General features: G+C 40.2%; 1 protein-coding gene across 6 annotated transcripts; it reads right to left on the minus strand.

Moving 5' to 3' along the window:
- Positions 1 to 10,524: 10,524 nt before the first annotated feature.
- On the minus strand, positions 10,525 to 112,220 carry cora (erythrocyte membrane protein band 4.1 like coracle). Of its 6 annotated transcripts, none has more exons than XM_019043203.2 (18): positions 111,956 to 112,220; positions 86,095 to 86,171; positions 40,695 to 40,871; positions 28,620 to 28,767; positions 27,846 to 27,921; positions 27,365 to 27,409; positions 26,680 to 26,859; positions 26,106 to 26,258; positions 25,560 to 25,745; positions 24,170 to 24,342; positions 23,124 to 23,299; positions 19,575 to 21,206; positions 18,329 to 18,439; positions 17,316 to 17,429; positions 16,265 to 16,369; positions 14,223 to 14,444; positions 12,849 to 13,050; positions 10,525 to 11,545 (listed from the first exon to the last, which is right to left on the minus strand). In XM_019043203.2, the coding sequence occupies exons 3-17, from the start codon at positions 40,842 to 40,844 to the stop codon at positions 12,853 to 12,855; spliced, it is 3,669 nt and encodes a 1,222-aa protein (XP_018898748.2). In that variant the 5' UTR covers positions 40,845 to 40,871; positions 86,095 to 86,171; positions 111,956 to 112,220; the 3' UTR covers positions 10,525 to 11,545; positions 12,849 to 12,852. The 6 variants fall into 6 exon arrangements, with proteins under 6 accessions (XP_018898748.2, XP_018898757.2, XP_018898740.2 ...); XM_019043212.2 differs by lacking the exon at positions 111,956 to 112,220 and adding an exon at positions 101,013 to 101,245; XM_019043195.2 differs by lacking the exon at positions 111,956 to 112,220 and adding an exon at positions 101,005 to 101,245.
- Positions 112,221 to 115,508: the final 3,288 nt, after the last annotated feature.

The following is a 115,508-nucleotide window of genomic DNA, read 5'->3' on the forward strand; positions in this document are numbered from 1 at the left end:
GACGCCCGATTCCGCCGCCAATCCAAGCCCCCCTCTACCTTCCTCACCCTATGGCGCTTGGTTCCGTTTGACAGAAATACGTCCAATTGTGAGTATTACTAAGAACTTCGGGGCACCGGGGGGGGGGGGGGAGTTGGTCTCAGTGTGCCTTACTGTATTCCAGGAATAAGAGAGAGGGAGGGTAAAGCTCGGTTTTCCGAGAGTTAACTTGTAAAAAGAAAAATAGAATATTTTTCAAAACAAAAAACGTAATTTTTTAAGCTATTTTTCAAGTCATCTCCGATTATTCCTGAAAAATGGGTGGAGGTCAGGTTACATTTACATCATTCAAAAGGGGCTGATAGGTTGTCTCGAGGCTGCCTTACAAATGGGATAGAAATTATAAAAAAAAATTGGCCAAAACGCTGCTTGCTCAGGGGTTTTGCTCCCAAAAATTCGATTTGTAAGCCCGAAAATAAAGCTGAAAAAATTGGCCAGTACGCAGCTCGCTCAGAGGTTTTGCTCTCAAAAATTCAATCTGTGAGCCTTAAAATAAGGCTGAAAAAATCCAAATGCGGTAATAAGTCGTTCGCTTTGACTACCTGATCGAATGCAATATTTCGTGTTAAAATTCTTTCAACTCATTTTAAGGTTTAAAAATTGAATTTTCGGGGAGGAAACAGTGAAAATGTACTCCTAGGCGTATTGGATCCACTATTCGCCAAAAATTTAAAATAAAACCACTAACTTCGAACATTATTGCGACATTTTGTTTAGTTTCGTCCAGTTCCGTTTACTTCCGTACAGTCACGTAAACGTAACAGGACTTCGCATTTTGATTAGGGAGAAAAAAAAATAAGAAAAAAAGGGTTCAGTTAAAAGAAGATTTTATCGCCCCAACAAGGATAGAAAAAAGAGAAAAAGTTCTTCTCAAAATATTGGTCAGCGAGTGCGTGCTACATTATTTCGGATACACTCGAAACATTCTTGGCGTCCACTGTGCGGACTTTTGGACACTTGTCAGCATTTGCGTACAATAACTTACTACACCGTTCAATCTCTTCTCTGCCTCGGTGCCTCACCCTGCCTCACCCTACTCACCCTACGCTCTCACCTCCCTCTTGCCTTTCGACGGAACGCACTATGCACGCCGCCCCTCCCCCTCACTGTTTTTTAAACGACGTGGGCTCCCCTCCCCTCCCCTTTCGCCCCACCTCCCTCTTCACCATTTCCAGACCATTGAACTATAGGGATAATAGGGTGTCTGGACTTAAATTGCATTCCGCCACGGCAAAACCGGTCAAAACGCGGATCTGATCACACCGGAAAAGCGGTGCCCGGAACTATGTTCGTTTTTGGAAAACGCGAAAATTATATCGTCCTAAGAATAAAGGAAGGAGGAGAAAAGGAGGTGTTGGCGGTTTCTGATTTGTGTGCACCGTGATGTAGGTGGGCACAACATGGCATCAACGATCCTGCACATTAAAAGTAAGGAAAACCAACCGGAACATCCGTCGTTTTGGCGTATATTGCAACACAAAATATGATTAAAAATAGCGTATGTCCTTCGAAAAATACACTAAAAATGGACCGCATTCGACAAAAAGGAACTAACGCGATTGCAGTGTTGTAAAAATGTTGCTGCTTAATAATTATCTAAAAAATCTCCCGGAATAGCAAGCAGTTTTTGCTTCCTACCAAAAAAATTGTTAATTTTAAAGGAAAATAATGGCGTACATTTTAATACTGTACGTATTTTTATTTTTATTTTAAGTATATTTATAACTAAGGAAGAAGTTGCACGATTTTGACAACACTGTAATCGCGCTGGTTCCTTTTTGCTAAATGAGATCCACATACTTTTCCGATAATGATTTTCAACCATAAATAACATCATTTTCGAAAAAATTTAAGACGATTCCTGCATCCAATCACGTCAACGACCTCTCATTATGATGACTGAAATGCGGTCACCTCCATTTTTTAACGAGTATCGGTTGGAGCGCCGCGCCGTGTCGCGCCTGGTCGCGACGCGACGCTCAGAAACGAAACCGCTACCAGTTCGCCTTCAGATTTGGCGACGCAACCCAACCTCACACAGAGGTTAATTAAGTTGTATCCACCGACTGGCTGTGTTGTGGATGTTTCTACGTGTCCGGAGGAACTATTACTTACATTTTGAGAAGCTATCAATTCAGTGACGGACACATACTGTCATGCTGAGGCAAAACGCCGTGTGTACATTCAAGTGTTGCCAAATGTCACCTTATGAAGTATTATTTTTAAGAAAAGTTTGAATATATCTCTCTAAAAGTTTCAGACAGTTAAAATCAAATGGCAAACAAACTTCTCTGAAAAATTGAAAGAAAATATTCAAAAATTCTCCAGGAAACCTGTTTTATTAAAATAAGCGAGGGTTGATACCGCATTCAAACGACGATTCACGACAAACATACCCTCGACCTCTAAGACAGGGTGGCGCGTGCACCGTGCATAGGAAAATAACCGAATTTCTAGGCGCTCGTTGAAAGACAATTCTGTCCTACTGTGCCGTGCTAAGGAGAAACTTCGTATGAGAATTCAGATGTTGCCAAATTTCCTTCAATAAAACATTCATTTTTAAGGAAATTAAATATTAAAATTTTTCCTTTAAAATTTGTAGATATTGTAAAAATAATGTTCGAGGGAATTTTTCTCTTCTTAGAGGACATATTTTTAAATTTTCCTGAAAATCTGAACTTTAATCGGTGGAAATTTGGCAACGCCTGAAGGTTCATACGGCGTTTTTCCTTAGCACGGAGGTGACTGTCTCCTGCGCACACGGCTGTTTTTCCGTGTCCATTCATGTGGCTATGAGACGAGAAACCCGTCCCTCGTTTAGGTACAGAGACAAGAGACCCTCCACTAGTATCTTGGCCATGGTGGAAGCTTTTACTTTCGGGACTTCAGCATTCTACTGTTGACTTACCTACATGGTTGATGTTCAACAACGTGTTGGCAGTTTCGTTTTGCAAACAAGCCGAAAATGGCCGACGTTTGGGAAAGTTGTTTGGCTCATGACGTCATCCGAAGCTCATCATCGACCGTGTAGGTAAGTCAACAGCCGAAACTAGGGTGATGACTGTTGCTCCCTAATAATTGTCCATAAGGAATTGTTGAAACCCCGAAAGTAAAAGCTTCCACCTGTCGCTAGGAGGCCAGTGGAGGGTCTCTTGTCTCTGTTTAGGTAACGGAGGGTCGGCGCGGGAGCGGCCGACTCAACTTGACGTGACGTCACGGCGAATCAAATTTCCTGACCTGTAGACAATGTTCATCCGGAGAAAATTGTTCATTCTCTTCTCTCTTAATTTACTGGATGGTAAGTTTTCATCGGGATCGTTCAAAAACCGATGAATATTGTCATAACTTCTACTACAAATGTAACGTGAGGGGCTGCCCATAAAATTTACCTTCAATTTGAAGGATAGGCCAAAGCGGCTACTAAGAAGCCGTAATACGACGGTGAAACTACCAAACCACGTATCTCGGTTTGCGACGTCGCAGACTTCCTGCCATACTTTAATTTTTAAATGGGAAAGTACTTAACGTCAATTCTTGAAAACTTCCGTGATTTTTCTTCTCAAGGCGAAGAAAATTCTGTAAAAACTTCAAGGAATAATAGTGAATTGTTCTCCTCCAGAAAAATAAAATGAGAGCGGAGATTTTTAGACACCGCAAACGAGATACGTGGTTTGGTAGTTTCACCATCGAATAGTTGTATTCGTGTATAAGGCAAGGAAACGCATCAACGGCATGTTGAGAGTCGAGGACGACTCTCTTAATTCCTGTTTTTTAATTGACAATGAAACTGCAAAAACGCGTATCTCGGTTTGCGATGTCGCAAACTTGTTATCTTAGTTCGTCTTTTCAAGGTAATCTACTTGACCCTAGAGTACCTGTATAGCGAGAGTATGGACAGATGTGAAACTCCGGAAGTCCATCAGGCCTTCACCGATGCTTCTGCAAATAAAGTTAGGGCCCAGAAATGCAGCCAACCTATGAATTTCAATTATCCAGAACGATTTACTAATACTATTGTTACGAACCGTCGTTTATTAAGCACGTGTTTGACTCAGTTTTTGCATAAATTTACTCAATTTTGCGGAAGAACGCTCATTTATGTACATTCTTGGCCATCTTGGTTAGAATTGGAACCTGCAGACTGGCAGTGAAATTTTGTGCGTTAGAAGTTGGTTAGAAGGGTGGCTGCACTTTTGGGCCCTAAGCCCTCCATGAAGCGATCTGTCCATACTCTCGCTATACAGGTACTCTACTTGACGCCATATTTTTGAAACCTAGGTACGTGTTTTTTCCCCTTGTAAGAAAATATTCTGTGAGAATTTAGAGCCATGATGTTGGAATTGGGCGCGTGGATTCTGAAATATCTGAAACGAGACACACGTTTTTGTAGTTTCACCGTCGCAATGTCGCAGATAACAATAATTTGATAGCTACCATCGAAACCAATTACTTCAACTGCAACGCTCTAAAATGTCCACGCTTAGTTGCATGGCCGGATTTACCTACTTGCCGCTCATGGGCCGCCTGTATTTTGCCGCCCTCTTCTCATTCATTTTGAAACATCAATAAAAACCATCAAGTGAACATGCCGGAGGGAGAAGGGTGCCTAAGACGCGTTCACTCGTGTTGGACACATTTTTTGCGTAAGCCCTGTCAACACTACTAGCAAAAGTTCACGGAACTTCGCTCGAAAGTTCAGTTCCGTAAACCTATCTCTGTGAGGAAGGCCTTTCATTTGTAAGAAATGAACTAAAAAATTAAGAAAGAACAAACATAAATGTGGTTTAATAATTTTAACTTCCGCCGCCGTGCCGCGCTGACCACACTGCGTTTGGCGCAATGCGTGAAGTATTCATGTAGTCTCGTAGGCACTGTGCGTTTCACGCCGCGCCGACCGCTGTTGACCGTACTGTGTTTGACGCAATGCGTGAAGTATCCATGCAGTCTCGTAGGCGCTAATATGTGTTACATGCCGACCGCCGCGTCGAGGGCTTCTCCTTTTCATCTCAAGTCCTCGTCATCATTTCTCTATGCGCCGCGCCGCTCCAGGCCAAATTACGTGTTTGGTTTCTCTCTTAATTAACTCAACTAATTAAAGGTGCGCAGTCTTTCACCGAAATACGACAAAATTAGAAATTAATGAACTCTTAGGAAATGAGAGATTTTGTCACCTTTTCTTGTATGTAATTTTTTTCTGAATCCGATTTTTTTGTATCTGCATTTAAAAAAATTGCAAAATTTGCCGCCCCCTAATTTTGCCGCCATGGGCCGCGGCCCATGTGGCCACCCCCTTAATCCGGCCCTGCTAGTTGATTTTTTACACGAGAATTTTTTTTTTTTTTTTTTTTTTTTTTTTTTTTTTTGCGCTAGCAAAATTATGAAACAACGCACCTCTGTATTGCTACTTTGCGGCTTGTGCGTTATTTTATCTATTTTACAAAGTGCAAGACTGATCATCATTTGCCGCTTACTTCTCGTGTTTTTCCAATTTCGTCTTGGAGAACTATCTAAAATTTTACGATAAAAATTTATCTTCGCACTACATACTCATCCACACAAAAAAAGATAATGGTACTAACATGACTCTCAAATGTTTAAACGGCGATTTTCCTAGGTACGGCAGCTTAGGTGCTGACAGCATTTTCCCTCGCAATTTGGAATGAAATTTTTAGCAGCTAGCCCCCTAAACATCTTACTAGAGGAGGATTGTTTCAACTAACCTCCACTTCGGCAGAATCGGTCTCGTATCCACAGAATTTTATCATTCCGTCCGTTTGTTCATTCTCACGGCGAGGAGCAGATGAACCCTTTCTAAATGCAAAACGTGGTTCCGCGGAGCGCCGCCGAGGAAATTCGACCCTCTCTCTCTCCCCCCGTTTCCTTTTTGACAGGAGAAAAGAGCAATTCAATTCACCTGATCGCGGGAGCTTACAACGTGCTCCTTGCTAGGTTTTTCATGAGCCGGGCTCGAGTGAAATATTAAACGCCCGCTCACATATTTACATATAAATTAATTCACCTGAGGCTCCACCATCCACCAGCCACCGTTACCGTTCTTGGACAATCCCAACTTGTAACTTTAAGGGTAATTCCGGGCGTTGCCAACACACTCAGGAAAGAGGGAAGATGCTCTCGATGCTCTGGTAGTACACGAAAAAAAAAGTTCGGTCGTGTACCAAAGTTCGGTGTTCCATATTATCCTATCTAATTCGGTTCGTCAAACTGAATTTTCGGCTTGTTAAATCAAACTTGTGCGGGAAAGAGAACTGACGAATTAAGTTTGGTCATACATGCCGAACTTTCGGTTACACGAACCGAAAGTTCTGTTTGACAAACCGAATATTTGGGATGGTATGAAACATCAAACGTTCGATTCGCGTGACTAATTTTTTTTTTTTTTTTTTTTTTTTTTTTTTTCAGGGCAATGACTCTAAGATAAAAACTCAGATAAAACAACTCTTGTGAAAACTCTAAAGAGTGTCGAAATTTATTTTTTAAGAAACCCTTTTCAGTCAATTTTTCTTTTCAAATGGAAGTGTCCGTAGGTAAAATTTACGTTAAAAAAAGTCTTTTAAATAAAATTACTACTTATTGAAATTTTTTTTTTCAATTTTAAGTTTTGTAAACCCGAAAACAAATCTTTGGAGAATTTTCTACTCGAATTTTACCATTCCTTAATTTTACTTACGAATGCCGAAAGACACTTTAATGAAAAACAAGATTTCAGTTTCTTTAACCCTTTATTGTACGATGAAATTTTTGGTCACCGATTTTGATGAAAAAAATCTGTGTTCTGCAAAATCGAAAAAAATGGAGTCTCATGTTTTTCTCTCTTTTTTTGAAATCTTGAGTTTAGACCCATGGTTGATTTACACAGGTATGGACAGAACTAAACAACTGGCCTCTGATTGGCTCTCCAGCGGCCCCTTAACGTCAGCCATTTTGGATGTTTTGATTATTTTGATTTATTATGTTCGGTTTATCGTTTGTCAAAATTTTGTGGGATTTTTTGCACAATTTTGGTTATGCGATATTAATTTTAGCGTTTAAACGCACAAACGTTTGAATGTTAATTTGATTGTACTTTAATTAAAAAACGGGCCCCTTAACCTACGTCACGAGGTCATGTGACACGTACTGAGGCTCATGGGAAATTTTCAACTTTTCCATACCTGTGTAAATCTACCTTGGTTTAGACCCCAGAATCCCCCTAGAAAATGTGTTGCTTTGGTGCAACACCATGCACTGAGGATTAATTTTTGGGGGTCTTCGATTTTGTAAAAAAGTTCAAAAAAGGTTACTTGCGAATTTACTGTGTTTAAAAAGTAGCTGTTATAGCTTCAAATCCCACCAACCCCCACAAAAGAGCTCCCTATGAGCAAGAAAGCTAGCAGCTAGCCATGAAAGAAAGCACGCTCTATTCAGTAAATCATCGCTCTTGCACGAAAAAAACGATGCAACTGCATATTTGTGCACCTGTGTAGGCTTTTTGAATATGTGCTTAAATGATGGAAAATGAGACCTCTTTTTTACTCCTGTAACTGGACTACATTTTGCAATTTGGACCTATAAATTCTGATTCATCCGAAAAAACACTGCATGAAACTCATACTTTTAAACCGGGCTAGAATTTATAGTTCCTAATTGCAAAATGTAGTTCAACTATAAGTTGTGAATACAGATAAATTCGTTTCATGGTAATATTTCCTTTCAGATAAGTTTACTCCTTTGCAAGTGACCTGTTGGCATTGCTTTCTGGCAAAAAAAGGATGTAAAGTCTCCTCCCTCACCTCTCCATCATTGTTACTAATAATTGCCATTTTGCTTACTTTTTCGGCGTTGGAATTTGTTTTTTCTTTTTCTCCCAACTTCATATTTGTACAACCGAAAATGGACTATGGCTCATTCAAGAAGGATTTTTTTTAAAAGTATATTGTCCCTTACTCAAATAATCAAACTTATTCAAATAACTTTCTACATCTGCATTTGGCACCTATCCTCTTTGTTGTGACCACTTTCTGGGAAAACTGTGGTAGTCACTGAATTAACTAAAATTTAAATTCCGCATTGGAACTCATTCCAATGTTTACCATTCACAGCGGGCCGATTATTGAAATTTAAACCAGCCCGATAAAACATCGAATTGCGATATATTGCATGGTTAAGATAGGGCTATGTCTTGTCGTGTCGGGCTGACATAGTTTCAATAATCGGGCCGCTGGGTAACTCAGAGTATTGAGCCTTAAACCATACTTATTTTTGATTAAGCGCACAGCATTGATGTTTTTCGGACTTCAAGTTTTAAAAATGTTCAAATTGCCAGTTTTTGTTTCTTAAAATGCTTGACTTTTGGGCTAATTTCCTTGACTTGATAAAATTCCCTCACAATTCCTGATTATTCTGACCTGTTGACATCCTAAATTTATGGGTCCATTCTTGTATCCTTTGACGGGGTAAACGTTTTGTAGATAAATAAAAGAGAGAACAAAAGCCAGTACAGAAATAAAACAACGTGATTATTTTCATTGCGTACAGCATACATGGTATAAAAATAAAGATTTCCAATGATTCTTGAGAAAAATAAAAAATGTGAAAACTTAGACCAAGCACTATTAGAAAATTGAGTACAGAAACTGCATTGGTAGTTTATGATAGAACCAACAGTTCATTGATCTCTTGTACTGGCAGTTAAAGTAAAATTATTCCTGATGCTTACAAGAAAGCTAATTAAAAATGACAATTGAATGACGAAGAAAATTTTGAACAAGTTCCATTACACACATTGATGAGGGAGAAAACACACACCGTGATGGAAGTATGTTATTCAAAAGAGAAAATTTGACGAATTTAGAATTTCAATTCAAACTTAAACTCTCTTCATTACATCAAATTTTTTCTTTGAATCAATTATCTCATCTTTTACAAACAGTTTGTTATGATAGGAGGTAGCATTTTCCCCTTATTTTGGAATAACTGTTTTGTTCTCCTTCAGAATGGAATTACTTCAAGATTCTATTCAAGACTTCGGATTTTTCTAATTGCCTGGAGGCACTCAGTCTAAGACTCTTGCTTCACATTAAACATTTACAATCATGGTTTTACAGAAGAAATAAACCTGCAAAGGGCAGAGTCATAAATAAAGTTCAATTTCAAACACGTAGCTTGTTTACATCCATACTACAAAGATCTAGTACCGACAAAAATCCATCAAGAAAACAAAATTTATGAAATCATTAGGCTCCAAAACTTAACAAACAAAATGTTTTTATCACTGCATTATTACTCATGTTTGAATACTAGCCACGACTCTCACATCAGTAAAACCATCAATTATTGTAAAAAAGAATAACCATAGATCAAAAATAAATGGTGCAATGGAAACAAGAGAAAAAATAAGTTGTCTATGCACATTATAAATAAAAATAATCAGTGTTTACATAAAAATTAGTAATATAAAATCTTTTCAAATTTACAAAATGCTTAAATCTAGAAAATAAATAAAAATTAATGGAATGTAAATTGAGTTTTAAGCACAAAAATAAAGCAGATTATGTTACAATGATCATTCAAAATCTTACCTCGAATGGTTGGTATCCTACTGTAATACTTTTCATTTTTTATTATTTTCTTTCAAGCTCTTGTTTGTGCAGGCATATTCACTGAGAATATCGTTTAAATAGAAAAACTGGCAGTTGAGCTCAGGATATTATTTTAACACCTATCTCAGGTGGCGCGCTGGGAAAGAGTAAACTTACAAGGCCACGTTTATAAAGTATCTAAATTCATCAGAAAATGAATACTCTTCCTTTGGTTTGAAATATGTACTGGGCTGCCAACCTTTCATCGCAATGACTATCAACTAAGATCAGATGAGTTCACTGGTTCATGAACAATCGTCAATTTACATTTCATGCACTTTTTTGTATTTACCACAAAATTGAACTGGGTTTTTCACAAAATAAAAAAATTAACTTCAAAAACTCTTGAAGCACTCCAAGAGTTCATTTAACACCGTGTTCATTGAAAAAATCATTTGTATGCTACTTTTCCTTAATGAACTAGTTGACTTCATTGTTACAAGGGCAGACGAAAATTTCAGGAGAGGATAAAAAGTTTCAGCCTTCTTTTTCTTACAAATAATCTTATTTCGTACTTTTTTTAACTGCATACAAAAAGGAGGAAACTTCCCACTGTCTAACATTTTGTTCAATCTTAGTCTCAGGAATAATCAAAATTCATTGTAAATATTCTTTGCAAGGTAGACTTACTTAAAATATTCCAAGCGCAAAAATTGCAAGTACAGCCTTGGTCAATACAGTGAAAACTACAGACTTATAAATTAATTTTAAACTTAATTTTCTGTACTGATGAGTTGCAACTGGCATTAGAAGGCCAACGTACAATACTGAAATAGCAAAAAAACAAAAATTAAATCATTTCTGTTCCCTAACTACAGCAGTTGCAAGCTACACAGATATTAAATGGTTCATGTGACCTCAGAAATAACAAAACCAAGCATTTCTTGAAGAATTTTCATAATTCTTCGGGAATTTTTTCTAATCACACATTACCTACTCTCCCTATATCGAGAGTCCAAGTCAGCAATTTGTGGTCCGCTTATAAGATAAATGGCGATTGTTTTCTTAATTATAGGATGTCTTTCCAAACAGTCTGTTTAACATCAAATCCTTCGTTATTTTTTGACAAGGAGCATTAAAACTTAACGATCAGCAAAGAGTAAAATTCAAACAATTTTTAAGCACTTTCAAGCCTTGAAAAAATATGTCAGAATCATACTTTTTCTCAACCTCTTCTCAAGGCCGCATGAACCATGTATTCGTCAGAGACGTTGCAACTTAGATATTAATAGGAGTAACACCCTTTACGATGAATAGCTCCTTTTCCATAGTGATTCATAAAGTTTCTTAAGACTAAAACATACTTTACTTCAATATTCATGGTACATGATGACCAATTAGAGATCTTACAACATTTAGAGCTTTTCAGCCGCCCTTTGATTGCCACATAAATTACAGGGAGCAACATTTTCGACAGAGGATGAGGATTTAAGAAAAGAGGAGAGAAATAATTTTCAAAGATGATAAATTGAACCTTATTTTCTTTGGGCAAAGAAACAACTATCATGCGTCAAATCAATACTTATTTGGATATTGTAGTCAAAAAGAATGCTTAAATCTCTGGAGGATTGTTTCAGATGCAAATAAGTGTTACTTGTGATAGAGCGAAACGATAACAACTAAAAAAATAAAAGTATTAAATAATACATAAAAAGTAACAACAAAATAATGTTTTAAATTAAAAAAAATAAACAAATTATTTATTGTGGAGTAATTTAAACTAGAGAATGAAAAAGTATAATACAGATTTTCAACACTATGGACACAACAATGAAAAGAAAACAATATCCAAAAGATATAGACGGAATGAAAACTTAATACTGATGGTATCCGGTGAAAGCGACAGGATTGTTCTGGACAAGTCAAACCTACAAATAATAAATAAAACTTCATGTTACTTATTTACCTACTCCCTGGGGAAACTTCGATTAAAGGGGGGACGAAAATTGACTACACACTAAAAATAGAAGGAACACATTTCATGATACAAGCACTCACTCATTCTTTATTTATTCATCAGTACAGATAACTATCTTAAAGAATTGCTCAGGGTCCTTCCAAGATTATCTTAATAGAACGTTGGAAAGTCACAAAAAAATTCTGAGACAACATTGACCAATCATTCCCTGGAAAAGATACAACAGGAAAAAGCTTGTGGGAAGAAAATGTCTGAGTTCAGGGGGCTAGTAAAATTTCCTTCTGTCTCACATTCTAGGTTTTCCTTGATCCTTGGATTTTCTATCTTCCTGACTTTTTATTCCCGGTCATTAAAGGAAAAATGAACATAACTATGGGAAAAATATCAATAAAGATCGATAGGGTTCAAATTTTTGAGGGAAAAATTCACTACAGACCAGGAGAGAGTGCTGTAGGACTCAGTGTTAAAGGGCCGTGAGGTTAAGTAAAAAAATCACAATCTTACATTGGAGTTCGCGACTCTCCCAGGTACACATTTTCTCTACCTGAATTCTCTCTAACCCTTGCTGATTTTCTGGGTTCCCTGGTCGGCGACACCTAATAATTGCCTCTCCTTTTTGAACTTTTCTTTACATTAGGTTACTGCTAAAACGGTAAAAATAGGATTTTATCCCAAAATTTTTGGGCATGTAGAGATTTCTCGGTGAAGAACCCTAGTTTGTTTTGAGGTCTGAAGAAGTGAACACCATTTTCAATTGTAAAAAAGATTTGAGTGTTTTTTCAGGATGAAAACATTCATAATGATAGCAGTCTTCTACGTTTGAAAGTCAAAACTGCCATTAAAACCAGGTTTTTCTTTATTTTGATTTTTTATGTTTCTGGACTGGAGAAAATAATTGAGACTTTTTCAAAATAAGAGTGTAGGAGGTACAAAAATACATAGTTGAATACAGCTAGAACTTGCTCATTGTACACCGAGACAAATGTCAAGCATTGTTAATATCAACACTCATCAATGGTGCCATCTGATTGCACATATTAGCCTGTTGAGTGGTGCTAATTTGGAGCTAATGAGAGATTGGCATTCGTCTTAAAATAAGAGCAAGCTCTAGTTCATGAAAGCTCTCATCTTTCCGTGTGCCACATGTTTTAATTTAGCCATCCACATGTGCTTTCTAGGCAAATTACCAAAGGGAATTGAGTGTTACTACAGAGAAAACTTTACTGAAGAAACTAACTTGTATAACGACATACCTTCCTATTCTTCCTGGTCTTGCTGTTGTTGTTGCTGCTGATGAATTTCTATTTTTTCAACCGTCATGTCCGGGTTCATTGCTGTTGCCTCTTGAATAGCCTCAGTTAATGCCTTATCATGATCGATTGGATCACCGTCAGATTGGATGGTGATTTTTTGCTCCACTCGTGTTTCCACTACACCATCTTTTTCTACCTTGTACTGAAAAAAAAAATACTCAATTAGGATTGAAGCAATATTCATTCAGAGCTTGAAAAAAAAAAGTTACAAAATCTCAGGGTGTCTACTAAAACAAGCTGGCCAAAAATCGGTGCTTTTACAGTGCTTTTTCAGTACATTCCCAAGAAATTCAGTACCTCCTCCACAGGAAAATTCAGTACTTTTTCAGTACCAACCTCCAACTGACGAAAATCGAAAAATTCCAAAAATTTAAATTTCTCGCCTAAGTTGCGACAAAAATCATAAAAAAATGAAAGAAATTCCAGACCTTCTGCGGAATTTCCGCACTTTTCCAGTACTTCCGGACTGCCCTTAAAAAATCAGCACTATTCCCGAGCTTTCCAAAATTCCAGATTTGTAGATACCCTGACTCTGAGCGATTGAATACAAGTTTTGTTAGCAAGATAAAAAAGAACTATTCTTCCACATTAAAAAAATTTACTGTGCATAAATTTTGACCATTCAAATATGTTACTTGTCGTGAAATTGCCCTTCACATTTCAAAAGATTTCATGAAAGATAGCTTTGAATTCAAGTATTCAATGGAATTTCGCTGGAAAGTTTCAAATTCTTATTTTTCATACAATTTTCCCTCTCAGTTTCTAGTGCCTCTATGCTGGCTAAAAGACAATCAAGATCCTGATGCGACCAATTCGGTGTTTGTCATCTTTACTACCTTTCACAGCAAGAACTCCATGCCTATTTCCTCGGCTTTTCAACTATTTTCCCAACATCTATTTCAAGAGAGCCAATAAATATTCAGCCTCTAAATCTCCAAGATGACTGTATTGTATCATTGAAAACTAATACCAAAAGAAAGAAACATGTAATTGCTCAGGTTTTCTTTTATTGGAGCTCTTTGTTGGGAACAAAATTGCAAAATCTGGAATCGGCTTGCCGCCTTCTTACTTCAGACAGCAATGTAACCGTCCAGCTTAGCAAGTACGAGATTCCCTCGCATCACACTATCAATAAGCCAAACAGTGAACCATTTACGTTTTATCTTGTCAAGATTTTTTACATAAATTTTCTAGAGGGAGAAAATTATTGGCAGACCTCAGGAACTGATACAAAAAAAATACGGGTGGTCAAACAGATCAAGAAAAATTAATGTTAATTTTTTTCCATCCATAAGATAATAAAGAAGAACTTACCGTAACTGTCTCGACGGTACGGGTTTTGCTACTAATGGTCTTTGAGCTTACAATACCATCACTCAAATTGTAGCTATTGTCGTCTGCACCCAACGAAACTCTCCTCGTTTCTGTGGCAACGAGGGGAACGTTGGATGTTGATGTTACAGATGGATCACCTCCACTTCCACTGTACAGCATTGCTTCTGTTTGAATTATTGGTTCAACAGAGCCGCTGGTTCGCTGAAAAAACAAGTTAGAGTCTCTGATAGAATTTCTTCAACCCTTGTTAGTTTTCAATGAGAAACATTGATAAAAAGAAAGAGAAAAAGAGAAAAAAAAGACAGAATCCTGCTGAAATACATTAAGGGTCACAAAATGCCTATTAATAGGAGATTTTCCAAATGAATCTTCTTCATGAATAATGAAACATTATTTGATAACTGAAATCAGATAATCCAAAGAAGTCATCTTGCAAATATAGAGTTGCATATTGACAGTGAAACTTCCAAACCACGTATGTCGTTGGCAGTATTTAAAAATCTCTGCTCCTGTTTTGTTTTTTAAAGGAGAAAAAATTAAAATCATTTCTTGAATTCCCTTCACACAGCGATGAGAAATCACAGCAGTTTTTAAGAATTGACGTTGAGCAGTTCTCCATTTAAAAAGAAAAAGTATGAGAAGAAGTCTGCAATGTCTCAAAACAAGATACGTTGTTTGGGAATTTCACCATTGGTATGAGTACTTAGCAAACCTTGGATGGCCGATGAACAATTCCCCGAAATTAATCATTGCCAAAATTTCAAGAGAAAAATTGGAGTGTACAATGAGAGTACTTAGCAAATTCACATTTGCTAAGAATTTCAAGGTTTGCAAAGGTGCAACAAAAAACAGAAGAAATCAGCCCTCTAGGAATGTAATTTTTTACCTAAGAATTTTTAACCGTATGTAATTCTGACGCAAACACAATTTTTTAAAAGAAAGCAATTTATAAAGTTTGCACAGACATATTAAAAAATTGAAAAAAGTAAAATTAAAGTAAATTTAAGTAAAATTATCCATCGCTTTATTAATACTCCCTTAATATTTAGAACTGCTTGTGTGGAATAATTCTCCTCTAAACACAAGCTCTTCTTGCCTACAATTAAAACAAATAGGTACCTTCAAAAGGACAATAATGTCAGGCAAAGTATGAGATAAATACTATAAAACTCTTCACTGAACATCTTTCCCTCTTTGCTTACATATAAGGCAAAGAAAGCCTGAAATATATGTTTGAATTTAGACCCTGCATTAAGAATGCCTATTCTAAAATAGTAGTGGCAAAAATGAAAACGCAAAGCAGACTACGCTGGGTATTCTTTTGTAGATGAAGAAATGTGAAAAAATCTTCAGAACCTGTGCTTGGTTTACTTGAGGCCGATGGATGCCAAAGGACCACTGGATACGGTAAGATATTGACTACAACACATGTTATCTCATCAAAATTTCACGGAGAACATGTTAAACATTCCAAATACTTCTAAAACTAACCCATAAAAGAGAAATTAATTTTTGTAGTTTACATTACAAACAGTAAATTTAAACTTCCCGTTCCCAAAATAAACTATAATCAGTGTTGGAAAAATTAGGCACTGAAATTAACGTATGCATTAGCGACTAAGTAGAGTTTGATTTTATACACATTTCCTTCCTCTTCTGATGAAAGATGTCAAAAGAAAATTAGTGAGTGGGAAAATTCTTTCACCTAAAATATACCAAAATCAGTTTAGTGTTTGGTTTGATTTGTGTAGACTCTGATTTTTTCGTGAAGGGGAAGTGTGGATCAAAGCAGACGAAAACAATTGTTTTCTGACTTATGTCTTGTATCACAAGATTTTAATGAAAATTCTCCATAAAATTTGGATGAGAAAACAAATGTTGTGGTGTTGAATATTGTACCCTTTCTGCTCGTCCATTCCATTCAAAGGAATTAACTGTTTGCTGTGAGAAAATGCAAATTAAAACTATATGAACAAGAAATGAGCAAGAATATGTTCTGATACTAAGCAGTGATTAGCTACCTGAAAGTTAGAATTTGAATAAGCAGCGTCCTCAGGTCCCTCAAAATCAATTGGAGTTCCAGAATCATTGGAACTAAGACTTGAGCTACTTGACTGTCTACTCAACTGCGCATCATGCAAGCAACAAAAAATATGAATTAACTATCACAGCGAAACACAGGATAAAATTTGTGATGAATGCAAACAATCAACTAACATCATAATAGCATGGCGGCAAAAGCGCTTGATTTTTTGCTTAAGTGGATGCTAAAATAAACTAATGAAGAAGGACATCAATGCATCAATAAGCCTGTGATCACATCTACAACATCAATAACTTAAGGCACATTCATACATTGATGACTTTCACTTTGACACTATTTTCAGCTATTACTCTGATAACCTGAAGAGCATTAAAAAGTTGAGCGAAATGATTGAACAAACAGTGCAGAGAAAACACAGCTAATTTTCTAAACTAACAATGTATTGTATAAAACTAGGCGACAAAAATTAAAACCTAAATTGCCATAACTTTAAATTGACTGTTCTCTTGTATTTTTTATGGGGATTTTTTACTACAACCGCTATCCCAGAACATCTTTGAGTACTTTTGATGTTTTCTTATCATTGAAAATGTTTACACCTCTAAGATTATACCAAACGAAATTTCATTAAATTCTTTCCTATTGCTGGCAAAAAATTTGTACTTCAAGATTTATAATTTATTCGCACAAGTTTTAACTATTATATGGCAGCTTCTTAGAGAAAATAATTTGCTGAATGAAAAAAAAAATAGATCACAACTAATTAGCAAAAATCTTTTTATATTTCCCAATGATTTATTTTGAATTACACAAGGTTTAGACAACTTTAGACAAGCAATAAAATGATACACTTCCTGGAGCTCCCAATTACACTATATTCCCACGCCTTCTCCTTCATTGGTTTTCAGCGCTTATATTACGAGATGTGCTGGTGGGACGAGAAAAATTGAGGGGAGGTAAGGTACTTTGAGTACTTGAGATGAGCTCTTTCAAGAATTACAGGGACTGTTCAAGAAATCATTACTTACTTGGTTGTTATCGGCAACAATTGTGGAGGTAGCTCTCACTTCCTGTGTCACGGTACGCTGTTCTTGTCTCTTACCGCTGGTGGTAGTGGTATGAGCCACCGTTTTCTCTTCAACCTAAAATAATACACAAAATTACATTTATTCTACAACACCTACGAATTTATAATCTCTCTTTCATTTCTCAGAATATTCCAAAAGAACATGATCTGAATTAAATATTTTGGTTAACTCAGCAACCATTGTTACTAAGTCAGTTTTTAGCACTCTTTCGGTTTCAAAAACCATCAAATTCTTCCAGAGGATCGGAATAGGATGGAAACAGACCCTAACAAAATACCGTTTGACATACTAATGTTGGAATTATAAGATGTTCATGAAGTTCCTTAAGAGTATAGACGTGAAATCTCTACCCTGACAAGTTTCTAGAACATGCGATTTGTCTGCTTTTGCAATGTAATCGTGAACCAAACTACAAACCTCTAGAGAGGACCTGAAGATGATATAAAGCAAAGAGACTGAATACGACTCGTAACAGAAACCAATCAGGTTAAGATTTTATATTCCTACTCTTAGGTTCATATTCCCCTGATCAGGGGTGTGCAAAACGAATTTTGAATTTCCTCAACTTGAAATGTCCTTATAACAGGGGTTTAGAGAGAGTAAATAAAACAAAATTTTAAGTGAGGAATGAACCAGCTTGATAGAGGTTTTCAGTCAAGCTTTCGAGTGATTAAAATTTCCAGGAGCTATTCAAGCTTTTGAACAAACACATTTTCATTACGTACCTTAGTTAGACTCAATATTTTAATCATTTAGGAGTTAAGTGGAAAGCAGGGACCAATTCTTAATTTGAAATAAAAATAATGACAAAATTACAAGAAGACTCTACGCTACAATCTAATCGGTACAAAATAAAATGCATCGACTCTTGAGATTATTTAAAATCTCATAGACATCTTTACATAAAAACTACTTAAAACCGAGTTAAAATTAAATACTGCAAAATAAATTACTTGGCTCGTTTTAGCATTGGTTTCAAGGTTCTCGTGGGTGGTTGCTGTTCGTGTTGTAACAGCAGTTGCTGTCACATGAGGTGACCGACCTCCATCGTCCAAATTTTCTGCCTGCATTCAGAATCATTCAAGGAGAGGGGAAAAAAACAAAAACAAATCAATAAATCCATGCACTAAAACCTAAATTAATGTTGCAAAATCAACATTGCTTAAGTAAGAAGAAAGCAATAAAGGTACTTTGGTCAAACTAATTGGTAAATTCAAATAAATAACTACGCACACATAGGAGCCCGAGATCTGCTTGAAAAATGCATTGGGCTTTCAAATACTTTACTAAATTTCCGTCCTTGGATTTGAATACTTAATCAAATGACAAAATATGATGCAAAAATCTACTTCTACAGGACTATGGATTTTCTGGATTTTTCAGGTTCAAAAATAATTGAAAAATTTAGAGGTTTAAGGGTTAACCCCGTACATTTTGTCTTTAGGACACACATTGTTAATGTCTGGTTGAATTGTACATAAATGCTTCTCGTATTATTCATGGCTATTTTCATCTATGATCAAGTCCATGCCAAATAAGTTTGCGCAATTTTAGAGAGGAGCAGAAAATAAGCTGTCTTTGGTTAAGCATTGAAAGTAAATATGTACAAGAATATATAAATTACTTCTCAGAGATTTTTTCGAAAACTTTATAAGAAAACGCATGTGAACTTAATGAAATGAAAATAATGATAAATAAACAATCGGATTCACAGTGTTACTGTGTACCAAGGCTTAAATTATTTTATTTAAAATAAAAAAAAAAACTAAAATAAAAGGGTTGCAAAAAACTAATATTTCTTCATTGCAATTCATTTTTGTGCACACAGAACATATCAAAACATCCTCTAAGTCTAGATCAGCAAATGCAAAATCAAGCTACTTGCTGTTTAACAACTACATTGCTGAAAGCTTAGCTTGGACCGATATTCAAAATGATTGGATTTCTACAAGGATAACATACATACTTAACTTCAGAATTTCTTTCAAAATCAAAGGGGAACCCGCAACAGTTTCCTTTCATGTAGTAGCAATGTTTTGTTGCTTAAAAATTCATTGAGTGAGATGTACAGACTGCTGGCAATTCAAAATAATACTAAGCAGGCTGTTTTCGGCAAAACACTTGTAGAAAAAATACTTACTGAAAAAGCGATAAAAATGTAAGGATTTTCTAATCAGTGTTTAAATAAAGGAATATTACCTTGTTAGTTTGCGTGGAAATTGTAAACGCTCCAGTTTGCAGGTCTTCGACTTTCTCCTCAATATCGTGCTTCAGACCCTCATGATCTTTCACCATTGTTTGTTTTGTGGTAGTCTTCACTATGAGTGGTGTTTTATTTGAGGCCAATAGCTTACCTCCTCCATTGAGACTTGAATCCTCGCTAGGGGATTCATCACCTTTGCCCCCTGAACCGAGTGTGTCCGAAATTTTAGAGGTGCTCTTGGGTATTTTGGACTTCTCCTGATTGATAAAATCTTGCAGCTGATCATTTTTGTTAGCTATAACGGTTGAATCTCCTGCACCTCCATACGGAAATGGACTACCCTCAAGGCCTGGGTCGGGATCTCTGATTCTATAATCTTTGTTAAAAATTGACTTGGATCCAGGTGTTAGATCCTCTTGACGTTTTCCAGTCACAGGAGAAGCTGCGCTTTGCGCCGTACCAGCAGTTTTGCTATGAGCGACTGGAGTTGCTGCTGGGGCTGACGATAAAAAAGCTTCTCGACTGCTCAACCCACTTTTAGCGGGTGGTTTGCCTGCAGTTGTGCCACTAGCACTACCTATGCTACCCGTGCTACCGAAAATTGAAGACCCTGTGGTGCCTGAGGGACCAGTGCCTGTGTTTCCTGTAGTGCCGACACTGCCAGCAGTGCCTGTTGGACTGGCACGTCCAATTCCGCTTGTGGGACTAGCGCGTCCAATTCCACCTGCGCCGCCCGATTGAAAAATGCCTCCAGACTTCATATCAAAAGCACGTTTGGCACCAGGGGACATATTGTCCCGGCTTACATCATCTTGAAAAAGTTTACCAGTTGGTGTCTTACTGAACTGTGAACCGATATGAGGAGTGCCAAATGTGGTGGATTCACTTCCATTCTTCAATTTTTCTTTTCTGGCCGCAGATTCAACATAATCAAGACCAGGTGTTCGTAAACCTGGTTCATTCACGTTTGCACCTTTCCCGCTGTCTTTTCCAGGTGTATTCAATATATCAGTTAACTTAGATTTTTTCTTCACCTCTGGCACTTGCGTTTTCGACGATTCGTCACTCGCTTTACCTCCCCTGGAGGCATCAGCTTCTCGCGCTAAAAAAGACTGGGAACCAGTTTCACTTGCGTTCGGTGCCACCGTTGTTAAACCTCCCTCAGAGTTTTTGAAGCTGTCCTTCTTCTCCAGAAAATTTTTTCGTTTTTCAGCTGCCGACTGGGCTAACTTTTGTGCTTCACCTGGTGCGTACGAAAAAGCTAACCCTGTTGCTTTCTTGGTTGGTGATGTTGGCGGTACGTTTTCATCAACACTTGATTCTTTACTGAGAGCAGCTGCTTTCTTATCGTCACCTTTCTTTTTATCTTTGCTTTTTTTATCGTAGGAGAATGCACCAATCAACTTGTGCCTTTTGGTTTTTTCCTTGTCTTCTTCGACATAATCGTATTGCTTAGTGTATCCTGGTAATCCAGGAGAAGTTACGTCACTCTCTTTGCTGTCGTTCAGTGCTTGCTGGCTGTTCGGGGATTGTTGATTGCTTGTGGGTGAAGTGGGTGAATGAGGAGAGCCAGGCCCTTGCGAAACTGGACTACTTACATTACTCGAGTCACTCGTGTATGAAAGAAGCTAATAAAATGAAAACAAAAAAACAAACAAAAAATAAGAAAAGCAGGCATTAATAAGATACTATAAATGTCACAAAAGAAAAATACTTAGTTATGAATAAGGTTTGACATTCTAACATGCTGTTATCAAAATTGGTATTCTGAAATAACGAAAAACCATCCAAGTCATGCACAATCAAAAACTGGTAGAAAAAACAGGTAGGATCAAAAACTGCTGATGACAAGTTAAACTGAACACATGCATAATCCAACTATGTTGTTCACCTTCATAGGTTTTCGTGGCGGTTTTCTCGGATCGGCTTCGTAATCACCCTCTAGCGAGCTAAGTGAGTTTGCACTACTATCACTCTCCCCCTGATTGTATTCAAAAATGGTTATTCAAAATTCAAAAATTGATGAAACGGTGTTTGACTGGGTGGACAGCTTTAACCGAAATTAACTTAACTTGATTACAATGCAACAAACTTTAATTCCTCTTTGATTTTAAAAAATTAAATCCAGCGAACATTATGAACATCAAGTATGAAGTGTTCCGTAAGGTATTTTAGCTGACTTTTTGACCCCCCTCCCCTTTGTAAGGCACCCGGAAGACAACCTCTTGCCTCCTTCTGGAATTGAATTAGTTTGGCTTGACCCTCCCCCCACCACGCTAATTTTTCAGAAAATAACTGAGAAAGCCCAGAAAAAGTTAACAAAAATAATTTTCAATGAAGTATATGATTTTTTCTCAGCGAGGGGTTGAGGTAAAACTGCTCTTAACCTACCCTCGTGCTCCCTAAGTTTCTAATGTAATACTTGAATGGTTCAAAGTATATTGGTTAACATTTCGAGAGAAATGGGTAATGGAAAACAGTATTCATTATTTTGAATGGAGCTAATTTCAAAGTATTACAAAATATGTAATTTGCTTACTCACACCACTGCTTTTTAATATTTTCAGGCAATCGATTCCCATTTAATTTTAAGAATTGCAACTTTTTCTTTTTTATATCATCACCAAAACATTAGATAACATGTTCATGCACTGTACACATCAATTCCGGTTAAAACTGTCCTGATGTTTAAGGGAAATGAAGATTCTGTAAAAGCCTTTTTTTGTTCTTTTTTTTTAAATAGAAGCGTGTGCATATAGTCGACGAAGAAAAATTTTAGAGTTATAATATCCAAATACAATTATGACTGCAAAAAAATGTGCACATGGTGTCTTATCAAAGCATATACAGAATTAATATCTTAAAAGCTGCTAAACTTTATCGTTAGACAAATTGTATTGTTAAATTACTTAAAGTGATGGCTGTTAGTAAGTGCAGCAAAGTTATTAGCAGTGATGTAAAGTGTAAACATGCACACCGTGGTGGTAAAATGACAATTTTTCATCAATATTTTTGTAATCACCAAATATAAAACACAGAGAAATTCTAACAGATTCTTTTAATTGAAAAGCAAAATTGTGACGGAAAATCTATGAAGATTTCGGTTTTTATTTCTTTTTCCTGCTTATCGAAAACACTCATGAATGTTTTAAGCAGTGGTCATTCACAGAAAATAGGTTAAACTGCTTCTTCGGTGTTTATGACATAGAACTAAGTTACAATGTAGACCAATCAATTTCTACATCGGTAAGAAAATCGTGATTCATCTATAAAAGAAGTAAAGTACGAGTCCCAAAAATAGCGATTTTCTATGAGACAACTATCAATCATAAGACATGGTTGAAACTTCAATCCCATAATAGATAATTCCTTATCTAATTTTTGCAAGAAATGCGGTACATCCAATGAAATTCCTTGGGCAATTATTAAGAAAAAAAGTTAAATTTTTTGTGTTCACCGATAAAAGTAGACCACTAGACAAGAAAACCACTGTCTTGATTAATCCAAAAAGTTGAAAATATAAAATATATTTTGATAAAACTTACTTTGCCTTTGATGAACTTCTTGGCTAATTTAAAATTATCCATTGGCTTCAGTTTTTCTTTGCTATTATTTTCTGCTTCTGATATATGTTGAGGAGGGTGGGACATTGTGTGCCGTTTGTTTTTATTTGCATCTGCATTGAAGTCAACCTTCACGTGTTGCGGAGAATCACCTAGAGCTGTTAACCCAACCAACAGAGATGTTTGTTAGCCAGTTGATGTTTGCGCCCGTACACAAAAATAATGTGCGATAAAGAAATAGACGGATTTAACAAGAGTGAGCCTACGGCATTTCCTGTTGCCTAATTTTCTTTCATCTCATATTTTTTTAGAAGGAAACTGAGTAGAATAAAAACTTAAAACTTTCAGGAATTTTGTGTAAAGTACAGGAATATACTAACAAATTTCAAGATAGAATGTTGCTCCGTTCTTTCATTAAAAAATAAAACATTAGGGAAAAAGAGGCAACATCTTATGAAGCCAGGCTGATTCTGGTCACATTGGGAGCCAAAATCTGAAACCATATATCTCCATTGGGGTGTTTCAAAATTTTCCCTCCTATTTTGTTTTTTTGAATAGAAATAAGCCAACTTTAAAATATGAAATTCATGCAGAATATTCAGCTAATGAAGAGGAAAAATCAAAAAAATGTTCAAGAAAATTCGTTGAATTGTTTGCGGAAAAAAAAAGTATGACAGGAAGTCTGCGATGTCACAGACAAAGATACATGGTTTTGCACTATAGCCATCAATATCAGTATTAGGTATCAATTAAAATAGGCCTTCTTGAGTTAATTTTTCGCTTTTGAAAAGAAGGAAAAAACTACGAGTGACCTATCAACAGTGTCTTAAATGACAAGACATCTCTCTTCAGCAAAGTCAATTGGGAAGTTTCAGAAGAGCTAAGCAGAATTCCAAAATAAGCCTTCAAGATGTAACTTAGAATGAGCAAGAAGGATAGAAAAAAAATACTGCTTTGTATTGACATCTTGAAAATGAGAAAAAACACAAAATAAAAGAAATACAGAGAATGATGAAAGAAAAACTAACCATCCATACTCCTAGAGGTAAGCCTACGGCCACTTAAACTTCGCTCAAAGTGAGGTGCGGGACGTTCGATTGGCATTTTCTTTGTCTGATAGAGCGTCCTTCCTGAATACCTGTACTTGGAACTGAATCTAGGGAAAAGGCCTGCGTTTTGAACTGGCTCCGGAGTCATCAACCTACAAGAGAAACACAAATTAAATATGAAATGCATAATGATGAGTGAGACGCAAAATTTGGAGAAATGAAAGCAGGATTTGGCTACAAAAAAAACATACCTTGATCGACCTCTGTATTGTATGCAACATTTTTTTGTAGTCAGACCCTGCTTAAATTACTCTGAATTTAGCAAAGAACCCCGCACAGAGCATGGGGTCAGCGGCTCTCTATGAAAGTCGATGAAACTTTAATAGATTGATATAAAGTTCATAATTAAGGCAAGCCAAAAAATTAGCTCACTTTTGCGAGTAGAAGCCGAGATATTCGCGATTGAACCCGCACTATTTTCTGTGCAGCGGAGGTAAATTCTCCGTGTCGCCTTAACTTGCTTGAGCACTTTGGCCAGGAAACCCCCTCTCCCCACCAGGTAACTACGATGTCGCATTGTTTACACTCACTCCTTTGATTAGGACGCTCCGTTCGGGCTGTGCAATATGGAGTTCCCTGCTTCTCGCACCTCTCCCATGTCGGCGCCGCCGGTCGGTTTAATCTGAAATGTAGTTGCTGAAACAGAATTGACAGATGCGGGGAGAGGGAGGGAGTACGGCATTCGCACCGGCCGAGCGCATAAGCACCTATCTTCACGTGAGTAACGTGAGGTCTGATCGAGAACGCCGAACAACGAGAGGAGAGGGGACTCGGAATTCTTCCGCCATGCTGCGGCATGATAAAAAATAGTCCGGATTCAATTGCGAATATCTCGGCTTCTACTCGCAAAAATGAGCTAATTTTTTGGCTTTCCCTTAATTTTGAACTTTATATCAAGCTATTAAAGTTTCATCGACTTTCATAGAGAGCCGCTGACCCCATGCTCTGTGCGGGGTTCTTTTTTGTTGAAGATTACATTTTGGACTCAGACGTAAGGGCTATTGTCCTTTTAAGTGGCTGAAACGTCAAAATCTACCCAGATTTTGTACTTAATCGATGAAATATATCGTATACGAAGAGCCCCGGACAAATTACCTGAATGTATCTTAGATAAAGAAGGAAAGGAACCCATTAGGAACCCAGCAACAAAATTTTGCTGAGACTCCTCAAAGCTTATGAATCTGAACAATGAGAAGCGTATACTTTTGTTGACTTCCTCTCAATTTTATGCAAAACAGAGGGAGGAAATAATTTCTAGAATGTGAAAAGCTGCCAGAGTCCAAAAAATTGTCAAAATAATGCTACTTACCTAAAGAATGTGTGATGTTCTACACAAGTCTTCCACAGCTTTTTTGCGGCTCTGTGATTTGCTAATTTAAATCCAATAGTAGATTCGTACTGTTCAAACTCTCCTGGCCGTATTTTTATGTAGAAATTGTGACGCTTGTAGGAGATCTTCAATATTTTTGGCCAAGCAAACCTGTTTATTCTTAACCTAGAATCAAAAAAAAAAAAATCTAGTACGATGGCAGAGCATATGATGAAAAGTAGTATTGAAAAACTCATAAGTTCCTTAGCCTATTTTAATCACAGTTTTCTGCATTCTCACCCTAATAATGACTTAAAATAGGTTCTGACATAGATCCACAAACATTCAATATTTCAGGAAATACACCCAAGCCGAAATACATAAGCTGACAGCTGTCAGAAGAAAAAGTTTTATGAGGAACAAATCTCTGAGCCATGTAAAAGAGTTTTCGAAAAAAGCAAATTTTAAAATTCGTCTTAAGTGTTTAATGCTACTGTGTTTAATGTTGACGTTAGCATTTAATGTTTCTAAATCGTCTAAAATTACCTGTCACTATAAACAAGGAGACCTGACGCACAAACACCTAACATGATATCAACATTCTCAGAGTCTTTTGCAGGATGTAGATCTACCCCATACATAGCTAATTTTTTTGCATTTTCTAAATATTGTAACTCTGCTTCTGCTGGCGTTTGACCCCTGAAAAAAAGGAAACAAAAACAAACAAAAATGATTAAACAAAAAAATAAGTTTTTATAAATCCATATATTTGTAAGAAGCAATACAAGAAGTACAACAAAAGTAAGATATTAAATTTAGACGCTCTTTGAACACTGCGGAGAAAGCATAACTAAATTTGCCAGATTTTTTTCTCTTTCTACACTACCCTCATGAGACACCAATGCCTGGATCAAGTTGAAATTTGAACCCCTCCCCCTCCCCAAATAAAGATCAATAAATTACTAATACACCCGTTGAAATTATGAACCACAGCTGAGAGCAAAAATTCCTGTGAAAATTTCTTCCTTGTTACAAAGAGACCTTGAAGAATTCAAATTTTACAAGGTATCAATGAAATTCAATTAAACGTGAACCAGCTTACTCAATCCAATCTACTTACTTATGAGTCCTGTGAAGTTCCATGACTTTCTCTTCTAGTTCAAGGGTTTGATTCGGGGCAAACTGAAAGTCTCTTAGATAATCTGGACCGTTTTTGTATTCCTGAGGATCAAAATCTCCAAGTTCTGATTGAACAAGAAATGAGCCAAGTAGTGCATGCGTAACAAATGAGCACGGTAATCTGAAAGATAAAAACGAGAAAAGAAAATTACATCATTCAATTGATACAGAAAAAATTAAAGATACTGAGACCTAAGTTCATTTTAGGGTATGATACCATTTTATACAAATGCTGACTTTTCCAATTGTAAAAATTCTTTGTGTATTTGCCATATCTTTTTAAATTGTTTGGTAACAATTTTTCCTATTCATTGAAAAACCTGGTCTCAACACAGTGAAAAACACATGGTACCTTAAAAAAGTTTCTGCTTCAGTTTTCAGGCTGGATTGCCATGATATGAACAAACCCTTTTTCCGGTTTACGTTAAGAGTCTGGATCTGATGCTTAATTTTTGTTTTGCGGTATTGAGCTCTTGAATTTTCTTTTTTCTTATGTATCATCATGTTTTCTCTATCTGGGACCTTAAAATTTGCTTAAGTATAAGAGGGTACAGCTTCTAACACATTCAATAAGATAATATGAAATTATAAGAAAGTTTAGAGAGATCGTTTGTTCTAGTACTTACTTTCCACTAAGAATATCATTGCGTATTTGAAGACAAAGTTGATATCTGTAATGAGAAAAAATACAAAATACTTTGAATGACTTTAAAAAATTAAGCAATTGAATGAAGTCCAAGAAACAAAATATTTTGATCTCAATGCTGGTACAGATAATGTTACTTGTAAAAGACAGCCGTTCACAATTTTTCTGATGAAAGGAAGTATTATAATGATATAAACTTAAGGAGAAAAATTCACCTTGCAATTATCAAGTTTGATATTAAATACAAAACTTGAAAACATCAAACTCTAACTATCTGATGCAAGAGCTGATGAATTCTCAATCCTTTTCCTTTCTCAAAACATTGGAATCTAAATTACCAATGTCATTGCAAAGAAACTGACATTTTTTTCAATTTAAATATGGTTCTGAAGGACTGATGCAGATTAAATTAACAGTAGAATTGCCTGTAAAAATGTGTAAGGATGGATTTTTAAGCATACCTTGTTATGTCTTCCTGTAACTGTGAGGGGTCTGGAGGGTAAAATTTGACTTCAAAATTGAACTTCCATGGTTCATCTGCAAAATGAAGCACAAAATTTTAAATGATGATTGTATAAAAAATAAGAAAAAGGCCTATTTTAAAACTCTTTGTTATTATTTAATGTTTGACTAAGGGACAAATACCTTTTTCCCAACGTAATATTTTGGTTAAAAAGGCTTCCTTCTTCCTTAATCGAGTGATACGTCGCTAATGAATGAGTTATGAAAGAAAATTTCAAAACTTGCCAAATGTTATAACATCTCATTGTTTCAGCAAGGCCACTTTTGTAAAATAAATAGGAAATTTTCAAAAATTTACTCGGCTGTAATTGTGAGATGGTAAAAAGCACTAATTTTTTTTTCTTATTTTCTTTTCTTAACAACCTTTCCAATAATGAATCTTGAGATAAGGCAGAGCTTCTCTTTTTGAAAAAATAATAGAGGTCTACTCTACGGTCCCTCAAAATTTTGAAAACAGAAAAAGTTAGCTCCTTTTGAAATAGGTATATCCCTGATGCATCGGAATTTTGAACTTATCCTTTGGAAGTTATAGAAGCAAAGTTAATTCTTGATGGAATGAACGCAAACACTGCCTGGTCCTCACTATCTTTAAATCATGAGTTTAAAAAAAAAATTAAAAAATAAAAAATTGGATTATTTTCAGGGCTTAAAATAAAAGAGAGAGAGAGTGAGAAAGTGCCTCAGATATATAAAATCTGATCATGGATTCTTACTTTTGAGGAATTTGGAGATCCTTTTGTCTAACTCTAACCAATTGTGTGGATCATGTCTATCTTCATAGGACAAACCAAAATAATCACGTTCTAATAAATCTAATGAGTCGCATACTTCTTCGAAAAGTTCTTCACCCTTGGCTTTCCTCTGTAACAGAAAATAAAAAAATATGTAATGCAAGACGACAATCATCTGAGATTACTATTTCATAAAAGGAAAGAGTAATTTTTTCGGGACAAATCAGGACGCTTGGAGTCACTTGGACTCGTTCGATATTCAAAAACGCGATTTTTCCCTGATTTTGAGCCATTTAAATTTTACTTTTCCCCTTTGGTCTGAGGGCATTTTTTAGAGAAAGGACGAGGGCGGATCGTCCCCCCTTCCATTTTAGAGTTGACCTTTCTTTGAGGGTAATTTCGATCTACTCTACGGTATCGGAGGAAATTTTTTTTTAAAGTTTGCCCCTAGCCCTTAAGAAAATTTGTTCTCCTAACAACTTTTAGCCCCTCTCCCCCACCTCAGATCAGGGTTGATATTACGCCCCTCCCAATCACAAATCGTCGTTTCCTTGACGAAAGACTTCGACAACCCCCCCCCCCCCCCTCCTCCCTGGACGTCCCAAACCATAACTGTATCCTAGGGTTGTAAAATTGACTCAAATAATTAAATTTTAAACAAGAATATAACCGGTCGAAATTTTGCTGATTTTTTATTATGATTAGCAGAAAAATCAGTGAAATTTTCGGTGAGAACTATCCATCAGTTGCCGAGGAAAAATACAATTTACGAGTAGAAATTTGGCAACTCCGATGTGCAGTTACGTCTTTAAATATCTAGTGTTTGAGAAACAATAAATAAAAAAAAAAAAAAAAAAAAAAAAAAGTTACGTCTTTAAGGCAGGGAAACGGCGAAAATCGTCATCAAAGCACAACACGGAGCGTCCCTTGAAGGACGGTCCAAATCGATGCAGAGATCACGGGCGGATCGATGGGCCGCATTGCGAAATAAAAAAGAGCATACTTCCGTGCTACGGAAGAACACCGTAAAAACCTTCGGGCGTTGCCAAATTTCCTCAAGCAAAATACGAATTTTCAGGAGAGTTTATCAAAATTCTCCCCCCGATTTCGCAGGAAATTTAACTCGCAATTCGATCCAAGGCATCCGAAATTTTCGAGGGGGAATATTTCAAACTTTCCTCAAAAATAAAATTTCGATCGGAGGAAATTCAGCAACATCAGCATGTTCATAAGGCCTTTAGCACGACAGCGCTCTGTCACGGGTAACCCCCGGGGTTGGGGGGGGGGGGGTGATGAACCCACGGGGGTCACGGAAGAGTAACTGGGTCGCTCAACGTGGCGGCGCACAGTGGATCGAGTCGATAGGAGAGGTCGGACAAAATTTGGAGACTTTAAACGCTCATAACTCCGTTCATACAAACTTTCGAGATTTTAAAAAAGGTTCCATAGATCGTATTCGATACATCAAACGGGTGAGATTGTATCGATATCGATTGGTTCAAAACATAAACATAGCCTCAAAAGTAAATTCAGAAATCTGAGAGAACGGGTCTTTTGTAACAGATTTTTTATTTTTTAGAGTACCAAATGCCAATTCAAAGTGAAATTGTCAGGAAATTTCTCATTTTCAGCTTTACCAACTTAAATCCTTACAGTTTGATTTGAGGTTATGTTCTATTGTTTTGAACCAAACGATACATCGAACCGTTATCGAATACGGTCTATTGGTTTCCTCGAGAAATTTTCCTCTCGATGAACCCCTTGAAATTTAAAATGTGACGAAATAAACATCGAAATTTGTAGTTTTAGTCAAAAATTTCACGTCGAAATTCTCCGATTGACTGGATCCACTTTGCGGCGGCTGAAACGCGGGCTCTGCCTTATTAATGGAGCAAGGGTTCAGGAATAACGTATGATTATTGTTCGCAGAAAAACGGGAGGCAGGAACAAGCGAGCGAGGCGAGGCGAGCCTGGCCTGCCTGGTGGCGCCAGGCGCATAAATTTCATACAACCTTCCATTAGATGCATTAATGCTCCTAACGTTTCAACCCAAACACCGACTCCTGCATGGCTCCCGTAAACATGCAAGCCGGCATCAATTAAGTAACTGCGCTTTGAGCCATTAGTCAACGCTTCGGCTCTGAAATAACCCTGGGGGGCTCGGAAACAGGGCGATGGGCTCAACTTGAAATGCATCACTCGACAGGGTGAGAAATAAAATATTTCGAAGTATATCGTCTTGTGAGAAGAGCCAGGCACGTAGAATCGTAGACGAAACGTAGGAGTAGTAGTAGTAGTGTAGCAGAATGCCCACCCCCCCCCCCCAAAAAAAAGAAGAAGAAGCAAGAGGATCTCTAATCCCCTCCACCGAGACAAAATCCTGAACAAGTGTCTAAAAAAGTCTACTCTCCAACCATAATTTCATTATTTTCCGAGCCCATTCCTTACTCTCCTTCAAAATTTGTAAATACCCTGACTTTTGGATAAAACTTTCACTTATGAAGCATGTTGAAGTCGTTTTTGTGACAAAAGAACGCAACCCCATTCGAAGGTCGCAAAATTGACTGGAAAAATTCAATTTTTAACGAGGAATAAATTCATATTCGAAATTAGTGATTTTTTGAAAAGAAAGCTACGTGAAAATTCGGTTAAAAATGTTCGTCAGTTCTTGACAACAGTGTTTGAAACTCGGCATCAAGTCTCGTTGTCAGCAGCCATCTGGCCTGCAACTTTTCTTCTTAGGGCCATCTCAGATTCCAGAGGAGCCAAAATAAAAAATTGCCCTTCCGAAATGCCACGAGTCGGGAGCATCGTGCAGAATGCGCCGGAAAATCCCGAAAACGAAGTTAAACAACGATTTTCTTAGCGGCCATAGGCGGTTTCTTGCCGGCAAATTGCTGTTTGGCCGTGTGTTTTAAACACTGCTCGGCAAGAACAACAATTTTGAATAGAAATTTTGCGCCGTTGATATGTAGTTACGTTCTTTCGTCTCGGAGACGGCGCACGGTGGATCGAGTCAATTAGAGAGGTCGGACATTAAAGTTTTGACTAAAACTGCAAATTTTGGTGTTTATTTCGTCACATTTATAATTTTAAGGGGTGCTTCTTGAAGAAAATTTGACGAGGAAACCGATGGAACCACTTTCAGAACTTCAAAAATTTGTATAAACGGAGTTGTAAGCGTTTAAAGTTTCCAAATTTTGTCCGACCTCTCCTATTGACCCGATCCATTGTGCGGCGATGCAAATAACGTTACTTAACGGGATGACCAGGAGGTTCGAAATCTTTTTTTTTCCCCCAATAGGTTCTTTAAATAGTTTTCCAGAGGTGTAGGAGGATGAGTAGGGCTCAGGGCAAATTAATTTTGTGCAATCATCGAACTCCGTAGGATGACTTGATTCTCCTTGTTAACAGAAAGACGAGAAAGGGCAGGAAATGAGCCCGGGAGGGCACAGGTGCGCGGGGGTAGAGGGAGCAGGATGAAGGGGAAACAACCTAAAACCGGCGGCGGCCGCGCCCGGAAGAAAGCCAACGGAAATTGAGTTGCATGAGACCGCTCAATTTTCTACCGTTTTAATTAACAAGATTGCTCTGCGTTCATTTTTTAGGGTGGTTGCGTCTCCGTCTCCCGGACAAGTCGATACTAGCAAACAAGTAGTAAGACACAGTCTGGATTTTAGTCAAACCTCTTTCGCCGCAGTTTTTCGCCAAGTTCTGAAAATGGTCGTTTCGCAGTGTTTTTTTTCCATTTTTTCTTGTATTTATTTTTTTTTGGTTCATCTTCACGAGCGCGCTGGGGGATGGTGTCTTACTCAGAGACTAACATGTTGTTTTTATTTTCTTCCTCTTTAATCAACGACTGTGTTTTTGAAGCAGACTTATTTATGCTAAAAGGAACTAAGTTGCAAGGAAATCCTAATGCTCATGGTATCTTCAGCATAAATACGTCCGAATCAAATCCGGTCAAGTGCAGCCGATAGTTAAACAACTTTTTTTTCTTCTTTTTTTTTTTAAAAAAAAAAATAGGCGACTTTTTACCTGACTTTGAATCAACTTTCTTCGTGATGTTCCACTTCTAAGCGCATGAGTTTTACTGTCGATGTTTCTAGGAATCGAGCTCTCTTGGATACCAACAGCAAAACTTCGGCTTTAAAGTAAAGCAAATACACTTGGACTGCATTTTGCAATTTGGAACTATAAATTCTGGCTCATCTAAAAAAACACTTATGTGCGTAGGGGAAACTAATGGCACATACGTTGTTTTTAAACCGGGCCAGAATTTATAGTTCCGAATTGCAAAATGCAGTCCACTTGATTGTGCAAAGGGTCCGGAAACGCGGTCCATTTAAACTTCGAACTTCTAACTGGGAGTTTTTGATCATGGATCCAACTCTCTCCACGTGAAATTTTCAGCTACTTCACAGTGTAAACACGGTAACTGAGAATCAAGAAAGTCAAATATTTTTTTTTGGTTCGAGTCGCTTTCCATCGACCGTGCTGCGCCGCAAATTCGACGACAGAACTTCAACGGCTCGCTAGAAGCGTTAATTAACTTTACAGCCCGTCAACCGCCGCGGAGTCATCACTTCCACGTATTTTTCGGGTACACGTCCCGATTGTGTGCCGCCCCCCCCCCCCCCCCCCCCTCGATAGGCGCCGTCGAGTATCCAGAAACGTGGCCGAACCGGAGAGCACGTCGATCACGTCCACGTCTGTTCTTTCCCCGTAGCAGTTCTGCCGAGCTCGGGAAAAACGTCGTATCAGCCATCAAACGTTGCCAAACTTCCCGTAACAAATCACGAATTTTCGGGAAAATTTGAGCATATTTTCTGCCGATTTTTCAGACAATGGACCACTAGACAAGGTACGAATTTAAGCATGCTGATACATGTTTCTTAACCAGAATTTCACGTAGAGCATGATTCGCGCAACGAAAACTATACTGAAACAAACTCCAAACGAAGATATTAACGTTTTTATTTCACATTGGTCACGAGGAATTTGAACTGCCCGCTGACAAGAAACTCAAAGCTCTACGTGAGTCAAATCGCGCACTACAACGGTTTCTGCAAGCCTCTCAATCGAGCAATGTTCATTTTCCACCATGTGTTGTTCAAACTATAAGAAAATTGCTACTGCTGAGCCAAAGCGTCATAAGATTGAGGTTGCCAGATTTTAATATCGCAGAGACTGTCATGATAACGTTTAGCGCACGATGTGAATCACGCAGAGTATTGAGTTTTCATGAGCGGGTGGTTTGAATTCACGCATCAAGAATCATTAAATATCTTTGGAAGGAGTTGTTTTTGGTAATTTTCGTTGTGTGCGTCGTATTTTACGTGAAATTTTGGTTAAGAAACATGTATCAGAATGCTGAAATTCGTACCTTGTCTAGTGGTCCATTTTCTTCGAAATTTGATCTAGAGTGCCTGGAAATTTCAAGGAAGCAAATTCATAATTTTCTACGGAAACAAATATTTTTAGAAGAGGAAATTTGGCAACATTCGAACGCTCGTACGCCGTTTTTCCTCAGCGCGGCATAGAGTTCCTCGCGACCGCGCCGATTGGTTATCAGCTGCCGGTTTATTGCTGGGTCGCCGCGGCTTCAACCGGTTGCTGGAAAGTATCGATGACGTCACTAAGATGGCCGTGGCGGGGGGTCGGGAGGGGGACGGGGAACGGGGGGACAGAGGGGGGGGGCACGCCTCTTGGCCTCAACAATAACATCGCACATCGGCGGCATTCGTCATAGCGTGTCCATGTCATACCAGAGCTCCGTTGTTGCCAGATCGCTCTCGGTTAAAACTGCCTGGACGCCAACGTATAACGTCGGTACCAGTGGTGTGGCGTGCTTTGTGATACATCGATTGATCTCCCATATAAACCTATGGAAAAGGATCGATAGACAGGGCGTTCGCAACAAACACCTTGATAATCGATTCTTTACCATGGCTTCAAATGGAGAAATATCGATAATCGATAATTCACGCTCGCCACGGGGGTACGTAGCACAATGGAGCGAGTCAACGGGAGAAGTCGGACAAAATTTTGAAACTTTAAAAGCTCATAACTCCGTTCATAAAAAAACTGTGCGATTTAAAAGTGGATCCATTGGTTTTCTCGTGAAATGTTCCTCTAGGAACCCCCATTTATATTGAAAATGTGATGAAATAAACATCGAACAGGGTGTCTAGTTTTTTATCCTTCTGGGAAATCCTGATTTTTTCCTGATTTTTTAACTGCCAGATCCTGATTTCACAATTTTCCAAATCCTGATCAAATCCTGATCAAATCCTGATCAAATCCTGAATTTTTGCTGAGAAGAAGAGGCGAATGTAACTTCACAAACATAGCTCGATAAAAATATCCGATCGGACGGGCGACTTTTCTCAAATCCTGATGAAATCATGATTAAATCCTGATTTAGTCGGGAAAATCGTTAAAATCCTGATGCTAGACACCCTGTCTAAATTTGCAGTTTCAGTCAAAAATTTAATGTCCGACCTTTCTGATTGACTCCTGTGCGTCGGTTCTCTGCGCGACTGGCCTGCATCAGAATGCAGAGCTTGTGCGCTGCGACACCATGACAGGATACGAGTCGTGTAATGATGAGTGAGTGATCGAATCAGAATGACAATTCGTCATCCCCCCCCCCCTTCTCATAATTCAACATGATTAGATGGTAAAATGATGGGTGAATCGATGAGGATCGAACTCAGCCCACTTTTGGAATTCCGAATTTCGATATTTTGCAGAAAAATCTGTATCCGGTGATTCCCACATTTTTCAGCTTCGAAACGAGGGCCGGCTGTTCAGGAGATCTGAAAGCCATAATCCACGAAAATTCGCGGGTTTTCTTTGGTATTCCACGTCAGATTTCATAGTGGGCCTGTGCGTGACATGACGGTTGCCCATCTTTACATATTTTACGTCTCAAGTGGTCCCTAACAATCTATCCGATGCTTTGCCTTATGATGAGCAAATTTAAGTTTAACTACATTTTATTGCCAAATTTGGCTGGCTAAGCTGTATAGAACATAGTGATTGATTGAAAAATCTAGCTATACAAGCCAAAATTATCAAGTAATATTTAAAAGTGTACGTAGATGAGAAAAAAATATAAACTTACAAAAAACAAAGCAAAAGTTTCGACCGCCTACAAACTGCGATCTTAATAAGATCGCAGTTTGTAGGCGGTCGAAACGTTTGCTTTGTTTTTTGTAAATTTCATATTTTTTTCTCATCTACATGTACTTTTAAATTTTACTTGTTTATTTTGGCTTGTAGCTCGATTTTGCAATCAATTACTATGTTCTTAACCTTGACTTTTCTCAACTTTAAAAAAATAAGAGACACCTCAGCGCAGGTCAATGAAAGCGCAGAGATACAACTATTCGTAACAAATAAGACGAAAAGACGGGAAAGAGAGAGGACGCGCGTTGCTGACGGCGCAGAGATACAACTATTCATACTTGATGAATGTACGTGGTGTATCTGCAAAATTGAAGGCGCGATGCCGTGAGGCATGAACCGCTACAAATAAGACGAAAGGACGGGAAAGAAAGAGGACGCGCGTTGCTGACGGCGCAGAGATACAACTATTCGTACTTGATGGATGTACGTGGTGTATCTGCAAAATTGAAGGCGCGATGCCGTGAGGCATGAACCGCTACAAATAAGACGAAAGGACGGGAAAGAAAGAGGACGCGCGTTGCTGACGGCGCAGAGATACAACAATTCGTACTTGATGGATGTACGTGGTGTGTCTGCAAAATTGAAGGCGAGATGGCGTGAGGCATGAACCGTTCAGTAGAATGTAAAATCCCGTTTTTCCATTCCACAAAAGGGCTTCACGCCTACTTCAACATTGTTTCTTACGCAGCTTCCTGGAGCACACCCCATCTTTCCCACTCGTCTATGATTCCGTTCACTGAAACATGTAGTCCGATTCATTCACAGACAGAGGTTCGATACGAATTTCTGCATCAATTAAAGGCTATTCTGCCGTGCTAAGGAAAAACGTCGTATTAACATTCGAAAGTTGCTAAATTTTTCTTGATAAAACGTGTATTTTGGACGCATTTTAAGCATATTTTCCTCTGAAATTTTCAGATACTATAGATTAAATTGCGTACAAAACCGTCTGAAAATTTTGAGGGAAAATATTTGCAATTTTCCCAGGAAATTCGGTTTTTATCGAAAGAAATTCGGCAACGTTAGAGGGCTCGTACGGCGTTTTTCCTTAACACGGCAGTATTATGAGTGCTGAGGTCGAGGCCAGAGACAAAAACTGCGGAAGGGCAGGGTAGAGCGTATCGAGAGCCACAAAACGGGGGGCAAAAACGCAAAAAAAGGGGGAGGGGGTCCCATTGAACCACTTTGTTCTTGTAGCGCAAAACAGTGGCACGGCCGGGAAGAGATAAAGGCGCACCCGCCCGCGGTCCGGGGTCGGGATGCGGTGAGCGAAAAAGTTGCTTGTTGCCAAATTGTGCTGAAAATTAGCACTATTCCCCACTTGACCCCGTGTTGGAGATCTTATTTTGGTGGCACAACCTGGCAACTTCGGCGAAAGTTCAACGCTCTCGTCAAATAGCCGAGCTGTCATAACAGACGCATACCATTTGCGAATTGGACGTAGTCATGCTAAAAGGAACTATGTGCATAGGGCTTGCGCGCAACGTAGTTCCTTTTAGCTTAAAGACGTCTAATTGAGGCTAAGATCTGCATCTGAGACCGAGCGTCCAGAGTCTGGCTTGTGAGCGGGATTGAAAAATCGCGATCGTAACCGCCGTGCATCAAATCTGGGAAAAACATGTCTCTCGGTTTGTGACGTTTCGGACTTCCTGTCAAATTATACAGGGTGTCTCAAGGTTGACGTGGAAAAATTGAGAGTTGGTCCTGGAGGCGGGGTCAGAATAAATCAAGACGCCTATAGAATTTTTCATTTTTTTCCGATTTCTGTGACGAAATTCCCGGGTGAAAATTCAGGCTTTCCTATCAGTTCTTCGGGATTCTTCAGGGAAAACAAGATTTTCCTTTATGGATACGGAAAACAATCGAATTTACCACATTTAGTATGTTGAGTAAAAGCGTAAAAACACGGAACGCCAATTTTAAAAACAATTTGATCTCACAGAGTTTGAAAACTCAATTTCTAGCACCAAAATTTTAGGTAGATTCCCTGATTTTCCCGGATATTTCCACCTCTCTGATGAATTCTAATACTATTCATTTTTTCCAGGTCCTAAACGCCTTTCCCCTTATAAACGGGTATCATAAACCATTCGAGCTGCAACCCTCCCCAACGGATCGCCAAAAGATGTGACATAAACTCCAATAATGTTTAACGCACATCCTGGATTTTTCAAAAACAATCATTATCGAGTGTGTATTTTGAAAGTTTCTGATGAAAAGTTACTGTTCTCCTTATTTTGATTATCCGCATTACAGGTCATGCTAAACAGCATGAATTTCGTGCGATTTTACTCGTAAAAATGTAATCGGTTGGCTGTATCTCTTGAAGTGGATTTTCAGCATTTTGAAAAACAATTCGATGGTGCGCCTATAGGATAGTCGGTCGATCGATGAATTGATGATTTCTGGATTTTAGAACAGTTCTGAAACATTTTCGAGCTTCACAAATCGATGAAATAAGTTTCCGTATTTGTACGCCTGATTTGACCAAAAATCACTCTCAAATAATTCGGTGTAAAGCAACTTCAAAAATATTTTCTGGACAAAAAACGTACGTTGTGTAGTTGTGTACGTACCTGAGGTTTTGTTCGTGCAGTTCCTGCTGACGATAAGATGCTCGAAAATTTTTAGGAGACGTCCTAAAATCCAGAAATTACCAACTGGACAGGATTTTGCAATTAGGAACTATAATTTCTGGCATAGTTTAGAAACAACTAATGTATCATTAGTTTCCCTGAGCATATACGTGTTTTTACAGGTGAGTCAGAAATTGTAGTACCAAATAGAAAAACCTAGTCCAATTGGTCGATCGACTGTCGAATCGTTCCTCAGAATGCTGAGGAACCATCTTAAGTTCAACAGATCCATTCAAGCCCTGGTAAAAATTGGCGATAAGAGCTGCGTTTCAAAATACCATAGGAATTCTTATAGCCAACTAAAGAAGGCTACAGAAAAGCATATAGCTGGCTGTAGAATGCGGAGAAAATCATACGGCCGGGCTATACGAAGCGACACAAAATTATGCAGCCGGGCTATCGTTCCTATCGCAGGGCTTTACACTTTATCGCCTGGCTGTTGCTTTTTCGCCATCGATTATACTTAAAAGGCTATAAGAAATTGTATAGAAATTTGTGTGCTTTGGAAATCATTAAGTTTGATACGGAACCACCTTAATATTGACAAAACACACATTATATTTTCCTTTAATACGTAGTTTTTTTCATCAATTAAAATGAGAATAATCCATACAGGATGTGCAAACATTTCAAAATCATGAGTTGAATAACGCTGACTCCCCCAGATTAAATATTAGAGCCTAAAACAAAGCGGAGCGGCGACGCACTGGCGCCTACAAACCAAACAGGGATACTTCATGCATTGCGCAACGCGTGAAGTATCCCTGTTGGGTTTGTAGGCGCCAATGCGCGTTTCGCGCTGGCTGCCCGCCTGCCGCGCCGCAGCGTGCCACGGCGCTTGAAGCAACTATTTCATACCAGAGGTATTGCACAGTATCATACGAAACTGAAGGCGCTCTAATATATTAGTAATGGCAGGCATCCATCAAAAGTACGGAGCTTTCCTCGCAAAATAAATCAAGATACTACGGCCCAAAAAGAGAGCAGTATTCCAAAAACTCACTAAGTCCTAGCATCCGTAATTAGTAACGCTTAGCATACACTTCATCGCCTGGCTGTTGCTTAGTCGCCATCGGCTATAAAAGGATATAAGAAATTGTGTAGCCGGCTATGGAAGCTATTGGAAATCTTACAGCCGGCTGTAGGCCTATGGTATTTTGGAACACAGATTCTACTGCCAAATGTTGCCAGGGAGAATTACGATTATCGAGACTAAAAAATACAGCCTTTGAGCTGTTGTTGACCCAACAGTGAGGAATGGCCAATAGAAAATACTAATGGACTGCATTTCCCAATATGGAACTACAATTCCTACTCATTTATGAAACTATCTGTATACTTAGGAGGACTACTGGTACATATCGACGGTGTAGGTCCGCAACCACGTATCTCGGTTTGCGACGTCGCAAACTTCCTGTCATACTTTATTTTTTAAACGAAAAACTACTCAACGGCAATTCTTTAAAACTGTCAAGATTTACCTTGTCTGCGCGAAGAAAATTCTTCAAAAACTTCAGGGAATGATGTCTATTTGTTCTCCTTTAAAAAAATAATATAAAAGCGGAGATTTTCAAAAACCGCGAACGAGATATCGACGGTGAAACTACCAAACCACGTATCTCGTTTGGGGTGTTTAAAAATCTACGCTCACATTTTATTTTTTTGAAGTAGACCAAATCAATATCATTCCTTGAAATTTTCACGGAATTTTCTCCGCACAAAGAGGGAAAATCACAGAAATTTTCAAGACTGGATGTTACGTAGTTTTTCATTTAAAAAATAAAGTATGACAGGAAGTCTGCGACGTCGCAAACCGAGATACGTGGTTTGGTAGTTTCACCGTCGATATGTGGTTGCGGACTTACGCCGCACAGCGGATCGAGTCAATCAGAGAGGTCGGACATGAAATTATGGACTATAAAACTGAGTATTTTGGTGTTTATTTCGTCACATTTTAAATTTCGAGGGGTGCTTCCTAAAGAAAATTTCACGAGGAAACCAATAACACCACTTTCGGAATCTTAAATTTTTGCACTAAAAGCGTTACAAGCGTTTAAAGTTTCCAAATTTTGTCCGACCTCTTCATTTGACTCGATCCACTGAGATGCTGTTACAAAAATGAGCCAGAAATTGTGGTTCCTAATCGCAAAATATGGTTCAATTAATTATTGACGGAGAATTTGGTATGTTCCTTGAAAGTAGATGCTAAAAGGATGAAACGACTTACGTCGACGTTTGTTTCGTAGATGGAGCCATCGAGGAGCACGATCTTGCAGAGGACAGTTTTGCCGCGGGGAGCGGGCGATTTTTTCGGCGAGGTCGTTTTCGTCACCGTTTCCGGCGGGGAAATTTCCGACATCTTTATTTCCTCCGGCATCTTCCCTCAGGTTCTCCTACTCAGCTCCTGGAACAAAATAAATCAAAACACATGAGTTACACGGTGGCAATGTGGTACACGGTTGCTATGGGCTCGAGATTTGAGTTTCAAAAAACAAAAAATTACCTTCCCTTTTCATGCAAAACAATGCGAAAATCAAACGAGATATGAAGAAAGAAACAGGAATGAAAGAAAGTGAAAAAAAATCGACGACTCGGAGAAATGATTGCTCTACTTGGCGCACCTAGAAAAAAGGACAGAAGTATAGGACAAAGCCCGAGTGTTCTCATTTGGTTTTACTCCCCCCCCCCCTCCAAATTAGACTTACATGCAAGAAGAAGTAAAATAAATAAATTTCTCAAGACTAGCCATTGGTAAATTCATTAGCGAATGTAGGTATATACTTTCAAATAATATAAAATCGCTTTCTGCGGGTATGAGATTTTCAACATTTTTCGAGCAAAAACTTGCAAACCTCTGCCACTGGAGGCCCCCATTCCTTTCCAGAGACCCCCTTCCGCCTTCCCGCTGGGTAGGCCCTTTCCACAGACCCCCTTTCCGCTGGATAGGCCCTTTCCAGGGACCCCCTTTCCGCTGGATAGGCCCTTTCCAGGGACCCTTTCCAGAGACCCCCTTCCCGCTGGGTAGGCCCTTTCCAGAGACCCTTTTCTCGCTGGATAGGCCCTTTCGAGTGACCCCCTATCCGCTGGGGGCCCGAGGGGAGGGCTTTTTCATAGACCATCTTCCGGCTGGAGAGCCCTTTCCAGAGAACCACTTCCCCACTTCTCTGGACCTGGGTCCGTAGTGACCTACCACGCTATCGAGTCCATCATGACGTCCTGACACGAACTGCAAGTGAGTTCTCTCGAATCAGACCCGCCGCACTCGAAGCGAAAGGTGTTGACTCCTCAGCCTGGACCCCCTCATTCATAATCGTTTTTGTTTTCCGTCGCGTCATCCGGGGTCGCGCGACGCAGCTTAAAAAGTCGGCCGGACGACTGCAGTGCTCAGGAAGAACGCATGAACATTCGAAAGTTGCCGAATTTCCTTTCATAACATTTTTATTTTTGAGGAAAGTCAATAATACTTTTCCTTGAAATTTTAAGGAGCTTTGGAACAAAATACGAACAACATTCTTGGAAAAATTGAAAGAAAAATATTCATCAGTTTACCAGGGAATTCGTGTTTTACCACAGAAATTTGGCAACGCCTGGAGGCTCATACGGCGTTTTTCCTCAGCGAGGTAGGAGAGGGCCGAAGACAACGGCGGGAATGGGCCGCGCGCGTGTGTTGATGAACTCGGGCGGAAGCAACGCCAGGCGAGAATGATCGACTATCGATACTTCCCCATTTGAAGCCATGGTAAAGAATCGATTATTAAAGTTTCGTTGCGAACGCAAAGTTAATCGATCCTCTTCCATGGATTTAAATGGCAGATCAATCGATGTATCGCGAAGCACGCCACGCCACCGGGCGGAAACCAGGAGGAAGGTGGGCGGTAGCACTTGAAAGAGCTGTAAGTTCGGCGTCCGAGTCATAAATTCATAACGGGCTCACCGCAGCGGGGACCGGGGAGGGACCCGGCACAAGTGCGCTACGGCTACGGCCGCCTCTTAATGATCACTTAGGTGAAGCGCTAATTAGGAGCAGACGTGCCACGGTCACCAGATTGTGTCCCGGAATCCGTCTGATTTGTGACCCAAGAGCGCAGCTGAACTGGTTCGTTGATTCAGATCCAATGAGGCGAATTTTACCTAGAGATTCGGTACACACACCCTTACGAAAAAGAAAAAAAAAACCCCGAACCTCCGGTGAACAACGAATCGCAACGTTGTTGGTGTGTGACTTTGGTACCGCCTCGCGAGGTGGTTCTAAAAGAGATTCGATCCATCGAAAACCAACGGATCTGATTGGTCGAATCTGGTAGCAACGGTGTCCGCACTAGTGCTGGTGATTGATGAGACAAACCGGGGCAGGACTTTCCAAAGGGGCTCGAAACTTCAAGAAAAATTCGCTTATGGGTAGCGTGCGCAAGCCACGTTACGGAACTGCATCCTGCTCATTTTAGACCGGAAAAAAGCCAGGGGAAGATTTTTGTAGGGAAAAATGGACGCATTCAAATATACTGCATCCTGGTCATTTAAGACCGGAAAAAAAGCCTGGGGAAGATTTTTGTAGGGAAAACCGGGCGTATTCAAACATATTCAAGAAAAGTAGCAACCGCAATGAACTTTATTCTGGACCTTCAGGTGGGCCGATGGCTATCAAGTCTCAGCCTCAGCTCATCGACGGATTTTTCAAGTCGATGAAAAAAACCGATGAAAGTCGGCGCTTAGAAGTGACTGGAGCGCCTTTAGAAGGAGAAAATAGATACTTCGACAGTGCGGAGACTTTGTGCCAAAAGAAATGACTTTAACATGGGCAAAAGGGGGATAAGGAGGAAAAAGGTTGCCAACTTTTGACCGTTTTTACCTTTGGCACTTGTTGTCAACGCTGGCGTGCGAATGGTGCTTGTAGAAACGAGTTTTCGGGGAAATAGATTCATAAATTAAATATACAAGGTCTGTTCATTCATAGAGAAGAAAAGGAGGTGTTCGCATCTTGGGATTGTTTACCCCGCGAGGATCGGTACAACATGGCGTCGATATCCCAGCAAAATCCGGAGCTCCAAGTATGAAAAACAGACCATAACGTCCGATTTTTTTGCTCAAATCGACTCATGATATAATTTCAAACATTTTATACAGAGAGACTTTTTTCTCGACTACACCATTTCTAAGAAAATCGATGATGAAAATTGTCCGTACCGACCTACGTCATCAAAAAAATCCAAGATGCCCGAAATGCAAACACCTTCTTTTTCCTCTACGCTGTACATTATGCTCATTTCCAAAATCGATACCAGTGGTATACCGATACTAAGTGGTAATAAAAATCAATAGTCCTATTTAGCGCTGATTCTTGTAAGGGGCTGTTCATAAAATACGTAACACTAAATGTGTGATTCCCCCTTCCCCTCCCTTCTTCGTGACGCTTTCCATACGTAGTTCCCTATACTTTAACACATAAAAACAAAAAGCCGTGACGCTCTCCCCGATCCTTCCTCCCTCTAGAGCGTTACGTATTTTGAGAACGGCATCAAGAGGAATATTGGAAATTCATTTGAATTGATAATTCACTGAAACAGAAATGAGACATACGCGCGGTTCTTCCCTAAAGATTTAAGAACTCAATTTTTGCAAAAGGATCCTAAGTAAATCTAGGAACCAATACCAGATTCCTGAGAAAGATGCCCATACATCTGAGATCTACCAGACGCGTCGTTAACGCATGTTCAATTATCCATGTGGTTCCTTGAATTGCTTTCGACGGCTGGTTTATATCATCGCTCATTTGCGACGTGGACCAAGTTGGCTTCTGGATTAATATTAATGCAAATCAGTATGTTTTTATTTACAATTTGACAACGCAGAAAGAGAGCAAACGCGGATACGCACAATAGGCGTGCCGCGTCTCTTCTCTTCTCATGCGTGTTTTAAGGCCTAGTTCCCACGAGCATTTTGCAACGCACATTGCCGAAAATAAGGAGCACGAAATTGAAATACGGAGGAAGCCCGGAGCAGAGCTTCTTATTTAAACCTCGGAAAATATAAAGTGTCGGAGAGTTCCCTTCGAATATATTGTCATGTGAAAATAGAGCTACATATGTGACGAAGCTAGGCAAAATGCGCCTTAAAACAGAAGAGTTGCAAAACCGTACACCACAGACATACCTTACGTATGCCTATACGGATGTCGGTCTTTCGACCGGTATTTAAAATGGTATTCAAGTTGGCAACTCTGTTTTCCTCCATTTAAGTTCATTGAAAATATCGATTTCATGAGGCAAGCTGCCTCAGCAAGGATCGATTGTTTTGCATAAAATTGCATGACGGAAAAACAGTGTTGCCAACTTTCAAGAATCGCCTCTGTCGACTGCACTAATTGTAAGTCTGGTTTGGCGCCTCTGATTGGCCGGTGGTGCGGTTTCGACTCATCGATGGACGTTGCACTTCTGGGTGGAAGCACAGACAAAATTCGGGCCCTGAGATTGATTGGATTACATTTTGCCAGAAAGAACCATTTTTGGCTCATTTTAGAAACAACATATATGCCATTGGTCTCCGTATATAGAAAGGTGCTTTTGTAAGAGCGAGAATTAGTGGTTCCTTATTGGAAAATGTAATCCAATTATTCTGCGATATCTGGCACAAAAAATTCCTTGTATTGACAGCAATTTGGACGATCTTCTTATATCTCCTTCATATTTAGCTCTTTTCCGAAACGAAGATCCAAGCCAAGTTACCATTCCAAAACAGTTCATTCTTCTGAGCGCAGTGACAGATATTTCATGCAGAATTTCACAGATTAAAAACGGCTGGTTTTTCTACGATGCGATAAAACTAGCCAGGAAGCAGCGATGCGACGCGACGTCGCGAACCGAGATACGCTCTTTCCTGGTTTTGCTATCGGTGTGAATGTGTGCCACGATTCGTCGTTTTCTACAGATTAAAGAACGTGACTTCATTTCAATGCTGCGAGATTTTCAAAATTTGTTTGTCAACCGAAAATTGCACCGCTTTGCCTCCTGATCACACGCAAAAATCGGCAAAATTTTGAACAGCGAAGCGCATTATTGCAAAAAATTGAATTATTTTAGACAATTTTGCAAACTTTGTAGTATAGTTACGTCCATTCTCCTAAAATGCGACGAATTCGGCCAAAACCATTCATATCGATACCTTCCGGCCAAAGTATCAAGAGCGCCATGCGACGTTTAAAAATTTCCACCTCCATTTCATTCTCTTGCATAGAAATTGTTCGACGAAGCTGTCCGAAAATTTCACTGAATTTGCTTTCTGCTGCCGATAAAATTCAGTGAAATTTTCAAACAGATACAACCAATAATTTCTCGTAAAAAAATAAAGTGGCGGTAGAAATTTTTAAACGTCGCATGGCGCTTGTGATACTTTGGCCGGAAGGTGACGAATATCGATGGCCAAAGTGCGAAACCACGTATCTCCGATTGCGACGTCGATGACTTCCTGTCATACAGGCTTTCCTTGCGTAATTCATCGAAAACTTCCTTGATATTTCTTCTCCATTGGCAGAATATTCTGTAAAAATTTTAAGCTACAAAAGTTATAGCTTGCTCCTCCTCTAAAAAATGCAAAAATTGAAGCGGGTATCTTGAAACACCACAATGGAGATACGTGATTTCGCACTTCAGCCATTAATACGAAGACTGATTTCGCGGATACGTCATTCGATAAACCGCCAATAACTGCGCCGAGCTCAAAAAGCGGGGCAGAGCGCTCGACATCAAAAAAGTCAATTTTTTTTGGACGAGACCATCGAATGTCAAATGGACAGCGTTAAGCAAAAAGGAACAAAGCCACATTAGCCATTGTCAAATTTAATCGTACAGTTAAATTTTTTACACGAAAACGGCAGGACGGATTTTTGTGCAAATTTCAGTGAATTTTCAGCATAGAAGGAAGCTAATTCCTTAAAATTTTCAAAGGAATCAGCTCAAACGTTCTCTAATAAAAAATAAATTTCCCAGTTGAATTTGGCAACGGCTGATGTGGCTTACTTCCTTTCTGCTGAACGCGGTTCAAATATTCACTAGGCCAGCCAATTTCCGCAGAACGGACTGTGCCGGAAAATCAAACAATCGATCCGAAATTGGACGTATTCCTATCAAACGGAACTAAGTGCATAAAGACATGAGCCCTGAGACCCATAAGAATACATGCATGAGAGGGCTCGCGTCATTAGGCACATAGTTCCGTTTGGCAGAAATACGTCCAATTTCGAGTGAGCCGTCATCATGTCGTCCGCGGCCTAGAACGTAAACCGCGCCAACTCAATGTCAATTTCCGATCCGATCCACAACATGGAGCTTCGCCGTTCCCGCGACGGTACACTCTCCTCTCGATACTCACACTCGACCACGCACAGGGGAACGAGTCAATCAGAAAGTCGGACATGAAATTGTTGACCAAGAACTGCAAATATTGATGTTTATATTGTCACATTTCCAATTTCAACGGGTGCTTCAAAAATAAAATTCAACGAGGAAACCAATGGAACCACTTTTAAAATCTTAAAATTCTGTATAAACGGAGTTATAAGCTTTTAAAGTTTCCAGATTTTGTCCGACTTCCCCCATTGACTCGATCTATTGTGCGGCGCACAGTGTGTCGAGTCAATTAGAGAGGTCGGACATGACATTTTTATAACTGCAAATTTTAATGTTTAATTTGTCACATTTTAAATTTTAAGGGGTGCTTCTGAAAGAAAATTTCACGAGAAAACCAATAAAGCCACTTTTAAAATCTCAAAAATGTTGGATAAACGGAGTTGCAAGCTTTTAAAGTTTCCAGATTTTGTCCGACTTATTCCATTCAATCGTTCAATTGTGCGGCTCACAGTGGATCGAGTCATTTGGAGAGGTCGGACATGACATTTTTTTACTAAAACCGTAAATTTTGATGTTTATCTCGTCATATTTTAGACTTACAGGGGTGCCTCTCCCCTAGAAGTAAGTCTTACGAGGAAACCAATGGAACCTTTTTAAGACCTCAAAGTTTTGTGTAAACGGAGTCATAAGCTTTGAAACCGAATTTTGTCCGACTTCTCCCATTGACTCGTTCAATTGTGCTGCGCACAGTGGATCGAGTCAATTGGAGAGGTCGGACATGACACTTTTACTAAAACCGCAAATTTCGATGTTTGATTCGTCACATTTTAAATTTTAAGGGTGCTCCTGAAAGATAATTTCACGAGAAAACCAATAGAGCCACATTTAGACCTCGAAGTTTTGTGTAAACGGAGTTATAAGCGTTTGAAGTTTCCAACTTTTGTCCGGCCTCTCATATGGACTCGATCCACTGTGCGCCGGCGTAGTCGCATCGACGCGACGACGCGACCCGGGACGAGTTCTGGCGCTGATAATGTTATTATTACATCACACGAAGCGGCATCGCGCTGCGCCGCCGCGCCGCCGGTCTGACCTACATTCTCAGGTGCCCTGTTCATTCAGGCTCAGGACTCACAATAAACCAGAAGGCCACAGCCGTCCTGCGGTCCTGGACACTTTCCCGCCAGAACCCGGAGAACTGTGTTACATCCTCGGGCTGATTATTGAAATCAATAGATAAAGCGATAGACAAAGCAGGCGACGGGGATACTCGAGCGATCCTATCGATTGAAACGGGTGTGGTTGTTATCGACTTGGGGCGAAAATGATTATAGTTGAAATCAACAGACAAAACTATGGGAAAAAGTGAGCGATCCTAATGGTTGAATCGGGTGGTTGTTGTGGACTAAGGGCGAAAATGATGTAGGAGAGGGTGGTCAATCAACTGCAAGCAACTATAACAGCTCTCAAGCTATTTACATTGCCTATACTTGAGTCATTGAAGGCGAACTTGAGGGGCTGAGCGTGTAATGATGTAAACAGAGCTGATGAAACTTGACTGGAACCGAATGAAAATGTACAGTTACTGCTGCTTCTAAGCCAAGCATATTGCCTATTTATAGTACTGAAGGCGAACTGGGCCGCATGAGATCAGCGGATGACCGGTAAGGGTAAAATTGAGTTATTGATACCGGAGAATAGAGGAATGTACGATAAACATTTTTCGGGAAAAAAGTCAAAAAGGGTCCAGCAAAACCGGAGGTTTGTTGGTTGAAAGTCTCTAGTTCGATATTGTGGTTTTCAGAAAAAAACTGCTTAAAACTCTTATCCGTATTTTCAGGGCATATTAATCAGATTATCAAAAACTTTATGCCCCATCCTTTTGGTAGGAAAATCCACGAAGTCGCCAGAAACTTGTTAGTCAGGACTCCTAGGAGAGTATACGGACAAAATCTTAAAATCAAGTTTTATGGCTTGACTTCTCTGCTGACAATTTAGGCATTTTTCGGTAAAAGGGCATATGAGGCTTGCAATGCTGCTAAGATTGTGCAATTTTTTTTTGTTTGCGGCAGATGAAATTCATTCATAGTTGACTTACTTCCCTACAATAGTGAAGAAAAACTTAGAGCAGATTAAAAGAAAAATTCATAGCAGAACTACTGTCGGATGAGTTGCTTACAACTAGAGAACTACGTTTACATCTTAGCAGCATTGGAAGTGTCATACGCCCTTTTACCGAAATACGCCTCAGTTTTTTCAGGGACTGATGCTGTCTGTATCCACCGTGTATTATCTTTCCCGAGACAAAAATCCTGATTTGACGAAATGAAATAGAATAAAAACGCTTCAAAATGATAGAAAGTGCTTCCAACTAGGTACTTAGAGCGACAAGTCGGCCGTCCACATACCAGGTCTTTTCACACCTCGGACTGTGTTGCTTCATTCACTCAAGTTTTCTTCGAGGACAGCTTTCGTCGCCATGCAGAAGCTGCCGTATGAACTTTCGAATGGGGCCGAAATACCCCCCCCCCTCCCCCTCAATAAATAATACTTGTTTTTAAGGAAGCTATGCATATTTTTCCTGAAAATTATAAGATACTTAAGATCAACTAAAGGATAAAATCCTCATAAAAATTGGCGGTAAAATACTTACAAGTTTCCCTGAAAAGCCGTATTTTATTGAGGGAAATTAGGCAACGTTTGATGTCTTTACTGCCGTGCTACGAAAAACGCCGTATAAGCATTCGAATGTTGCCAAATTTCCTCTCAGAAAATTTTTATTTTTGAGGAACGTCATGAATATTTTTCCTTGAAATTTTCAGACACATCAGATCAAACTAAGAAACGTAATTCTCTAATAAATCGGAAGAAAAATATGTAAAAAAAAAAAACTCCCAGAAATTCTTGATTTGTCGACGGGCAAATCAAGATCGGGATCGGGAATCGGGATTTGTTCTTGATTTGGGATTTGGCAACGGCTGAAGGCTCATACGTCGTTCTTCCTTAGCGCGGCAGCACACGGCGTTCTTCCTCGGCCCCGACGTGAAAGTTGACGAAACCGAACTGAACGGCTATGAATGAAGCGTAAAGGATATGCTCGAAATCGGTCGATGCTGCTGCATAGCGCGAGCTCATTAGTGGGTGACGACCAACATACAGGAATGCATAATGTCGCGCGAACCGTTGCGGCTCCACTTACAGCTAAAAACTGGTTTGGAACTCGATCATAAACCGAGAAACCGGGTAACTCCCAGTGGCGAGTCTTGAAAGTTGGCAACACTGTTTTCCCCCCATTTAAGTGTGTGTGAAAATATCGATTCCACGTGAGGCGAGTTGCCTCGCCTGGAATCGATTGTTTTACATACGTTTGAATGGAGGAAAAACAGCGTTGCCAACTTTCAAGAAGCGCCACTGGTAACTCCTACCTTTCTCCTAACTCGGATCTTTGCACGGAGAAAAAAACCTCGTGCGTGGGACCCGAAGTTTAGGTCATATGGATCTCTGAAGTTTTCGGATTGAGCATCTGAACACTTCAGGTCCAGCTGCTGAGGTTTGGATCACACATCAGAAACTTCAGTTCTTACATCTGAAGTACTTCGGTTTTCACATCCGAAAAACTTCAGTTCTCACATCCAAAAAACTTCGGTTCTCACATCCGAAAAACTTCGGCTCTCACATCCGAAAAACTTCGGTTCTCACATCTGCAGTACTTCAGATGTAAGAACTGAAGTAATGTGTGATCCGAACCTCGATAGCAAGACCTGAACTGTTCAGATGCTCGATCCGAAAACTCCAGAGATCCATATGACCTAAACTTCGGGTCCTACGCACGAGGTTTTTTTCTCCGTGTGAGGAAAGGATGTATTATTCGTCATTCCCGAAAAAGGAACGCAAGTACATTCTAAGCAGAGGCGGAACCAGTGATTTTGGCAACACCGGGTTTCCTCCGTTTAAACCTATGTTAAATAATCGATTACTGTCGGAGCACCTGGCCCCTCCAAGAATCGACACATTTTTATAGGTTTAAATGGAGGAAAACAATTTAGCCGATTTCCTGGATCCACCAGTGATTCTAAGGTTGCAAAATTGACGCAAACAATGCAATTTCTTTACATGAATATGACCGTGCAGTTTCATGTCAAAATTTCACTGAGTTTTGCAATTGATCGCTGGAAGAATCAGTGAAATCTTCAGTTAGAAGTGCCAATCTGTTTACTGGTAATAAAACAATTCACGAATTAAAGTTTTGCAACGCTGGAAAGTGCTTGCGTTCTTTCGTTTGGATAGTGACGTTGCGCGACCGCGGAGCTGTCTTGGTGGTCCAGAAAATATCGACGCCTCTTAAAATTCATGAGTTTAAGCCGATCAAATTCAACTGTTCAGAGAAGAGTCGTTCGAGTGGATCGGAATTTTTACAGCTGACCTGTTGAAAGACCTCAACGCTGACCGCGTTCGTTTCGCGGACACCGCAACGGTGACAGGTTGGCAATATTGGGTTTCGTCCCATTCAAATGTATGTAAACAATCGAGACTTATCGAAAAAGGCTGGCTCGCTTGTAATCGATTGTATTCAATGGATTTAAATGGACGAAAAATACGGTAATACTAACTTCTGAGACGCGCCATGATCAGAATCGTGATTCAATGGTCGTGGATCGCTAAGCAGTGGAAAATACTGACGTTTCATCATTCGGACACATAAAATCAGCCTAATTTCATAACATGTTGCCTAATTTTCACTTATGTTTAATTTTTGCACGAGGAAACTAATACCATTTACATCCTTGGAGAAATTCACAGAATGTATCAGGGCATTGTATCTTGATAGCATTATTGCCAGACAGTCCTGAAAAACAGCACATTTCCGTAATTGAACCCATGTGAAATGTCCTTATTTTGACGCCAAACCTGGCAACCTTGCTCGTTAATTTTAGTTCAAAAAAGTTGATCACGAGAGGAAAGTAAGCAACGTCAAATGGATTACATTTTGCAATAAGGAACCACTATTTCTGGCCCATTTTAGAAACAACATACATGCCATTGGTTTCCATACGCAGATACGGGAGCAAAATGTAATCCATATAGAGGTTAGGCTGATTATTGAATCAGTCTTTTTATCATTTCCTTGCCGACATCCATCATAAAATTTCAAGTTCGCTGCCTTCCACAAAATATTGCTCACTTTTTCGAGGAGTCTTTCATTTGATCGCGAAGCGAGCCTTCGTGTGAACGTGATCAATATTCGGCAGCTCAACAGTGCTCAAAAAAAAAAAGCTCAACTGTGAATAATGATTGAAAAAAAGTCTACCTTCATAATTCTTTCTTACTGAATCCCAGTTGCGCAGAGTTGTACGGACAAACACATGCGTACAAAATTGTATAAGGTTCTGTGGTCGAATAAAATGTGGTCGTGGAAAAATAGTGACTACTATTTTTCTTCTCTTAATTATTTAGTGCATTTAGACAGTCTGAGTCGAGCCAAGCCGCAATATTTAATCGAAAGAGGGGAAACGATTTTAAATAAACGGATGAAATAATGGAGCCCATTTTCGAGCTTCGACCAACAGTGCTTTGCGATATAGCGATTAATCTACCATTTAAACCTGTGGAAAAAGATCGATAAATAGGGTGTTTGCACAGGACACCTTGATAATCGATTCTTTACCATAGCTTCAAATGGGGAGATATCGATAATCGATCATTCACGCCTCGCCACAGCTGGCTGAACACCACAGACACCACAGTAAAAGCAAGGAGTACCGACAGGATGATCTTGGGACAAACGCCGTATGAACCTTTAAACGTTGCCAAATTTCCTTTGATAAGACAATAATTTCTTAGGAAACTAACGAATGTTTTTCTTTTAATTTTTCATTCAATTGTGTCCGCAATCTCCCCTTAAGTTTCTGAAAATTGCAAGGAAACATATTCATAACATTCCTCAAAAATAAACGTTTGAAGGGAGTAAATTTGGCAACTCTCGAATGTTCATGCGGCGTTTTTCTTCAGCACGGCAGCGCAGCGAATCATCTTGGGTCATTGACGAAAAATAAGAACCGTAATTAATTCAAATCGTCACACTCCATTTCCGATAGGCAGAGGTCAATGCTACGCACTTCAGAATAATAATAATAAGAAAAAAAAAAATAGACGAGGAATAAAAGAAATAAAACTTGACATGGGGTAAAAAACGCTTGCACTCAGAGTGAAAAAAGCTTCGTTTGTTCTCACAATGCTTACAGCGGAACAGGTTCCATCTATTTTCCTAGTCCTAGTTACTATTTTATCGTTACGGTAATAATTATTTCGGTCTAACATTAGGGAAATTTTAACTATGTACGACGAGGACCGGTGAACCTGATTCTATTATGAGCATTGTAAGCATGCATACCGATTATTTTTCCTCTAAGTTGCGACGGATGATACAATTTTGAGAGCGATGACAGTCACAGCCATTGTAGGGACAGTTATGTCATTGACGACGTTTTAAGTCGTTTTATACTTTGATAAGTTGATAAAAGTTCCTTAATATTTGCATACCTCATTAATGTTTTTTGTTTGTTATGGTCCTGCACCAGTGTGTCAAGCAAATTTCAGAAAAAAAAATAAATAAAAAATTCTGATATCTCCCTGATTTCCCTGACAAAAACGACCAAAAAACCGAGGAAAAATTTAAAATTCTTTAACAAACGGAAAATATAATTCCCTAACATTTTCCCGACAAAAAAGAAAAATATTCCTAATCTTATTCCAACACGGTTGAACTGATTAGATGTAAGTAAGAATTTGCTCGGTTTAAGAATATAGTGTAATAAAGGGAGCAAAATATAGGGCGCCTAAACTTATGCAAGATATTTAAATGTTAGAACATTTTAATACATATAAAAAAGTGGATAAAAATAGGACTCGAGGGAATTTGGAATTTTCGTCCTTCGAATTTTAATTTCCCCATAAGAATAAAAGAAATCCTCGGTTGAAACATTGATCTCCACAACTTTTAAAATGCGATAATTTAGAAAAGAAAAGAAAAAACAATTAGAGAATTGAGAATAAAGGTATTTAATGATACAGGAAGAGCAAAATATACATATTCATACAGAAGACCTTTTTGAGAAATAAGCAGTTGAAACAAGATATAGGTCTGCAATTCACTTCCTTATTGGAACCATCAAAACTTGTGGATATTATATAAATGATCATTTCAACAACCTTTAGTCCAGTATCAAATCTTTTTGTAAGGTCCAATCCATCGAAATCGTAGAGCTAGCGACATCCAAAGAAAAAGAGTGAGAGGATACAATTTTGTACCCATATTCTTTGGTCAAAATATTCAGGACATGGCACACTGGTCTTCGTATGAGCACCCGCTTAATTAACCGCTGCAATCCACATTCAAAATAGACTGTGTTTCCTACGCATTCTGGAAAGGCTTCCCTCAACAAATTCATCTGGTCCTCACACACTCCATGTATATGACAGTAAGATGTGCTGCTAGGGGCATTGATTTCATTCGGCTCCCTGAAAATGTGTCCTTCAAGTACTAACGTCACTGACTTCATTCTTAAGAAACCCAAGTTCTGATCTGAATGGAGCCTACCGGAAGAAGACAAAACTCAAATTAAAATATGACGGGGATAGATTATTTAATTTAAAACCTTATCGAAAGCGTAAGTCCGCACCACATATCTCGTTGGCGGTGACTAAAAATCTCTGCCTCAGCGATATTTTTTTAAAGGAGAACAAATTGACATCATTCCTTGAAGTTTTTGCAGAATTTTCTTCGCCCAGAGAAGAAAAATCACAGCAGTTTTAAAGAATTGCCGTTGAGTAGTTTTCCGTTTAAAAAATAAAGTATGACAGGAAGTCTGCGACGTCGCAAACCGAGTTATGTGATTGCCGACTTAAACCGTCGTTATCTTACTCAGTAATATAAAATCATAAGAATAACGCGTAGCGCATAACGCTTATTGCGCCAAGCGCGCACCGGGAGGTGGGTTTAGACCGGTCAGAAACACTTTGTATAAAAAAATGGCGGCGGATTTAGATGTAGAAACTGTTGATTGGATGTAGCCTACGAAAAAACGTAACACACATGGAGCGGGTGGGGAGTGGAACTGTCCAATTGCTATTCTCGTCATAACCTCAATTACATGGGATCTTTAAGGAGATTTTACAATAAATTATTTAGCGTTGAAATTTTTATCGTATTCTATTTTGAAGAATGGCTAAATTTCATATCTGGACACCACTTTTCCAACAGTTGGTTCTGAATTTGATACAAGTCCTTATTCAGCAACAGTCCCATAAGAAACCATGGAAATCGACTGTCTTCATCTTAACCTATTGATGCTCCCGGTGTGATACTACTTTCACTGTTGGCGTAGCATAGCATCACCCTGCCTATGGTTTCTAGATCGTCGGTCAGTGAGAGCGAATGAGCAGGTTGTTACCAACCTTGCAATAGTGGAAGGTAAAGTTGAAATTGTTTTTCAATTGTAGGGCACCAGCTTGGTTTTACACCAGGGTGGATAAGCCTGACTGTCTGATTTGAATGTAGTTCACGGCGAGCAAGGCAAACCCCAGTAGGACTATACATTTTGCAATAAGGAACTATAATCATACAATTAGGAACTATTTCTGGCTCATCTATGCAAACACTAATGTGCATAGGGACGTACGTTGTTTCTAAACTGAGCTATAAATTGTAGTTCTTAATTACAAAATGTTGTTCAGTTTCCCGATGGACATATGCGTTTTTACGAATGAGCCAGAAATTGTAGTTCCTAACTGCAAAAAAAAGTCCAATTTGTTTGATTGTGTGTCATCAGTGTGGAAAGTCTGCCATTTTATTTTATCCTAAGAGCTCTCATGAAGTGTGAGATGCCTGAGCCAATCGAAAGTGAATCCTTCAGGTCAAAAAAAAAAAAAAAATCTCTCCATAGACGCTATTAGTTGTGACGTCACCTTAGCGATTCTCTATTGCATCGAATTGGATCTGAATAATAACTCTCATATGAGAGTGCTCTAGTTCTAAGTGAAACTCTGGTTGAAACTAAAAGCCGTTTGATTGCTCTCACAAAACCTACCCTGCAGTGGCTCGGGCCAAAAAAAGAAATAAATAAAAAGTTTAAAAAAAAAAATAAAATTGGGGAAAAATTGCCAACACAAGACAGCTTTGGGACAACAGATGGGGATGTGCAGAGGAACTACGTAAGGATAGCGATTTTAAATTTATTTTTTGACGTCGAAATGTAATCGATTTGAAGGGGTCGATTTTTGGATGTCGACTTCAAGTCGGAATCAATTTTTCCCGCAGAAATCGAATTATTGAAAAAAATCGAAATGTCCTACGCGTTTATGTGCGTCACACAAAGCCTGGGTTCTGAGAAACCTGAGTTTTATTTCGAGTTCAGCTTTAACAGTAGTTGTGTTGAGGACGCCGAAATTGAGGTTGTAAATGTTACAAAATCGTTTTCGGGGAAAAAATGGATTTTTTCCGAGATCGATATTCTTATCCTCTTCGAGATCGAATCGATTTTTTACCGAAAATCAACTCGATTTCCCGAAATCGAGCCACCCCTAGAAACCAGCAGCGTCGGAGATCGCGATACGTGGTTTTCGAATGGAACTATTCGGAGGCTGCTACGGTTAGAGTCCCTTTATACTGAGAGTCAAGACAATTCGGCTCATAGATGTCACAAACGGGAATAAAGATTACAGAAATTGAACGTTTTTCGTAATCTTTGATCGGCCCATTCTCAAATGCCTTTCTCCGTTCCTCCTCTCATTCCGTTTGTTCCTTGCCGAACCCGTAATTCCCTGGTCCATTCCAGATTATAATCTTTGCAATTGGTGAAAATGTAATCTTTATTCCCGTTTGTGACACTGTGGAGGCCTAAAATACGGGAACCAATCAGAAATGGATTCAAATTGTCTTGACTCTCAGTATAAAGGGACTCTAGCTACGGTCGGTTCCCTGTCGCATAATAAACGCCTCCTCGCTGGCGCATGCGGGAATAACGCAGGGGAGGATCAGGGCTCGGAATCTGGGATGACTCACGCGCGACCAATTCAACGCCTTGAGATGCTAATTAAGCTTCATTCCCAAACCTACGACACGAATATTGAAAAAGGAGCCGCGTCACGGAGTGACAAATTCAACTACTTACGAATTGCCACTGAAATCTCCAAGAGCTCCCGAAACCACAGGGGACGGTTGGAAAATACGTTATCGCTAAAAATCTAATTTTATCACCCCCCCCCCCCCCTAAAGAGGTACGTAACGCTCCTTATGACCCCCCCCCCCCCTCGATGATAGAAAAATTACTGATATAAGCATAAAGTTTCTCACCCTTCGTTGTACATATGTGAGAAAACGAAAGTAATGCCCGATACGCAGATCTATACCCCCCCCCCTTGAAAAAACACGCAACACACAACGCTCTACTTGATCACGGAAAAAAAAGTGTCAGAGGTTATCCCCCAAAATTGTTCTACTGCCAGTGTTCGAAACTCGCAGGCGCCAACGCGCTAAAATGCGCCTAAGAAATCGGTCACGGCGCCTAAAAAATGATGGTTCTGCGCCAACGTGGCCCCTAAAAATCGCCCCCCCCCCCTCCCCCCAAAAAGAAAAGAAACATTCTAAATTTTCTGTTTGGTGATTTTTCGAAATTTCCTCCAAGTTACAGCTGCTACTTCTGTAACCAAAATATCTTGCGTCCAACTTATCACTAAATGCGCTGTGATATACACGCAAAAAGTCAATTTGGCCCCTTAAAAATCGAGCTCCATGTGCCGCATGGCTTCTAAAACTCATACGCGAGTTTCGAACACTGTCTACTACCCAAAGTTGGATGATATGGACATTTCCAATTAATTTTGGTAGCTCCGCAATTCAAGTTGGGATAGTACCGCAACATTTGGGTTAGTTACCTAATTTACCAGGATACTATACCAAAATTAATCGGAGTATTACCACAATTAATTGGGGATGTCCATATCATCCAACAGTTGGGATTTAACCCCTACCTCTTTTTTTCCGTGCGATTATCTCCCGAAACCATTAATGGACCAATTTACAAGGTACGAATTTCAGCATTCTGATACATGTTTCTTAATCAAAATTTCACGTAAAACACGAAGCGCACAACAAAAATTAGCGAAATCAACTCCTTACATAGATATTTAATGATTCCTGATGCGTGAATTCGAACCACCCGCTCATGAAAACTCAATGCTCTACGTGATTCACATCGCGCGCTAGACGTTATCATGACAGTCTTTGCGATATAAAAATCTGGCAACCTCAATCTTGACGCTTCGGCTCAGCTATAGCGAATTGCTTATAGTTTGAACAACACATGGTGGGAAATGAACATTGCTCGGTTGAGAAGCTTGCTGAAACCGTTGTAGTGCGCGATTTGACTCACGTAGAGCTTTGAGTTTCTTGTGAGCGGGCAGTTCAAATTCCTAGTACTCTATGTGAAATAAAAACGTAAATATCTTCGTTAGAAATTGGTTTTAGTCATTTTCGTTGTGCGAATCGTGCTCTACGTGAAATTCTGTTTAAGAGACATGTATCAGATTGTTTAAATTCGTACCTTGCCTAGTGGTCCATTTGTCCTCCCTCCTTTTCCTTATGGGTGTAAAAATGAAAATTGTACTCGTAACGTACTTAGGCCTTGGCGCCTTTTAAAAAATTCGGAACGCTCCCCTAGACTCTCCCGCTAAAAAGGAGAAAAATTACTGATAAACCTGACAATGAGTTTTTCCACTTCTTTCCTACGTTCGTGCGAGAATGAAACTTCCCTGGTAAAAATTGACGATAAGAGCTGCGTTTCAAAATACCATAGAAATTCTCATAGCCGGCTAAAGAAGGCTACAGAAAATCATATAGCTGGCTGTAGAATGCGGAGAGAATCATACGGCCGGGCTATACGAAGCGATACAAAATTATGCAGCCGGGCTATCGTTCCTATCGCCTGGCTGTTGCTTTTTCGCCATCGATTATAAAAGGTTATAAGAAATTGTGTAAAAATTCGTGTGCTTTGGAAATCATTAAGTTTGATACGGAACCACCTTAATATTTACAAAAAACACATTATATTTTCCTTTAATACATATTTTTTTTCATCAATTAAAATGAGAATAATCCATACAGGATGTGCAAACATTTCAAAATCATTATAGTCCAGGCGCCTGGTAGCTAAAAATGAGGCTACCTGGAATTTTGGGTACACAGCGATTTTTTTGGCTTACTTTATGTTTTTTGGGTCGCTGAATCCGAATCTGAAGTTTCCGCACGCGTATCTGGTGAGCATTTTCCGCTAATTTGAAAAAATGGCCTAAAAAGGCCTTTTTTTTGCGGTTTTTTTGATATAGCTGCTACGGATGAGGAAAAGTCCCGGATTTAGCTAATGTTTTGAATAGCTGACAAAATTTGGAAGAAAATGGTATATAAATATGCTAGGTTTGCTCAAAAATTGAGGAACCTCGGATTTCGGAACTTTAGAACGCTTCGGAACTTGGCTGACCGCGGCGAGCCGGATCGCGCGTTGACGGGTGCGCCGCGAAAACGTGAATAGGCGCGATGTTCACGATGCTGTATCTTCCTCAATTTTTAAGCAAACCTAACATATGTATAAACCATTTTCTTCCAAATTATGTCAGCTATTCAAAACATTAGCTAAATCCGGGACTTTTCCTCATCTGTAGCCGCTATATCAAAAAAAACCGCAAAAAAAGGCCTTTTTAGGCCATTTTTTCAAAATAGCGGAAAATGCTCACCAGATACGCGTGCGGAAACTTCAGATTCGGATTCAGCGACCCAAAAAACATAAAGTAGGCCAAAAAAATCGCTGTGTACCCAAAATTCCAGGTAGACTTACCAGGCGCCTGGACTATTAGTTGAATAACGCTGACTCCGCCAGATTAAATACTAGAGCGTAACACAAAGCGGAGCGGCGACGCACTGGCGCCTACAAACCTAACAGGGATACCTCACGCATTGCGCAACGCGTGAAGTATCCCTGTTAGGTTTGTAGGCGCCAATGCGTGTTCCGCGCTGGCTGCCCGCCTGCCACGGCGCTTGAAGCAACTATTTCACACTATAGGTATTGCACAGTATCATACGAAACTGAAGGCGCTCTAATATATTAGTAATGGCAGGCATCCATCAAAAGTACGGAGCTTTCCTCGCAAAATAAATCAAGAAACGACGACCCAAAAAGAGAGCAGTATTCCAAAAACTCACAAAGTCCTAGCATCCGTAATTAGTAACGCTTAGCATACAATTTATCGCCTGGCTGTTGCTTAATCGCCATCGGCTATGAAAGGCTATAAGAAATTGTGTAGCCGGCTATAGAAGCTATTGGAAATCTTACAGCCGGCTGTAGGTCTATGGTATTTTGGAACACAGATTCTACTGCCAATTTTTACCAGGGTTCTCCTAAAACTGACCAATAAGAAGGCTGAGGAGAAGATTGGGAACCACTGACGCGACACACTTATTTACACTTGAATCACTTGTGCTCGGAAAGAAAACTTCACCAGATGGAGATTGCTGCCGTGCTAAGGAAAAACGTATGAACCTTCAGGTGTTGCCAAATTTCCTTTGATAAAACACAAATTTCCTGGTGAACTTATGAATATTTTTTACCCAATTTTTCAGAAGATTTAGTTTGCAATTTCACCTAAAGCTCCTGAAAATTTCAAAGAAAAATATACATAACTTTTCTTAAAAATAAGCATTTTATCGAAGGAAATTTGGCAACTCCCGAATGTTCATACGGCGTTATCTTCCTAAGCACGGCAGAGTGGGAGAGTAACGTTATTAGCATTACCTTATCTCCACTTGTAAACAAAGCTCTGAAAATAGCTTGTTGACATCTTCCCATTCAAGCTGATAAGAGGTTTTTTGTTTAAGAAGAAAAAAAACTGGTCTAAATAATACGAGCAGTAGTTAACATTTTCTTGATTCTTGACGACTTTTTTTTTTCAATCCGTGCCATGATTTTTTCACCTTGGTACACAGAGAATAAAATTGGCCTAACTCTAGAAGAAGTCTCCTTCAATGTTGTGTTAAACGATGAGAATACATTTTACAATAAGGAACTGCTATTTCTGGCTGATCCATAAAAGTACGTAGCTGCGATGACACTTGAGTTTGTTCAAGATGGAGCTAGAGATAGTACACTCTCCATCAGTGCCGTGGCGAGGATGCTGTTTTCGCTGCTTTTCCGGAGCTTTTACCGTGATAAGAAACCGAGGTGTTTTTCACTTCCCTCGGATTTTCTTGGGAAAACCATCGTAATTATTAGGAGTTTCAGATATACATGTCGATTCTTCAATAAATAGCCGGCTCTTCGATTAGTCTTAAAAGGTCTCTTGGTTGGTCGTTAAAGGAGATTTGGCAACGTCTGATGGCTCATGTGGCGTTTTTTCCTTAGCACGGCAGCACAGCACAGCACGGAACGAATGCCACTTTCTGGCGAACTTGGGAATGGACCACTAGACAAGGTACGAACTTAAGCATTCTGATACATGTTTCTTAACCAGAATTTCATGTAGAATATGATTTGTGCAACGAAAATTCCTGAAACCAAGTACCAACTCCTAATGGAGATATTAACATTTTTATTTCACATTGGTTACGAGGAATTTGAACTGCCCGCTCACAAGAAACTCAAAGCTCTACGTGAGTCAAATCGTGCACTACAACAGTTTCAGCAAGCTTCTCAATCGAGCAATGTTCATTTCCCACCATATGTTGTTCAAACTATAAGTAATTTGCTATAGCTGAGCCAAAGCGTCAAGATTGAGGTTGCCAGATTTGTGTATCGTAGAGACTGTCATGATAACGTTTAGCGCACGATGTGAATCACGTAGAGCATTGAGTTTTCATGAGCGGGTGGTTTGAATTCACGCACCAAGAATCATTAAATATCTTCAAAAGGAGTTGATTTCGGTAAATTTCGTTGTGTGCATCGTGTTCAACGTGAAATTTCGGTTAAGAAACGTGTATCAGAATGCTGAAATTCGTACCTTATCTAGTGGTCCATTGAATGAAAAGAATGAACTTGATACAGCGCAAAACCTGCATCGGTGCAGCCAGTCAAGTGATGACATTGAGGAGGCTCAAGGCCATATCGATGACCAAAGTGCGAAACCACGTACCTCCGTTTGCGGCGTTGCAGACTTTCCGACTGGGATATATCGATTGATCGGCTGTTTAAACCTAAGGAAAAGTATCAATAAACAGGGTGTTCGTAGCGATCACCTTGATAATCGATTCTTTACCATAGCTTCAAATAGGTAAATATCGATATACATCGAAGCATGACGTTCCTGTCATGCTTCGCTTTTTTCTTTGGAAAACTGGTCGACGTAACTTCTTGAACTCTTGAAAATGGTAGGGATTTTTCTTGTATCAGCGGAATAGCCTGCTCGAATTTCAAGCTAATAAATAGGCTTGTTTCTCTTCGAAAAAACCAAACGGGAACCTAAATTTTGAAGCACCGCAATGGAGGTGCGTGGTTTGCACTTTGGCCATCGATATCTGGTAGATCATACGGGTCGTGCTCAGTGGCGTGGCGTGCTTCGATATATATCGATATTCCCCTATTTGAAGCAATGATAAAGAATCGATTATTAAGGTGTTTGCTGCGAAAACCCTTCCAACCAAATTCACCTCTCACTTTTCAAGGTTTTCCCCAGCTAAAATAATTAAAATACTTGACTTTCCACACAGTCCATTTTCACGCATGGAGCTGAGAATTAACAATTTTTGGCATGCGTTTAACTGCAAATGACAAAAAAATAAATGCATGTAAATTCCTTTCTCCGGGTGTTAATCACTCCATTAGCTAAAACTGCAGTTCCTTATTCAGAGTTACTCAGAGTTAAATGGAGTTTCTCGAAGTTACTCAGAGTTAAATAGTGTTCCTCTGAGTTACTCAGAGTTAAATAGTGTTTCTCTGAGTTACTCAGAGCATTGAGCTCCGAGTCAGACAGAGAGGAGACTGTTTGGATTGTGTGGACAGCAGTGATGTTTTGTCAGATTTCCAGTTTCAAGACTTTTCAAATTCCAGTCTTTCCCAAAATATTCCTCAAATTCCCCCTGATTTCCCTGACCCGATGAAACTCCCTGTTTCCCGGGCCTAAAGACGCCTTGGATCATTACAACAGAGGCGAGGCGTGAACGATCAATTGTCGCTATTTACCCATTAGAGGCTCTGGTAAAGAATCGATTATCATGGTGTTCGCAACGAACACCATGTCTATCGATCCTTTTCCAGAAGTTTACGGGCAGATCAATTGGATCGTATTTTGCAAAAATGAACCAAGAGCATTGCAATGTTGCTGAAATTGTGGAACTTCTTTTGTCTTTGAAGAAAGACCTGATCATCTGTAGACATTTTCTATTTAAAACTGTAAATTAAAGACAATAATTACCATGTAAATTCCATATATTTGCATGATTACAGTAGTTTTATTGCCAAGGGTGGATTTGCACAATCTTAGCAACATGACGATGCTTCTGATTCCTTTTCGCAAAATGTAATCCAATGGAGATGTTGCATGTGTGAGGAATTTGCGATTTGACTGTTGATACCTTATGTAAAAGTTCGCGAGAAACACGATGGTGCCACTGGTTTTCTCTGAAATCAACTCCCAAGCTCAAAAAAAGCTCTCAAGTTGAGGCCAAAATGGAGGGGCTATCCCACCCTACCCTGAGAGTCCAACTCTACATCAAGACTAACTCTCCATGCAAAGATAGGCAGCAAATACATTGACAGGGCTGCCACTTCATTTGGGGACTCTAAAGCTGAAAACACGGCATCACTGCTAATGTATTTGCTCCTATCTCTACATGCGGAGAGTTTGTCTTGACGTAGAGGTGGACTCTCAGGGTAGGGTGGGATATCCCCTCCATTTTGGCCTCAACTTGAGAGCTTTTTTTGAGCTTGGGAGTTGATTTCAGAGAAAACCAGTGGCACCATCGTGTTTCTCGCGAACTTTTTCACAGGAATCAACAGTCAAATCGCAAATTCCTCACACATGCAACATCTCCATTGATACATCGCAAAGCACGCCACGCCACTGACCGTAATGAGTCGAAACGGCAACGCTTCTCTAATGAATGGAGGAGTCGAAGACTCAGAAAAAACGAAATTCGCGACGGAGAACAAAAGGTCTGAATGAGTGGATGCGAAGCGACCAGTAAGAGTAACGGACGCGATAGCCGACTGCGAAAACGAGAGGAAAAAAACAAGGGGGCGTTGGTGCTAATGGCACGAGAGGAGAAGAACAAAATGAAGGGGGACGCGCCGCTCGCGCTCGCTGCAGCCGCGTAGCCGTACTCAGCCGGCCAAGTTATAACGAAAAAAGCCGCAAGCGCATTTCTGTGATGAGCCACAGTTAGCACATGCTCTTATGAGTCTCGCGGCTCATCCCAGACGGTATTTACGGCTGTCTTCCGGTGCGCGACAGTACTGGCCGTGCGTCATGCGACAATGGTCAGCTTTATAGTTCGTCAGATTATGCAGAGGAAAAGAGTTCGGAGGAAGACCGAGAGACGGCGTTCCTTTCGTTTCGTGCTGTCATGTCTACGGCGCACAGCGGATCGAACTACTAGGAGAGGTCGGACATGAATGATTTGGCTAAAATTACGAATATTGATGTTTCTTTCGTCACAATTTCATTTCCAGGGGATGTTCCTGTAAGGAAACTTTACAACAAAACCAGTGGAACCACTTTTAAACTTTTGCGTCTCGTATTTTCGGCGATATAAGCTTTTCGAAATATCCAAATTTTGTCCGACCTCTCCTATTGCCTCGGTCCACTGTGCTGCGTTTCGCCGTCCGCCTGATTGACATTATCACTCTACTGCCGTGCTAAGGAAGAACGCCGTATAAACATTCGAGAGTTGCCAAATTGCTTCGGATAAAACATGTATTTTTGAGAAGGATTACGCGTATTTTCATTGAAATTTTCAGACATTTTAGACAAAATTGCAAGCAAAATTACCTGAAAAATTGAAGGGAAAAATTCACAATTTTCCCAGTAAATTAAGGATTTATTGGAGGAAATATGGCAACGTCTGAAGGTTCATACGGCGTTCTTCCTTAGGACGGCAGTACACCTATACCAAAGACAAACCTATACGGAGAGAACGGACATGTCGGTAATTTCGAAGTTAGGTGATGGAGCTCTTAGGGCCCAAAAGGGCAGCCAAACTATGAATTCAAATGACCCAAAGTGATTCATTATCACAAAGTTACGATCCGTCGTTGGAAAATCACGCATTTGACTTGGTTTTTGCTTAATTTACCTACTTTTGCGGAGGAACGCTCATTTCGACACCTTCTGGCCGAAGTATCACAAGCGCCATGCGATGTTTAAAAATTTCTGCCTCCATTCTATTTATATACTTACAGAGAAATTGTTCAACGAAGCTGCCGAAAATTTCACTGAATTTGCTTTGTGTTACCGATAAAATTCAGTGGAATTTTCAAGCAGATTGAACCAACAATTTCTAAAAAAAAAAATAAAATGGCGGTGGAAATTAGTAAACGTCGCATGGCGCTTGTGATATTTTGGCCGGAAGGTAACGATTTATAAAAATTCTTGGCCATTTTGGTTAGAAATTGGAATCTAAAGACTGGCAGCGACATTTTCGTTTTCATAGGTTGACTGTTCTTTTGAGCCCTTAAGCTCCATATTTGGACAAGTCTGTACTCTCCCTACATGGGGACTCTACTGATAACGACTTTTGAACTTTGTTCAGCAATGAGAAACCCCTATGTCTAGCTTATTAGGGGAAGGAAGGATGTGCCATTTCTCAGTAGCTTTAAAGGAGTTTTTAAAATATCTCTGAAAAAATTAAATTTTTCATAAATACCTATTACTTCCAAACGGAGAAAAATAGAAACGTCTCCAAAACAACTTCGAAGCGTTTAGAGAGATAAGTTGTGGAGTAAAACGTGCCAGAACGGGTAAAGAAATGTTTCGCAAATATTATAAGACGAAGTTTATCTCCGCAGACCGTGGGAAGCGGCCAGAGACAGAACAGTGATACCTACCCCCGGTAATTTGATCAAATCAGACCTCATGTGTCCAGCATTAATTGTTTTAAGTTTTTTAATAAATAGTTGGATCAAGTAAATTTGGCATTGTCCAACGATACGTAAGAAGTTAGTAAGTCGATAGCTTGGTTTAAAAACCAAGTATTGGATCGCACATCTCGACAATTTCTACGCATGTTCCAATCTTCACACAATTAAAGATTAAACTTTCCGGAGGATTTAACCGCAAGCTAGAAAGAGTCATGGCGAATGATCGACAAGAAAATTGATTCATGTTTCTTGAAAATAATAACCTAAGAAAACTGAAATGTTGCAATACGACGCACAGTGGATCGAGTTAATGGGAGAGGTCGGACAAAATCTGGAAACTTTAAAAGATAATTACTCCGTTCATACAAAACTTAGAGGTTTTAAAAGTGGTTCCGTTGGTTTCCTCATGAAATTTTCTTCAAAAAGCAGTCCTAAATATTTAAATATGGTAAAATTGACATCTACTTATGCAGTTATAGTAAAAAATTCCATGTCCGACCTTTCTAATTGACTCGATACACCGTGCGACGTTTGTACGCTTTTTTTTAATATTTATATATATATATACACACCGAATCATCTTCAAACATCAGGCCATGCAGAAGAATTATTATTGAAAAAATAATTTTGATTATTATAGGTTGTACGACGCCTCTACTACAGTTGAAGGGCTTTCTACCTTTGGAGAGAGACCAAAGAGAGAGTGTCTCTCGCGTCGGAAAAATAACTAATTACGTAACGACCTTATGAGCGACGGTGGGCCTTAATCCAACGGTTACGTAATTTTCTGAAATTTAGACGAAATCGATCAACTAGTTTTTCATTAGAAGAAATGAATGAAAGTTATCTGCGCTTGCCGTGTGTGGCAAAAGCACTCCCGCCAGCTGCATTCCAGACATCGGAAAACAAAAAATTGTCTTGTCAACAACATTTTTTAAAATTTTCAGTTCGCTTGCAAACCAACAACGGAGAGATGATAGTTTCTAACTTTCGTCCTGTTCCATGGACACAATAAAATGCTGTTAATGTTGCAGAAATACACCGAAATAACGCGTTTTTCAAACTTGAAAACAGACTTCGACGAATATCGTGATTACTCCTGATTTCCATGATGAAGACATTATTTGGGCAGTACTTTTGAGTACAGAGAATCGAATGTTTCACCAGATCTGCGAAAAAGCACCTCATTTTCCAAGAGAAAATTTTCCTGGACTTTTCTCAAAAACTATAACCCCGTTTTTTTTGCAACCTGAGAATTTTTATCTAATAACTTCAGGGTTCATACCTCCATCAATTTGTGAGCTTTCAGGGTCTAACTTTCACTAAAATGTCCAAATTTTAATAAAAGCTTTCAACCCTGAGAGTTAAGGACTCTATTAACAGATCTGGTCACGAGTAACTAAAAGAAGCCAACCTCGGTTGGTCCAACGCGACCGACCATCGACACTGAGTTCCCGGGTTTGAATCCCGGCCCATGTGACAAAATTTGATGGTCCCAGATCTCGTCACTTCTCTCTCGCAAATTGAATTTTAACCAGGAGAATCTTGGGCATTTCTAACTGAAAATGTCCCTGATTTTCCTCTGATCTCGTACAAGAGTCGGACAAATGTTGCCCAAAAAGTGTACAGGTACATTCTGGTAAATAATTGAATTTTTTAGTCAATTTTGCAACCTTGGAAAGGAGTTACGTTCCTCCATCCGGGAAACGATGACTTGGGAGGGGCATAAGCTGATATCACGCGATCAGCGGGCTGATTGTTGAAATTGATAGACAAAGCTATCGACAAAGAAGACATAGGGGGTATAAAGCAATTCTATTGGTTGAAATGGGTGGTTCTCATCGACTAAGGGGGAAAATGATAGACTAACTGTCGGGTTTCTCGTGGGTTGCCGTTACTTAGTCGATTACCTACCTCCTTTGTCCATTGCAACAACCCGTTTCCACCAATAGGATCCCTCCAAATCCCTTTTGTCGTCTTTGTCTATCGCTTTATCTATCAGTTTCAATAATCGGTCCGCAGCTGCGCAATCAATAGCTCAAGGTCGAAATGCTGTGATTGGTCCGAATCATCGAATAAGCCAATCACGACACCTGACCTTGACCGTGATATATTGATAGCACGGTTTGATTGTGTGACATTAGCTACTGATCGCTCTCTCTCTCTCTCTTTCATCCATTCCTCTTCTTTTATTTTCAAATTCGTCTGTTAGGACCTTGTCGGCGAAAGCGGACACTTAAGGGACCGTCCATAAGTTACGTCACCCAAGTAGGGGGAAGGGGCATCTGGCGGTGGATGACGGTTGGATACGGTGAGGGAGGGAGGGGTCGAAAAATTGAAAAAAATGGGTGACGAGATTTTTGGACGGCCCCTTCAACTAACTTTACATGAAACCCTTCGCGATGACTGGACTCGGTAAAAAAACCGTGCCTATATTCGCAGTGGGTATGGATCATATGGACGCATATTTCAATCGAAATAATCTCAGGGTTGTCGCCGAATCTAAAAAATGAAATACCATAACATTTCCCTGTTTTCCCTGAAAAATTTTGGTTAAATTTCTTGGCAATTGAAAATATGCCAGATGGTTAAAAAGACATGATTAGACATATTTTTCAGGAATTTTTTTTGTGTTCAAAACGTCAAACTCACTCTGGATAGCGAATAAAGGTGACGTAAGAATTTTTCCCTGACATTTTCGTCATTTTCCAAGACATTTCCAGGTTCTCCCTGACATTTCCCGGTATTCCCTGACTGCGGCGACCCTGTAAACTACATTCATTCTGGCATGAGCCCTAAAATGTATGTATAAAGCCGCTTTTGGGGCGCTCTCTGGCGCTCTGCGACTCCTGGCCGCCAAAGTCCCCTATCCTCCCAGAGCCCTTCAAGGAGTTGGCAAACCCTCATTTAGATTGCATTTTGCAATAAGGAACCACTATCTTTAGCTCTTCCATAAAATCACCTTTCTGCCAAAGAAAACCGATGGCATATCTGTTGTTTTTAAAATGAGCTAGAAATAGTGGTTCTTTATTGCAAAATGTAATCCATTTCTCCTAAAAGCCCCTGACTTCCTGACTTCCCTGACCTGCGAAATTCACCGAAAAGTATTTAATAAATTATCAAGAATATTTTTAAAAATCATGAAGCCCTAAAATCCATACTTAAGGATAAATGCACGACGAGGCTCATGTCCGAAGGGCTACGGTTCCTTTCGGTTTAAATACGTCTATTTTTCGCTGGGAGTTCCGGCATCCGACATGCGACAACACGGAGCGGTATGGAGCAACGACCCCAGGCGCCGGAGGAGGCTGCGGTGGCGGCGACCGGCGTAACCTGTGGCCTCTGCAGTCAGACTCGCGAGTCATGAGTCAGGAGCTGGAGTGCGCTGCGTTGCTGGAGCGGCTGACGCGACGCGGTATGTGCACCGTGACGAGTGCCAACACAGATTCCGAGCCGCATACGACCCAACACGACCACACCCGACCTACGCGCTAGGCCACGCACGGCGTCAGTGACGTCATGCATCAGCAGCGGCGATGACGGAGGTCGGGAGGTGGTCGCATGTCGAGAATTACATATGGGCGTGCGCCCCTCCCGTTCGCCCGAAAAAAGGAGGAAGAAAAGGGGAGAAAATAACAGGGAGGAACGGAGGAAAGGACAGGACCTTCGGAAGGGGGTAGGGAGGAAAGAGGGCAGGGGCAGGGGGCAAGGGGGTCAAGTTCACTCTCAAGTAGGCCCACCACTTTTTTCTATAAATAAAGCTTTTACGGGTAAAGCTTTTTCAGGCTTTTCCCCGGGCAGGAGGCAGGGGGCAAGGGGGTCAAGTTCACTTTCAAGTAGACCCACCACTTTTTTCTATTAATAAAGTTTTTTCGGGTATTTTTCGGGCTTTTTCCAGGGCAGGAGGCAGGGAGCAGGGGGAGGGGGCAAGGGGGTCAAGTTCACTCTCAAGTAGACCCACCACTTTTTTCTATTAATAAAGTTTTTTCGGGTATTTTTCAGGCTTTTGCCGGGGCATTGGGGGAAGAGGAAGCAAGGGGAGGGGGCAAGGGGATCAAGTTCATTCTCAAGTAGACCCACCACTTTTTTCTATTGATAAAGTTTTTCGGGTATTTTTCACGATTTCTCCGGGGCAGGCCAATCTTACGTTCGAAGATTATTACATTACTTAGCGATTATTTAAAGTCTTGTAGCAGTGGCGTGGCGTGCTTTGCGACATGTCGATTGATCTGTCATTTAAACCTACGGAAAAAGGTCGATAAACAGGGTGTCGCAACGAACGCTTTAATAATCGATCTTTTACCCTAGCTCGAAATCAAGAAATATCGATAATCGACCATTCACGCCTTGCCACCGCTAATTATTGTGCTAATGGCCAAATTATATCATGAAAGAATGATACACTAAAATAATGGGCGACAAAACAAGGTGAGAATTCAGGTCTTCGGACACACTTTCTCATGAAAAGTGTATGCGAAACATGAAGCATGGTGAACATGTTGGATACTTCCAAAATCAACTCTTCAAGTGATTGAGGAAGCAATAAATGTTTTTCTACATTAAAATTAGCCCGTTAAAACTTCCCTCTACCTACACAAATTTGGAAAATGAGGACTAAGGTAGGGTTTCACACAAATTTCCTTTTGCACAGTTTTGCCATTCTTTCAAGAAAAATTCAGCGCACCAAAAATCATTGAATGGAAATTATTTTCATCATTTAAACTCGGTAAGTTTTTCTTTAATCACTAACGATATGAAGAAAATCATCTATTTTTTGCACTCACTGCCAGGCGTAACAGCTTGAGGTGAAATAGGATGGCTCGGATACCACAGCAGTGGTGACAAGCTATGGCCGGGGGTCAATATGACTTTATTTTGCAGTCGGAACTACGATTTCCAGCTCATGCATAAAAACACCCATCTGCATAGGAAAACTAATGGCACATAATGTTGTTTCTAGAGTGAGCCACACATTGTATAGTTCCTAATTGCAAAATGCAGTTCAATAATACTGCCCCGCTAAGGAAAACGCCGTATGATCATTCGATTGGTGCCAACTTCCCTCAACTAAGATGTTTATTTTTGCATAAAGTTAGAAAAAATCTTCTTTGGAATTCTCAGGTAATTTGGATTAAACTTCGTATGAAATTCTCGAAAATCTTCGAAAAGAGAGGCATTATTTCCCTGTAAAAAATTCCCAAATTTGAAATTTTTTTCGTTTTAAAGATTATTGGAAAACTTATAGAATCAGACTGCGTTCTCTCCGCATGGAAAAATAGGGCTGCATTTGATCGCTAAAGACTTTGCCTTCTTAGCTGGCAGGCAATCCGATTTTAGAAACATGAGTATTGCGAATTTTCGAGAGATTTTGACGAAAACTTTTCAGCTCCTCAAACCCCTTTTTCAGTCGATATTTGTGGGCCATTCCCGCTATATGGAATTTTCAAACAGGAAGAGAATGTTTTAGGTTCGCGGGATGGGAGAGAATTATTTAGTACCACATATTATCTCCCTCAAAAGCTCCAACCTTTTTTTCATTTTTGACTTGTGGGGCGTGCGGCACATTATACATTTCAAAAACTTGAACAAATGACGTTTTATTAGAGAAAAATCCAAATTGATCGTTTTAACCGGACTTTGACTTGATTATGATTATTTTGACGCCTAAACACTTGTAGAATCAGCATTAAACTTCCAAAGGAGGTTTTGTGGAGCTGACAAGTTTTTCGTTGAATGCCTCAGGGTCGAAGCTCGATTTTGACTCCTTGTCGATATCATGATAGTAGGCGAGTGATCTGGATCCTCCATCTTTTCGTGTGATTGTTTGGGGTCATGAGTGGATACATCGTGCAACTTTAAAAAAAAAAAAAAAAAAAAAAAAAAAAAAAAAAAAAAAACCATCGGGAGTTTTGATTATAAAAATTGTATTCATTTTTTTAATAAAATGACTAATTATATATGCATGACTATTCAATTTGACGCTCTATTTTTTAAAATTATTTAAAATTTAATTATTTAAAAATTCTAGGTTGACACACATATTTTTGGAATTTCCAGTTTGTGAGAGGTCTCGCGCGTTTACATTTCTTAAGAGCAAAAATTTCCAAAAATGAGGATAATTGCAGTTACCTTAATGAGCATATATAGTTTTTGAAGTTACGTGGCTATGGGCGGATACTTTGAAATTTTGAGAACTGTGTTTCAAAACTAATCTATAAGACAGGTATTCTCAGTCATTGGTTGATTACGAGAGAAAAAAATCAGGCAGAGTTAGTAAAAACATACATGTTTAATAAATAAAAAAAAATTACAAAAAGAGCAGTTACATGATGTCATAATCTACTAATTTTGAAAAGGAACTTTTTAGAAATATTGAAAACATTTACTTAATTTCCTTTTGTCTGTGGACTACTTAGAATAGGTGGTGATCATTTTATACTCAATGCAATGTTAAGGTCTTTTCTTGGCTTTCGATCCATCTTGAAGCAGATACCGGCAAATCAATTTTTTTCATAAGAACGGTGCAAGGTCCGGGTCGATTTTATCAGGGGGTAAGTCATAGGAACTGTATAAAGTCCACGTGAATTTTGGACCATGGGGTACACTGCCGACACAGGAAGCAGTATGGTACCCGTACTTCTTGCCCAGAATGTTTATGACATGGGGCGCTGATAGCATGATTTGCAGGGAAGGACTCATTTTTGTGATGCTATACTTGGGCGATGGGTTCTCAAAGATAAGATTCTTGAATGTGGCCTTCAAAATCTGAGTCTGATACTTACAAGCCCCGAATATATTGCATTGCATTTCCTCGACGGCACCCTGCACCACCAATGACATTGACATTTTGTGCCGGTCTAATTTTCTGATTACCGTGGGACCTACAGAGAGAAGACGAAACGCAAATCAAAATGAAATACTGATCTTAATGATCGAGTAAAATGAAAAATGAAAAAAAATTATTGCCTGAGAAGAGATGAAACGGAAATCAAAACTAAAATAAATATTCATCTTCAGAATTGAGCAAAAAATAATAAATAAAAAATAAAGATCACAGAGAAGTTTTGAAACGATTTTAAACGACGCATCGAAAGAAGTAAGAATGTAAATAAATAAATAAAAATTTTGAAAAAAGATAAAAAAAACGCACGCACACAATTTTCATTCCGTTTCTTATATTCGGCGACGCTTGGCGCGAAAATAAAGGATACAATTAGAAATGGGAAACTTCAGAGTTGCAACCACGGAAATTAACTTCATAGAATGAGACACATACTTTTAACACCGAAAAACATAACCATCTTTCGCCCATACGATTAGGACAACTGCGTTTCGCATTTCATGTACGGCCAGCATTTTGTAAGTTTTGTAACTAAAATGTTACTGACGAGCACTAACAAGCAGTCGAATCATACGAATTGCGATCAGTGGCCATACGAGAATGATCGATTATCGATATCTCCTCATTTGAAGCTGGGGTAAAGAATCGATTATTAAGGTGTTCGTTACGAACACACTGTTTATCGATCCTTTTTCACGGGTTAAAGTGGCAGATCAATCAATATTTCGTAAAGCATGCCACGCGACTGATCGTGATGATGATCAACTATCGTCACAAAAAAATTAGATTAATTTACTTCAGACGGCGGAAGTTAAATTTTATTAACTCAAAAAATGCTAATTTCTCACTTACATGCATATAAGGCCGCTTTTATAGCGCTCTTTGGCGCTCTGCGGCACCTAGCCGCCAGAGTCCCTTATCTTCCCAAAGCCCTTCAGGGATTGGCACACCCTCATTTCTTCTAAAACCCCCAATCGCCACCCTTTCATTGGGCGTCTCCTTCGTCTCCTCCCAGGACGAACCCAATCAAGCATCTTTTTCGGCAGCCTTTCGTCAGTCACTCTATTGACATACCAGACAAGCTGTCTGGTCAAGACGTCGAATACAATGTCGTTTTCGACTCCCATGATCTAACGCACGCTTTTATTCCTCACTTGCAGAGTTCTAATTAGGAAGCAATGTGTCCATCGTGCTTTAAGTGAAATTTTCGAAGAAAATAAATGTGCTTTGATGACTGACTTCTGAACATTCCGAATGCTTTCATTGGGAGCGACGAGATCGATTTCAGGTTGAGGTATACAATTTGTACTAGAAATAGAGTCCGTTATCATACATAACTAACGGGGAAATTGTATTTATTTGTTAGGACTAAACTCTGTTCGTAGTGCGGTGGAATGCGACGTACTTTTGCCTTCTTAAGAAGAATGTCTGGATAGCACAGCACATTTAGACTTCAGTTTTTCTATTTGTGGTTATTCCGCGCCGCCGCGGGGAAATTTGAAAATGCCGGTGTTTGGGACGATTTTTGTCATTTTTTGGGGACCTGAACAAGAAAATTGGGGACTTTCGGGGATATCGGGGACATCCTTCCAAAATAGGCGATAATCGGGAACATTTCGGGACCGGTGGACACCCTCATCACAATTTCTGGCTCATCTGTAAAAACACATAAGAGCATAGGGAAGCTAATGGTGCATACGTTGTTTCTATAACCTAAACCAGAAATTGTAGTTCCTAATTGCAAAATGTAGTCCATTTTGTCACTCCTCTGACGTAAAAAAGTATCTCCATTCAAGTGCGAGCCCTGTTGTCCATACAGAGTATAGACGCTATTAGTAGTGACATTTCCATAGGGATTCTTCATTATACCGAATCGGATCCCAACAATAAAAATGACATATCCCCTTTCGATGAATGCTAAAAATGAGTATAAATCGATATATCTCGCTTTTCTGTGACGTGGCGCTAGTAGCGTCTAAAAATCCATGGTTTCCGCGGCTTAATAGAAAATAGAGATACGCTTTTGATGCATCAGAGAAGCGAAGATTTATTTCAAAGTTTTTGAAGACTGCAGGCTCACTGATGTGTTGAACATTTGAAAATCTCGCTTAACATCTGCATTACGGAAACTCCAGAATAACTTTTATCAAAAGTCGAAACACAAATAATCAGCATTTATTTGCATTCCGAGTTTCATAAACTTTCACGAGTCGCTTTTGGGCAGAAAAACTGAGACACTTAAAATATTGAATTCATGTATACTTTCCACACGGCAGGGAAAAAATACGCAACAAAGTCTAAGTACAAAAGCCACCGAATTTTCCGATAAAAAATAGGAACGAGTTCAAAAGTAATTGTAGAACTCTACACGACGAATTAATTTTTCGGCGTGTGACTGTCGATGCAAGAAAGGAGACCTTGGACTTGTCACATTTTCACTGATTAAAGGAGTGTTTCGAAAAAAGTATGGCATAAAAAACGTCCAACGTCGAACAAATCCGAGGTTTTGACAGTTTGATCCGCCCAAATGCCCATCGAAAACGTGGTTTAGAGGAAACGCTACTAACTTTTTTTCTTTGGTACGCGCGTTTCAACCACTTCCTGGACATGTCTACCTTTCGTTGAATTGACCGCTCTCCAAAAACTGAAATTCCTATTTTCCCACCTACCTTCGCGATAGTTTGCAGTTGACGGTATTCTATAATTTATAAAAACGGTCGGTCTTTAGCTGATTATAATGATTTGTTAAAACGATCGTCACGGATCAAATGATGTGCAATGGAATTTAAAAAAAAAAGGAAGAGAAATAAATGACCGAAGTGAGTGAAAAAGTGTTTAATATTACACCAATACAAACAAAGCATGTCTAGAGATTCACAAAACTGATGTCAAATTAATTCCTTCCTTGGACCATCAATAATACTTTTATGTATGATTATACTGACACACTTGACATGGGTCTCACCCACAATGAGATAATTAGTCTTGAACCCACTAAGAGTCTTGTTTCGTAAATGTCTTGTTGTCTTGTTTTAGTAAATGTCTTGTTTCGGAAAATGCCCGACTCTGGAAAAAAAAACCAAACAAAAAAAAAACTTTTTTTCGTAGTAAAAGGGAATTTTCATTTTTCTAAGTTGGACAGTTTCTGAGGCAAGACATTCAAATTAAAATTTATTTAAGGTCCAAGTACCGTCCCCATAGGCAACAGTTCTGTACCCATATGATTTGCCTAAAACGGTGAGTACGTCGGCAGGTGATATGCTTGCTTCCAAGAATAATGCTGCATATTTATTGTTTTGGCCTTTTTCCTCCATCTCTGGGAAGACATTCTTCAACAAATTTCTCTGTTCAGTACAGGCTCCAAACACTCTGCATTGATTTAGGCCTGGATCTCCCTTCACAACCAGTGACCACACCACTGTCGACATTTTGGAAAAGCTCGACCTTCCTTCTGAACTGAACCTAACGAAAGGGGGAAAAACTCAAATCAAAGAGATATTGGCTTAGATCAATTAAATAATAAAAAACGAAAAAAGAAGAAATGAGCGGACGATCCCAGGCTCACAACTTTAAAACGTTTAAGAACGTTTACGTAATCCGTCCATGAGATACGGTCGCAAAATATTTGTGTACCAATTTGTAGAAATGGAACTTTCTAGCTGAAGAGCGTTTAACATTCATACAATTATTTCTGTAATCATACTGTACATGATCGAGAATGAGAGTTTATCGTTTACAAAACTCGTTCCATACATATTGCAAACTTTCACAGCTTTTACCATGGTAATCTTAGAATAACTCCGTGCCATTACACCCATTAAACAGAGATAATGAGGCCATGCATTGAAATTTACTCTATCAAATTTTGTGTAAGTGCTGACTGTGAAGTTTTGCTCCGTCCGTCATGCGATCATATATTAATACTAATCTGAAAGATGTGTTCGATTATCAAATACTTACAACATAAAATAGTAGTTAAGTCCTTAAATTGCGACACAAAATAGTATATGTAATACCACAGAGACTTGTACAAAGTGCAGCAAATCAAAAATGGACACCAGTAAAATACGATGAAAAAAAATGTCCACACTATCTGCACCCCAAAAAACTTGGCAGCTGGTGCCGAGACTGCCGAGACACCACAAAAGGCCGAGAGGGAAAAGTATTTCGGAGAAGAAAGTTTAAATGGGTGGATATAAAACATCTTCTGTCGTCTTCATTTGTAAACATTTCTCGGAACAAGATTGAACAACATGTTGATGGCACCAGGGCCAGGGGTGCACTTCATTGTTTATCACGCGAAAATTTTTTGCGTCCAATTTTGGAAGCCCTTGCCGATTTTACGGAAGCGCGATCATGCGAAAAATTTTTGCGAAAAAATGTGGAGGCGTCCCAGATTTTGTGGAGGCTTTTTTCCCTCCTCCCTTCGAGTCCCATATTTTTCTTCATCTAAACATTGTGAAAGTTTTCCCACACTTTTCATCAAAATATTCGGGAACAATTTCCACAATTTTTACCATATCACTGTGGAAGGATGTTCACATTTCTTTACCAAAAGATTGTGGAAGAGTTTCTGCAATGTTTACCGTAATTTGTTGAAAGGTTGCCAATACTAATACCGAAATATTTCGGAAGGGTTCCGGTTCCCACAATTTTCTACGATGTGTGGAAGGGTTTTCACCATTTTTGCCGAAATATTGTGGGTTTCAAATATTTTGCTAATTAGGTAGTTTCTTGTCTGCAGCTATGGGAGTAGTTACGCTATAATATGGCTATAATTTGTGTGTGCGTGTTAAAGAATTGCGGTCAAAAAGGGGGTCATTTCGGGATTGCCAGGTCAAAATTCGGAAAAAATGCGTTCCGTATTCAACAAACGACTGAATAAGAATAAAATAAAGGTCATTCCTTTTCGTGACAGGGGTCACGGAATTGTGGAAGCAAGTCTTCAATTTTTTTTGACAGGGGTAAAATTTTTCGCCTGAAAATGTGGAGGGCTAGAAGAATGTGCACCCCTGGCTGGCACGGCAAACAATTACTATTGCTCAGTGTCATTTTATGCTTATCGGTGGCATACCTTGAGTGTATAGATGTGTAATCGTCTGTAATTCATTACGCGCTTCGTATGCGACAAACCTATTGCATGAGAGTGTGAATTAAGACGATTTCTATTCACGGAACTTTCAGTTTAGAAAAACGAAGGAGTCTGTTTATTTTTTTAAAATTTGAAATGCTCGTCAAGGAATAGTAAAAATGTGAACGCAAAATTGGGAGTCACGCTCCGGCTTATGCGACAAATTTTTCCTACACAGAAAAAAAAACTCCGGCCGTGGGAGCCGCAATTACGGGCTATATGGACATACCGTCCGTTCCGGGCTCAAAGGCCGAAATTTCCGGCTGCTGGAGCCGTAGCTTCGGCCTCTAAACCCGGAGCAATCGAAGCTACGCCTCCAGCAGCCGGAATTTCCGGCCTTTGAGCCCGGAACGGACGGTATGTCTATATAGCCCGTAGTTGCGGCTCCCACGGCCGGAGTTTTTTTTTCAATGTAACTTACCTGGAATTGCAGGTTTTGGGAAAAGCTTCAGAAGTATCAGGAGGAATGTAACCTTCACTGAAAAAGTACTCCGGCCGTAGGAGCCGTACTTACGGGCTATATGGACATACCGTCTGAGTCCAACGGGAGTCGTACGAGTCGTACGGGCTCTGAGTCAAGAAGTTCCGAGTGTGGCACCCGGAGCAGTCACTAAGCTACGGCTCCAGCACCCGGAACTTTCAGCTTCTGAGCCCGGAACGAATAAATTTTACTTAACTTAACTTAGAATACCGTCGACTTGCGAGTTTTGAAACGCAATCTGATTTTTTAGTTTTTTTCTAATTCGACACGAGAGCACTACAATATACAATAACGCTGTCACGTATTTAAAAAAATGCAGATGTAACCTCAAAATTACAAAAATGACGGAAGTTTTTTTCCGTCCTGCAAATTTGGCAGTTTGAAGTTAGGCGGTGCTATTCCTCAGCCATCGATATTCGTAACGTTCTGAGATCCTTAAATTAGTATCAACATGGGCGGATCTAGGAATATTCTGTGGGGGCGGGCACGGGAGGATATAGAGCTTGGGCTGAGGGGAGTCTGGGGGGACTCTCCCAGGTGCAGAATGGGGTCCGGGGGGCCTCTCCCTTAAAATTTCTGAAAATTGGAACTCTCGAGAGCAATTTTAAGCCATTCTCAATGACAAATTAAATGGAATTAAATATTATACAGATGACAGAAAGTTGCTGCTTTCTTTGCGAGAAATTTTCATCTTCTGACATCTTTGATCAACTATATTAGAATTAAGCACATATTGATTATATTCCCTATGCCTTTTACCTCAAAACTAATTAGAAACTTGGGTACTTGCCATTAGTTGGAGGGGGCCGGCCGGCCCCCCGGTTCCTCCTATTTCGACCATAAGTATCAACAATTAGGAGTATTCATGACTAATTTAAGTGGAATGTTCCCTTTATGTGGTTATTTCACCATTTACGTTAATAATTTGACCGCTATTTCAGTAAAATTATCATTTGATGGTAAAAATACCATGATAAATTTTCAAGGCCACTCAGCTCATGGCTTTCAGCTCATGTAGAACACCACTATAATATGGTAAATATTCAGCCGAGTGTTTTCTCGCAAGCAATATGCTTCAACACTATTTTCAGTTAAAAAACGCCTCCGTCAAAAAAGGGACGGATACAGGTTAACTACCGTCACCTAGCTCACGATTTTTACCATACAAGCACCGGCATCCTGTGCTTTAGAAATAATATGCCCTTTATCCACTAAAACATACTTAACTGTTAAAAAAAGACGGTTTATTTTTGTACGATCGATCAGGAGTGAGATACATCCACTCAAAGAATGTTATCAAACTCGATTTCTGAAAATTTAGCCCTTAGGCCTTTCTCGAAAAAAACCCCATTCACCGTTCAGTTACTGACTTATTCGTTGTAACTGTCGGGGATGAAACGATGAGGGAGTCGAGAAAAAAAGAAGAAGAAAAAAAAAGGAGATTAGAGTAATATACCGGGGGTTTATTTATTAAATAGGTACATGAAAAGCTGAGAACAGACTAAACGAAAAATGTATCTCTCTTCAAAATGGGCATTTCAAGCAAGGTATAATCCTGAAAATGATCCTTTACCTGGACCATGAAAAATATATAAAAGCTCATTTTAATTAAGTGACTCTTACGTGACGTGAGTTTCACTTTTCATCGAGAATCTTCACCCTTGAGTCCGCTGCAATGATTATACATCTTTATTTAAGGTCCAAACGCAGCCTCCATTTGTTATAATACCAAATCCGACAGTTCTATACCCGTGTGCTCCTAGGGAGTTCACTACATCGGCCGCTCGCCTATGCAGGGTGTAATCGGTCTCACTCTTCGTAATCGCGGGTCCGAAGAGAGTTTTCAAAAAGTCAAACTGTTTGCTACAGATTCCATGCACATAGCAATGGCTGCTTCGTAAACCTCCTTCCACTACAATAGACATTACCTCCGGCATATTGTTAAAACTCAAGTTTTCAATTTGCCAAGGACCTACCAAGAAAGAGGAAAAACTCTGATAAAATTTAAACATTGAACTACATTTTCTTAACAAAAAACAAAAAACAACCTAAGGAAAAAAGAGAAATAAAGAGATTCACACACCTAGGCTGGAGTGCAAATAAGGCGAAAACAATCGCGTAGCCTAAGCATCAACTATGCAGTTTAGATGCCACTTCCTCGTTACATTTTCAACTTCACTAAAACTTTGTTCCGGCCCCTCCAGTAAACACATAAGCCTGTGTAACACTATCAAATTGTCAAGGTCAAGAGCTGTGATTGGTCCAAGTCACCGAATAAGCCAATCGCAACACCTGACCTTGATATTTTGACGGCTAGTTTTGATAGTGCGACACAGGCTATAGGGTGGTATCCGACCCCCCTATACGCAGCAATTCCTCCACACCCACCAGATAAATCTTAATTAATATTAAAAAGCTCATTGACAATGTTTAGTTAAACTAACGCTTCACATATGCTCATTTGACGACGTACAGATCAATTGAAGGAACCATGAAAAGAAAATCCCTCGACTGAATCTCAAACTGATTGCGGTAGACGCACAAATCGTAGAGAGAGTAAGTTGGACTTTTTTAGCCAACAGCCTGTCACACTATCAAAATACTCCATCAAAATGCCAAGGTCAAGTGCTAAGATTGGTCCAAGTCATCGAATTAGCCAATCACAACACCTGACCTTGATATTTTGATGGCTAGCTTTGAAAGTATGACACAGGCTGCAGTGCGTTAAAAAGCAGCCTAAAGCTGAAAATCTCAATGTAGAGGGGAAAAAGCTTACATGAGCACAATTTTCCCTCAAATAGATAATGTATTTGATGCAACACGAGATACTACCATTGGACTGCATTTTGCAATTTGGAACTATGATTTCTAGCTCAGTTTAAAAACAACGTATGTATACCGTCAGTTTCCGTGTGCACATAAGTGTTTTTACAGATGAACCAGAGATTATAGTTCCGAATTGCAAAATGAAGTCCCATTCAGGAAGGCGACTACCGACGCGTTTCGGATCGAAACGTAGTCGATTGAATCTGTGTACTAACACGCTATTCATAAAGGTAGAAAAAGAGTTTCCAAGAGGCTGATTGCGTGAAAAAAGTGTTTCGCAAAAAAAAAAGTAGGTGTCGCAGGCAACACCAAATGCCTGGGCAGATAGACAACTTTTGATGGTTTACAAAGTTATGTACGTTTTTGATGATGAGCTTCAGAAAGTTGTCAATGAGTTGATCGTAAGAATTCATCAATCTACGAATTCCGCTTATATTTTTCGTTGCAAATGTTCCTCATGCAATTTGACGGTCAAAGTTTTTAAAAATTTGAACTTTAGGGCATGTTGAAAATTCCGAAATAATAGCTCGTTTAAAGATTGGATCGAATTTATTTACAATTGAAGGGCTTGGAAGACAAGGCGCATAAGTGCAATTTTTGCTATTACGGGAAGTACGTGTTTGAGTTTCGAAATTACATGGGTCCTTATGGCAGAAAGAAAATTCAAACCTATTTTTGGATGCTTAAAAATTGGAATTTGGGGGTGAATTTTTCACAGAATAATCATTAACGTCCTCATTAACTCAGCTACTTGAAATAATTAATAGCTCAATTTTTCAAGCATTGTACTTATGCGCCTTGTCTTCCAAGCCCCTCAATTGTCTGATGCCGATTTTTACAGAGACTTCTTTTCTACATGAGCAAATTATTATTTCGTCTAAAATAAGCAAAAGAATCCGAATTTAATGGTAAGTATAAGAACATTTGACTATTCGTCTAAGCATTCGATAAAATGCCTGCTTTAAAGGTTTGCCAGCATAACATTAATTGATAAACGTGATGGATGGGATTAGTAGTTGATGCAAGATCTGATCATAATCCTGGTCCCTTTCATTCATCAAGACGTGATTTGAACAACTTGCTGAGTCGACACACATTACAATTATTTAATGTCAATTCAAGCTCATTCAAGTCACATCTTAATAAGTAAAGGAGTAAACGTCTGTAGTTGATGGCACGTTTTGGTACGACATCATCTGTAGCGCCTGCGGATGCGAATGCAGACGAAGATTGTGAGGTAAGGAGTGCATTTCAGACTTTCCCGGCGCACTCTTGTGTTGGCTGAAGTTTGCAACAAGTCCACTGCGCGGAGGGAGGTTTCTGGCCTACTCAGAAAATTGAAGGCGAAATATACATAGCAATACGCGCAACCTCCATGCCCAACATAGAATCGTAATGTAAGCGGGAGAGCTAGCGCCACTTGGAAGCATTCTCCAGGTCCCGAATTCAGAGACCTGACTCCTGAGTGACGCCGGGTCACTTTTTCGATATATGATCGATTGTTTTCGATATACGGGGACCAGCGGGGGCCCGGCCATCCAATGTAAACGAAGAAGGTAGAAAGTACCACGTATTCCACACAACCATTTTGGATCGAACATGTATCGAAAAAGTGACCGAAGCTCAGGCGCACGCCGGGCTCGGGACTCGTCGAGCAGAACATGGCGCCAGCTCTCCCATTTACATTACGACTCTATGTACTCTATGATGCCCACTCAGTGTCCATTCTATTTCTTCTGAATTTCCGGGCAAAAACCGCCCCCGTCAAAACAGGGACGAGTACAATCGCTTCGATCCCACTTCCCCCGTTTGAGTCTTTTCCACCGCGGAAAACACAGGCAATGGAGATGTTGCATGTGTGAGGAATTTGCGATTTGACTGTTGATTCGTGTGTAAAAGTTTGCGAGAAACACGATGGTGCCACTGGTTTTCTCTGAAATCAACTCCCAAGCTCAAAAAAAGCTCTCAAGTTGAGGCCAAAATGGAGGGGATATCCCACGCTATCCTGAGAGTCCTCCTCAACATCAAGACAAACTCTCCATGCAAAAATGCATTGACAGGGCTGCCACTTTATTTGCGGACTCCAAAACTGAAAACACGGCAACCCTGCTAATGTATTAGCTCCCTATCTTCGCATTGAGAGTTTGCCTTGATGTAGAGGTGGACTCTCAGGTTAGCGTGGGTTATCCCCTCCATTTTGGCCTCAACTAGAGAGCTTTTTTTGAGCTTGAGAGTTGATTTCAGAGAAAACCAGTGGCACCATCGTGTTTCTCGCGAACTTTTACATAAGAATCAACAGTCAAATCGCAAATTCCTCACACTTGCAACATCTCCATTCTGCTTCTTCCGGATTTCCGGTCAAAAAACGCCCCCGTCAAAACGGGGGCGAGTACGATCGCTTCGATCCCACTTCCCCCGTTTGAGTCTTTTCCACCGCGGGAAACGCAGGCAATTATCCGGGCGCCACCGACCGCGGTCGGTCGTAAAAAACCACTCCACGGAAACTCGCCGTCGATGCCAACGACGAACAAACCGTCGGAAAAAAGAACTCGCCTTCTCCCCGACGCGACGATGACGTCGAACGCCGATACCCCCGACGGCGACTTGACAATCGCTCCGGTCACCGATTGGGCCGCGATCGTAAAATCCGCCCCCTCCCCCGGCCGGGGCGGGTTGCCATGGCGACGCATCAAAATAAAAGATACAATCGCGACGTCGAGTACGGTATCGTGACAGCGGGCCATGAGGAGACGCAACCGAGTGCACTTTGAGAAAGGCCGCGTGTCTCCACGACGATGTCGCTCAGTGGATCAAGTCGGTAGGAGAAGTCGGACAAAACCTGGAAACTTTGAAAGCTTATATTTTTGGGGAAAAAATGAAACAAAGAAGTTTGAGAGTGGTTTCGTTGGATTTCTCGTGAAATTTTAGTTCAGAAACACGCTTTGAAATTGAATCTGTGACGAAATAAACATAAAAATATAAACATTTTCGTCAAAAATTGCATGGCCGACTTCTCCTGTTAGTTCGTTCTACTGTGTGTCGGGCCGTCCGTCTGGGCCAACTGGGCGCGTCGATTTTGAGCCGACTACTACTTTGCAGTGCACAAAACGACCCTACTGGTGGTAGGCAGCGAAATCCGTATACGGATATAACATTCACTCGAATGGAAAGGAATTCGATTGAACTTCGGGGGGAAAAAAGCAAATAGATCGTATTCGATATTGGTTCGGTGTATCGTTTCGTTCAAAACAATGGAACAGAACCTCAAACAAAAATATTAGGATTTAAATTGGAAAAAGCTGAAAATGAGGAAATTCCTAATAATATCACTCTTCGTGGCCATTTTATACTCACAAGAATCAAAAATCTATCGCAAAAACCCCGTTCTGTCAGATTACTCAGTTGACATTCTAGCCTATGTTTACATGTTGAACTAATCGATATCGATACAATCTCACCTGTTTGATGTATCAAATACGATCCATGGGACGTTATCTACGTTAGAAGTTTTGAGAGGACGGACACACGTTTTTTCACGTATGGCTTTTTTTTTACTCCAGGCACCTTAAAACGCCTAGAAATGATAGAATTTTAACTGTTTTTTTCTAGATGAAAATACTTCCTCTACCCGCAGAGGAGCGAGAAAGTAAAAATCTATGAGCAATAGTTGGAATGGTATTATATAGATGGCTGAAGTTAATAAGAAAGCGTACTTCTCATCTCATTTCGACGTTTTGATGATTCGAAATTCGAACGAGACCGCGTTCTGTCGTTTCAATGACGAAGGAACGCAAATACAGGTTGCAAAATTGACTCAGGCGACACATTTTTGGCAAGAGTAAGACGGAAAGTCTGATTTTCAAGAGTAATCAGAGGATCAACCAAGGAAATTTACAGCTAAAAACGTCCAACGTACAACTGCTCGGTATCAATGTAATTTCCGGGTGGATATTTCAAAACATTTGATATGCAGCTGCACTCCTTCGTCTAGAAAATGACGGTTTGACAAAGTCAATCGGCAGATTTTGTTAGGAGCGGTACACTACCGTGCTAAGGAAAAACGCCGTAAGAACATTCGAGAGTTGCCAAATTTCCCTTGATAAAACACACATTTTAGACAACATTCATGCATACGTACTTTTCCTCGAAATTTTCGGATATGTTTGATCGAATTGCATACAAAATTATCTGTAAAATTAGAAGAAAAATACTTAACGTGTTCCCGGTAAAGGTTTTCAGTGAAGAAAATCTGGCAACGTCTAAAGGCTCATACGGCGTTTTTCCTTAGCACGGCAGTACACATACTGTGTTACGTCGTCTTTTTCTAGACGCAGGAACGTAACCCCGTTCCAAGATTGCAAAATTGACTCGAGTGATTCAAATTATGGCAAAGAAATGTCAGCTCAATTTCTGTCAAAAAATGTCCTGATTTTAGCGCGCAATCAGAGAAAAGTCAGTGCAATTTTTAGTTAGAGAAGCTCAACATTTTGAGTGGACATTTTGAAAACGTTGAAATGGAGTTACATTCTATGGCTCGGACAGTGGCGATAAGTCTGGCTAAACCCGGCTTAATTTCCTTCCGTCCTTACCCCATAAAAAACGCAACATTCTGCCTTGAAACAATTTGAGTATAAATTCCACGGTCTAGACTCCCGGGGATATTTACTAAGAATTTCCAGGTATTATATTGCGTTGTTTTTGGTTGAAAAGCAAAACATGTGCGAAATTCAGGCGTCCCGACTCAAAATGCTGTTTAAATGCAGTTAGGTCGATTCCGGTTAAAACCGTCCGAATAAAAATCAATGTGCAAGCTTGGACAATCACCCATGTCAAGAATATTTGCAATACAGTGTATTGCAACTTGTAAGAATAAGAGAAGAGTTTTAAGTACCTGAAACTGAATTTGTTGCTTTATTTTGTCGTTGTCATCGGCAGTCTTAAGGACGTTAATCCACTAAAAGAGGAGATCTGCAAACAGAGAAGAAAATATGCATTATTGACGGGTGTTTAATTATTAAAAATCGTGCAAATCATGAAAAGTAAGTGAAAATGTACACCCGAAACTACGATAACCGACGTCGCCCGTTGACTCAATGAGGAAGAGAGAAATAGCGCTGTACAGACTCTCTTACACATTGAGTCAACGGGCGAAGTACGTTATCGTAGTTTCGGGTATAAAGCGATGAATCTTAACAAATTTGATGTCATTCTACTCAGTCTCAATGCTGCTACACGTTATGGATCAGTTTCTAGCGTTAATTCGTACAAAACGCACTGGAAAAAAGTTGCTTGAATCTAGAGTCCAGACTCTTTAAAACTTCGACAAGAAAAAATACTCTTGATTCAATCGGATTTTTGCTTAAATCGAGAACCTAGCCTCTTAGTTTAAGCGGATTTCCTTTTGATTCGAGCAAAAAGCAGATTGAATCGAGAGTATCTTTTCTTGTCATTGTTTTCAAGAGTATGGACTCTAGATCCAAGCTACTTTTTTTTCCAGTGCGATAATGGACCACTAGACAAGGTACGAATTTAAGCAATCTGATACACATTTCTTGACTAGAATTTCTCGTAGAACAAGATTCACACAACGAAAATTACTGAAACCAACTCCTAACAAAGATATTAACTTTTTAGTTCACATTGGTTACGGGGAATGTGAACTGCCCGCTCACAAGAAACTCAAAGCTCTACGTGAGTCAAATCGCGCACTACAACGGTTTCAGCAAGCTTCTCGATCGAGCAATGTTAATTTCCCACCATGTGTTGTTCAAACTATTAGCAATTAGCTATAGCTGAGCCAAGGCGTCAAGATTGAGGTTGCCGAATTTTTATATCGCAGAGACTGTCATGATAACGTTTAGCGCGGGATGTGAATCACGTAGAGCATTGAGTTTTCATGAGCGGGTGGTTTGAATTCACGCATCAAGAATCAATATTTATCTCCGCAAGGAGTTAATTGCGGTAATTTTTGTCGTGCGCATCGTGTTCTACGTGAAATTTTAGTTACGAAACATGTATCAGAATGCTGAAATTCGTACCTTGTCTAGTGGTCCATTATTGCCTCTCAAAGACGCAAACCGCATAGCAGCGCAACTTCGTGGCGGATCTGGTCCCTAGATCTCATAGAATCACCTTAATGGATTTAAATTGCGAAAAATCAGGTTTGTCAAATTGCCCTTCCGTCAGAGGAACGACGACTTCTGAATCAATCAGGAGCTCCGTGGCGTGTGCTACACTCGCAGTGTTTTCCTTCTCACCGAGCATCGATGAAGCTCATCGCGGTCTCGCGTTTTCCGACCTTTCTCGCTTCCGTCCCCGCACAGTGGATCGAGTCAATAGGTGAGGTCGGTGAGGCCGGAAACTTTAAACGCTTATAACTCCATTCACACAAAACTTCGAGGTTCTAAAAGTGGCTTCATTGGTTTCCTCGTGAAATTTCTTTCCACAAGCACCCCTTAAAATTTAAAATGTGACAAGATAAACATCAAAAGCACGGGGTGTCTAGTTTTTTTCATTTTGGGAAATCCTGATTTTTGACTGCTCGATCTTGCTTTCATGATTTTTCCAAATCCTGAACAAATCCTGATTTTTGGCGGAGAAAAATTGGACTGCATTTTGCAATTTGGACCTATAAATTCTGTCTCATCTGAAAAAACACGTATGTGCATAGGGAAACTAATGGCACATACGTTGTTTTTAAGCCGGGCCGGAATTTATAGGTCCAAATTGCAAGATGCAGTCCAATTAATATCACAAGGATAGCTCGATAAAAAAATCTGATCGGACGGCCGACTTTTCTCAAATCCTGATTTTACGACCGGTTTGTCCTCAAATCCTGACAGAATCGGGAAAATCCTGATGCTAGACACCCTGTGATGCAGTTTAAATAAAAATTTCTTGTCCGACCTCTCTGATGGACTCGATCCACTGTGCGCCGCGGGTCACCGCTTTCCGCGCTCGGTCGGCACCGGAAGGTGAACTCGTCCGGAAAAACGAAGACGTCGAGCGCCGCGCGTCCAACTGCTTCCGGCGAAAACCGCACGAAAAAGAAGAGATTGAGCTCTCCGCTTTTTTGAGAAAACGTGAACCTGGGGCTGATCGCAAACCGAGCGCTACCGCGGGGGCTTTTGCGGCCGATTTTTCTGTCGGTTTTCGCGGGGCACCACCGTCGCTCCTTTGACGTAAGAGCTTATCTCGATTTCTTCGTAGGCCCTGTTTTACTCATGAATCCATGATTCTGTACGATATGTCTGATATCATGTCCCCCCCCCCCCCCCCCCCCCCCCCCCCCCCCCACCCCCCCCCCTCCCCCCCCCCCCCCCCCCCCCCCCCCCCCCCCCCCCCCACCCCCCCCCCCCTCCCCCCCCCCCCCCCCCCTCCCCCCCCCCCTCCCCCCCCCCCCCCCCCCACCCCCCCCCCCCCCCCCCCCCCCCCCCCCCACCCCCCCCCCCCCCCCCACCCCCCCCCCCCCCCCCCCCCCCCCCCCTCCCCCCCCCCCCCCCCCCCCCCCCCCCCCCCCCCCCCCCCCCCCCCCCCCCCACCCCCCCCCCCCCCCCCCCCCCCCCCCCCCCCCCCCCTCCCCCCCCCCCCCCCCCCCCCCCCCCCCCCCTCCCCCCCCCCCCCCCCCCCCCCCCCCCCCCCCCCCCCTCCCCCCCCCCCCCCCCTCCCCCCCCCCCCCCCCCCCCCCCCCCCCCCCCCCCCCCCCCCCCCCCCCCCTTTCTGCGGCTCTGTTGCAAACATGCAACGAAAATCGAGGCACCGTGTTTCAGAGATGCAGCGTGGTTTCGTCGCCACATCACAAATGAATGTATTTCTGTCGAACGGAACTATGTGCATTATGACGTGAGCCCTGTTATGCATATATTCTTATGGGTCTCGGGGCTCATGTCTTAATGCACATAGTTCCGTTTGGCAGAAATACGTCCAAATGTGGATGGTAGGTGACAAATAAACGATAAAGCACAAAAACATAGCCCGGATATACGAATGAAGAAGAAGAGATTTAAAAATGGGTAAACGAGGCTAAAAACATTAAAAAACACTAAAAGGCAGGACGTTTCAGTTGTAACAAATGAATGTAAACGTTGTGACAAATAAAACATACATACAATAGATCAATAATTTGAACAGGAGAGCTGAGTTGCGGGAAAGCGGGTAAATGAATAAATAAAAAGAAGATTCGGAGAATGAAGATTGAAGTAAGAGAGCACAGAAAAACAGAATATCACAAAGGGTTGCACTTGGGTATAGTCAGAGCTTTGAGATTGAGCTATGTGGAGTAACGCGGGTCTGAATGATGGAAAAAGACCTCGAAAAATAGGCAGCACACGCTTGTATAGCCTTGCTGACGCCACGAGTTGTGAGGCAACATGACTATTCGTGATTGGCTGGCTATCATCTGAGTAGCTATCAACAGCAAGGCTCGTCATTAAAAATAAGGGGTAATGAAGATGATGGTTGGAAGATAACGGGGGAGAAAATAAAATGTTGAGGAAAAACCGACGAATCCAGCCATCCTTAATAATTGAATGAACAAACAGGGGAATTTAAAAATATAAGAATAAAAATTGGACTGCATTTTGCAATTTGGACCTATAAATTCTGGCTCATCTGAAAAAACACTCATGTGCATAGGGAAATTAATGGCATGCACATACGTTGTTTTTAAACCGGGCCGGAATTGATAGTTCCAAATTGCAAAATGTAGTCCCATTGTGGAAAGCCCTGACAGGCTCGTGCGGAGATCGAGATACGTCCTTAAGTCCAGTGGCGTGAATGATCGATGATCGATATTCCTCCATCTGAAGCTATGGTAAAGAATCGATTATCAAGGTGTTCGCTGCGAGCACCCTGTTTATCGATACTTTTCCATCGGTTTGAATGACAGATTAATCGATGTATTGCAAAGCACGCCACGCCAATGCTTAAGTCCGGGGGACGGCGATATCTCTGAATGCCTGTGGGAAGATATGCCGGCTGATTATTGAAATTGATAATCAACGCGATAGACAAAGAAGACATACGGAGTATGGAGCGATCCTACGGTTGAAGTGAGTGGTTTCACTGAAAAAAAAGTAGTTAGCGTTGAGAACTAATTTGGTAAGTTCTCGCCAAGTAGAATCAAAATTAGGCTTCAGAACTAATTTATTGTACTGAAGCACCAATCAATTCGCTTCATACGCTGACTTGACTTTACTAGAGCGCGAACCAGAATTGGAAAACAGCACTAGCTGTAAAATTAGCGCTGTGGTAAGACAAATTCACCTTCGGGTCAAACTAATTCGCCCTCAACACTAACTGCCACATTGTCCGTTACATTTATTTAGTTTCGAAAAAGTGGCGTCGGTACAACAGCCTCAATCGCGTCAGCTCGTGAAAATCAATTAAAATGTGAAATTTCGGGCTCGTTTGACAATGTAAATACTCCCGGTATGATTTATAGTGTCCTCTCTTTCTTGAAAACGTTCGAAAGCAACATAAATAAACCTGTTAAGGTTAGAAATCGTCTGTTCGATTCAAAACGTAAACAAGCATGATATTCGTTGGAGTCGTCAATCTTCTGTATTAAATTGCGATTAAAGCGTTCCGCGTTCAGTTTATATTTTACGAAAATCTGTGAACTTACTGCTTACTTCTATAGTTCGTGTTCTCCCGTAATTTCAAAAGAATATCTCAAGTGTTCGGACGAGATATGTTTATTCAGTGTGAACATTCGCTACCGTTTCATGTGTGAGTGTGTGTCTCTCTAAAGGATAATTCTGTCTACTTGCACATACCTATGGGATATTCCTTTCCTCTGTCGTTCATTTGGAACCGGTCAGTTGATTTTTACCTCTCATCTTTTAAGAAATCTTCTTTTCCTGAAAGTATTGTCCAGTTATCATTCGCTAAGCCGTTTTCTCCTCTCTCAGTTTTGAGGTTAGGTTGACCCAACCCTACCGAATGCGAATTAGAGTAGCGGAATTAGTTTCCAGCACTAATAGTGGTTAGTGTACAGAAACCAAAAATCATGTGTGTCCAAATCACACAATTTGAGTTAGTGTATAGAAACCATTTTTAGTCATCTGACGCTAACTCATTTTTTTCAGTGATGGACTGAGGGAGAAAATGATGGACTAACTAACTATAGGGTCTCTCGTGGGTTGCCGTTAGTCAGAGGCGGATCCAGCAATTTGGCAACACTGGATTTGCTCCATTTAAACCTATGCTAAATAATCGATTCTTGTTGGAGCACCTGGCCCCCCAAGAATCGATACATTTTCATAGGTTTAAATGGAGAAAAGACGGTGCTGCCAAATTGCTGGATCCGCCAATGCCGTCAGTTAGTCTGTTACCTGCCTCCTTCGTCTGTTGCAACCACCCGCTTTCATAAATAACATCCCTCCATACCCCTTTAGTCTCCGTTGTCTATAGCTTTGTCTATCAATTTTAATAACCAGCCCTCTAAGTAGAAGTTACCGGCGGGCCATCGGCAGGGAGGGAGAGAGAAAAAAAGCATGGACGGAACTTGAGAGTTTTTCATGAGGGCGATCACGGGACACAGAAAGGCATTGCACTTATGGGGTTGGAAATTTATACGAATGATATGGTCTGGAGGGACATCCTAGCTCCGAGGAAGATCCTCTGGAAAAATTTAGAAAGTTACGTCTACAACAAAAGTGGGTACACTTCAAATATAATTCTGGTCTTAAGATATAGTGGCGGGAATAAACATACTAACTTCCCATAATTCGTCATCTCCAGGGCGAAGAAACGTAAGTACGTTTCGATGCTGCCTTTCCTTTCGCAATTTGTATTTTTACCAGGAGACTCTTGGGTATTTCTGATTGAAAATTGAGCTGATTTTTCCGGTTATTCAGGAAAAATGGCACGGATACATTTGCTCGTAAAACATCGAATTGCGTGTGAATATTTGAAGACCTTAGGATGAAAAAGCCGTCAGAAAAAGTTTGAAAATAAACTCACATCCACATGCGGGGTTTCAGAATCTCATCTCCTATTTGAATTTTTTGGAAGGAAACCGACCAACATCCCGACTCGAAAATGGTTGCAATATCTCTCGTCCATGTGAAAGTTAGTTTCCTTCCAAAAAAATCAAAATAGGAGATTGGATTTTCAATTGAGAAAAGCATGACACATTTTTTTAACGAATTCAGTCTCACGGCATTTTCTACGTATCAATGTACGCCATGGTTGCCAAAATGTGGCGAAAACGTTGAAAACTCGGGAGTTCGTCACTTTGCCAGACCTTCGAAAATTCTCATCGATACAACATGATGGCAACACTGGGATGCAATCCAAGCGCAACGGCTCGGCAGGGGAGGCGAACCGTAGCTTCACACGGTGGCAAGTGGCATGGGACGCCGCTTCTCTGACGCAAGAGCGTACCTGGACCTCCGCATGAGCCCCAGAAAGCATGGATTTAAACGTTGGACAAGGCTCACGTAGAAATCCAGATAAGTCTTCGCGTCAGAGGAGCGAAGAGGAGTCCGGTACGACGCGACGCGGCTATCCACCTCCCCCAAGTCCGAAGTTCCTAACCCGTGCATTAATTTCGTCTGCGGCGCGGGGTCCAAAAAGAGGCGGGGCCCGATTTGATGGGACGAAACAATATCCGATTGCCCGGCAGATGACCCGGTTACCAAGAGCTCCGGCGGCTCCGGATCATCTGATTCTCATCCAACCCCAATTACTTGTACGTGAAAATCAGAGACACACAGAGACTGTGTTCCATGGACCCCGCACTGACTATCCGAGGGATTATGAGGTGAGGCCAAAGTTAAGTCGGGAGGCCAACGCTATTTTTCGCCTACTGATGGTTGGATCGCGCATATGGCAAAAAAGAAATATAGCGCAATCACAGGGTTGTTAAAATGTTGCTCTTCATACTTCTCTAGAAAATCTCCCAAGATGGCAAATCGTTTTTGCATCTCACCAAAAAATTGATAATTTTAAAGGGGAGGGAAATGATTCTGTAAATTCTCAAGAGTGGCGGTAGCCACCCCCGGTCGAGGAAAATGACGTCCTACTAAAGTGCCGATAGCAAAGGGGTGGCCGACACTCTTAGTCACACATAACTCCCTTAATCTGAAAATTGATTCGGTTCCCATTCGAATGCAGCCCAAACGACGGAACGGAACGGATTCCTACGATCTTGGTGTCTACGGACGCATCTCAATTATAATACTGTACACATATTTCTTATTTTTAAAAGGAAAAAAAGAAGTTGCGCGATTTGGAAAACACGGTAACTACGCGCTGCTTCCTTATTGCTAAATGCGATCCAGTTAATGAGCAACTTGTTGAGCTTCCTTTTCGACCAGATATTAGGACATTTCGACAAGCTATTCAATTCCTCGAGGGGGTAGAGCGGCATCATCAACCCGCGAACGGATCCGCGAGACACCGAATTCCGATCACGAAATAGAAACGACGATACTCGAACACGCCTGGAGGGAAACACGAGCCAGGGTTAGGGGAGCAGCCCGCGGCAGGCCCCAAAAATAGTCGCCGCGGGACTCGGGGAGTGGATCTGCACACAGACCGATAATGAGCGTAATCTTCGCGTACGAGGCACCATAAATTCTCACGAAACAATGACGGCGACGTCTACGGCAGCGATTTCGAAAGACGTTAACGGGGGAGGGGTGCACCCCCCCTCCCCCCATCATGATGACACACGACACACACACGCGATGCGTTCGGATCCCTGCCCTGTCCCGTGCTACGACAAAGAGCCTCAAGTGCAGTCTGTGATGACCCTGAAGACACGTTAGAGCGTGTGCTGACCAAGGCTCATACGGGTATGCACTTACGTGCTTTCTTGCGTAACACGGCTGTGCCGACACTTTAGAGATAAGGGCATGTTTACAATCCGCTCGACAAAGCGTCGTGCCTCTGACGTACGGGCGTACGTCGATTTGTACGTGAGCCCCGGAAATAATGGAGGTTTATGGAAAGCAGGGCTCATGGAAATGTAGATTCGCCCGTTTTTTAGAGAAGCGATGAAAGTTGCCGCTGATACGGCCCGAATAGACTGCCTCAATCGATATGCGTATGGGACTGTTGATCCAGTTGCCGCAACAAAGGATGCGATGGCTCAATATTCTGTACTGGCAGTAAGGAAGAACGACATATGGACTACATATTGCAATATTAGGAACTATAAATTCCGGCCCGGTTTAAAAACAACGTATGTGCTATTGGCTCCCTCACGCACATTAAAGTTTTTTCGGATGAGCCAGAATTTGTAGCTCCAAATTGCAAAATGCAGTCCATATGAGCCTGGGGACGTAAATGAGGCCCCACTGGCCCCATTGATAAGAACAGGAATTTTCTGTGAAAGTAAGTGAAATGAAATTTTAAGAAAACTGAGCTCGAAACATCCTAGCGGGAGATTCAGGTTGCTACAGAATGTGGAAAGTCAAATTCCCTAACATTTCCTTGATATCCTTGACAGATTTGAGTAAAATCCCTTGAAAATTACTGAGAAAACGCCATATCACCAAAAAGACATAATTTGAAGTAGTTTCCGAGCAAAATGTGTTGTTTTAAACGTCAAATCCATTCTAGAAAGCTAATGAAGGTGAATTAACAATTTTTTTCCCCCGACAATGCCGACAATCCGCCGGGGGGCGACAAAAAAAATACGAATTTTGCTGAGTAAGCTTAAATCAACCAATTCACTCCAATTACTCGTCGAATAATGAAGGAAACACGATTTGGAGAACTAGAACGCGACAAAATAGATTACTTAACTAAAAGTACCTACCTCCATCAATACTTTTTATACTGCTGTGCTAGGAAAAAACGCCGTATGAGCTTTTAAACTTTGCCAGATTTCCTTCGATTAAAACCGTATTTATTGGGAAAATTTTGAAAATTTCTCTAGGAATTTTTCGGACGATTTTTTTCGCAATTTGATCAAAAATATCTGAAAATTTCGAGGAAAAACACGAATAACTTTCCTTAAAAATGAATGTTTTATCCGGGGAAATTTGGCATCTCTCGAATGTTCAAACGGCGTAATTCCTCGGACGGCAGTATAAAATGAAGGCCAAAAATGAAGGTTACTCGTGGCAAAATCAAAGCCCAGGAAGGTGCGATGATGAAGTTTACCATCGGAGAAGACCACTTGAAAAGCGATAAAGCAGCCTTTTAAAATAAAAGGCCTCCGAGTTTCAAGCGACACTCGAGCACTCAGCTTGCAACAAGTGGTTACACTCAACAAATGCCCGGAGCTGGGAGAACAAATCGATTCGGCCGCAAACCGTGGTGAAGCGTGAATGATCGATTATCGATTTATCCCCGTTTGAAGCTATGGCAAAGTATCGATTACTAACGTGTACGTTGCAAACGCCCTGTTAATCGATCCTTTTCCATAGGTTAAAATGGCAGATCAATCGATAGATCGCAAATTACCCCACGCCACTGGCTGCAAACCGTGGTTGGCATCATCTATTTGCTATCATCACGCTTCCTTTTCACGGTTTCAATTCGTTAGGCGTAAATGCGTCTGCATCAGCTCAAATACTTACGTTTTCCTACATTTAAATGCGCGCTAAACAATCGATTCTAGGTGCGGCGAGCACCTAATATCGATATTTTCAATGGATTTAGATGGAGGAAAAACAGTGTTGCCAACTTCCAAAATCGTCAATGCATCAAAGTACATTCTGCACTTTGAATCTGCCGTGCGTGGGTTATTTTTTAGATGTAAAAATTTAAATTCATGAGTTCGAATTTCAGCCTCAAATTTTGTTCCGCGGACAATTTTCCAGTTGAGGCCAACAGCGCGAACATCGAAATCGCAAAACTACCACTCAACATAATCATGCGCCGATGATATCAAATGATCCGACCAGGCCGATTTCTAAAAATTTAAATGTCGCCATAACTGAACTTCAACAAAACTTACATAAAAGGTACTAAGAGGACATACCAGAGGGGCTATTTTAGGAGAATTTAGGAGTGTACGAATAGCCGCTTATCAGTGTACTAAAGGGGGCACAAGTGTCTAACAACACTCCAACGAATTAGAAATTCCACGAAAAAAGGAAATCTCGTGAAACGGAATCCATAGGAGAGTGATATCAATTTATCAACTTAAAAAACCAAGTCTATAAGCGGCCCTCCTGAAATATTCAATATGTTGAACCACAATTGAGAGGCTGTGAGGACAAGGCGCATAGGTGCAGTTTTTGAAAAAATTGAGATTTTCACTAACTCGACTAAAAATAGTTTGAACGTATTTTCTGTGAAAAATTCACAACTAAAGTCCGCCTTAAAAGCATCAAAAAGTGAGTTCAAACTTTCTTTCTGCTACAAGGCTCCATGTAATTTTGAAACTTTAAACACGAACTCGAAATAGCAAAAACTGCACTTAAATGCGCATTGTCCTCCAAGTCCCCAAATTCATGTTTCCTGAACTAAGATTATCGCATGACTATACCCGAAGGAAACTACAGATGAAACTTTGACAGAAAGAGAAAAATAAGATTGACAGCGCTTAGGCTAGGAATTATTGAGAGAACAGTAAAACCTGACCGTGGTTACAGAGGTTTCCGCGTGAGCTTTTTTTTCTCATTAGGCATCGAACTTCGCGGAGACGTGCAATCTCGAGTGATAATTATTGCCAAGTCGGGGACAGCATGATTACCCGCTGGGCAAGGAGAAACCATGGTGTGAACACCTCCTACACTGCCGTGCTAAGTAAAAACCCCGTATGAGCACTGAAATGCTGCCAAATTTCCTAACAGATAATATTTACTTTGGAAGAAAGTTATGTCAGGGTTGCCACAGAAGTTAGAAAATAAAATTCCCTGACATTTCCCTGACTTGGAGATGTGACGGATGGTTAAGACGGCACAATTGAAAATAGTTTTCAGGCAAAATGTGTTGTTCGAGACCTCAAACTCATTCTAGAAGGCGAGTGAAGGTGATTTAACAAATTTTCCCTAACATTTTCGTCATTTTCCCTAACATTTCCCGATTTTCCCTGACATTTCCCGATTTTCCCTGACATTTCCCGGTTTTCCCTAACTTTTTAAAATTCCCTGACATTTCCCGGTTTTCTTTGACTGTGGCAACCCTGTTAAGTACATTTTACCTTGAAATTCTCTGACTTTTAAGATGACTTTTGAGACCAAATGGGCCGCGTTTAGCATGACCAGGCCACATCAACTTTTACTACATTTGACTCGGAAATTTAATTTTTTACGAGAGAACGTTTCTGCTGATTCCTTTTGAAAAGTATTGACGGAATCCTCTGAAAATTTGGACGCTAGAAATATTCACAAATTTTCCTGAAAATTCATGGACGGTTAAAGGAAGCTTGACAACGCCGGATCGCTCATACGACGTTTTTCTTCAGTAGGACAGTATTTACACTCGTCCCGACTTGATAATAAAGCCCGTGTCCCACTATCAAATGAACTCATCAAATACAGGATGGCGAGTGTTCATCAACATTTGACGGTCCGCCAATTTTCGATAGCGGGCTTCCGCGAAAACCATTATACGCGTCCCCGTCATCTTGCATTTGATAAATTCATTTGCTAATGGGACACGGGCTTAAAGAAATCCTCTGAAAATTTGAAAGAGAAATATTCACAATTTTCCATTTTTTTTTTTTTTAAAGAAAAAAATTCATGATTTGACGAAGGAAGTTCGGCAACGCCTGACGGTTCATACGGCGCGGCGTCCTCCCTTAGCACAGCAGTACGCTGCCGTGCTAAAGAAGAACGCCGTGTGAGCCTTCAGACGTTGCCAAGTTTCCTTCGATAAAGACCGAATTTACTAGGAAAATTGGGATTATTTTTTTCCAAAAAAGTCAGACAATTTTGTACGCAATTTAATCTGAAATATCTGAAAATTTCAAGGAAAAGTATGCAGGAATGTTGTCAAAAATACATGTTTTATCAAGGGAAATTTGGCAACTCTTGAATGTTCATACGGCGTTCTTCCTTAGCACGGCAGAGCAAGACGTGGTCTCGCTGTGCTCGGTAAAGTCTCACACCTGCCTTTGCAGATCTTCAGTTGTGTACTTTCACTTTCGCGGGGGAAACTGGCGAGGTGACCTTCCATCATTCCATCGTTTACTCGGTGCCCGAAGGAACGAATCTCTATTTAATTAAAACTGCATGGTAAGAGGTATCAACTCTCGGCTGTAAGAACGTTGGAGCGTTCCGAAACATACGTAACGTGATGGGCCGAACCGACGGAGAAATTTACCGTTCGTCAGTTGGATTACATTTGGCAATATGGAACCACTACCTCTCGCTCTTCTATAGAAGCACTATCTGCATAGGGAAACCAATGACATGTATATTGTTTCTAAAACGGGCCAGTTATAGTAGTTCCTTACTGGAAAATGTGATCCAGTTTATCCGTTGGCAGGGCGATGGCTGGGGGGCGATACTGCCGTGCTAGGGAAGAAGGCCGTAAAGCCCTCAGACGTTGCCAAGTTTCCTTCGATAAAAACTGAATTTACTCGGGAAATTGTGGATATTTTTTTCCAACATTTTCCGACAATTTTGAACGCAATTTAATCTAAAGTTTCTAAAATTTCAAAGAAAAATGTGCATGAATGTCGTCAAAAATGCATGTTTTACCGAGGGAAATGTGGCAACTCTCGAATGTTCATACGGCGTTCTTCCTCAGCACGGCAGAATACTGCTCATCGGCAAACTGAAGATTCTGCAGGACGAACAGGAAACCCCGCCATTTTTGTAATGGACCACTGGACGAGGAACGAATTTAAGAGTTCTGATACATTTTTCATGATTGGAATTTCGCGAAGAGAACGTTTCGTGCATCGAAAATTACTGAAATCAACTTTTAGCTAAGATATTAACGTTTTTAATTAACATTGGTCGTGGGAATTTTGAATTGCCCAGTCACAAGAAACGCAATTCTCTAAGTGAGTCAAATCGCACCTCACAACAGTTTTGGCAGGCTTCTCGATCGAGCGTTGTTCCTTTCCCGCCCTTTATCGTTCAAAGTGTAAATAATTCGCTATAGCTGAGCCAAAGCGTCAAGATTGAGGTTGCCAGATTTCCATATCGCAGAGATTGTCATGGTGAAGTTCAGGCCCGCCACATCCCACCTCGGGCCCTGGTACCAGTTTTAAGGTCCGGGCCCCAAGCACGGAGGGGGGGGGGGGGGGGTCCGAGGGGCATCCCCCGAGAAATTTTAGAATTTATATACTACTAGTCGGACGCATTTTGAAGCTTCCATTAAGAATTTTTCCGTCAATTTCTGCGCAGTAATTATGTTTTTTTTCTACTTTCAGCACGAAATACTTGCGAATTGTTGCATTCAAAACATCTAGAAAATTTTTATTTTTTTTTGGGGGGGGGGGGAGCATATGATACTATTTTCAGTTCTCAGAGGGCCAGGCCCCCCTGGACTCCCCCTTCGTTTGTCTATGGCAAGAAAGTTGAGCAATGAGCCATTGAAGTCGAGGATGCCCAGACTGGAGACTCTCAGCACCTGACGACGGAAGGAAATGAAACGCAGTTACTAAAAATATCCCTCTGTACTGAAAATTTTGAAAATAGATAGAAATTTTCCAAGAAGTATACTTCTTTTAAAATTTAAGAAGAATTCTACAGAGCCCCAGCGTGTTTCTGAAAATCTATTCACCTTTTGCGAAATTTTTTAGGGTAAATTTTCACTTTATCTTACGAAATAAGGGTTGCATGTGAATTCGTAGTGGTTTTTCACGGGTAACACGGGCCCCCTCCGGGGCCCGGGCCCCGGTGCCAGGGACCCAGTATCCCCCCCCCCTTGTGGCAGGCCTGGTGAAGTTTGGTGTGCGATTTGACTCACGTAGACTGGTGTGTTTTCCATAAGCGGAAGGTTTGAATTCACGCGAGAGCGAGACTAGAGTAAGAGTTGAATGGGGCGAAACGCGGGATACAAATATTTCAACTTCCAAATGCATAAAATTGCAAACCAACAAAATGAAGGAGAACGTGAAGTACTCTTTTCGATTAACTCAGAGACTTCAACGCACTTTAACGCACGAGTAGAAAAGTTGGACGGGGCGAAACACGTGATACAAATATTTCGACTTGTAAGTGGGTAAATTTGCCTATCAACGGAATGAAGGAGAACGTGAACTCTTTTCGGCTGACTCGAGAGACTTCAACGCATGAGTAGAAAAACTGGAGAGGGCAAACCAAGTAATACAACTATTTCGACTTGCAAGAAGATAAAATTGCATATCGCCGAAATGAAGGAGAATAAAGTGTTCAGTGTTCTAGATCAATCCAACTTTCAGTTCGTGCAACCCAACATTTAAATCGTAGAACCAAACTTATGACTATGAGGTTAAAAGATCTTAATGAAAAGACTTCCTGCATTCCTTTCACGAATTTGGGGCCTTGACCAGCTCAAATGGTAGGTTACTCTCTTATCCACTTCCCCCAAATAATATTGCATTATTATTTAACAGATAGTGATTATAGAGCTATAGCCCATTATCTTTTGAATAACATCACTGCATAATTCGAACCATTTCCCAACTGATTTCATATGAAATTAACTTAATTATAATTTTAAATACCGTGGTTATGATCACAGAGCAGATGAACTTTGTTAACATAGGAAAATTTACACATAGGACAAAAATACACTTTTCAAGAGGAAGAAGAAGAAACGCAATGAAGTTAACGAGGAGCGCATTCTCGCACACCAAAAGTGCCCGCAACACAAGTTTTCGAGGCGAAAACAAGTATTAAATCCTCACACAGCAAAAATAGACTTAAGAGGGTATGTAAATATCAAAAAACCATACATTCTTACGCTCGATTATTCACGATTTCAGACGTTCACTAAGGATCTTGACACGACAAGAGGCTCTTGAGTACTCACAGTCGCAAGAAGCACAAGACTGACCGCTGAACTGGACTAAAGTTCTCGGTTTCGGTGGCGGAATGAAGAATAGCGACTGAAAGAGGAGAGAGGGAAAACCAAGTGATGGAGGACGGAGAAAAAAAGACCTCGTAATCAGGAAATAAGAGCTGAGAAGGAGGAATGAAAGATAAAGTGTTTGGGTTGCACGAAAGGTTGCGATTGTAAACATGCGTCAGCGAATTCTGAGGATTGGTCGAGTCTCCAGCTCCGATGTCACAGATATCAGTTGATAGGGGCTAACAAAATACAGCTAGTGCACACCGCACAGCAGCCGGTGTAATCGCTTATCGCTCATGAGTCACAGTGCCATCGCCAGCATGATCTTCTATCGGAAACTGAACGTGTAACAAACACTGCTGTGCTACGGAAGAACGCCGCGTGAACATTTTAGAGTAACCAAATTTCCCATGTTGAAACATGCAGTTTTTAGGAATGGAAAAAACATTTTCCCTTAAAATTTCCACATGCCATACAGTCTAAATTGCTATCTAAATTGTCTGATTTAGGAAAAAATAGTCACGATGTTCTCAATAAATTCTTCTCTAATTGAAGGGAATATGGCAACGTCTGAAGGCTCATATGGCGTTCTTCCTCAGCACGGCAGAACAGCTCAAGATCCGAATATGGTGAACTTCCAATGGAGAATTTTCAAGGGTCTGAAATTTGATGAATTTCCTGTTTAAGTGGAATCCTCTGAGTGAACTGAACACGAAGATACCCTTGATTCATAAATTGAGCAATTATTAGAGGAGATATGACAAAATAACCGATTCTGCTAAAATACATGTGTTTAAATGGGAAATGCCGCCAGATGACGTCACAAGGCGGCACATTTTCTCACTTTTAAATCAATTTTTCTCCAATTTCCCATGTCAGAAAAAAATTATGAAAAATGTTGCGAACTCAGCTCATTAGGCACTTTCAGATGAAGCAATAAAAAAATTGCGTGCAAATTCTCCATTGGCCTAACTTAAAATAAGCAGGCTCACAATCAGCCAGAGCAGTTCCTCTCTTCGTCTCTGCGGGGCCAACCTTCCGCTTCAAACAAATCCGAAGCGTGGAATCTCTCCACGGGTATAAAAACGGTCTTCTTCCGATTATAAAAACGTAAATAGGGTGTCGAAAGGGCGACGGTGGCGACGGAGGGCCGGGCCGGCGCGTATTGCGAGGCGATCACTCCTACTCTCACTCGCTCACTCATTTGAGTTCCCAACGATACAATGGGCCTGTTGCAAACTTTTGCTAGAGCAAAAATAGGAGTTGTTTCTTGTAGATAATGCCTCAAAAATCACGATGAGCGCATCGGCAAAGTCTGAAATGCACTCATAACTTCACAATCTGCGTAAGAAATTTGCGTTTTTTTAAGCTTCCCGCTTCAAAAACGATACTACGGCGTAGGTGAACATTTTGTTAGAGGAGTCGCTCCATCGTCGGCGATATTCATCATGGCCGACGCTTGCACGCAGTTCCGCGCGTAATTCAAGGAGAGTTCAAGGTCAATCCATTCGGGCGTGGAAAATATGAACGTTAACACACCGATTGTTATCTGGTGGGTCGGTCCATGGTAAGGTCAACCTGAGGGTCTAAAATTGAAATACAGTGAAACTTCTTTTTGAATACATTTTTGAACCGCAAATAACTTCTAGTTTCCGAAAATATAAGTACGGGTTTCGCGATTTTTCTTGTTTATTTTGTGTGTTTTTGTTTGTTTTATGACTTGGTGCTGTACAGTGTATTTTAGGTCTGGAAAAGGTGTAAGTTGGCAGCACTTTTTTACTGTTCCTGGCTCACAACTATTTGAAGTTATGTTTTGATCTCACAAAAAACATGACAACAAATACGTGCTCGCAAAAGTTGGATTTCTAAAAGTAAGTACTTACGAGTTTTACTACTTTGAAGTTGGGTTCATCAAATGTCCGGCCCGTTACGCAAAAAGATGGTTTTCTTTTATTTGTTAGCTTATTTTTGCATATTTAAATGCGAATTTTTGGATTCACTTTGTTCTGATAACTCAGGTTCTCCTCAATTTTTTTTTCAATTTTTATACCTTGTGAGATGTTGAAAACAACATACTTAAAATGTGTCCGTCCCGTTACGTAACGGGCCGGACAAGTATTGAACTTCGCTATTTATGGGCACAGTGGGTTCTAATTTTCAGGATTGTGAAAGGGCTGTATTAGAAACATCAGAAGAACCTTATTAGACCTAGGAGGTACTTAAAAACCTCAAAATGTTCACTTTCTTGGATTTTAAAGCAATTTTGTTGTTTCAGGTTTTAAAAAATGGACATTTTTGCAAACCGGATGCAGAAGCACCGCAGAAAATTGAAAGAGGACCCAGCTGCCTATAAAGCCCACCTGGCTAAAGAAAGGCTGAGAGACAAGATTAGGAAACAGCGAAGAAGAGAATATTTAAAAAATCATCCATCAGATGCGGAGGCTGTTAAGAAGAAAGATGCAGAACGGAAGCGCCGCAAAAGAGCAGAACAGAAAATTTTTTTTCATTTTTTTTTTGTTTTTTATTGCCTTAAATGCAATTCTTTTTTTTAGTTATTTGTCTACTACGTTTAAGATAAAATTTCAACCTCTGTTCACAATTTTCACTATTTATATTGACAATTTTATTCAAGCGACAACCACTAAAAAGTTTTAAAACTTTTGAATCCACCGTTTACGTTTCGAAACAAAATTTAAAAACACTCAAGTTTTTCTGTTCCGCCCACTCCATTTATTCCTATATTTGTTTAGACATAGTATAACTTCTCATTTATTTGATACTCACACCGTGCCATTGAAGTATTACTATTATTATTATTATTATTTTTGGTACTAGTTACTATTTATTTTTCCTCGAGCTTTTGTTTCTTTATTATTATTTTCTTTGATGTTTCTGCCAGTAAAACATTAATAAAGTTCAAATTTTGATTTAAAAGAAATCTTAACTGTTTTAAAATCATTTTCATATCCTAATAAGTAATAAAATTTATGTGCAGGTGGATGGGGAGCTGGAACTGTTATCAAAGAAACTCGGAGAAAAGAAAGCGTTCGGCTTCCAGGGGATAAAGAGTTCATTTTATTTTGCTTTATATATTTAAAAACAAAAAAAGAATAACTACTAAGTAAAGGAAAAAAGTAGGTTCTGACTCCTATAATGATAGCGTTCAAAATTTAAGTAACTGCATTAATGAACTGTCGCTCTTAAGCGAGTAACAGTTCAAGTTATTGATTTAAGAGAAAAGTGTCCGACCCGTTACGAGTGTTATTTTGACTATTATGCTCATAATTTTGTTTCCAAGTTAACAAAATCGTATTAATAACTAAAGGATTGAGTGTTGTGGGTTGAAAATTAATCAAAATAATTGAAATTTCGGGAAAAGAGTAAAAAATCAATAGGTATGTAGAATTTGCTACTACTTCTACAAGCTGCAAAAAATAAAAATCAACAAAAAATTGCATTTTATCTATCTAAATTAATCAGTCAGAACCTTAAATTAATGCATAGAAAAAATTGGACCAATGTATGATCATATACAGATGACTTTCAGCCGTAAAACCATGTGTCAGTCGTACTCTGTCCGGCCCGTTACAAATGCTGTCCGTCCCGTTACGCAGATTTTTCAATTTTTTTTATGCTTAATTCAATACTTATGAAAATTAGTTTAAATAGCATAGTACCTTGAACCCTTGAGGACTATATACATTTTTTGTGGATTTTTTACATGGTAAAATTCGCTGAGTTATTCAATTTTCTCAAGGGAGTCAAAACTCACTTCCAAAAACTGTCCGTCCCGTTACGGCTCTATTTTTGGTATAACTCCCTTAAAAATTAAAACAAAAAAGTAAGTTCGTACACTTTTGGAAATAACACACTGAGCTCTATCTACTGGTACAATTTATTTTAAATTTATGTGATTTTAAATTCATTTCTTTATTACTCAAAGGCGTGCGGTTGTCCGGCCCGTTACAATGGACTGACCCTGGTCTAATCCAGTTCAGGTGTTATCTCGTCCCATCAAACGTGTTTTGGCGGATTGGCGTCGGCTATGATGATTATTGCCGACGATGGAACGACTCCTCTTACAAAATGTTCACCTGTGCCGTAGTATCGTTTTTGAAGCGGGAAGCTCAAAAAACCGCAAATTTCTTACGCAGATTGTGAAGTTATGAGTGCATTTCAGAGTTTGCCGATGCGCTCATCGTGATTTTTGAGGCATTATCTATAAGGAACAACTCTTAGTTTTGCTCTAGCAAAAGTTTGCAACAGGCCCATTATTCGTTCTCTACGGAATGCATAAAGTATCACGCTGCAATTAAGGCGTTTTCAAAACAGTAAAGTTCCCGTTATTTTGTTTTGTTTCTTACCACTCGTTTGTTTTAATCCTCCTCTAAAAACTACCCATTTGCAAAATACAATTCTGGCTGGAACGCACTTTAGCTATGCATTCACCACTGCAAAAATGTCAAAGGAAATCGAAAAAGCCCAGCGTGCATAGAGGCTATTTCAATGTTGATCTTCCGACGCATTCCTAAGGCGAAATGATACAACTATTCGAACTCTCCGGAATGCGTGAGGTATCACGCCGCATTTGAAGGCGTTTTCAAAACAGCCAAGTTCCAATACTCGGATAATCGTTCCGCATAGTTCATATTCTTTTGTTTTATTCCGTACCACTTGTTTATTTTGAATCTTCGTATAAAAACCACCAATTTGCTAAATAAAATTCTAGCTGGAGCGCACTTCAGTTATGCATTCACCACTGCAAAAATGTCAAAGGAAATCGAAAAAGCCAGCGTGCATGGAGGCTTTTTCCATTGTAATCTTCCGTCGCATTCGTACGGCGCAATGATACAATTATTCGAACTCTCCGGAATGCGTGATGTATCACGCCGCATTTGAAGGCGTTTTCAAAACAGCCAAGTTCCGTCCGATACCCGGATTATCGTTTTGCATAGTTCCTATTCTTTTGTTTTATTCCGTAACACTTGTTTATTTTTAATCCTCGTATAAAAACCATGGAGCGCACTTCAGCTATGCATTCACCACTGCAAAAATGTCAAAGGAAATCGAAGAAGCCAGCGTGCGTGGAGGCTTTTTCCATTGTAATCTTCCGTCGCATTCGTACGGCGCAATGATACAATTATTCGAACTCTCCGGAATGCGTGATGTATCACGCCGCATTTGAAGGCGTTTTCAAAACAGCCAAGTTCCGATACCTGGATTATCGTTTTGCATAGTTCCTATTCTTTTTTTTTACTCCGTACCACTTATTTATTTTTAATCCTCCAACGAATTAGGAAAGTTGCGTAGTTTTGGTCTAATTTTTTAGAGAATTTCAACCTTGATTTCATCTGTTGTAAGTATCTGAAAATTTCAAAGGAAAAAATTCCTAATTTTATTAGAAAATAAGTCGGACGTTTGGCCACGTTTGCAAGGCAGCAGACCGCGACTTGTAACTCATATCAGATGGGTCTCCGGCCTCAAATTATCTAAAAGTTGCTCGATAATAACTTTCGCTGAGTGGGCGAGTTCTCAAGTTCATCGACTCTGGATTCCGCGACTTGGAAACGAATGATAAGAAGCTCTGATTTGCCAGTTATTGTGGGTATCGATCACCCACACACATCCGCGATGTCGACCGATGCAACAAACACGTCCGACTGTGAGGAGGATCCGCGATAATTCAATTATCACTTCCTCCCTTCTGCAATAACAACAAAGCCATGCAAAAAGAGTGTTACGTACGATGTCAACCCAGCATCAAGGTTTCATGTCGACGGTGAAACTGAGACGTGTTTTGTTCGAAACAACAAATGTTCCCGTTTTTTTCTACACGATTCTGAACAACCAATGAGAGAGCAACTTCCAATTTTAGGTTAGAAAACAGCGTTGCTTTTTAGAACGACATAAAAACGACTTGATTTGAGCACGTTGCAGTTGTTGTACAACGATGTTGCTTCGGAGGTTCCCAAATTTTGCGCGCGAAAATAAGCCCCGCCCCCACAACACAAAACAACTTCGAACAAAATGCGATTGTTGCTTGTTTTCACAACATGTTGCGGGTGTTGCCTCCGGACAAAATACTACTCTACCAGACCACGTTTTTCGTTTGCGGTGTTTGAAACTCTCCGCTCTCATTTTGTTTTTGTTTTTTCTTTTAAGGAGAACAAATCGATACTTATCATCCCTTGAAGTTTCCACGAAGTTTTCTTCGCACAGAAAGGAAAAAAACATGAATTTTTTGGTAAAATTGATGAATTGACTTACGGTAGTTTCCCACTTAAAAAATAAAGTGTGACAGGAAGTCTGCAACGTCGCAAACCGAGATACGTAGCGCGGTAGTTTCACCCTTCGATATTCGTCTGCCTACTGCCGATCACAACTTCTTCGAATTGCTCATTCCTTGATAATTCCCTGATTATCAGGAGCGAAGGAGGAGTATCGATAAGGACCATTTTTGGGCCCACCGTGAATTTCCTCACCCCTACAATGTTTTGCTCATTGAAAGTATACATTTAGCGGAATACATAATGATGAAATAATTATTTGTCTCTTTTCGGATCTAATACCGACTTAAACGTGGATCTGAGGACCAGTTTTGGCGAAAAATGCGGACTTTTCGACGTTCGACCAGGTAGTTTTCACTGATTGTGAGATCAACCACCAATACATCCATACCCACGTTTCGGCCAGTGTCAGCCTCGAAAAAAGACCGAATCATGACGCATTCCGTAAAAAATTGATCAGCAATGAGTGAAAATCGTAGAGTTGAGGAAATTCAGCATGGGCCAGCCCAAAAGCGGCTCTCATCACTACCCCTCCTTACTTTAATAAGGGATTCATTTGATTAGGCTAGTAAGTTTATCCCGACCAAAGAGAACCTTTGCTGACTCGGGGTACCACGAAAAGGGGGGGGGGGGGGGAGACTGTCACGTAGCGTGAAAAGATAGATATTTTTGATGAATTCGTTTATATCCAGGTCCTGGACCACGCGAAAAGCAATTTCCCGTGAGGAGCTCCAAAGCAGAAATTCAGGCGATAGGGATCGCAAAGGAGCCCTCCGGGACCGCCTGACTCCGAAGGGGCTCGAAATATTTTTCTACCCCAAAATAACCCCGGCGCGGCTGAGATACGTCAATGAGACAGTTGAAATGGGGAAGAACACCCCTCGGCATACCGTGTGATTGAACTGGGCGCAACCCACCTAAAAATAAACAGCCTGGTAAACCAGCGAGATTTACGATGATACGGGTGAAGTAAGAGATGTGGAAAAATGTGTGGAAAGTGGAAGGTAGGTAATTTTGTAGGGCTGTGGTGAAGGGGTGGAAACTTTGGAAAATCAGAATTTTCAGAAAAGTCCCTCCGGCAAAAGTTGAGGATTTTGAACACACGGGTTTCTCGTCGAATTCTCGAGCATTCGATCGAACCTTCGGGGAAAAAACTCGCGGGGACCTCTCTCTCGAAATCTCAAAAAACTCAACCCCCAACGGAATAAAAGTGTCTTCAACATCCCTCCTGAGCAATAAAACCGAGACCTGACAGGCTCGGACTGGCCATAAGGCCAATCTGCCATTGGCAGATACGCCCCCTCGGCGGCCTCGGCGCACCGAAAGCGCGCCCATCTGACAGATAGCAAAATAAGAAGAGAAAAAAAATTACGACCGAGAGTAAATGCGGAAAATTTCTTAAATGAGTAAAGAAAGGTTGTGTTTATGCATGATAGTGGTGAACAGAGGTCCAAGAACTACTTTCTGAAGCGTTAACACTTTTCTGTGAAATGTTCACCTTTTTGTTGACATGCAGGCGCTTTATCATTCCGCTCCTTCATTCGCTACGTGTAACTCCCTTAGAAGCGATTGTCGGTTCGATTTTTAGACACACGCACCCTTTATACCCCTCTTGAGAGACCTTTAAACATATTACTATGACTGTTGATTTGGACAAACCATGGCATATCTCGGGCAAACTTGACCTTAATTCATCTCGGAATCCAAAATTAAGAGGCATCCGAAGTGTAAACGCGATAGGTGCAACTATTCGCGCAAGATGGATGTCCACATTGCATATGAAAAATGTAAGACGCGATAGCGTGAGTCGTGAACTCGCAATGCTCTGCTCTAGTTTAAAGCACCATTACGAATAAGACAAACGCAAAAAAACACAATATGGATATAGAGCGAGGGGAAAAAGGAAAGGGAAAGGATGAGCATTGACGACGGCGCAGAGATACAACTATTCGTACTTGATGGACGTCCGTGCTGTATCTGAAAAATTGAAGGCGCGTTAACGCGAAGCGTGAGCTCTCAATGCTCTGCTATATGTTGTCAATGAGGTGTCGCTCAGATTCGGGAGAAAAGTTAAAAAAGAGGCCCGAACACATCCCTCCTACCTTCGGCTATGTTACTAACGTAGTGCTTGAGGCACCATTACGAATAGGACAATCGCAAACAAACACAATATGGAAATAAAGCCAGGGAAAAGATGCGTGTTTACGACGGCGCAGAGATACAACTATCGTACTGATGGACGTCCGTGCTGCGTCTGAAAAATTGAAGGCGCGAAGACGCGAGGCTGAGCTCCCAATGTGAAATGCTGCTCACTATTCTCTTAAAAGAATATAACAGGTAAGGAATTAAGGGAACATCTCATGTGGTATGTAGATAAGCTGATTCTGGATAATGCCACCGGAATTACATGTTTTGTTTGTTTGTTGGTTTGTTTTTTTAAATTTAGAAATACTTTTAAATTTATCCAAGAAAATTACACACAAAAGTGACATAAAGATATCCCCTGTTCTCTTCTGAAAAATCATAAAAATGAAGTGGAACTCTTAATCTGACATTTTCTTCTTCAAAAACTATAGTAGAGCATGCAGCTCAATGCTTACTCGCTTAGAACTGTATTGATATAGGTAATTATAAAAAAGAATTCAATGGTTCCTTAAATTAGAAGATAAGATTACCTCCTACTCAATTTTTTTTTTAAAGCTTTATGAACCATGTCAGTTTCTCAAATAGTTTTGAGGACCAAATTGAGTAAAGTTACAATTTTTTAAAATCGGTGCTTTACACAGTATCATCCCAGATTGACCAGGCTAAATATTTTCAATTTGGGAGAGATTACAACGTTGCACTGATGGACATGTTTATTCTGAAAAGAACTAAGTTGCATGCAAACCCTTAACACATATCTACTTATTTCTTTTCAGCATAGATGTCCTGGTAAATAAATGGATTAAACCAAAATCAGCTCAAGCAAAATTTGTGTTGCCTAATTTTCTCACATATTTTATAAATCTAACAGAAAAACAAACAACACACCATGTTTGAAACTTTCTGTTAATTTCTCCTACATTGTAAATAATATACTCTCACAACATCATGTCAGAATATTTAATCTTTGTCTGTTGAGAAAATGAAACAGGAGAGGAAACTTGAAGATGCCTGATGTAAGTCCTGCTAGAGGATCATCAGTCAGCGATATTCATTCATCCAGAGTGGATGGATTACAGCAGGCTGAAAGAACTGGAGCTATTTGAATCAGTGAGAACGAAAACACACCAACTCGATAACTCGAAAATGTTCACTTTTCATTAGAGACAGTCAATATTCATAAAGGGCATTGAAGTTACTGCATCTGTTCCAACTTGGACATATAAAGTGTCCTTCAGTACTTGCCTTGAGGCACCAAAAATCTTTTTCTCAGATTAACTTCTGTTCAGTTTTGTATGTATCTTGATTATTTTCATTTTTTCCAGTTGGTGTGTTTTCATTCTCACTGATTCATTTGTAATCCACTTATATACGTCAAACTATTTCTAATGGCCTAGTTTGAGTTCCCTCATCTCATCTAATTATCTTACTTTTCATTGAGCCCAAGTCTGCAGTCACTTTATCAGACAAACTTGCAGCCTTCGACAACTGCGATATGACCCAGCAAGTCCAAACGATGGCACATATGGGCCAATACTTGTGCTTACATCACCTATAGCCATGCATCAAATGAAACATAAATGTAATTCTACCACTAAATCATTAATACGTCGAACACTACCTTCCTAGACATAGCAAACGTACCTTCACCCGACTGAACCACATTCTTAACTAGGGATAAAAATTAGAATTTCCTAATTAAAGAACAAATCGTGAAAGCTGTAGGTTAGGAGCAAGCCCAACGGGAATGGACGATTGGTTCATGAACTTAACAGCGTTTACAGTAAGGAGGGCAAGTCATGAATGAAGCAGAGTTCTCAACACAAAGTGGGGCAAGCATTAGTAGACTATTGGACTTAGGAAAAGGAGCATTACTAAGACAGAGTTAAATACTTTATTTGGAGCATCAGTAACGACTGATTCCGTGACGCTCAGTGGAGGTAGGATCAGTACAGACAGGCGAGAATGATGAATATGAATGTGCCCCTCAGAAAAGAGGACCCAATAGTAGTGGTGCGTCCTGCACGGAGATAACTGGATTAAGCAACTTTTAGTAGATTGAATGGAGCATTTAACGCAAGAAGCCAAATTGAGTTGCGCGTATTTCAAATTTTACTTCAGGTCTGAGTAGAAATCTCAACCTCAAGCTCCGAGCCTAACCAAGCAGGTGATTGAGCAATACACATCAAGGTTCAAGGAGACTGAATTCCAGTGGAAAGTATTATAAATCCCAAAAGCTCCATATGTAATGGCGCTAATATTGCTATGCTGGCGCAAAGTTTTCTCATTCTGAAGGTTCGTTATGATTGGAATGATCGTGAAGTCACGCCTAACCACTTGTCGACATAAACAATGCGCGGAAAACGGAATGTTCCGATTTACGTATAAGGACTTCGTACATACCTTGAAAAATGGTTATCCAAATATCCACAAGTAACACTGTAAGCACAATCACAAATCACGAGAAACACCACAATTCTCGGTAAACACTCACAACGCTACGGAATCTTCTCGGCCACAGATTATTACCATGTTACCGAAACCGAACCGACACAACCACCAAAAACTTTGAACTAATGGAGATTTCGGGAGGAGAGGAAAGCGCAGGCGATAAACGGGCGTAGTGCCGAAGTGGCGTAAACAACCTGAAAATTTGCTACCGAAGAGGCAACTATGCTTTAATACTACTGAGATAAATCTGTTTCAGCTCATGGGGCTTCACATAGTTTTCATATTTTTCATTTTATAAAAGTCAGTCGTCAACAAATTTGAATAAAAATGAAGAATTATTGTCCTCGTTGGCGTAAAACCTTATGGAAATTTAATTAGTAAATTGAATATCTTACTAATTTCTGTAGTTTGGTTATTGACTTTAGCAGTACAGCACCGCCTAGGCACACGTAGTACAAATATTTGTCGTTAGCTAGCAGCACTTTTCATGAGCTGTTGAATGTGGCGGCAATATTCAAATATTGAATAGCGTCCTGTTGCTGCGCCATATCACTCACGTCACCACGAGCCCCCCCCCCCCCCCTCAAAAAAAGAGAATTGATAATCTCGTCATAAAAATACATTAATCATGAGGAATGTAGATTTACTGCTCCTCTAAATCCTCAATTCGTTTCTGTAAATACCAAGTATTTAGCGTCGCACTTTTTTTTCTTCCTTCCATGATTTTTCCTCTATGAATTTAGTACATTTCTTGAAATGTCGAACAATGCAGCGAGAAATCTAATATGTACCCTCATCATAATTCGACGCACAGTATGGACACAATCATTGAATATTTCCCAATTAAACTTAAAGTTGGAGAAAGTGCGTCGTCGTAATCTTAATTGACACCTCCCTTTATTAGAAAAAAAAGAAGAAAAACACCTGAGTCCGCTCGGATCAAAATGTGTGTCATACTGATTTTAGAAGATACATACGTTGTGGAACGGAGCAAGTTCATTGTGCACCAAATTTTTATCACAAGGTTTCGAGTTCCATGAATCAAAGCTGGGTGTATAAAGTTACTGAGAGAAATTATGTTGATTTGTCGAACTGATCAGATTTTTTCCGAACTCGAACTCCCATTCGACCTACCTATTCGATAAGAGCCAAAGCAGCTTCAATGCATTTTTCGAGCCAATTGGAGCAAATGAACTTTGGTACTTTTTTAAAGTTTGGAAGCGAGAAAATTCAACAAGTCATAAGTGCATAAAACAGGCGTGGGCGGAGGTACTGTTTTGCTTGTTATCCGCGTTTTGCAAAAGCGCCTTCAATTGAGGCATGCACCTCCCGCCAAGCTTCGTCCGCTTCTGAGCAGGACAGTGTAGGGAATGAATCAAAATGATCGTAAATATGAACGATTGAACGTTTCCGTGAAATATTTCATGAATTTCAGGAAGCTGCGAAATTTATGAATCATTGGAAGTATTGGACAAAAAGTCTTTTTCATTATTTCTTTTACTTTTTGCATTTATTTTTCAGTCGTGTCCCTATTTTAGGCAAACATAGTACTGTTAACATAGTGTGTGACCGATGTTTTAAACATAGTATTTTAGGCAATTTTAACTAATCATAAGCAATATTGGCGAAATTATCTTCCCCTGGCTTTGAGCTGATGACCTGCAATTTGAAACATAGCCCGTTCATTTTATTTGCTGAAACATCAGGAAGTATTTCACTTGCGATATCAGGACTATAAATGTCATAAAATTTTGCCAGCTCTTCAAGAGGGCGGAAAGTTTCCCTAAAAGAACCATAGAGACAAGGAAAGCCGTCCGTTGGCAGGAATGGCAAAAGACCTCAAAGGGAGTGGGCCGTATGACCATCGAGAGTTGCCAAATTTCCTCAGATGAAACATGCATTTTTTAGGAAAGTTGTGAATATTTTCCCTTGAAATTTTCAGATATTTTAGATCAAATTACGAACAAAATTGTCTGAAAACTTTGAAGATAAATATTCACAATTTTCCCAGTAAATTCGTTATCGGGGAAAAGATGGCAACGTCTGAAAGCTCATACGGCGTTCTTCTTCAGCGAGGCAGTCCAGAGAGCAGGGCCGGATTTACCTACTCGCCGCCCATGGGCCGCCTGTATTTTGCCGCCCCCTTCTCATTCGTTTTGAAACATCAATAAAAACCATCAAGTGAACAGGCCAGAGGGCAAGGGGTGCATAAGACGCGTTTACCTACTCATGTCGGATATATTTTTTTCGAAAGCTCTGTCAACACTACTGGTAAAATTTCACGGAACTTTGCGCGAAAGTTAAGTTCCGTAAACCTGTCTCTGTGTGGACAAGGTCCTCCATTTATAAGAAATGAACCAAAAAATTGTGAAAGAACAAACATAAATCGTCACCTTCCAGGCAAAGTATCACAAGCGCCATGCGACGTTTAAAAATTTCCGCCGCCATTTTATTTCTTAACTGAGAAATTGTTGGTTGAATCTGTTTGGAAATTTCACTAAATTTTATCGGCAGCACAAAGAAAATTCAGTGAAATTTTCGAACAGCTTCGTTGAACAATTTCTCTGTAAAAAAATAAAATGGCGGGAAATTTTTAAACGTCGCATGGCGATTGTGATACTTTGCCTGGAAGGTGACGAAATGTGGTTGAATAATTTCAACTTATTCCGCTGCCGCGCCTGCGCCGCACTGATCGCACTGTGTTTGACGCAATGCGTGAAGTATTCCTGCAGTCTTGTAGGCGCTATGCGTTTCACGTCAACCGCTCCTGACCGGACTGTGTTTGACGCAATGGGTGAAGTATTCATGCAGTCTTGTAGGCGCTAATATGTGTTACATGCCGACCGCCGCTCCGCGCCGAGGGCTTGTCCTTTTCATTTCAAGTCCTCGTCATCATTCCTCTCTGCGCTGAGCTCCAGGCCAAATTGCGTGTTCAGTTCCTCTCTCAACTCAACTAATTAAAGATGCTGTCTCTTGTATCACCGAAAAACGAAAAACATCGAAATTACTATACTCTCAGGAAAGAGAGATTTTGTCCCCTTTGCTCATTGATGATTTTTTTTCTGAATCCGATTTTTTTTATACCTAAAGTCAAAAAAATTGCGAAATTTGCCGCCCCCTAAATTTGCCGCCATGGGCCGCGGCCCATGTGGCCACCCCCTTAATCCGGCCCTGCCAGAGAGAAGGGGTGTTTCTTCATTCGTGAAGGGGGGGGGGGATGCCTCGAGAGAGTAGACTACCTTCAAAAATAGCTGAAGCCTTTAGAGTGTAAAAAAATGTGTCGCTGCAACTCTGCCGTGCTGAGGAAAAACGTCGTATGAACATTCGAGAGTTGCCTAATTTCTCCGGATAAAAAATGTATTTTTGCCGAAAATTGAGCATATTTCTGTGTGCAATTTTCAGACATGTTAGATCAAACTGAGAACAAAACTATCGAAACATTTTGAAAGAAAAATGTTCAAAATTTGTCCAGTTAGTTCGGTTTTTTCTGAAGGAAATCCGGCAA

The sequence above is a fragment of the Bemisia tabaci genome, chromosome 5, assembly GCF_918797505.1.
Source record: "Bemisia tabaci chromosome 5, PGI_BMITA_v3".
NCBI classification, from domain to species: domain Eukaryota; kingdom Metazoa; phylum Arthropoda; class Insecta; order Hemiptera; family Aleyrodidae; genus Bemisia; species Bemisia tabaci.

Coding starts and splice junctions, on each gene's coding strand:
- cora (XM_019043203.2), bottom strand. CDS start 40,844: ATGCCGGAGGAAATAAAGATGTCGGAAATTTCCCCGCCGGAAACGGTG. Junction 26,860..27,364: donor AATGATATTCTTAGTGGAAA/GTAAGTACTAGA, acceptor TTTATCTTTCAG/ATTACCGTGCTCATTTGTTA. Junction 16,370..17,315: donor TTGTTGCCGATAACAACCAA/GTAAGTAATGAT, acceptor CATGATGCGCAG/TTGAGTAGACAGTCAAGTAG.